The sequence below is a fragment of the Sorex fumeus genome, unplaced genomic scaffold (genome assembly GCF_029834395.1).
Source record: "Sorex fumeus unplaced genomic scaffold, SorFum_2.1 ptg000045l, whole genome shotgun sequence".
NCBI classification, from domain to species: Eukaryota; Metazoa; Chordata; class Mammalia; order Eulipotyphla; family Soricidae; genus Sorex; species Sorex fumeus.
This window is the reverse complement of record NW_026606102.1, coordinates 12101456-12245634: the sequence shown is the minus strand read 5'-3', so window position 1 is coordinate 12245634 and position 144179 is coordinate 12101456. Positions and strand designations below refer to the sequence as shown.

General features: G+C 41.2%; 1 non-coding gene across 1 annotated transcript; it reads left to right on the top strand.

Moving 5' to 3' along the window:
- The first annotated feature begins 102542 nt into the window (after positions 1-102542).
- On the top strand, positions 102543-102614 carry TRNAA-AGC (transfer RNA alanine (anticodon AGC)). Its single transcript has one exon. It is a non-coding gene; the product is annotated as a tRNA-Ala (tRNA).
- The last annotated feature ends 41565 nt before the right edge of the window (positions 102615-144179 follow it).

Sequence of the window (144179 nt, the reverse complement as noted above, 5' to 3'; positions counted from 1 at the left end):
ACTGATTGGATTCCACGGGACATCAAAAGATCACGTGGACGCCCACCTATAAGATGGTCAGACTTCTTCGTCAAGACCCTAAATGATCGGTTTGAGGCTCTGCATGTTCCTAGAATGAACAGATGCCATTGGGCTACGCTAGCACGCAACAGGGATGAATGGAGATGTTACTGGCACCCGCTCGAGTAAATCAATGAATAACGGGGGATCAAGTGATCAAGTGATGCAGCCAGGAATTTTGCTTCATAGCTTAGAGGCCAGCCACATATGCTAGGGGAAAAGGGAGCTCAGAAAGAGAAGGGAACACCAAATAAAGAGTGTTGGGAGGATCCTCTCAGGATGGGAGAAGCATGCTGAAAGTAGACTATAGACCAAACATGATTGCCACTCAATGCCTCTTTTGCAAACCACAACACCCAAAAGGAGAGAGAGAACAAGGGGGAATGCCCTGCCACAGAGGCAGGGTGGGATGGGGGGGATGGGGAGTGGGAGGGGTACTGAGATCTGTGGTGGTGGGAAATGGGACCAGTGGAGGGATGGGTATTTGATCATTGTATAATTGAAACCCAAGCACAAAAATTTGTAAGTCTACAACTGTACCTCATGGTGTCTCACTAATAAAAATTTTTAAAAAATTAAAAAAATTAAAACTTATGCATAGTAAGTAATTAATGCCTCTTATTGAATATAAGTGAAAATTTTGTAATAATGTTTGGCTTCTATTTTATTTTTTTGAGGGCAAGAGACACTTGATGGTACTCAGGGATTACTCCTGGCTCTGTGCTCAGGGATCACTCAGGGATCTTTTATTCTGTTTTATTCTGTACAGTAGTCGTGATGCAACAAATATGGGATGCTAAGGATCAAACCTGGGTTTTCTTCATACAAGAAAAAAGATATCTCCAGTCCTTGGCTCCTATTTTAAATGAAAACCAGTTTCTTAAGATCCAGAGAGTCTGTGCAAGTCCACCGAAGGAAATTGGCTTAAGTTAGAAGCACAATTTAGAGGCACTTGTGAAGGGGGATATGGTCTGACATTACCCTCAGGAGATTTGGGCCAAAGGAGTTCACACAGTGAATTCTTTAGCTTTTGGAGATAAAAGTGAGTATCTAAGTTTGGGGTAGCCAGGAGACCCAGCGCCATCTCTTTGCTCTGTATCTTTACCATTTAAGCAATAACAAAGAAACCAGCAAAACAAATAAGTGCCTTGCGGATTGAAGAGATAATACATCTACTAGCCAAATATTAAAATATCAAAGGTCCAGAACAGGATACAGTTATGGGCCTTTGATGTACCATAAAGGCTCATTTCATGCTCCAGTCGGGAGTATCCCAGGGCAGAGATGGGACGATATTTCATATCACCTCTGAGGCATAAAGGGCACTTTATGAGGCAAAGGAAGCCAAGTTTTCAAATGGCAGGAGGCTGGCAGGTTACTAGTTTGAAATCTAAGCACCAGCATGGATTCCAAAACCAAATTACTCCCGGTACCTCTTGCCCTGGAGAAGTTTGCTCAGGTTGTTGGAGGCAGGCAGTGGAGCGGGAGGAACATCCCCAGGCAGGCAGATGGAACTCATTACTCTCTGTCCCTTTGACCTCTCTCACTTTTCAGCATTGCTATACAATGGACTATCAAGATGCAGTGCATGCTGCTTGTTGGTTGTCTCTTTCACTTTGTGATTTAAGTTCCGTGTAAGCATGGGCTATGTGTTTTCCTCTGCAATGGAACCCTGCCTGCCACAAAGACAGGCAAGCAAATGGAAGTCAATAAATGTAGAGACTCTAACAGTGTTCCAGGTCATGCTAGATAATTCAGAGTGATAAAATGGGTTCCTCCATTTTTAGTGCTCAATGTCTAAATGAACGATCGGTTTGAGGCTCTTCATGTTCCCAGAGCGAACAGATGCCATTGGGCTACACTAGCACGCGACAGGGACAAATGGAGACGTTACTGGCGCCCGCTCGAGCAAATCCATGACTAACGGGAAGTTAAGTGATTAAGTGATTAAGTGAATGTCTAAATGAGGAAGAACAGGCACCATGTTGTACTAAAAGTATTTGCCTCAATGGTGAGCCCTCTGCAGCATGTTATGTGGTGCCAAGGAATACCTAAGCAAGCTTGTTGGGGGATAGGAAAATCAGGCCAGGACACAGTGATGTGCAGCTGAGATCTCAAGGGTGTGTAGGAGGAGGCCAGGAAGGGAGGCAAAGTTTTCACAGCAAGAGAAATGGTCATGCCAAGTCATGGCACTGCCCATGATATGACTCAGTAAAGAGGTGTTGAATGAACAAATATACAAATGACTGCTTTGAGATTTATGATGACTTATTATGCTAATCATTCACTCAACCCATCCAAAAAATGCCTTCCCACCAATATGTCATATCATGGAATCGTGCATGGGTCTGTTTTGTTTTTCTTAAAGAAAACAAACATTTTTAATGGTTGACATAGAAACTTACACCCGAAAGACAACAATACAAAAAATACATGACAAAATCTCTTTCTCCTTCAAATACTCACACAGAACTTTTGAAAAGTAAAATAATTCAAGTATCATCTTGTGATGTTTGTGGGACATGGAGGAATAGGGTTAGAATGAAAATTGGAGGGACAGGATTCAATAGCTATATCCATATTTAACAGGTATGTGATTTTCTATTAGTTGTAGTTTCTCAACGGTGAAAATCAAATGAGAATGCTTTGTAACCAAACAATGATGGCCAGAAGAGAGTAATATACCAGCTGGAGCGATAGCACAGCGGGTAGGGCGTTCGCCTTACAAGCGGCCAACATGGCCGACCCGAGTTCGATTCCTCCGCCCCTCTCGGAGAGCCCGGCAAGCTACCGAGAGTATTCGATATGCCAGACACAGTAACAATAAAGTCTCCAATGGAGACGTTACTGGGCCCGCTCGAGCAAATCGACGATCAACGGGAGGGCCTTTACCTTTTACCTTATTTAACCCATCATTCTTATTATTTTGTCTTAAATGACAGAGTTGAAAGCCTTCTTTTAGTTGTACAGAAAGAGGAATTTTAACCCGAGTATAGATTAATACAACTATCTTAATCCCAAAGCAGAAAAGTTCTATCACTAATCCAGACTCCCTCTTTATAGTATTAGCTATACTCTGCTCCTCACCCCAGCAACCTGAGTTCTGGGTTTTTTTTTTTTTTTTTTTTTTTTTGCTTTTTTGGGTCACACCCAGGGATGCACAGGGGTTACTCCTGGTTCATGAACTCAGGAATTACTCCTGGCCATGCTTGGGGGACCATATGGGATGCTGGGAATCGAACCCGTGTCGACCATGTGCAAGGCAAATGCCCTACCCGCTGTGCTATCACTCCAGCCCCCTGAGGTCTGTTTTTTGCTCTTACAGTTTGTCTTTTTGTGCCTGGACAATGATAGGAAAATCTTGTCATTCAGCTTCACCTAAGGAGATGAACTTTGTCCATTAGCATAATGCCTTTGAAAGGTGTGTGAACTCATGGCTCTTTGCTTTTCTGTGCTAGGAATCTACCAAATTGTCCATTCACTCCACAGAGGACATGTGGGTTATTTCTACTTTCTGAGGATGATGAAGACAGACTTGCCTTAACCCCCTCTCTCCCTCCCTTCCTGGAGGATTTTGTTGCAGTATGTCCTATTCTTTGCTCCTTCCTGTGTGCCTTTCAACAAAAGGGTCTACAACCTGAACTGGTTAGATTCTGGTTTGGAGACAATTTGAATTGGCAGGAAACCATCTCAGGTTCCAGTGAGCCAAGAGCATCCTATATCTGGGTTCTTAGCCTGAAGATGTGGAAATGGCCTTTTGTACAAGACTGTGTGTGGTGAAAGGGAAAACCAGGGCATCTGTTTCAGATCTGGCTTTATGGATGCACCTTTGGTCTCTCCCAGATTTGAGCTCTGCAGATAAATAGGGGAAGAAAAAAAGCAAGAAAGCAGGATGGGAAGAGGAAGAGAAAATAATAGAAGAAGGAAAAGCGGGGGGAAATGAAGAGGGGAACAGGAGCAAAGGTAAAGCTGAGAAATGCTAAGAGAAGAAAAAAAAAGGAGGCTCGAAACCAGGTCGTTTATTTTACTTTCCCTGGTGTTTGTTCCACATCATACCAAACTAACTGGAAGGGAACAGGGTAATTGGACCCAGCTAATTAGATCTTCATTTGATTTTTGTGTTTGTTTGACTAAGTTTGTAATTTGGCAGGGGGTTTTATTGTGTATACTCTGCTAACTGGTTTATCTTAACTGAGATTGAGCATGAAGAAAATTGACATTGGACTTCAGCTTCAGACTCTGCAGAGGGAGGAGACATCTACTCAAGTAAACACGTGTCTAGGTGCAGTATCAAACCTAGCCAGAAGGCTGCTCAGCTTCTTGGAGGCCCTGGGACCATGGAGTTTATGGACACAGCTTGTCTGAGTAACCCCCAGGCGGAGACCTCCAGAAGCTGTGTATCCCCCTCTTAAGAATCTGGAGTTTGCAGTCGGACAGATCATAGTATAATTCCTGCTGTTACTACTCAGTACCTTATCATGGTCCCTCGGAGTTAATAAGCAGGGATAATAATGCTTACTTCCTGGGCAGAGGCAAGGATGACATAAATACCAGGGATCATGCCTAATTGTAATATTAGGAGGGGATTCCCATGCCTACTTTCCTGGGAACCTTTTCTGAAAAATAGGCAAAATGATAAGTAGTGTAAGATGATGAACATGAAGTTTCTCTCCCAATTATGCCTTCATCCTGGGTCTCACCCAAAACAAATTCGGGATGTAAATAAGGCATATTTGTTACAATTTACTGGTAAATTATATTAAGAGTCATGACTTACAATGCTGAGTTGAGCATTCCTGTGAGGTGCATCCTCTCATTTCCGGGGTCCCTCAGCGGTGGTCTTTGTTATGTTTTGCCTCTCTCACCCCACTGGCTGGCTCATCAACATCTATTCTTATATGCTTTTTTTTCTGAGTTTCTTTTTCAACACTAGTGTTGTGCTTCTCCTTGGGGGCTATGTATTTATATTGTTTATCTGTGTGTCCAAAAACAAGCTCCTTGAGTTCAAGAATTTATTTCTGAGTCTTCAATCTAAAACACCATGCTGAGTTGTGGTACTCTGAACAGGTTACTTAACCTTTTGAAGACTTAGTTATCCACAACGTGGGGGTAATAGTAGTACCTCTGAGTTAATTGGCAACGCTTGTAAAAACTTTCAGTATTATTCCTGGAACATATTCAGAGTTCAGTGTGTATTACTTATTATAAATGTCACTTTGAATGATTGAATAAATGAACAACAGGATAAGACTAGTCACATGTGTTCTCTTAATGAGCTGGGGAAATTTGTATAAATAGCTAAAAATAAAACAATGTGATATTGAAGAAGAAAGCTACTACAACATGTAAAGAGCATTTGCCTTGAAAACGGTCAATTGGATTCAGTCCCCAGCACCCCATATGATCTCACCAGGAGTAATTTCCGAGTGTAAAGGCTGGAGTAAAACCCAAGCATTGTTGTATATGGACACCCCTCTCCCCAATTCTAACAAACAAAAGACCATCAACAAAATAGGAAGCTACCAAAATCTATAGCTTTGCACCAGAAAAGAAAGATTTAATTAAAATTAAAAGGTGAAGGTGAAAAGGAACATAAAGTTGAAGTGTGCAAGGAGAAAGCAGTGAGGACAAAGATAATATAGTAGTATTATAGTATTATAGTATCGAGAACTTATCTTACAAAGAACTGTGAATAAGAATTCTCCATTTTTCTCCAAACCTTCTAGCTGCCAAAGCAGAAAATTCAGTCAATTTGACATAAAAAATGTTTAATCCTGGGGCAAGAGCAGTAGTACAGTGAGTAGGGCATTTGCCTTATAAGTGGTTGATCTGGGTTCAATCCCTGGTATTCCATACAGTCTTTCAATCCAGGAGCAATTCCTGAGTGTAAAGCCAGGAGTAACCCCTGAGTATCACTGGGTGACCCAAAAAAGCAAAAATAAAACAAAAAATTCTTTAATCCTGGCACTCAGTGATGATCTGGGCTTTGAGAAGAGTGCCTTTGGGAAATGGGAGGAATGACTGAATGAGACAATGCCACTTTCTACAAGATGGTCATTAGGTCTCTGTCTACTAAATGTTCACTGTTTCCTCCAGTCACTATGACCATCAAACATGCCTCCTCCCTTTGGAAAATGACCCTCAGTGGGTAAATTAACCCCCAGCTGAGAACCACAAACCTAACCCATTGAATTGCAACTGAAGATGATATCAAGATTCAGAGAGAAGACTAGACTCTTGTAAAAATCAAACCTCAACACACATTTCTGGCCCCTGACTTGGTTTGTTTCCCTTTAATTTCTTAGGCTTAATATTTTTAAAAAATTTAAACAATTTTCAAGGATGCTTCAAATTTTATTAATTTCAACCATTGATCAAAGACCTTTACATTTGAAGACAGGACCTCAATTTTCCAGTCTGCAAACCATTATTTTGTAGGAGGTGACATTGGGAAGAAAATGAGTATTCATCTCACAGGTAAAAATCAGAGTACTTGGCATCTGAGTGTTGAACTGCCAAGTCAGAATACCTCAACTCCTCCAGAGTCACTGTGCCAACTAGGTCTACTGAGATTTCCCAGGCCAGACAGTTTACCGCAATGATTCCAACATTTCATACATTTCATACATACACTCAAACTGATGGAAGCAATGGAGGGATGAGTGTCCCAGTCTGTGTGATTGATTGTTATCTTAGTTCCATGGGAAGAGATGCTTTCTTAGGTAGGAGGAGCCAGCTGTGATTTGGATATTTTTGTCAGTCTAAGAATTGACCAAAGCTAAGAAATAAGGAGGGCAAGAAGTCTAAATATATAGCTGGAACCTGACCTGAAAATTTCTTGCTCTGCAGCAGAATGTATGTCATCTTCCTTGATCAAATGCAAATCGATTGGAGCCTCACGCCTACTACTGAGTTCCCAAGGTTATTGGGAGTCATCCTAGCACATAAGTCAATGAGAGAAGTCATGATTTTCAAGGTACACCCCAAGGCAGAGAACATGACTGCTCATCAGTGACCTGGTTGCCTATTTTTCTTCCTAAATCCACAGCTAAACCACCTCTCAGTTTCTTACGTCTGAAGTGGAAACAACGGAAGGTGGAAAATCAATGTGTGTGTTTTGTTTTGTGCTGATGCTCTCTTTGCCTTCTATGACAGATTTGTAGGTCCTATTTTGGAGATGGCAGAGCCATTGTCTCGGAGTAACTCTGAATCACCATGCAGAAGGCCGCCTCTGCACACTTGATTAGAATGTACAGTGGGCAAAAGTACCTCTTAAGTTTCAAGGTCTTCATAAATAAAAATAATAGATCTATGCTTGTTATAGATCTGGGTCTACCCTGACCAATAGCTCACCCTGACTAATACTATTGGTAATACAAACCAGCAGGCCCCAAGAAAGAAAGGCAAATGTGCCCGCGAGCTCTGCTCTTTCATGCTCCCAACCTCTTGTATAGCCATCTGCTTTCAGGAGCAATTTTCAAATTAATACTCAGAATTTACCGATCATTTTCAATTTTGTGCTTCTTTCAGGCAATTTGATTTGATTTCCAGATTTGCTCCCCATCCACTTCAGAGCATCATTATTATTAGAGATGCAAACGAATCTACAGCTAAACTTTGTTGCTGGAATTTACTCTATGTGCCCTTGGCTTGACCATCTTCCAGCTAAGGGAGATGAAGGTTAGAGTGGACAGAAGACTAATAGAGCCCCATACTGAATTGTTGTGAAAACTGACCGAGGTTGTGAGCGTGAAACACTTGCACTGTAGCACTGTCCTCCCGTTGTTCAATTTGCTTGAACAGGCACCAGTAACGTCTCTATTGTTAGACTTGTTGGTACTGTTTTTGGCATATAGAATACGCCATGGGTAGCTTGCCAGGCTCTGCCGAGCAAGCAGGATACTCTCGGTAGCTTGCCGGACTCTCTGAGAGGGGCAGAGGAATTGAACCCAGGTTGGTCCAGTGCAAGGCAAACACCCTACCCGCTGTGCTATTGCGCCTGCCCTGTGAAATACTTAGCACAAAGAAAGTGCTCAGTCAGCCCCAACCTTCCTCATTCTCCCTGAATAGCGAACGGATATTTCTAGTCCAGGAAGCACTTAGCATGGGAGTTAAAGGTGGCAAGTGGTGGGAGTAAGTAGGTATTGTGGATCCCCTCACCTCAGTTGCAGGCTCATAAAGTAAAGTAAAGTAAAGGCCCTCCCATTGATCATCGATTTGCTCGAGCGGGCCCAGTAACGTCTCCATTGGAGACTTTGTTGTTACTGTGTCTGGCATATCGAAAACTCTCGGTAGCTTGCTGGGCTCTCCGAGAGGGGCAGAGGAATCGAACTCAGGTCGGCCATGTTGGCTACGTGCAAGGCAGACTCCCTACCGGCTGTGCTATCGCTCCAGCAGGCTCATAAGGGAAAAAAAAATCATCTTTGGTGGAGGGGAACCTTGGATTAAAAGGGTCCTCCTCCCCTTCTCCCCTCCTCAGGTTTTGGTTCTTCTTTTCTCTGGGCTTCAGTTTCTCTTTGCAACGGCAGGGTAGAACTCAGTGACCTCCAGGAGCCCTCTGGCTCTGCCAGTGTGGAATTCCAAGTTAATGTTAGAAGACAGAAAGACTGTGGAGAGAAAGGCATCAGGGATGGGGAATGGGCTGGAACGAAGCTTAGCTGGATCATGTAACAAGTCCCAGAGGACCTAAGCCATGTTCCAAGGTCATACAGAAAAGATTTACAGACTTGGAGTCCATAAATAATGACTGGAGGTTGGAGTCCTTTAAATATCTAATGACACTGAATACCACAATGGGAGAGAAAAACTACTCCTTTTAGAAACTTCAATTGTGAGGGACAGGCCCAAAATGGACTACCACCAGAATTAATTTAGCTTAGCTTAATAGGAACCTGCATTGCAAAATAACTTGTTTTTCAAGGAACAGGTCTAGATAAGCTTTTTCAGATCCGCTTTATAGGAGCCTGCACTGCAAAATAACTGGTTTTTCTGCCCCTGAGCAAGGAATTCAGATACAGGTACTCGAAGGGTGGGGGTCAGACCAGATAACTGGATGTCTCTCACAAGACCCATGTTGCAAGACCCAGGACTGCCTTAAAAACCTGTCAGTTCCTAAGCACCGACACAAAATGCTGATCTTTAAACTATAGGCTAAGAAGTGATGTATCCTTAATTGGATTGGTTAAGAAAGCATATGTTGTTACAAATCTATTGGCTATGAAATACGCGGGCTTTGCTGTAACGGCCAGTGAAGGCCTATATAAGATCCCCTTTGAAGAGGTTCGGGGTCTTGCCTCACCTAACTGACCTGCGTGTCTGTGTAGGTGGCTTGACCCTGGCTAGCCAGTCTTACAATAAACCTTGCTTGCTGTTTGCAGTCTCTGGAGTCTCTTTGTCATTAAAGGGAGATCACGATCCGCGCCTTAACACAATGTTACTGTGACCTTCTGTAGAACTGGACTTATTTATTTATTTTAATTAATTTTCTTTGAGGTTTCAAAATATTTAGTGGGGATTTGGGGGAGGGAGGTGGGTGGGGAGATAGTTCAGTGGTAGAGCAATTGGTCACAACATTTTGGTTCTTATGTCTCGTCCCAAATGTAGGAAGGATAACTTTCTTTGTTGTTACTTTTGACTACTTCCTTTCATTAAGCAAATTCTCATCCTGGATTACTCCTTGCCATTTTTGTTGCGTTATGGCAAGACCTGGGAGAAGAATTTGAAGGTGAAACCCCACACAGAACTTCTGCTGTTGGGAGAAGAACTGTCTCCTTATCACTTCACGATCAAAACGTCATCCTCTCTGCTCTAACTGTTTCCTTTCCTGCATCCTCATGTTGATTTTCCCAGCTTCAGTGCTCTGCTTCCATCCTGATGGGAAACTGCAATCGTTGTCACACAGCTAGACCAACATGCCAGTCATTAATGGCAGTAAAGCCATTTTTCGAAGCATTGGTGGAAATGCTGACGCCTGAAAGTTAAGGAGTAGGTGCAATGCTCCAGGTGCCCTCAGAACTGGATGAATCTGCCTCTGGGTCTGGTCCTCTACTCTGCTTCATGTAACTCACTTCATGTGTCCATCCCTCTTTTTGAAAAAAAGTCTGCATTAACAGGAATTTGGAAGCTTGAAACACCACAGAAGAAAAAGGAGTATCTTGATCTCTTCCTGTTAGGCCAAGTATGACTTTTCCCAGTGGAGATGATAATTGTGCCGATCTTGGGGAGCTGCCGGAGCCCCGGGTGCAACTGGAGGACACTTTGTGTTTCATGAAGATAGAGTGTAGAACTGAATTTAGGGGAGCTTTTTTTTCTTTCCCTCTCTTGCTTTCTTCCTCTTATACCTTTAACTCCTCTACCTTCCTGTTTTCTCCTTTTCTCCCTTTTTTCCTCTTACCTTTTCTGTCCTATTTCCTTTCCCTTCTCTCCTTCTCATGGTCCTACCTTGCAACCAATAGCTACTTTCCCATTTTTCAAGATATTACTACTTCCTCCCCCACCATTTTAAGATGCCCTGTTTTATTATCTGGTTTCCAAACTAAGCTACTCAGCTTATGTCCATATATTTTCCCTTTCCTTTCAGTCTTAGTTATTTCTGCAGACACTAAGAAGAATCAGACCAGTTTTTGATTAAACAATCTCAGTAATTTAATCCAACACTGATAGCATGCTGGTTAATATACATTTGAGAGACACCATGAGGTGCCATAATTTTAACTACTGCAGGAACAAGCTGAAGACAAATAGACTCTTTCCAATGCTGTTTATATTCTCCAGAACAATTACAAATTCCAAGTTTCCAGGAACATTAACTCTGACATTCCAATCAACCTTCAAATTAACTCCAGTCTGAAACTCCAGCCACTAAGCAGACATTTTTTGATCTGCAATCATGTGCTCCCTTTTTTTTTTTTCTGAGCAGAAAATTAAGAGCACAATTTGGAATCATATGGAGAGCGTTACTGTAGCATTTTATTCCAAAAGTGGCCTTAATTATAATTACAGGGAAATCTAAACTCTACCTTTATTAAGACTACTTTTTTTCTTTCTCTTTAATATTTGTAGGGTGAATAGTTTTACTAGAAACTTCCAGAGCTCAGATTTTCAGCAGAGTGTCCAGACAGGTTTTGTACTAAAAAAAATCAAATGATTTTATTTTGTCAGCCACTCTGCAGCCTAAAAGTATCACTATTTAGAGATGATATTTCAATAATTGGCTCTTCAAAGTGGTACGATCAATATTTGATACCTATTTTATCTCCCAAAAGTGTTCCAAAACCTCCTTTTTCCAGTCTTACATCCAATAATTATTTTATCTAGCATTGTTTTGGTGACCTGAAAAAAACATGAATGCCTTTATTCTTTTGAAAATAGAAGTTTAAAATAGGCAAAAGTCTAGATAAGAAACTACAATGATGTATATTTCTATTTGTCTTTGAAAACACATTTTCTTGGTTTATCTATTATTAGTTTCTTGGTACATAATTTTCTTGTGTTAGTTCCCTTAGTGCCATCCACTTCTCTGCAAACAATCATTTCATTAAGCTTTCTCCAATAAAATCATTGCATATCCCTCCTTCCTAGAACACTAACTGATTTGGGGAATGTACAATAGTAGATTTTGTGTTAATGTAGGTTTGTCAAGCAGAATCTCATGAAGTCAGGGGTGCATCTTTTTGGAAATCATGCGATGGGAATTATGTAAGCAGATATAATGGTTTACCCAAATTTCATAGCTTAATTTTGTCCCTATTTACATAAACTTTTATTCATTTAAATGTTGACTTGGTTAGTCAATGAATATTTTTTGTGGTGCTTACTACATGTCAGGAAATTTTATAGGTGTTGAATTTAGATCATGAATAAAATTGATAAATATTAATTAGCTAAATTACTAATACTAGTACCAGTTACATACTAATTAGCTAAAGTAATTTTTTAAATGAATAAATTATCTCAGGAGGTGAGATAATCTATGAAGTAAGAGAGAATAGAAAGTAAGATTGTATAGTCCTACATTCACTTAAAAACTTTAATCCCCAAAGCAAATACTTCTTACTAGTATTTGGATCATTGACGGACAACTCTACAGATTGTAAAGGTTTATTGTTCCTGAGCTAAATTTGACATTGACATTTATATCAGAATGTCTGATATAAAACATAAAGATGTAGCTCTAATACACAATACATATTGAACAGGTATTATTATATAATGCTCATATCAACCCATATACTGGGTGAGAAATTTTACTAGTGGATAGCAAATTTTTGCTAATGGATAGCAAAAATGAGCATGTGGTAGATTCATAAGAAAGGATTGAAGAAAAACCATTGAAAGCAGATAAATGCGGGGGCCTGAGAGATAGCACAGGAGGTAAGGCACTGACCTCTAGATCTGCATATGGTTCCCTGGGCACTTTCAACAGTGTACATACTGAGTACATAGACAGGAATAAACCCTAAGCACTGCTGGATGTGGTCTCCCCACACTATCAAAAAAGGCAACACATGTGTCACGTATTGCTAATATAAATACATAGTAAACTCAGAACAGTGTTCAGTTTTCTGTTCAGTTTTCTGTAAAGCCAATGTTAGGTCCTCACACTTTAGGATCTTAGTGTGAGTGAAAAAACAATAGTCTATAATCTTTCTTAATTCACAAAAATATATGAATAATTTACAATTTAAAAAAAATAATAATAATGAATAATTTACAATTAAAAAAATAATACTGTCAACTTATCACAAACACAGATGTGTAGTGGTACATGGGGAGAGTCATTCATGACGTAGTTCTTCCATGATCCCCCAACTTTCCCTCACCCAAAGGCGTAGTCTGTTTTTTCATATTTGTCAAGTTCTAAAAATAATTCCATATTTTGTCATGGTTTGTAAAAGGATGATTGAAAACAGGGACGAGAGAGCCAGATAAATAGTTCAGGGGTCAACGGTGCAAGCAACAGTGCAACCCTCCTCCCACCCCCACCTGGCATGGTCCTGGAGGTCCCTTGCTCTGCTGAACCTGAGCAGAATCCCACGAGGGTGAACGCTGAACCAGCCAGCCAGGCTGACCAAGTGGCATGAGAGATGACTGCTTGCCCCAGGAGCACTACTTGGGAGGAACCCGGAACAAAAAAACAGGGAAAATAAGTTTGTTACTTTATGATGTTTTCAATTTAGATTAAATTAATTAATTTTATGGGGGAACTTCCCAAGTGGTGTTCAGAGGGATCCAGGGGGCACTCTCAGTAATACTTGGCTAATTGGATCTGTATTTAAGTATAAGGACCCAAGAACACAGTATTGCTCAGGCACTACAGCATCCAGGACCACTGGGGCACCCTTGAATGTTCAGGGAATGTGCAGAACCACTTCCAGAAGTGTTTGGGATCCTCCAGGCTATAACCACCTGGAATGATGAGGAGAGAACCAGGGTCAGGATTGAAGGCAAAGCATGGACCCTCAATTGCTATGCTATTTCCTCCATCCCTAAAGTTTTAGATTTAAATACTTTTAAATGCTTACTTAACGTAGCATTGCATTCTGACAAAAGTTTTAGCATTTAAGTTTCTGGGACCAGAGAGGCAGTCCAGCAAGTAGGGCATTTGCCTTGCACCCAGCCAACCTGGGTTCCATTCCCAGTACCCACAAAGCCCCCAAGCCCTCCAAGTGTGATTGCTGGGTGTAGAGCTGGAGTAAGCCTTGAGCACTGTCAGGTGTGCCCCCAAACAAAAAGAACCCACAATAACAAAAACAACAACAACAAACAAAAGCAAAAGAAAAAGTTGAAAACACTGAAAGGTTGAGAAACCCTCACAAGTTATATGAACAGCAGCTGTGTGCTGACCAGGTCACCCTTCACACTACCCACTCTGTCAGAACTAGTTGAATTCCAATAAGGGAGCATTGTTATAGTTCTACATAAATTATCTTATATCTCTGAACACACACACACACACACAGACACATACATATCCCATAGTCTTTATGTTTGACTTTCTTTCCCAACTTGTCTGTTTATGATTAGAGTCTGAACCTGTGATTTGTGAAGGACTTCCTAAACTCTACTGAAACTATTTTGCCCAAATGTTTGGAGAATTAGAATGCCTGGGAGTTTTTTTCTTCCTAAAGAAGATGATGGCATTGTGTAAAAAACTATGCACACAGAAGGTTGTGTGTTCGTGGGCTCTCTGAATGGCTCTATCTCACCATCTCACCACCTGCCTTCGGTGCCCTAGAGCCACTGTGTGTGGCCTGGATCAGGTAGGCTGTTGGCCAAGGGCAGACAAGGAAGAGACGAGGGCCAGGCCGGTTGATCTTAGTAGTTGATCTTAGTAGCAGTTTATTACAAGGAAGTTTATCCCATAGAAGAAATTTATGTTATGGAGGGCCTAGGTTCTCTCAAGCACATGTTTCCCTTGCTAGTCTCTCTGTGGTCCATCTTGCAGCCCTGCTCTCTCTCTCTCTCCAGCTCCCTTGTTTCTCCAACTCCCTTGCAGTCTGGGCTGACACTCCACCCAGTCAGGTAGCCAAATCAACATAAGAAAGCCCTTCCTGAGGGCCCACCTAAAAGGTATTCTAAAGCCCTTCCTGACTGCCCCAGGCAAAATTCCTCTTTAAGGTGTTTTTCTCTTTCCCTCAGTCCAATAAACTATCAATAAGCTATCAACTATCAACTATTCCTGAGGCTATGCAGGAAGGACAGAACAGTGTTATACTACAGTATTGAGTAACTATTTTATGAGATTGAAATCCCAATTTATTTCTTTTAAAGAGGAAAGCTTTGAAGTGTAAGTTATACTCCTTAAAGAGAACTTTGTAGGATTATCTTCTTGCTTTCCTTTCTTCCCAGGTTTTCTATAAGTATTTCCTCATCAGTTCTTCTGAAAACATGTCTTTAATAATAAATCAATTGCACACAATTCTCCTTTCAGGTTGATTTTTGGGTGATATAAATTATGACATTTCAGAAAAATTGTTGAAATTTTTATTGGGTTGACTGCATATATAAATCGAATTGTAAAGAACTGAAAATAATTATGCTAAAATTTCCAATCCATGAACATGGTATATTCTTCATTTAGGCATTCTTCTGTAATTTCTTTCAATAGTGTTTTATTATTTTCAGTTTATGACTTGCAAATCTTTTGTCAGATTCTTATCTATTTGATATTTTAAGTAACCATAAAGAATGTTTTTAATGCTTTTTAAAAAATGATACATTACTTGTGAATTTAGTAAGACCATTACATTCACATATTAATTCTCAAAATTCTACATTTTTGACATATACCTTTGATGCCATATGTGTATAATAACAGTATCATTTATTACTGCACCATTCTTGTGCCTCTATCCCTTGACTTATTGCACAATAAAAAACCCCCAGTACAACATGAATAGAAATGGTAGCAGTGTAAAGAATGAATTTTATTCTGCTGGGCTCCAAAACCACATGATTTTTTTAAAAAATTATTTTTCGCATAATTTTTTTAAAATAAAAAAATTTATTGGTTCACCATGAGATACATTTACAAACTTGCATGATTGTGTTTTATTCAAATGGTGCTTGAGTACCCATCCCTCCATCAGTGCACAGTTTCCACCACCATTGTTCCCAGTGTCCCACCTGCCCCACCACCCTACCCCACTCCCTGCCTCTTGCTCTCTTTCTAATTTTGGGCATTGTGATTTGCGATAAAGATACTAAGAGGTCATCGTGTTTGGTCCTTGGTCTACTTTCAGCACATATCTTCCTACCTCGGCGATCCCTCCAATCATCATTTATTTAGTGGTCCCCTCTCTGTCCTCACTGCCTTTCCCCCCAGCATGTGGGGTTGGCTTCCAAACCATAGTGTAATCTTCCTGTCCCTTATCTCTACTGTCCTTAGGTGTTAGTCTCACATTATGCTACTCTATATTCCACAAATGAATGCAGTTGTTTTATGTCTAACATTCTCTTTCTGACTAATTTCACTTAGCAGCACATAATTTTTAAAGCTCAACCTTTCACAGCTAAGTATTAAGGAAATTATAAGTAGATAATAACAAATTTCATATAATAGTAAAAATATGACATCAACTTTTTAGAGGTATGCAACATCTCTATTGTCTGGCACAAGCCATTAACAATATACTTACCAATTAGTTTGTTCACTGTGTAGCTACCAATAAATATAACTTTCAACAATTAGAAGTGACTTTTCAGCAGTTCAATTTTAATTAAATCAGTGCTCAATATTCTTGCTGGTCTATTTATAATATCTTGTCCACAAGGCTCCCAGTGATTCATGGCTTATTTGTTCAGTGTTGTAATATATATAATATAAAAAAAGCTTTTAATATAAACCCAGTTCACTCCCTCATTGTTCACTCATTAACTCTTTAAGACATAAGACAGTCTATGTCCTAGGACTTGTGCTAGCTGTTTTTCTTTCCATTTTGTTTTGTGCTCCTAATATCCCGTCAAGGTAGATATTATCACTGTCATTTGATAGATGAGCCAACTGGGACTAGTTGTGGAAAGACGCATAGCCAAATGTAAATCTGCTTCAATCCCCCAAATGATGTTTTTACATGAAAACTTATTTAGGATGATGAAGAAAAGGTGGAGACACATCCTAGTGAGGCATATTCACTCTCTGGAAGATTTGTATGGGAAGCCGTATCAGCAGAGATGATTGTGTGGTTTTAGAAGGCAGAACTATTATTCATCAGTGTGACTCCATATTTCTTCATCAGGGGAAGGGATGAAGAAATTTCTAACAAAGGAATGCTCAGCTTTAGCACAGTGAGCTCCTCGTGTTGCTATACTGAGACAGACCCAAACAGACTCAGTGAAGAGTGAAAAATACTGAGGTGGAAACTGTGTTCAGAACCCTACTTTGGCATTTACTTGCTGGAGAATGCAGTTCGTGAGGTACAGAAGTGGAATTGCATAACAAATTCACATAACCATGAGAAATCTGGATAAATGTTTCCCCTGGTGGCTTGGTCGCCACCACCATCTTCCAGAGGCCTGGGGACAGTCAGGGAGGGGCCTGCAGTAACAAGAAACCCGGGGGCCCCATGGGATGGGGGCGGAGCTGGCCCTATGGGATCCCAAGTTGCCGCCCATAAACAAACCCTCTGGCTGCTGATAGAGCTGCTTATTGGCCATGATCCCAGAGACTCAGAAACAAAGTTTGGAACACAGCGGCTTTTGGAAGAAATCCCTCCAGTTTTAATTATTAAAACTTCAGAAGTCCAAAATCGTGTGGCCACAATAGTGACCATGTGTCTTCATATGCAATTCATAATCAGCAATAGAAAACAAAGTGTCCAATGTTGCCTTTTCGACAGATTTGAGTGTTGTGGTAAAATTCCAAATAATAATGGTGGGTTTGGTATCGAAATATTGAATGTAATCAAAGTAGAGAGAGAGTAACATGGAAATCGTCTGCCACACAGGTAGGGGAGGGTGTGGGATGGAGAGGATACTGGGGTTTTTGGTGGTAGAAAATGTACACTGGTGAAGGAGTCGGTTTCATCATTGTATGACCCTAGACTTAAACCGAAAACTTTGTCACAGCTCTCACGGTGTTTCAATTAAAAAAAAATGAAAACAGGATAATACAGGAAGGTTCGAGGCAGAGGGAGTGGTATTTGAAAAAGTCCAGTAGCCTAAAGAACCCACAGAATGTATCGGGATGAAGTTTCAGCAGCGTAGTTGGGTTAGTGTGAGTTTCTAGAGCCATGATTTGCATAGGACCTGGCATAGTGTGATGTATAAGAAATGGACAAATATACATATTTGGTCATCTGATGACCAAGGTATAGTTCTTAAATTACTTGATATTTATCCATAGCTCCTTTCTCATAGTTCCCTACAGCTTTGGAGTTTCCGACATATTGAGAGAGATAAAGGTGTTTTTTTGATATGTGAATAAGGGGTAAGCACCTAAGAGTGGGGACTAGTTTCTATGATAAACAACCAGATGATGAAGGGGACCCTGTCAGTCACACATCTGGATCTCCAAAGAAGGGAGTGTGACCAGAGCTCGGGTTCAATGGACAATGTCCATAATCTTACCTATACAAGTCCCAAAGGAGTGGACTTTGGAGTATGTTTGGATTGGTGGGCATGTGGAGTTCTGGTGAGAATGACTTGTGTGGGGAGAAAACTTTGCATTCTTTTTTTTTTCACCTTGTCCTACACATTTTTTCTATCTGACTGTTCCTGAATAATATCCTTTGACAGAAATTGCTAATCTAGTGAATAAATGGGTTTCCTCAACTCTGTGTGCTGATCCAGTAAATGAGTCAAATCTGGGCTTGTGGGAACCTCTGATTTACAGCAGTCCCTAAGAAGCACAAGGAATAAGCATGGGCTAGTGATGGGCGCCTGTAGAGGAGGGTAGTCTGAGGAGACTGAGCTGCAAATCTGTGGAATCTGATGGTCTCTCTGGGCAGAGAAGGTCAGATCTGAGCTAAATTTTAGGCACCTAGCTGGTGTCTGAGATCTGCATTTTGCTGGGAAGAGGACTCCGAACATGGTGCAGTTGGAATTGAGTTCAGGACCCCATTCGGTCTTTGAACAACTTTCTAAGGGCCTCAGACTTCACCTTGGATCCACAGAGATGAATTCTGAGCTGAAACTTGTTTATAGCTGCCAGTCCCTCTCCCTCAGGCCTCCCTGAGCTAGTCCCACTTCTGGCCCCAGTGTGGAAAACATGTTAATTAATGATGAAAACCATCCTACTCCACAGGCCTGTGAAGGGTTCCAGGGAGCACTTTGCAGAAAGAAGGCCTGGCTCTTGCTGTCAACAGTTCCTGTGACTCCTGTAGCCACAGGATTCCTGGTCCCTAGGCAGTTTCCCCATCTCCTGGGCGTGCCTGCCTCAGCCTTAGAGTCACTCGGGGAATGGGGAATGGCGTCACTGGGACCTGGTGCCCCAGCGTGCGCAGCCCTCCGGGCCTGGAACCTGTTACAGATGCAAGGAATTGGATGTGTCAGGCAGCAAAGGGCTGGGCCTGTCAGCTGGGATTCTTTCCACGTAGCTTTTTGGCTCCCAGTGGTGTTTGTGGAAAAGGAAGAATGTTGGCAGAAGAGTCAGGAGCAACCCTCATGAGTTGTGTGTGTGTGTGTGTGTGTGTGTGTGTGTGTGTGTGTGTGTGCCTGCATGCGTGCGCACGCACGCCAGTCATTCTTGTGTGTTTATCTCTGTTTACAACTTCAGGAAAATATTACAGGGCAGTTTGTTTTTTAACTGTAGTACCAATTAAATGATACTAATATGGTGCGATTCCTCTAGCTAACCCTTCCAAGAAATCAGGAACAAACCACATTTCTAGGTGGAAAAGGAAGGGGAAGTAGGTCCAGGAGGTTGTGAAAATATGAAAGGACATTTGGGATGCTGAATGGGGTGTCTTTGGAGAAGCATTTTATTCCTAGGATCATAAGGCTTCCCTGGGTTAATTTCCTTAGTAAAGGGGCTCCTGGAGTTGGGAAAATGCCCCCTGCCTTCTCTCTCCCACCACCCTACTTCATCTCGTTGCTGATTCCGATTCATCTTCATTTCCCCCTTCTGTGTCTGATTGCCCCAGGAAGGCCAGTATGTAGAGACCACATAATCCAGTCTCTCGGGGTCAAGCCCTTTCATATGGACTTGGGCAAGGTGATAAACAGTGATCTGAGATTGGAGAATAGGGAACTAGAAATGATAACCCTTTCTCCTCGCTGCACATGATCCAGATAAGCTATATTCTTTAGGGTATTTTTTTAGGGGGAGTAGGATATTTAGTGGTTACTTCTGTGGTATTTATCAGTTACTTCCGACTCTATGCTTGTGGGTCACTCCTGGCAGTAGTCAGAGGAAATATGCAGTGATGGGGATAGAACCTGGGTCAGCCTTATGCAAGGCAAGAGTCTTCCCCCTGAACTCTATCTTTGGTCCCTGAAGAAGCTATATTCTTGGCCAGGTATAGCTCCTTTTGCATCATTTGTCTTTCTTGACCCCTTTCTTGGTTGCTTTGAATACTTCCCTCCCTTTTCCTCCTCAGGTAAGGGTGGGGGGTGACCCTGCTTCTCTTGATGGTGACTGTTTTCTTCTCCCATCATGCACCCTGGCTTGAGAAGGTCTTTTGTTAAGCCCTTCTAGTTAACCGTTTCACCTGGGCCTCCTTTGTCCTACCAGACCAAGAATGATAGTATGGCCAACTTTTTCATTTTAGTTCCCCAGGACCTTCTTTTTCAGCTCCCCCAGAACTACCACCTCTGACAGACTTTTTCTTCCTTGAGTCAGGCTAATTCTCTCTCATCCTCAGGTTGCAGTCAGATATACACATGAGCCTGCTGCTTCAGTTTACAATCCTTCCACAGTTCTTTACTTCTCTCTAATCCAGCGCCAACCTCTTTGCTTGCTTACAAAGCCCCGGTCAGCCTCTTGCTTCTCATGCTACCCCTCTCACTGCCTCAGCTGTGAGGCAGTTCTGGAGTCCTCCCATCGCTCATGCTTCTGCTCCTTTAAGACAAGGTCTCAGCAAGTAACATTTATTGAGAAATGTCTATGATCAAGCACTCGAGCAAAGTGCCTTTTAAAAGGGCACAAATCCATTTTATTCTCTCTGCAGCCCTCTATGGCACTTAACATTATGTCTTTATGTTACAGATGAGGAGCCTGGGGCACAGATCTGTGAGGGAACATGCCACAACCACTCTTCTGGGAAGTGGTGGAGACAGGGCTTGAACCCAGGCAGCCTGAATACCAAGAACACGTTGGAATCAGTGAGTGGATGCCAACGGATCTTCCAGATCCTAGTTCACTGGCCATCTCCCTGGAGATAACCCCTTTTAGGTGTTCCTTCTGAACAAGTCATCAACTTCTCTGAGCTTCAACATTTTGTTCTTTAATTCAGTCCAATCTACTGTATTTATCAGTTTTTATGCTTTCAGGTGTGACTTTTACTGTGAAAAAGCCCCTTCATAGAAAGTCATTTGCTGCTCATGCTCTGTGTTAACTCCAGGGCCCACTGTAGGTTCAGTAATTGGGTGATGTGTGAGAAGGTGAGCATATTTAGATGATAGGCCGTTTAGCTCAAGCCCAAGTCTGTTAGATCCATAAAGGGGAAGTTAGTTTTGAAAGATCTGACATTTTGTACAAATATTTCAATTCGTTGAAATGCATTGAGAATCCATCATATTCTAGGTTCAGTAGTAGGCACAGAGTCAGAGCAATAATCAAGATGGACTTCTCTGTCTTGGAGCTCACATTCACTCCTCATTTCTATATTACTGATATACATTGTACTGCAAAGTGAATTAAAGGATGGAAGGAGGAGAGACTGCCATTGGGGACCTGAAACAAATCTTCAAAGACTAAAACAACCAAGCTGCTTGTAAGTGCGAAATTATGAGGGGGAGCTGCTCTTGTCTAGGTGGTATTTGGTCCCAGGCTAATTCACCCAGCCACAGGAAGTTAGGTTGGGTTGTTTTTTTTCTAGATTAGAAGCCAGTTTGGCATATTGGTGCAAAAGGGGAACCTGAAGCATGGTCAGGCACAGATGCTGAGAGGGACATGTTGGAGAGGTCTAAAGGAACTAGGGGACCAGGGGACCTTAACAGGTCATGAGAATTTATTTTAAGTGGCAGGAGAAGATGCTGACTTTTTTTATTATGAATATTCTGGCATCCATGTAGAAAGAGAGTGAATATCCCTCATTCTTGCAGTAAGGAAACTGGTACCATGATCTATGTGAGCAACTCATTTTATCAATGTGGTTATTGAAGACTAAGGAGGTAAGACCACTTGTGTGAATCACCTTATAGGTGAGAGGGATCCCAATTCTATCAGATTCTTACAAGAGGGAGTCTGGGATCTACCAGATCTACCAGATTGGTCTATTAGAACAGATTTTTTTAATTAATTTTTTTTAATTGAATCACTGTGCAATACAGTTACAAAGCTTTCATGTTTGAGTTTCACTCACACAATGATATAAAATCCATCCCTCCACCAGTGTACATTTTCCACTACCAATGACCCCAATATCCACCCCACCTCTTCCCCTGCCTCTATGGCAGACAATTACCTCTTACTCTCTCTCTAATTATGGGAGATGTGTGCTGAAAGTAGACAGAACAGATTTTTCTTAACTGGGGGTAATATTATCTTCTGTAGGCCCCTAGGATATTTCAAGAGAGCGACGGGTGAAAATAGCATTAATGGGGGTCCATGGCCTGAGACTAGGTGGCCAACTGGTGGTAGAGGAAGGAAATGAGCTTGGAAGAAGACCATGACTGGAAAAGGTTGCTAGAGTTTCAAAATAGTGCAAGCACGCTCGCTGTACCATGAGGCACACTCTGCAAGAACTAGCCACCTGCAGCTATTGAGTGCATGAAATATGATTGGTGCAACAGAGCAACTGACTGTTGAATCCAATATCCCTTTCATTAACTGAGATTTAAGTAATCTCAGGTGGTAAATGCTTACCATAGTAGGCAGCTTGATTTATATCCTGCAAAAAGCCCCCAAATCTGACTAAGACAAAGTCAGATCTAAGAGAGGAAGGGAAGGGGGGGAGCAAACAAAATAGAGAAATATTTATTTGAGTCCTAGTTACTATTTTTTATTTTAGGTTTCTGGGCTAGTGTGAATCAGGGATTATGGTCTACTGAGTATTGCTAGGAATGATCCCCGAGCAGTGCTGAGGATTCAAACCAGACAAGGCAAGTGCCTTAACCCCTCTCTCCAGTCCCTTTTTTCTGAGTTTAATTGCTGAGGAACAGACTTGCAAATGGCTCTGAGCTGCTGGGGTAGGAGGAGGAGAGTGTGGCCTTGCCTGCTCAGGTTTCTGTTCAAAGTAGGGAGATTAGATGTGTGCAGAATTAGAGTGCAAAATTGAATTTTTCATGTTCTAAGTGCCCTAAGAAAGGAACAGATAAGAAGGGAGGGGGGTAAGGCTCATTCTGTCTTCTGGGGCTGTTGGGTGTGTGATATAACTGATATAAATGGGTGTTAGCCGCTGTGTGCTTTGAAAACAGTCCAATACTCAGTCCACACAATGTTGTCTTAACTCTGTGAGTTGATAATATGTGAGGATCTGAATCTTCACAACTCACTGTGAGGTGTATGAGATTTTCAAAGGGAAACGTCTGTCTCAGGACACACAGAAGCTTGGGATAGAGCCTGGAACATGGCCCTAGGTTCCTGGCTTTGGAATCAGGATCTTTGAAAGTCCCTCCCAGTCCTTGATAGGATTTCTGAGGCATCATGAGCCCCTACCCCCACTTTTGACTTTGGCAGGACACTCCTGGGGAACTATTTCCTGAGGTTTAGGTGATACTGATGAAGCTTGGGCTCATCTATAGCTCTGGGCAGACCTTCAGAATGCAACCAGGAGAGCTAATCAGAGGAAGTGCTAGGGAGGGCCCCTGATGTGACCACAAAAAGATGTAAGCTTCCCCCACCCTGCAGATTGTCCAAATAGGATTTTTGCCAGGCTTCTAAGGACCTACCAGCATTCCTGGCCTTTATTTCTAAAGGATATTAGAGTAGAAAAAATAGTGTGAAAAGTAGGTGATCTGTAAAGCTCAGAGGTGTCTTCCAAGCTGCCACCCAGCTCCCTCTTTAAACAGGGAGATAAAGGCCCAATAGAGAGGAGATTTGTAGAACAACCTGGTGCCAGGTTTGTACAAACTCCTTCTATCCTGAATCCCAAACTATCATTCAAACCAAATTGGAATTTTTTGCCAGGTTTTGTTTTGAAATACTCGCTTAAAAGCACACCATGTGCCAGCAGCTCTATAACTGCTGTCTTGATCAGCTGACACTGCCTGAAGTCTGTCTATGGGCCGAAGATATCACAACAAGGAGGAATCCTGGGATCCCTCTGAAGGCCCTTCTTCCAGATAGGGGGCCCACAATCCAGCTTGTTTAATGATTTGCTCAGCTCACATAGAAAGTCATATTTTAATCAAGAGGGCTGTGCCCATTCTAGGACCACATAACTTGGAATCTTTGGAGGAGAGGCGTGTCAGGGATACATCCCTTTGGCACAATATCTTCTCTGATGGGTCTGTCCTGAATGACAGCCAGGTGAGTGGCATATGCAGATATGTCCCTACTTCACTGATAAGAATTGTCCTTACCTCACTGCAAACTTGTCCCTACCTCACTGATAAGAATTTTCCCTACCTCACTGCAAACTTGGAGTCTATCTCAGAGGTTCTTATGTCACCCAGCTCAGCCCCACTCTTTAAAAAATTTTTTTTTTCATGTAGTAGTACTGCTATTTATTCAGCCACTGATTAGCTGATTGAATTGGGCATGGACTCCTCCTTACTTCTTTTTTTTAGTTTTTATAATTTTATTTATTGAATCACTGTGAGAGCAGTTACAAAGCTTTCAGGTTTAAGTCTCGGACATACACTGAAACACCCATACTTTTTTTTTTTTTAATTAGTGAAACACCATGAGGTACAGTTGTAGATTTACAATTTTTTGTGCTTGGGTTTGATTATACAATGATCAGATGCCCATCCCTCCACCAGTGCCCATTTTCCACCACCATGGATAATATCCCCCCCACCCCCATCCCCCCAACCCCCTCTGCCTCTGTGGCAGGGCAATCCCCTGGAAACACCCATACTTTTACCAGTGCCCATTTTCCACCCCAAGACCCCCATCCCACACCCTCCCCCTACCTGTGAGGTAGATGATTTCCACATTACTCTCTCTCTCTACTTTGATTACGTTCAATACTTTGTTTGACACCAGACCCATCATTATTATTAGGGATTTTACCCCAACACTCAGATCTGCTGAAAAAAAACAACAGTAGACAATTTGTTTTCTATTGCTGGTTATGAATAACATATGATGTCGCATGGCTGCAGCAGTGGCTGGTGCGATTTTGAAATTTCAAAATTTTGACAATTAAATCTGGAGGAATTTCTGTCAAAACCTGCTGGGTTCTGAGATTTGTTCCTGAGTCTCTTGGATCCTGGCCGTTAAGCAGCTTGATCAGGAGCCAGAATGGCCATTTGTGGGCAGCAACTTGGGGTCTCATTGGGATGGGGAGGAAAGGGCCGGCTCCACCCCCATCCCATGAGGCCCCCTGTGTCTCATCACTGAGGGCCCAAACCTGACTGTCCAATGGCCTCTGGAGGATGGCGGCCACTGAGCCTCCTAGGGGGAGCAGGCGGAGGGACAGCACCCTTTCCCCCTGGAATGGCCCGGCGACAGTAACCTATTGCAGGGTCTGGATGCATTTCTGCCAAAAGTCACTGAGTTCTGAGATTTGTTTCAGAGTATCTGGGATCATGGCCACTAAGCAGCTTGATCAGGAGCCAGAAAGGCCGTTTATGGGCAGCAACTCAGCATCTCATTGGGATGGGGAAGAAAGGGCCAGCTCCACCCCCATCCTGTGAGGCCCTGCGTGTCTTGTCACTGCGTCAGCCCCACTCTTGCCTCTGTTCAAAGTCTTGTTTGAGCTCTGCTTCCTTTAGGAACCAGGAAGAATGACCCACGACCAGGAAGAAGTCCAAACTTTTCCAATAGATATCCATTCCTATCATTTCCTTCCTTACCTCTTCTGGTCCATTCACTCTGCCCATCTGTTGGATGTATAACATTGAGAACCGAGAACTAACATAAGCTCCTGGCCATGATTTGCATAGTTATTTCATTTGAGGTGCTAAATGGAGCCCCCAGAGAAGACACTTAGAATACTACGTGCTTAGTCTCAGGAAGAAATCATTGATCAACCACAGGGCTTGGACTTCAAGACTGCAGCAAAACTTTACCACACACCAGCCACCTACCAACACTACTCCATGCTGGGAAGTGAGGTGCTTTATGCCATGGGATGACAGCTCTAGGTACAAGGAGGAGAGGCAGAAAACAGCCACACAGACCAGACTACTTAAAACATCATCAAGCAAGATTGCATATAGTTTCTGGAAACATCCCACAATTTCCCAATTTTCCCTCTGCTTCTTTCATGTTATTGATCTCTCTAACTCGAAGTGATCAGAAACCATACACTCTTAGGGTCTCTCTCCCCCAGAAACCTCCATCTGGGTTCTAAGAGGAGGGATCTGAAGAGCGAATGCTTGTAAAGCACTTACACCTGCCAGGTAATGGCCTGGTGCTTTGCCCAGTTAAGCTTTTCTTATCATCATAATAAATCAGTGAGGTCAGTTATTATTAACTGTTATTATCTGAATTGACCAACATGGAGACAGAAAGACAGACTCAGAAAAACTTTGTTTGTCCCTCATAGCTACGGAATTAGGATTTAGGATTAGAAGTCAGAAGGGTGTCTCCAGAGCCTATGCAGTTAAGTATTACTCAGTCCTGAGTCAGACAAGACTCCTTGCACTTCCCAGGCATGCTGAATGAGGCCATGTGAGGCAGCCTGAGGTGTGTAGGGAGAAAGTCAGCATGGTAATTAGTGGTCTAGGTCTGAGGTCAAACTCAAGTATTAAAATCATCTCCCTAGACTTAGGATATTCAAGATTCATGTGATTCAAATACTCATGATGCCGGATCATCTGAACATAAATATCCTTCAGCACAGCCATTAAGACTGTATAGACACTCGGTGACCATGTGCTGAATTTGTCTCTTGACCTCTCTCTCCAAAAGATCAAATTTAGAGTCTGGCTCTCCAACAACTTAACATTCCTTAATGGTCACTATTACTGGAAAAACAATGCATTTCCCCCTTCTTCATATCTGATTCTTCACTGTATACATTATGCATGTTGGATTGTTTATGGTGGCCCTTGTAGTACATAACTCCCACAGGACATGCGATGCATGCTAATAAACCGATTAAAAGAGTTTTGATTTGTGCTTTGAGAAATGAAGTTTTGTTTCCCTGCTCACTGGCCACAGCTGATTGTACTAATCTGAATCATATGTCCACCCTTGGTCCTGTCAATCTCTTTCTTCAAGAAATTTGGGTTTGGGACTAAGAGATGGAGTCAATTGGTTCTGGGCAAGAAGTCAAAGAGGCTTGTGAACTTTGAGGTTCCCCAGGGACTGATGCAGTGACTATGGCTGTGAATTACAAGACCTCAAGCTCACCCTTCGTGGTGTGTATAGACCACTTGCCATGCTCATGAATTCTGAGCGTCTAGAATTCAGGCTGGCCACAGAGGGAACATCTTGTGTGTGTTCCATTATGTATCTTGCATCTTAGAATTTTCAAATGTAGTGGCCAGGAGTCATTTCAAGTTTTATTCATTTACATGTCTGGCTACTGATGCTGGCCAGCCTGAGTTTCCTTCCAAGTGATTTCACTGGGAGGGATAGCTTAAGGTTCCTCATATCATGGTGACTAGACTATGTGACCCTATGAAAAAGGATGGTGGGAGCCATACTGCTGTTTGATGAATTGTTTCAACAAAGTTATTTCTGACATTCATTCAATTCATTGAGGAAGTCACAAAGCCCAGCCCAGATATAATAGGAGAAAACTTCTCTGCAGCTTGATGGGGAGCAGTCAGTTTCTGAGAGGATGTCCAGGATCAAAACTGTTGGGAGTATTCAGTTTGCAAAAGTGTCACAAATGTGAGCCCCCAAGGCCATAAGATTGAATTCCATAACTAAGGGTAACTCTAAAAGAGCTGAGCTCCAGGTAAAACTGGTCAGCTGGGCAATCTTCCCTGGAGTATCCATAGGCTCCATCCATATGTTTACCACAAGGGGGCAGACTTTTCAGTTCTCAAGTTCTTTTCTCTTCTACAAATAGATTTCCTAAAGGAACTTGACGTGTTTTCAATACGTGACTATCCATTAGGTCGAATGGATTTCCATCTCTTGCAACCCAATCTACCAGCCCAAGGCTCTGGATCTTAGTTTCTCTTCCTATAAAGTAAAGAGACTAGATGGGACTTCCCGTTTCGAAATCCGGTGATTCTTATCCACACAGCCACCGTCTTTTATAGAGCCGACGCTGCAGAAAGGAGAACACAGCTCACTTGTTGTTGAGAGCTTCTTATCAGATACAGACCCAGACAGACACAGTCTGGCTTAGCTGTTCATGTGATTTATTCACCCTGCTCCGAGGAAAGCACCAGGTGATATCTGAGCTGTGGCAGCAGCCAGCTGGTTCCCAACACATTTCTGGGATAAAAATAATTCCGAAGGAGCACCAACCTCTGTTAATTCTTACTTCACATTGTAGGAACCCCAAGATGTCCTGGAAAATATAAGGAAACCACATTTTGCTACATCTGGCCCCCAGTTTTTTCACTTTCTAAGGCCCAGAGTGCTAATAGAAGCAGATTGCTGAGAACATAAAGCCAATGACCATCTGCTAGGTCATTCCATCGATTAGACTCCTGGCCAGAACATTCTTCTTCCTCAAAGCAGAAAAACCTATATTTGGATAAAGCAGCACTGGGGGCGTGCACATCCTGATTTAAATTCTGTGTTCATCATGCATGTATTAACCATGTAACCTAGAGCTTCTGAGTATATTTTCCCTATTTAAAAAATCTAGGCCTTTCTAGTGGCTGTGGGTATGATTCAAGTGGTCGAGCACATGCTTGACATATGTGAGGCCCTGAGTTCAATCCCTAGCTCTGCAACTCCTTGCCCCAAGCCCCTACACATGTGCCATCTTGCTTTTAAAAAGTGTACTTAATATCTTGCAAGCTTTTTGCACACTGATAAGAATGTGGTAAGGGACATTTAGCACAAAGCCAGTCATGTTCCTAATGAGAATGTTAGAGTGTAAGGGACGTAGACACTGTGGTTATACATTGATCCCTATCAATTGCAGGGGTGCAACCCCCAGAACCACATGATTCCTCAGAGAATGGCCAGATACATCCCTGGAGACCCTTGGCACCCCCAGAGTGACTCAAGTAATTCCTGACACTCTAGGGCCTGAGCAGTACCACATCCTCAGGGTCTGGCATTGAATCATCAGCCTAGTTGGCTTAGAATAAGTGGTGGGGACTCTGGGCCTCCTGAGCACCCCCAAATAGAATGAATGACAAGGAAACCAACTGTTTCTGACTTTAATGTGTTTCAGGTAGAGCCAGAAAGACAAAAGATTCTGACGCTATTCTGATGCAGCTGTCCTAACAGGTAAGTGAACTTGGACCCATCATCTTACTTTCTGTCTCCATTTGCTGAAAATCAGAGCTGCTGCTGAATTCAAGCATTGAGTTTATGACATTATGAGGGGACATGGGGGCAAGACATGGGGCACATGGTGACCCTTAGCTAGGTGATTCTCCTTACATGGGGAGTCTGGGTTAGCCCAGCAGCAGAAACTCCTCAACACCTTGAAACCTTGGGCAGTTGCTGGGCCTCTTGGCCGTTCAGTCTGTTTCATAGCAAATGGAACAGAGCAAAGCAGATGTTGAGGCTTAAGACTGTGCTTTGCTGCCCTGAGATTTGGGAGCAATGCCCCCCTCTCCTGGTTCCTGGGGGAGTGAGCCTGGGTGCTGACTCTGCTGACCAGGAAAGCTGCTGGAGGAGTCCCAGAGAGAGGCCCCAGTTTCTCCCCTGTGCCTGGTTTGAAGCTGGTCTCCTATTGCTGACTGTTGTGGTGTAAACCAGGTTGTGTTTGTAATATACCTGGAGCAGTACCTGGTTCAGGTTATTGATGAATGACACTTCCCATGATGCTTCTCTCCTATAGTGGCCACTCCTGGAGTTGCTTGACCTGGCAGTGGAGGCCGGAGGTTCTGTGCTTGGATGAACTTATGTGGAGCTAACAGGGCCTGATGTTCTTGGGGGTCACCAGGCCTACTTTGGCACTGCTTTTTGGGGCATGTAATGCTGGAGATCAAACTCACCACCTTGAACTATGTGTTACCCATGTGCTCCAAACACTTAGGGTATCTGAACACTTAGGGTTTCTCCACAGAATCATTTTTTTTTATTATAGTTTAGGTAACATAATTTAGGTTACAACAGTGTCAATGTTCATGGTGTTGATGTTGAGAATTATTGCACCCCACCTCAGTGCCCAAGACTCCTCACCCCTATCCCTGTTTGACTTTTAATCCATCTCTTCATCCTTCTTCTTTCTCTACTGCTTTGCAATCTTAGTTTTATAATTCAAGGTCAAAGTTTTGTTAAAGCTCAAAACTGTCTATCTTCTTGTTTGGTTGCTTTATGTACCACAGGTGAGTGAGATCACTTCGTATCTGTCTTTCTTCCCCTGATTTATTTAACTTAACACAATACTCTTCAGTTTCATTCATGTTGCAATGAATTGTGTGATTTCACCTTTTCTTATAGTTGCATAGTTTTCCCTTGTGCACTTATATCAGAACATCTTTATCCATTCCTCTATGGCCTCCCCTTCATTGAATATTTTTATCACTCAAGACAGACTCAGATATGTAATAAAAATGTAAGTATGAAGTAGGACATTGGTGCTCAGAGAGATAATTGTTTGAGATACTTTTTCCTTGCCATCTCAGCCTTGACACACAGAAACTACTCAGGGAAAATCTGTTTTATCCCCTCCAAACAAGTATCAATTTTAATACATTGGAGGGTATTCCCAGAAAGTACTCAGCAGCCTGAAGGCTACTTCTAATGATATTCAGCCAACCGGGCCAGGTGGTTCAATACTAGGCTCTGATGACCCAGAAGGGCTCAGTCCCTAGGATGCTGAGGAGGCTCCTTGCCAAGGCTTGGGGAGCCATGTTACGGCACTAAGTATGCACCTCTGATCCTCTGCCATCTCCCCAGCCCCCCAGACAGCACATCTGAGAACAGTTCCTCTTTCATATTTCCTGTCTGTTTTTCCTCCAAGGAGCTTGAAACCTTTCCCTGTGTTTGGAGATGATTCTTCCTAATGGAAAGCTTGAGGCCAGGTGTCTGCAGGGGAAGTCTCAGTGAAGGGGCTGCCGGCATGTCTTTAGAGATCAGCCCTGGCCTGGAGTCAGGTCAGACCCCTGCATCCCATCGCTGCTGGTCACTCCTGGCTCAAAGATTGCTTTTGTGATTTGTGCAGAGGGAACGAGTGAGTCTTTCACACACATTCACACACTCAGGCAAACCCGCATGCAAGTTCCTGATGACTCACAGTTTATGACCACAAAAAATGGATGAATCCAGGGAGGGGGCCCTGGGCAAGTGTATCTCTCTGTCCCCAATGTGCCCAGATGGACACAGTGACTCACATGTGCAAAATGCACCAGGATGAGAACTCCCCTCCTTGGCCAGCTTGGCTCCTGCCGACAAGCTCAGCGGCTCCAGGGCCTGAAGACAAATCACATTTCTGGGCTTTTGCGAGAGAGCTGCAGTTCTCTAAATTTAGATTGGGCTCCCTTCTGGGATCAGTCATCTCGGCAAGAGATGTTATTTCGTTATGAAAACCTGAGCTGAAGTCCTAATAGCCTGTTGCGCAGAGAGCACTCATCCCCTCCCGGCTGCAGGGCTGTGCTGGCACGGGTCCCACTCACATGCTGAAGCAGTCCCCAGCCCGGGGCCCCCTCCAATCCACACACAGGGGTTTCAGCAGCCCTGATGTGCTTCAACAGTGCTAATGATTTCCAAGTGGCTCCTGGGTCACGGAAAGCGTCCTGTGCACAATGATAGCCACCCTGCTGCTCCATTTCAGGCACATTGTGGCCCTACTTTCCCAGCGTTGAAAAAAAAATACCCTCATTCTTCGAAGGATTCAATCAAGAGTGCATGGTGACAGAGTCAGGAGACAAATCCAGGTTTGTCAGATCCCAGAATCTGCGTGCTTCCTTCTACACCTCGTGCACTAGGGTTGTGGTCCTTGCCCTGCACAGTTCCAGCACTTCTGTGTGCCAGATACAGAGAGCCTTTGGTGAGTCCTGGCTTCTCCTAACAGAGTCTGGTCACCCAAACCCAACTCGCGAAATGCAAGAAAGTTGACACAGGAATGACTCAGAACAGGAAGCAGACTTTTCTAAGGAGGAGTTGGGTAGATAACCTCTGAGTTTTGCTCCCATTTGAATAGTCCTCATATAAGGGAACACATTCAAATCTAAAGAGCTGGTCAAAACCCCCAGGGCCCAGGATTTTTACTAAAGATCTTATTTTGTTGCTCTTTATTGGAATGCAATCTTGGGTGTTTCCCAGAAATGCCCCAGTGACCCTACAGGGTAGGCACAAGTGGGAATTTGAAGTCACCCTATTCTACTATTCTTGCTATTTATTGGTAAAAATCAGTTATTTATTGCAAATGGCAGAATCTTAACATCTGGTTTATTTTCCCTTCCTTTCCCATAGTCATACTCAAGTCCCCACGTCCTTGCACCTCCAATGCCTCCTTGCAGCTGCCCCTTTCTTCCTCTTCCTCTCTCCCCTAAGGAAGCCTGTCACTTTGCTCTACTGCACTACTCTGAGTGTCCTTGCAGTGTGCCCTGATGGGTATCAAGTCCTCGTCTTTGCTCCATATTTTCACATAGCTTTGTGCAAGTATCCTTGTCTTCCACATGCCCTGTGGGTTCTGCTCCATCTCTGACCCTAGGGAGGATGCTGAAGTATCAGCCAAGGCACAGTACACTCCTGAGAAACCATGTTAGGGAGGAGATGGCGTAGGGCTAAAGAGGCCTCATTAGGCCAATGGAAGGAGACAGTAGGACTTATAATTCTCATTGAAGGGAAAAGTAGATACTTCCTCTACTCTGCTGCACGTAAACATGGACATATAGTCCAGATTGTCCTGGTATCCTGTATTTCCATGTTATATTAAGTAATATAAATTACTATGTTATGTGAATAATGTATACTTATATATTATGCTATGTTAAGTACAAATATTAAAATATCTTATGATTGGTTACTATATGAAGTACATGATCTGGTTATATATTAGAAATGTCATAAATAAGTAATGAATCATGAATGAATGCATGAATGAGCTAATCTATGATTAGAGTCAAGTGAATCCGGGAATATGCATGTTCTAGTATAAGGACTGGCAAACCTTTCCTGCAGTAGATGTTTGTATATATTAGAGGCTTTGTGAACCACGTGGTCTCTGTTGTAATGTTCCATTCCGTGGAAAGAGGAAAAGTAGCTGTGAAAATTTCACAACTGAGTGAGCAGAGCTATGTTCCTGTAAAAATTTATAAGAACAGGCTATGGGCCTCATTTAGGCCCCAGGCACTCTCTGCTGCTGACTTGTGATTTTGGAAACTATAGGAGAAGTTGGATACATGACAAATACTTGACAAATACAGACCTTAAGAACAGATCCCGATCCTCTTCTGTGCTATATTCACTCTCACACACCTCAGCCCAGCACCAGCTCTCAGTTACAGTTGGTGAGCTGTCCCAAGCAATGTTTGTCGTTAGGGCCTCCATCCTACTCTTAGTTCCTTATAAAGTGCTGTTGTTGGAAGCTCCCCGACCTGGGTGTTAAGCTTCGGATTTTCCACTGTTGTTCTGTGCAACCTTATCCCAGACTGTCTCTCCAGGTCTTGGAGATCTCTAACACTGGGAGTTTTGCTGACAGGAGCTTGAGAGATTACCTAGGCAAAGATTTCATAAGGAAAGCCCTGCCTGGTTTTGCTCTCTTGTGTTTGCTATGTGGTCACTTAAGCAAGGAAAAATAATTTAAGCCAGTTGTGATAATAGAGCATTAGAGCACAAGTTCATATTTTTCCCTTTTCACCTTGCTGAGTTATTACCACCAGATCGTGGCTTTATGGCCGGGAAGGGCTGTCTCCTGTTGCAGAATGCCACCTCTCCTCCCATTGTGCCACTTGTCAAGCTTTCCAAATATGCCCCCTTCACCTTCCATTTCAATGTTATTTTCATTCCGAGACTCTTGACATGTTTAATTCCTTGGCTAAGCCCTCTCCCCGTCCAAATGTCGCCACCCTTGTCATACAATTTATTTTCCACACACATATAAAATCAAGAATGAACATTTTTCTCTACTGTGCGTTCCTGAGAAATAGCCTTTGGAGCAGCCATCCATCATGAGGGCAATAGTACTCAGAGAGTAAATTCTTTGGTATTTGTTTAGCACTTCCCATTCTAGATTATATTTCAGAAAGGGCAGCCTGAGTCAGCAGGAAAATGCCCCTTTCTTGGGTATGAAACTATGCCATCACTCAATCAAGGGAAAAAGAAGCCCCTACTATGTGCCAGCCATGGTGTTAAGTGTTTTATAGATCCAGTTCATTGCTATACAATTCTGGGTGTTGTGTTCTTATGATGCTATTAAAAGGTAAAGGTAAAGGCCCTCCCGTTGATCGTCGATTTGCTCGAGCGGGCCCAGTAACGTCTCCATTGGAGACTTTGTTGTTACTGTGTTTGGCATATCGAATACTCTCGGTAGCTTGCCGGGCTCTCCGAGAGGGGCGGAGGAATCGAACTCGGGTCGGCCATGTTAGCCGCTTGTAAGGCGAACGCCCTACCGCTGTGCTATGATGCTATTAAGACAATAAATTCAGAGAAGTTAAATGAGAGGAGCTAGAGGTATGCTTTCTGAATCCTAGTCAGGGATCTGCAGAGATATAAATGCACAAGCACACATGTGTGTATGGGTGTGTGTGTGTGTGTGTGTGTGTGTATGTGTGTGTGCACATACTACTGCATTTGTGTATTTCATCCTTTCCTATTCAACTATCATCTAGTGAGAAGTTAATTTTAAAGAATTGTTCAGTTCAATTATAGTAGCTAGAAAATTGCAGGGATGATTGGCAGGCTTGAAATTCAGTTAAGTATAGATATTGCAGTCTTAAATCTCAAATCCTTAGTCTAGTGTCTATGTCCTGGTCTAGAGGCAGAATTCCTTCTCTTAAAGCGAACAGAAAGGAGGAAGCCCAGCCAAATCACGAAGAATAAATCTTCTCTGCTTCAAGTTAGGGTCAACCCTCTCTACCAAAGATCTTCACAGACACATATGGACTCTCTGCGACTATACCATAAGGAACCACATACGTACTAACCCATAACATGAATCATCAGATATGTCTGTTATTCTGTTTCTCAGACTTCCTCAGTCATAATCAAGCTCTTAAAAGAACACATCTGAGTTAGATGTGATTTGATCCAGTTGCTGATTTAGGTGTACCAAGGGCCAGCAGAGTGAGGGCCCTGGAACTCAGCAGACTCACTGAATGAACGTTGGTCTGAGATGCTTCTTTCAAATAAGGGGTTTTAGTGAGGATTTGGATTTAGGATCTTGTTTGAAGGACTTTACTTCCTCATTTGTGTTTTTAGGAAAAGGTCTGGATGTCCAGTGTGGCTTAGAGCCTTCATTGGAAAACCTTCTGCAGGTTTTTATGTCTTCTTCTTCGCCCACACAGGACTCTGAGCACAGTTACTTAACTTAACATGTTCTTAATGAGCAACAAGTGATCTATTTTTCACCTTTATACTTTCTCTTATACCATTTCCTGTGGCTGGAACACACTCTCCCTCCATCTCTGAAGCCAGCTCTCAGATCTCAGCTTACCACCATTTCTCAGATGGAGGGTGGATTGTGGACCCCATTCAGCAGTACTCCTGGCTCTGTGATCAGAGATCAGTCTTGACCATGCTAGGGGACCATAAGTGATACTGGGGAACAAACTCTGGTTGGCCTCATTGCAAAGCAAGAGCCCTACCTGCGTACTCTCTCTCTCGCTCTCTACAGTAATCACTACTTTCTTCGAAACCTTCACCAGTGTGCAGTGGAGGCTCTAATGGGCTGTAGACTTGACTGAGCACAGTGCTCACTGCATTACTTACTAGTCTGGGGGTTCCATTCAAGCATTTTCTGGGGCCTCTAGTGCAGAGTCATGCCTGGCACATGGCAGACAGTTAACAAATGTTTGTTGAATATCAAGTGAAAAAGAAGAGAGCAGCCTTTGATATTCTTTGTCTTCTCAGTGTTTGTGAGGCTCATGTTTTTCCCCAAGTAAATTACTGTGAGTTCCTCCAAACACCCGTCATTATGTCATAAGTGTTCCTTATAAGGAACAACGAGAGAAGCCAAGAGGTGATTCTCTTTTCTCAATGGAATTCACGTAAGACACCGAATTTGCTCCCTTCTTCAGAGCTGGCTTGTACCCAGGTCATGAAAGATGAGGTTAGTGGTCAGATGGAAATAGGAGTCAGTAGCCCTGGGCTGGCCCCAAGGCTACTCTGGGATGAGAATGATGGGTACCTCTGGTTCATATTACTTCAAGGCAGTTTTGTTCCATTTACCATCCTCGGAAGCCTTCTCCAGAGTTGGATGTGAACACCAGAGAAGTTCATGCAGTGGCATTGGTGTCTTTATGTTTAGTCTGAACTGCTCAGTACTGTTGTGTCACTGGGGCATGCAGCTGCCTTGAAAGAGAAAAAGACAAGAGTCTGCTAGGGACTGATGAGTGCTCCTCCCTCAGTCTATCTGTGAGAGGTGTGGGGTGGGTCGCCATCTTGGGGATTTCTAAATTACCTTTCTTTGATAATGAAACACATACCATGCATATTGAGCAAACATTAAGAATTCAAGGCTGAGGAGATGCATAAATAATAGTGACAATATATCCACAAACACACACCCCCCAGAGAGCATGCAAGAGTGGATCAGCCAGATTTCCTTTCCTTTCCCTTTCATTATCACTTTGACAACAAACTACCATGGTTTTCTTCTCTACTTCACAAAATCATTGTAGAAGCAGAGGTGGATTAGTTAAGAAACAAACAAAAAGGAATGAAAAGTTCCTATATTAACACATAACCAGGTTATTCATTTTTAGTTTAATTGAGATTATTTATGGAGACATTAAGAAATGTTTTAGTGAAATTATTTAGTTTAATTGAAATTATTTATGGAGACATTAAGAAATGTTTTAATGGGTATGCAGATGCTATAACTCCCCACCATCCTCTGCGTGCGCGCGCGCACACACACACACACACACACACACACACAGGAATTTACAGTTTAATGGAAACATCAGCACTGCAAACAATCTGTGCTTTGAGAAGAAAACAGAAGTGGTCCTCATTCTCCGTGTTCCCTAGCAAGAAGATACAATTAGTTGAGTATTTGTTCCATTTGGGTCCCTGAGAGAGCAGGGACCATTTCTGCTTCAGTTACATACTGCAGCTCAAAACACATTCTGAAGCTTTTAGGAGTCTTTGGCGCTTTTCTGCTCTGCTTGGTTTTCAGGTATTAAGCAAACAGAGAATGCTAGTTAGTAAGCCCCAGAAGAGGCTCTTTGGGATTCTATTTCTAGTATCAGAAGTTTCCCCTTGAATGCTGCTGGTGGATCACTCATCTGAGTGTTCTGATAGAGGAGCATGCTAGGCCCAGAAATGGATGGCAGGGTCTTGGGGGCTGGGTGCAGATGGTTCAGAATCTACTGGCTGGCAAATATGCAATGGACATTTGAGACACATAGGAAGGCAAGGGGGACATGAAGAGGGCTGGAAGGAGTGGCTGGGATCAGGCTGCTATGGAAGAGGTGGACAGAATAACCTGGCTCTTTCCTGGTGGGCTGGAAGTCATGCCTAAACCCAGCAAGACTTTCCAGAGGTGAGAGGGAGCAAGAACCACGGAGGCTGGAGGCAGAGCTGGCCAGTGGGAGAGCAGGGGAGCAGGAGGGGAGGCAGGGGAGAGGAGAGGAAAGGAGAGGAGAGAAGAGAGCAAGAGGCCAGTGGGCCACTCTAGGAACTAAACAACGGCAGCTTTCCTGCCCAGGAGGCAGCCGTGTTATGTGTTGTATGGGGACTTTGAACTCCTCAGGACAGTATGCTTTATCATCTGGAATAATAAACGCAGACCTGGTGGCCAGAGGAATGGGCAGCCGTGGACTGGGGGTGGAGGGTGGCTCCAGGTTCTGCCTACATAGGCAGCCTGCTGTCTGCAGAGGAGCCTGGGGGAGCATCCTGCAGGGGCCTGGGAGGCCAAGAGGGCTCTCAGCTGGAGCTGAGTGAGCTTTTCAAAGAAAACAAGGGCTCGAGGGCCAGGGGGCCCCTTCTGGGGGTGGTAACTCTGACACCATGTAGGCCTGGTAGGAGCCTGGTATTTTTAGCACTCCAATTGCTTTGAAAGAGAGAGGGAAGGAAAGCAAGCTTGAGCATGCTTCCCCCCTGTTTCTAGGACATAATAGCTAACAGCTCCAAAAACATTCGGGATGTGGTCTGCAGCTCATCCATGCACATCATCGAGGGAGGTGCGCATGTGCATGGGGATCAGGCTGGCGGGTGCTGGGATCAAGCTCTGCTGGCCTCTCGGGGGACCAGTGAGTTCACCTGATGGCCTCTCCCTGCCTCTGTGCACTTCTTGTTGCCATAGGCGGTGGCTAACGCTTCAGCTTGATCAGTGCTGAAGGAATCAGGACTGGAACTGGAGTCTAGACAGTTAAAGAAATCCCACTGGGCTATGAGTCAGCCCAGGGCAGGGACGTGAGCTGGGACTTCACTTGCTGTGGCCTTGGGCAGTCCCAGAGTTACCTTGAAACTCCCTGAATTCCAAATCTCTGAGCTTTAACATCAAAGCAAACCTGGGGCTGCAGAAGGGAACTCAAGGGAACCCGCGCCTACATGGGTAAGCATTATGGGTGACTTGTGTGAAGGGGGAAGTGAGGAAGGTCTCAGCTTCAGAGAGGGCAGTTCTGCCTCCTTCCTGTTTCACCCACTTTGGTTGCCCAGAAAAGTGCCTGGGGGGTGGGGTGGGGAACAGGACTGGCAAACTGTTCCCTGACCACCTCTTCATCCTATAAGCTCCACTAGGCAGTTCTCAGGCTGTGCCTGAATCTACTTCACCTACACGGCACAGGGAGAAGCCCCCACCAACTGGTTTCTCAGGAAACCATGAAACTTAGGCTGGAGTGAGGAATTTGCTCTTCGCAAAAAAAAAAAAAGTAGCGCTTGGAAGGGAGAAAATAACGTTGGCTGCCCCAGAGGCCTCCCCCCCACCCCGCCCAGCCCAGCCGTGTTGTTGTACCTGGGAGGAAGTTGCCAGCATCAGTGCCTGAGCAGAATTAAAGTCCCACTTCTGATGCAGTCCTAACGCTTGCCGGGGGAACCTTTCTGGCCTGGGTGCTGGGAGGCACCTTGGCCGAGGACGGGGTGTTCTTGCAGTTCCGTGGGTCTGTTTTCTGGGCATGCCCTTTTTGTAAGAAAGGAAAGACAGGTTCTGCTTCCTCTGCCAGGTTACTAGGTTCATCATCTACCCTCCCAGAAAAGAATTCCATGAAGAGTGAGAAAGGGAGGAAAAGGCTCAGAGAAATGCAGGCTTCTCCAGAGTAGGGAGAGCTAAGTATACATCCCAAATGAAGAAGTCAGAATGGGGGTATCTCCCAACATGGGGAGTGCCCCCAGAGTACACACCCCAAGAAGAGATGCAGGCAAATCCCAAGATAGAGAATTCACCCCCACTTGTCTCTGCAATTACTTTTAGAGGATTCCCTTTCCTTGTCAGGATGTAATTCAGGGGAAGCAATGGCACTGTGGAAGTTCTTCTTGGATATTCTTTTCATGACCTTTGTTCCTGCAGGAGTCTCTCCTCTTAAAGGAGGTCCAGCCATCATTGAGCTGGCACTTCTGCATCTCAAAGGCCTTCTGAGAGGATCCTGCATTTCAAAGACTTCCATGCTCTTGGGCTGATTTGGCTTGGAGATTTAGAAGCCAGGACACCAGGCCTGGCCTGTCTCCTTGGCACACAAGTTTATGAAGTTTGATTCCTGACACCATATGCCACTTCTACACCCCCATACCTCTCCCCACTCATGTCTGACTGCTGGATGTGACCCTGATGGGTCGTGGTACCACTGGACCACTGAATCAGAGTAGCATCACATAACAGGGCCTGAGCTTGTACCATCCTCTCTAAGTTAGACTTAGAGTTGCCACAATTGACCAGTGGCCCCCAAGTGAACATTGCTTGGTACCTCCCTGGCTCCACCATTTTTTTTAACGATCTTAAAAAAATTCATGACAGGAAAGTCTTGAGAGGCCAAGTAGAATCTAGGTTTGGCATAAAAATACATAAATGTTTGTTGAATGAATGATATTCATTCGGAGGTCAAAGGAACTTGAACTATATGGGGTAAATATAGGCTGGTTGTTCCTGGGCTGGAGGGTGAGCAGAGCTGGAGCACTGGGGGTTAGAACAGGTGGAGGGAGCCTGCACCTCCCTCCACCTGTGCAAGGAGCCAGGTCGAATGCAATAGAGTGTGAAACAGCCCTATCCTGGGGAAGAGAGAATGTGGACCAAGTGTGCAGAAGATGTGGGTTGCCACATTTTGCTCTCCGAGAAGCAGAGTCTGCTGGAGAATTACTAGAACTGGAGTTGTCTGAATTGTGCTCAGTGTCTCCAGAACAGCCTCTGTACAGTCTCTGCCTCTCTCTCTTCGAGTATCTTTCCATTTTAGGGGCATCAGGTGCAGGGGAGGCAGGGGCTGGAGGGGAGGTGTGCTTTTAATGATGGAAACAAAACAGATCTAACATAGCTTCTGACAAACCATTTGCTCTTACTAATCTTGTAGCTCTCCTCCAACTTGACCTTGGCTTTTGAATGGGTCTTGCATCTAAGAGCAGAGCCCGAATCTATAAAACAAACCAAGGCAAAGGGGAAGAACCTTCCATGATACTGGCTTTGGGAGTGGCCCAGCAGTTCCATTCCATTGGTAAGGGAAATAAAAGCAAAAATAAACAAAGTAGACATCCTACTGAATGGAGAAAAATATTTGCATACCATACACATCTGGGAAAGAGCTAAAATACAAGATTTACTTTAAAAAAGCCCTCAAAGAACAACAAACAATTCCCTCCCCATCAAAACATGAGGAGAAGGGCTTAATAGACACTTTTACAAAAAAAAGAAATACAGATGGTCTACAGGCATATGAAAAGATGATCATTATTACTGATCAGAGGTAAAATAAAAACAAAAACAATGGAATATTGCCTCACATAAGGGAGGAAAAAAACAACGGGATATTGTCTCACATAAGGGAGAATGGCCTATGACAAAAAGGCAGCAACGAGTGCTGGTGGGGTGTAGAGGAAAAGGATCCCTCACCTATTGTATATAGGATAGTCAACTGGGTACAACTTCTAAGGAAAATAGGATGGAGATGTCTCAGAAACCAAAATTAGAACTACCATAATTTTTTTCAGCAATTACACAGCTAGCTTTTTATCCCAAGAACACAAAATGATAACTTGAAAAGATTCTCTGTTCATTGCAAAGATTCTACTGACATTAGCCAAGATCTAGAAAGTATTCAAGATCACAGATAAGTGGACAAAACCGTGGTGGTAGTGTGTGTGTGTGTGTGTGTGTGTGTGTGTGTGTGTGTGTGTGTGTGTATGCACTGGAGGTCATGCTAAGCAGTATGAATTAGAGAGAGAAATACATACTATGATCTCACAAATAAATGTTACATAAAGACAAGAGAAGAGACAGTGTTCAATGAAAACAAACCCTTGTTTTCAAACAAATATTCCAAGAGTTCATATTATAGCTGAATAATAGTCCACTGTATTCCAATAATATTCTGCCACTGATTCCTCCATTTCTCTGTCTTTGGGCATTGAGTATAAACAGTGCTGCAGGGAACATAGACTGACCATAGAACTGAGGTTACCATGGAAGGGAGATGGGACAGAGTGGGCTGAAAGGGTCCAGAGTATTGTGGTAAAAACGGACTTTGATGATGGAACCGGTGTGGTAACATTGTGATCCTAAGTCTATAATTTACACTCCTGTACACCACCATTACCTTCATCAAAATTATTTTATTATTTTTCTATTTAGTTTATTACTTTTTATTGAAGTTCTGTAGTTATAGGAATAGAGATTATAGGAATGATATCACCCAATGATACCACTTCTTGGTGTCTATCACCAAAACATAAAAACATTAATTTGAAAGGACATATGCATACCTATGTAAGTCATTTTTTTAAAATCTAGTTCTCCTTGTTTCCAAAATTTCTGTCCAAAGGATAACCACAAAACACTTTGCAGGCCCCCCACCTGTCCTGCTAGCAAACAGACCCAGTGTTGGTCCATCCGCAACAATTCCTTGACTTCAGGTTCAGACTTTCATATGCTCCTAGGGGCTAGTTACAGCTTACAACTCAGATAAGAACCTGTGTTTGCTCTTCTAGAACACTCTAGGTGCCACTGCATCATTCTTGTATGGCACCACACTTCTCAAGTGTGTGCACCTTCGCCTGTATCATTCCTTCTGTTCATGCTTTTCTAGAATTCTGATGCATAGAGGACAATATGATAGGTTTCTAGAACAAAAAGTAGAGGGGCAGAATTCCACCTTCCACTCTTTCCTCTTTCCTTCTAGTACAATTAGGAGTCCTACAGCCTTTCAGTTACTAGAGGTAACTATAAAGACTAAGCAAAAAAGTGTGGATTGTAACTTCTTGGGACTGACCTGTTAGGAAAGAAACTTATTAAAGCTCCCCCATGATAAAGGGAACTTCTGTGGTGTCTTAAGCGGAAGGGTCAAGCTCTAAGGCCTTGTGTGGTAAAAGCACAAAGTCTTCTCTCAGCTAGGTACCCAATGAGAAGGCCCTTTAATTTAAAACTCTCTGCATAAATTTCTAGAATTTTCTTATCTCTTGGGCTGGAGTGATAGCACAGTGGTAGGGCGTTTGCCTTACAAGCGGCCAACATGGCCGACCCGAGTTCGATTCCTCCACTCCTCTCGGAGAGCCCGGCAAGCTACCGAGAGTATCTTGCCCGCATGGCAGAGCCTGGCAAGCTACCTGTGACGTATTTGATATGCCAAACACAGTAACAAGTCTCATGATGGAGACGTTACTGGGTCTGCTTGAGCAAATCTTATCTCTACAGTCTGCCTTTTAATGAGTATCTGCATTCTAAGCAGAAATCAGCTCCATGGCTGACCACAAATGGGTCCCAGTTCTTTTCTGTCCTCGTTTTCCATCTGTACAAGGAAGGAGTTGAACTAGAAAATCCATAAATGAACATTAATTTTTTTCTACTCATCTCTAGAAACATGAGTTCTGTGACAAATTTATCATTGCCTTGCATATTCTAGCTCTTTGCAGAAGAGGGGATACATTCCAAAGTATTTTTGAAGGTTATAGAAATATAAGGTTATACTATAAGGACCTGCATGAGTCAACTGGGGGCCAATAGAAAATTGGTTATGACAGATCAAGATACTGGAATAGAGCAGGTTCTATTCTATAGCAATGATATTGATCGCAGGTCATGCTGGTATGTGTCTGTGTACGAGTGTGTGCATGTGTTTTCCCAAGAACCCAAAGCAAGTTCAAAGCCTTTAACAGACTTCACCACACAAGGCAGATGTCACTATTTCACTCCATATCCTCAGAGTTGTATCCTTCTTTTATTCCTATCATTTTCCTTCCCCTTTCCTTCCCCTTTTTCCTTCCCCTTTTTCTTCCCCTTTTCCTTTTCCTTTTCCTTTCCCCTCCTTCCTTCCCTCCCTCCCTCCTTCCCTCCCTCCCTTTTTTGGATTCAAACTTGGTGGTGCTTAGGGCTTCCATTGGAAGTACTCCTGACTCTGTGCTAAGGGATCACTTCTGGTCTTGCTTAGGGGATCCTATGGGATGCCAGGAACTCAAGTCAGCTGTATTCAAGGCAAGGGCCCTACCCACTGTACTATTGCTGTAGTCCCTAAGGATTTAGTACTTGAATCCTTATAGTAACTCCTCCTGCCCCATGCTTTCTGAAATTGACAAATTCATAACAAAACAGAAAATAAAATATTGATTTTATTATTAGCTGAGAAACCCAAGGATACCCCCAAATAGAGAACTGGTAAAGGCTGTACTGGCCCAAGGTCAAAAGATAGGACATAGGCAAGCCTTGCTGAAGCCAGAAATGTTTAATTTAAAGTCTTTATCTGTGTCTTATACTTTTCTGCCTTGAATCATTTTATCTTGATTAATGAAGTTGCCAGATTAAAGGAGAGTTGTCTTCAAAGAATCCCTCTTTATGTCTTGGAAGAAGAATCAAAGTTTCTTGAAAACAAAACAAAACTTAACAAAACAATGTGTCCCACTAAAATTCTCTTTACACATTTTAAAAGTCTTGTGAGTGCAAGGAGTAAGAGAAAAGTACCTAACTCCTCTGTGGCTGGACCCGCACCATTGGTTTTTTAGGAGACCAAGATACAGATGGACAATGCTTTAATGAAGGGGAAGCTAGATGGTGTACACATGCAAGGAATTACCAGATGCCTGACACAGGCATTGTGAATGAGGGCCTTTTGCTCTTTTACCTTTAGAAAATCCCAAGCCCTCTTTCCTCAGAAGACTGGAAACAAAAGCAGTTTGGTTCCAATGTGTTGAGAGTTATCTACAAAATGTTCTCTTCTCATTCTTCCTTTTATCTTTACCAGGAACTCTCAGCTGCCAGCAATGCGTCACTTCAAGTAGTTCTTCACATCTTATTTGGGTAAAACTTAAATTATTACCACACTAGTCTGGGTACATTTTCTCCTCCTTCTCTCTTCTAAGAATGGCCATAACCAGGCTTGACAAATGACTGATTTCTACCAATGTGCTTTCAACACCTTTTAGACTTCAGAGACCAAAGGGATAGGAAGGATTGAAAGCAGTGAGTCAACTCAGTTTCTTATGACTCCAGACCACCACTTTTTTTCCAGGCAGACTTCCCGGGTTTGTTAGCAGCCAGTGCGAATTTACTCAATATCTGCCACCTGAGCAGGAGAATTACATAATTGTCATTTTTTTGGTTCTTTTTGTTCTGGTTTTATGCCTGGGCTTCACCATAATAACCCTCTGCTGTGAAATGAGCTGGAGATCAAAGCAAGAGATAGTGTGAAATGATGAGTAGGAATACAGATAAAGTAGCAGAGAAGACCTGCTGCTGGGAGGGAAAGGGAGAGGAGCAGTTTGCGGTGGTAGAGGAAGTGGTGTTTGGGCTTGTCCCTTAAAGATGATAAGGGTTTATGAATAGAGCTAGGGTAGCACAAATATAAGTGAGAAGAGATGTGAGCCATCTAAACAAAAACTAAAGCTATATATATAATGTGTGTATATATGTATATATACACATATATACATACATGTATATATAAACACATATATACCTATATATTTATATTTTTAGGGAGAAAACCCACTTTGATCTAGAAGAATATTTGGACTTGGCAAATCTTAATTCAAATTTGGATTCATTTCACTAACTGATTTGGAATGCATCTCCAACAGAATTTAGTGTTTCTCATTAATGATGAGAGCAAGAATACTTGTCATTTAGAGTGAAAGAGAAGTTTTTATGTGCTTTTATATATGAAATAGAGTGCAGAACCCCAAGGCTACTCTTTGGGTTCAATCATTTCTTCAACACAAGGTGGGCATCCTCTACAATGCCATTAGATTCTTATACTATCTACCTGGAGATAGTGCCAGATCTCACCGCTCTGTCCTATAAGACTTCCCTGTTCCCACCTCCTCTAATCCAGAAGCCCAGGCCATCATCTTTATTTCTGATCAACTAGCTTTTAAATGAAGGTTCCCACAATCGCCACCCCTTCACAATTTGATGTAATTAATCTGCAAAAATAGCTTACAGAACTCAGCAAAATCATTGTATTGACCACTGCCATGAGAATATTAATTTTATTAAAAAGGATGTGATCAAGTATGCTAGTACTTAAATAGTCTTTGCTGTGGTGTAAACATTTATTGAGCTGTGAAGATTTACTACTAAAATGCACATATTTTGTAATGATAATTATAAGACAGAATCAATAATTAAAATATAGAAAAGATATACACCAACCAGATGGTAGGCAATGTTGGGTGAGACAAAGGGAAAATTTCATGGCTCTCTCCACATATTCATCAACATGGAAGGATGATCCATGAGCCTTGAGTATTTTTGTGGAGGATTCACTAAATAGATAAGGTTAATGAAATTGTCTTCTTATATTATTTGGTAGAATTTCTCATTCCTCTCACCTCCTTGAGAGTCAGGGGTGGGAATGAAAGTTCCCAACCCTGAAATCATATGGTTGGCTTCTTTGTCACCTCTAAGTGATTTCCAAAAGTCATCCTTATAAGTTGTGGGGAAGTGCAGTCAGGACAGTAAAAGGACTGCGCTGACAATGATAATTGGGAATGAACACTCTGGACAAGAACTGAGGGCTGAAAGGAGGTAAAGTGGTGTATGCTATAACCACTCAGTACGAGTATTGCAAAGGACAGTGCCTAAAAGGGGAGGGACAGAGAGAGGGAGGAAGAGAGGGAAGGAGGGAGGGAGAGAGAGATCTAGATAAGGTAACTGTTTATAAAGAAGCCTTTATACATCCCATATTCTTATCTTCACCCGTAGCACAGAAAATGTGCATCAAGCTCCCCTCTTGGGCCTGAATAGAACAATTCTTTAAAAAGTTGCAGACTTCTGCAACTTTAAAGACCTCAGCATCAGACCAGAATCCATAAGGTACATTGAAGACAGGGTCGGCAAAACCCTCCATGATACTGATGCTAATGGTTTCTTCAAAAATGACATGCCACTGACCAACCAAGTGGAAACAGAGATAAACAAATGGGACTATATTAAACTAAGAAGCTTCTGCACCGCAAAAGATATAGGGACCAAAATACAAAGACAATCTACAGAATGGGGAAGGATATTCACCCAATACCCATCTGATAAGGGGTTGATATCAAGGATATACAAAGCACTGGTTGAACTCTACAAGAGAAAACATCCAACCCCATCAAAAAATGAGGCAATGAAATGAACAGAAACTTTCTCAAAGAAGAAATCCGAATGACAAAAAGGCACATGAGAAAATGCTCTACATCACTAATCATCAGGGATATGCAGATCAAAACAACAATGAGATATCATCTCACACCACAGAGACTGACCCACATCTAAAAGAACAAAAGCAAATGGTGTTGTTGTGGATGTGGTGAGAAAGGAACCCTTCTTCACTGCTGGTGGGAATGCAGAATGGTTTAGCCCTTTTGGAAAACAGTATGGACAATTCCCAAAAAATTAGAAATTGAGCTCCCATTTGACCCAGCAATACCACTCCTGGGAATATATCCCAGAAAGACAAAAAAGTATAGTAGAAATGACATCTGCACTTGTATGTTCATTGCTGCTCTATTCACAATAGCCAAAATCTGGAAAAAACCCGAGTGCTCGAGAACAGATGACTGGTTAAAGAAACTTTGGTACAACTACACAATGAAAAACTATGCAGCAGTTAGAAAGGATGAAGTCATGAAATTTGCAAACAAGTGGTTCTATATGGAAAGTATCGTGCTAAGTGAAATGAGTCAGAAAGAGAGGGACAGACATAGAAAGACTGCACTGATAAGTACCAGGAAGTCTGCTCCACAGCTTGGAAGCAGTCAGCATATTATGGGGGGAAAAGGCAGCTCAGATAGAGAAGGGAACATCAAGTAAAGGGTGTTTGGAGGACTCACTCAGGATGCGAGACGCACGCTGAAAGTAGACTATAGACTGAACCCGATGGTCACTCAATACCTTTATTGCAAACCACAATACTTTAAAGGAAAGAGAGAGCAAAACGGAATGACCTGCCATAGAGGTGGGGCGGGGTGGGGGGGATTGAGGGGGGTGGGAGGGCTACTGGGTTCATTGGTGGTGGAGAATGGGCACTTGTGGAGGGCTGGGTACTTGATCATTGTAAAACTGAAACCCAAACAAAAAATACGTAAGTGTACAACTGTACCTCATGGTGTTTCACTAATAAAAAAAAGATATAATAAGAATAAGAGTGTTTCCTACTCACCAGCAATGACTGTTAGGCTCTAACCCTGAGCTAGTTGGTGGGATCACTACCTTGGATAAGGATCTCTCTCTAGCTCTTGTTTTGTATTAAAGGTGCTCCATCTCTAATGGGAGAGTGTCATAAGGAGAACATAAACTTACTACAGACATATATACTTAAAGGTATTTTTCATTTTTAACAGACAATCCACAACTCTATAATTGAATCAAAAAGTGTGGTGCTACAAAAATGGCCACAAGCTTTATCCCTTATCTCTTTGACAGATAGTCCATTGTTTATCTTTCTCTACCCTTGTGACTGGACTAGATTTGTTACTTGTTTTGGGAAAATAATTAATTAAATAAATTAATTAAAAGGAAGAGAGAAAAGCAAAACTGGAAAAGAGTTGTAGGAGACTTAAACCTACACCTTAAGAATTTTACCTCTTCCATAAAAAGATTGCACTCATCCGGGGAACATAAAGTAACAAAATAGGAGACTAACACCCAAGAGTGGCTGAGATTAGTATCAGGAGGTTTGCTCCATGCTAGGGGAAAAAGGAGCTCAGATAGAGAAGGGAGCACCAAATAAAGGGTGTTGAGGATCCTCTCAGGCTGGGAGAAGTATGCTGAAAGTAGACTATAGACCAAAGTAGACTATAGATCAAACATGATTTCCACTCAATGCCTCTTTTGCAAACCACAACACCCAAAAGGAGAGAGAGAACAAAAGGGAATGCCCTGCCACAGAGGCAGGGTGGGATGGGGGGATGTGGGGTGGGAGGGATACTGGGACCCATAGTGGTGAAGATGGGCATTGGTGGAGGGATGGGTGCTTGATCATTGTATAACTGAAACCCAAGCACAAAAAATGTAAGTCTACAACTGTACCTCATGGTGTTTCACTAATAAAAATAAAAAAATAAAAAAATAAAATAAAAAAAAGAATTTTGCCTCTTCTGTTTTTTTGAAAACCAATGGACTCTACATGTCCAGGCTAAGCTCAGAACAAAGGGAGACCAACAGAGAGGGATTCCAGTTTTCCTGGACAGTCTAAGCAAGATCATCACAGAGCAGCATCCTTCAGCTAACTTCTGGCTTGATGAATACACATGCTAATGAGTTCAGAAAAAATTAGTTGAGTCTAATGCAGCCCAACAGAATTTCCCAGTAGACCTAGTATATTTATAGCCAATAGGAGTTATTCTTCTAGACCCTAAGGTCAAGATAATCTTTCCAGGAGAAAAAGCTACTATATCCATATTGTTGGGCTGGAATGGTAGCACAGTGGTAGGGCGTTTGCCTTGTGCACAGCTGGCCCGGGCAAGCTGGGTTTGATTCCTCCACCCCTCTCGGAGAGCCCGGCAAGCTACCAAGAGTATCTCACCCACACGGCAAAGTCTGGCAAGCTACCCATGACATATTCAATATGCCAAACACAGTAATAACAAGTCTCACGTTGGAGACGTTACTGGACCCGCTTGAGCAAATTGATGAACAACGGGAGGACAGTGACAGTGACAGTGATATCCATATTGTTATTGTGCAAATTTAAAAAGTGATGACTTATAATTTGGCTGGTATTCTTTTCATGATAAGACATTCATTCCCTGGACAAGAGTAACTATTACCTGAACCCTACAATGCATCTTCTTCACAAGATTATCATCTATCTTAAAGGGTCACTAGATTTTGCCATACAGATGATTACTCGAGTTATTCCAATAGACCCCTGAAAATCCTGTTCAATGTAATCTGTGATCTCTGAGATGAATAGTAGTCCTGGAATTCGTGCATGCCATTGGTCATTAGTGCAACCAAACTAATGTGCATAACATATCTGGCATGGACTTGATACAAAATAAACATCCATATTTTGAACAATTTCCTGGTATTGAAATATTTTATTGTATTCCATTTGATGATCATTTGCCACTTAATTATCAAATAAGTTTCCATTCACCTGAAAGTGTAAGTAAAGTGTAGGGGAAATGTGGTGATGGCGGTGGGGTAAGCATGGAGAGTGGATCTTGAAAATTCTTTCCAGCATGGCTCCTCTGTGATTCATGAACTAACACAAAGCATCTCATAAAGAGAAGCCAGCACACAGGCGCAAGTGAACTCCTTGGGTGAAACTGGGGATGGGCCCCAGCTATGCAGCATAGCAGACCATCTGTCAGGCGCTGTGTCAGCAGCCAGAAAGGCAGCCCATAAAGCTGCCAAAGTTGCCCTTTGCCTTGCCCCAATCAAAGAAGAGGGAAAAACCAGACCTCTGTGTCAGGAGGGCACCACTTGGTAGAAGAAGAGAATGTGCAGTGTTCTAAGTAGGCTAGGTGTGAGGATCTGACATAGTTAACACACCACGGGAGCCACAGATAGATCCTGTGGTCTAAGATCAAAAGCAAGCAGTATAGGAAACTGAAAAATTGATGTTCTGCCTTTTCCTCCAGCCATAGCTTTTCCAGCATCCCTCCTCATTCCCAAGACTTATAGCTGGACTTCAGTTCTAGAGTTTAACTGTAATCCCAACAAATGGAGCTTTGCAAAGGGGTGGGAGCTGGGGGAGACTGAAAATTCTCATCCTGAATTTTCTCTTTGCCTTGAACTCTGAGACCTAATCTTCAACACAGAAGTTTAAATGGAGATGCCTGGCTGGTTGTAGGCAATATTTAAAGCTCCCCAGGTGACTGTCTTCTGCAATCAGGAATAGGAACCTCTGACTTGCCACTCTTAGTTAGTGGAAGTATTGTTTAGATCATGAACTGAAATCCTAAGACCTACCTACTTTGTAGTCTTGTCCTGGGATCCAGTAAAAATGGCTTATGTACATGAAGAGGAAAAATATTTTCCTCTTACTACTATCTAGTATCGTCATATTCTAAAGGCCTTGGTCCCATGCCTTGCAGGCTTTAAAGACCCAGTGTGTTCCTTTTTTGACCAGTCTCCAGCTTACTCTGGAACCTGTCTTGCTCCATGGGGTAGAAGACTGGGTAAGAGATACCCAAAGGGAGTGGAGGGATGGTGTCTTATGCATGTATAGGACCTGGTCACAGGAAACAGTACATTCTACTGGTGAGCCAATGGGTTACGTGGCTCCCACATGTCCTATTTGCATGTTCTAGAGTGACCCACGTGATCAATAGTCTCCTGACAACAAATGAAGACACAGCTTTTCCCTATTTACCCAGTTGGGTGTAGTTCTAGCTGAGGAAGGGGAGTTGGTGAGTAGGGACTCAGCTATGTCCTTCCATTCATTATTTGATTTATTTTGGTTGGCCTGCCTATATTTATTACTTTTCCCACTGGGGACTCATTACTGGCTACCAAGGATAGCTGGATTATTCACACCTCATCCTTGCCTAGCTGTTCACACTAAGAAGGAGGCAAGTCTGCAGCTTGCAAGGCTGCAGTGTGTTGATGGGCCAGTGGCCAGGTATCAACTTAGTGGTTAGGTGTGTAGAGAAGAGAGGTGTGTGCAGAGGTGGGAACCCTTGGGGAAAAGTTCTTGGACGAGCTGAGTTCAGGCCACCAGTAAAACCCTTTTAGTTTCTTCCCTGGGTGCACGTCTTAGCTACTCTTTCCAGTTTCTCATTTTCTAATCCATTTCCCCCAACGTACAGTTTTGAGGTGTCACTCCTCTGTGCAAACAACCCCTCCCATTGCTGTTCACTGGGTTAAAACCAGATTTTAGTCGCTCTTTGATGCCCTGTGCCTACCATGTTTGTCCCAGTATTCACCCACATGACATGAGTTGACATCACTTTGACACCCTGTTATTTCCCACTCGTCTGCCCATGCACAAGCCGGAAATGCTTTTTCTTCTCCACATCTTCCATCTCCTCATCTTACAACTACTTCAACCACTTGAGGTCTATACAATATGTGTTTTCATGTCTGAGCATAAATTCTTTCCTCTAATGAAAATCACCTCTCTCTTTTTCATGTGGAAAGTACCTCCACTCTTTTGAAAATTCAAATGCCTTGTGGGTGAGCCTTCTGATCCTTCCTCAAGGGTAGTTTCCTACTCTGGTCTCATTTGTAATATATGAAAGTCTTTCTCAGAGCATAAGAGCATCTTCCCAGACAGAAACAATGGATCTTCACTACTTCAGGAAGCATAGGTATTAGCAATTGTTAAGGTTCATCTTACATTATTCAATGTGACACTGTCTTATGACATTTGTTTCAGGTATATAGATTTATGATTCAACACATATACTACATCATAATCACCACCCAAAGACTAGTGCCTTCTCTGAACCCTGCCCACTATACAATCAATTCTCTTTATGCTTTATTATCACTTCCCAATAACCTTCTCTTCTGATAACCACTGCTATGTTCACTATGTGTTGGAGTTAATTTTTTGTTTCTGTTTATTCATTTTCTTTGTTTTTATATTTTGTTTTTATATTCTACATATGAGTGAAATCATATGGTATTTGTTCTTTCATTCTGGCCTTATTATGTATAAGTGAGCATGTAAGCCAGGGGATGGTAACTTGATTGGATATATCTTTATACTGATTTGCCTTTCCCTGGATTTGGTGTCTAGATCTTTTTTGGAATTAGATTTCATTTCCAGGATAAGTCAATAAAAGAGAATCTCTTACAATTATTTGCCTGACTTTTCAAAGTTTCATGCAATTTATGCTACAAAAGGCCCACAGACCAAAGGCTCAAAAACACAGGCCAACCTGCTGGAGTTGGGGAAACGAGCCAAAGGTCATCCACTGTCAAGTCCTTGAACTCTGGGAACTTGGGTTGGAATGTTGGATTAAAGTTTTATTATTTAACCTCATTTATGATTTTTCTTTCTTTGCACTTATTTTTATAAGCAACAATGTAAAAAATATGGTGAGCTATTATTTTACTATTACCTTGCAATTTTAAGGTACAATGGTCTGGAAAGAACACTGGTTTCCAGCTGTTCAAAGATCACTGTGTTCCTACCCTCTAGGTTTCTCTCCAGACTATAAAGAGAAATTTATATAGTTAGTCTAAGTTCTCTTCTAACTTATATAATTGTTCATTTCTTTGTGATGTGTATACTTTATCCTACAAGCAGTATCTCTCAATTTCAGGCTCCATATATTTGTTTTTATTCCCAAATTTCATATATGTTCATTATTTCTGTTTTGGCAAATACCATCCTCTCTGCCAAGTGTAGTCATCTGAAGAGACACTAGAGGCAAGTCCATTCCATGCTGATCCCAGGCATAGGACCAGACCACAGGAGTTTTTCTTTGGTTTTTGTAAGATTTTGCCTTGTTACTTGTTATTCTCATCCTTCCTATGACCTCTGATTTGGACATTTGAACTCTGCTCATATTACTATAGGTTAGCTTCAGGTCTTATTCCCGATACCATGTTTTGATAACTTTTATGAGAATCAAAATGAAATTCAAGTCTGGAAGTCCTTGGTTGCTTTTCCTCCAATCTTAGAATTGTAACCTCAAACATTCCTCACCCTTTTATTTACAGAGGTCCATCCAACTAACTGAAAGACTTAGAAAATAACTCTATTAGTCTAACCTGGCCTACCCGAGTTCGATTCCTCTGCCCCTCTCGGAGAGCCCGGCAAGCTACCGAGAGTATTCGATATGCCAGACACAGTAACAACAAAGTCTCCAATGGAGACGTTACTGGGCCTGCTCGAGCAAATCGACGATCAACGGGAGGGCCTTTACCTTTTACCTTTACCTAGTCTAACCTGGATTCCCCTTTCCTACCCTGGACTTTTGGAAGGGCTTCCCCACAATTTGGACATCATTTTATTTCCACATAGTGTTCACTTTTGGGCATGAGTAGGTTCTAGTGACAGACTTAGGTAATTACTTTCTCCAATCTGGTCTTTCCTCATTGAAAGGGCAGGTGACAGTGTCTATATCATCTAGTAACATGAAAATAATGGACAGTCTGAGCTAGAAGCTGCATTTTATCAGAGTAAATCTTATACAAAGGGCCAGGGACTTCAAATAAAGTTACTGGTATGTCTTGATTGATAATATTTTAGAAGTGTTATAAAAGTATTGTGTTATTGGTCAAAAACACAACACATTTGTTTCATATAGATTTAAAAGTAAGCTCTGTGGACTTAGGTCCCTGATTCCAAATACTGGCAATACATAGTTATTTATGCATCACTTTGGGAAAGACACTTATTCTTAGCACCAATGTCCTCATATGTCAAAGGTTGATGGTCTTACCTTCATCCCTGAGACATTCTGGGAAATAATGAGGGTATATTATTATGAACACCTAGCTCAGGGGTGGTAGCCTATCTGGGTGCACCATCATGACTGGCTCTTTAACTTTCTTTTAACAACAGATCATTTTCTTAAACGAAAACACAAGTTCCATTTTGGGAAAGGGTTTCTCAATATTGAGGACTGCTTTTTGGTTAGCAGAAATCAGGCCAACGTGGATCCTTGAATGTGAATCAGAGAGGTTAACATTTGTGAACCTCTACTTTCTAAACATCTATGGTTCATATAGCTAAAGATTCATCATATAGTTGAAAAATTTGAGTGTGTAACTGTCCAATTTCAACATTTTCTTACTGAAATTTGCAACCACAGAGATATTAGGGAGACCACTGCCTGAACTTTTGTGGATTGGAAAGAGAGGTAGAACTCAGAGATGGGTTTATTTAGAAGTTCTTATGACTGACTAGTCTGTTCTTGGAGGATTTTATAGAACTTTTAGATGCTTCATCTTAATTTATTTCTAATTATTATAAAGGCATGCTATATAGTTACTATGATTATAGTTGCGACTACTATTATTATGATTATTGTTAATATAATACTAGTTAATACTATAAAGATAGTTGAGAACTAATATAATGGAGATGGTTGGTAATGATTATTGAAGCCAGATTGACTGTTTCAAAACAAAGTTTTCTCATAAGTGGAATGAGAATATTAAAAATGCCAATTTCATGGTGCGGTTCTGGGAATTTAATGTTTAATAGCTCAGAGTAGTATTTGGCCAAAGGAAGCACTATGTAAGCTGTAGTTGCCAGTATTATGTTGATAGTATCATTGTTGCTGTATAAAATCATAGCTGACTTTTAATTTCAGGCTAAGGAATTTAGTTTTGAATTGTTACTGATAAAATCTCTCTGAATGTCCTGCACATTTTCACTATCTACTGTTTATAATGGTGTATATATCATTAGAAAATAGTGTAAAATTTCCTTCACTAGTCTGAGTTTCTAAGACACAGGACATGACCAAGGGATTTAGCAGACATGTGAAAAAGGTTCGAGAAGATGTGTGTTTCTCCAATTTGTGAGTACTTACTGGAGGAAGTTCAGAATGGCATACCAGTGCTATGAAGAAAGAGCTATATGATAAAGCTTGGGTGTTTCAATGAATCATCAGCTTTATTAAGAATGTTAATAACTTAAGTTACAGCTTCCAAAATACTGTAGAGTACAGAGTAAAGTTGTCATGATTCTTAAGTCACTTTTTCTCAAAAATACTCCAGCAGAGGTGTCTGTTTCCATGCCTTTAGGCCACCTTATCACTTTTTTCTGTCCTAAAGAGGCCCTTTTGGGGAAAATGTTGAGAGAGCCTGTCAGGGTCATACTCTGATTAATTAGAGCAAGGTGTGGTAGGAAAAGACAGCCTTGTAAGCAAGGCCTCGAAGAGTGCTCCTGTGGAATGGTGCAGACCTATATTTTTCAACCTTTTACTGACCATGGAGAACTTCTGTTTTTGTTTTGTTGGATGTATGATTTTATACATCCAACAAGTTGGCCCCCTAATCTTATATCATGTTCCCCAATCAAATTCCAGATTTCACCTGTGCCCCCCTTAGATAATCCCGGGAACCCATAAGCGTCCATATGGTTCCTGATTATGACAACAGATTTGGGGGACAGTTTTCTGAGAAGAGATGTGAAGTTAAAGTGGCATTGTTTGGGAGGTCATAATGACAGCATGAAGCATGTAGAACAGGCAGTGAAAAGGACAGATCACAGCAAGAGGCTATATAATCATATAAGGAAGGACAAAGATATCACTTGAGGATTGGGAAGACCTCAGAAAGCCATAAGAAGAAGGCTGGGGAGAAAAGTGTCAAGACAGAAGACCACAGAAAAGTGGGAACTTCTTCATGTGCCTCATGCCTTTAGGGCATGGAGGAGCCTATTCTGGCGTACAGCACTTCTGTAACATGATGGAATGTGGCTATGCGTGTCCAGCTTCTAATTTTTTGTTTTTTTTTGCTTTTTGAGTCACGCCTGGCAATGCACAGGGGTTACTCCTAGCTCTGCACTCAGGAATTACTCCTGGCCATGCTCAGGGGACCATATGGGATGCTGGGAATAGAACCCAGGTCTGGCGTGTGCAAGGCAAATGCTCCACCCGCTGTACTATCACTCCAACCCCCAGCTTTTCAATTTGGCCATCATGAAGGACATGACACAGTCCATGAATGGCAGCTCAGATCACATTGTAATGTGGCCTCCATTGGCTAGTCACTCAGGCACTGTTTAGGGCCATTCGCAAGCCAGAGTAGTGAATATTAGGAAGAAGAGAGGAAAAACAATGATAGCAATGTAAAGGGGGTAGAATGGCATCCCAGGTTAGAAATAAGCTAATACACTTCTGGTCTCAGACTGGCAGAGAGAGCCTAAATACTGAGGGAAAGCTTCAGGGTGTATCACCTTATGGAGGCTACAAGCCCAAATGTGGATTTTTCCTTGGCTCTACTTTAACTGAAAAGGGCTGGGTGAGGTATGGATCTTAGAGAATGTGTGTTAGAAGTTCCAAGAAACAAGCAATTGCTATGGCTTTGGGCTAGCTGGGTGTGGCAGAGAGGTGGGGATCAGAGAAGACATTGGAGGGAGGTAGCACTTGGCAAGAGCCTCAGATGCACAGTAGGACTTGGGAGGAGAGAAAGGTGGGTGGTTGGAATCTCAGAGAGCTTGAAGCTCTTAAAATAATGCAACTTGGCTCCTGGCTTTGAGTCACAGTGTGGAATTCACTCAAAGCCATCTAACAAGTGGAAAGTTCAAAGGTCAAGGGCTGGATGGCCATTTGCTGCAGCATTTTTCATTTGTTTGAGCATAAATAAAGCAAACCCTGCAGGGAAATGAACATGTGTTGCCCTTATCCAAAGCCAGGAGGCTTCATGGCCAGGAAAACTATGCTGACCAGATAGGAATACAAATGACTAATACACTAATCTCGGTCTCGTGTGGTCAGATCTCAATATTCTAGGCCAGGCGGGAGACAAGCTGGCAGTGGCTCCAAGTGAGGCTGATTAAGCAAGAGGCTGAGTGCGGTGAAGAAACTTTTCCGGTAAAGATGAGAGGCCCTTAGCAAGGCAGGTGTTATTCTGGACTTCTTTTTCCTCAATGTTTCCTCTGATATGCCAGGAAGTAGAGATTGCCAGCAATTGTGCCCCATTAACCTGGACTGCATCTGAATACTAGAAGCTAAAATTCACCTGGGTCTCAAACCAAGGAGATGGTGTTTTTCACTTATCCCAACCCTTTCCTTTTAGATCCACATGGAGTTAGTGGTCTCCTTTAGTGGGAAGCTACAACTCCTGCAGACAGTGCTGTCCCGAGTTCCCATTGCATTCCTATAATTGTCTCAATCAGGACTTTGCAAGGCAATAGAAAGGAGCATCTCCTTCCACTTTCTCTGTAAATGTTTCAAATGCAGGAAATTTTCAATTAAGCTTTTTTGATCAGAATTCTCAGCCTCTCACACTGGACCTGATTGGCCAGTGAATGAATGAAGGTGACAGTTTCCCCCAGATAGGAAATTGCTCCCCAGAGTTTATTGGCTACCTGGTCTGCGAGGATGGGTGACTGCTTCATCTGCTCATTATTCCAAGGCTGAGAGTTCTCCACAATCTGGGAGACAGGTGTTTGTTTCACTTTTCTCCCCTTGCCTATGCACTCCAGGTACACTAACAGAAGGGAACAGTAAGATATGGGATCACATGGAAAATTCAATACCCTCTTGCTGTGCTTTCTTAAGTAATTCACTCAACATCTGTGAGCTTTCATTTCTTCATCTACACAATCTAATGCAGTATTCACTCCAGAGAATTGATGTGGAGATTACATCAGGAATGTAGGTAATAATAGCACGATAGGGCCAGAGAGATAGCTCAAAGAACTGAGTGAATTCTTTTCATGCAGGAGGCTCAGATTCAACTCCCAGTACTGCATGATCCCCTCAATATCAACCAGGAATGATACCCAAGTGCAGAACAGGGGAGTAGTCCTTGAGATGTGACAGTTGACAGTTGTGACTCCAAACAAACCAAGTACTGAGTGCAAGTTGAATCCCTGCTAGGTGCCAGCATTACCCCAACATACCTCCCCACTCCTCCAAAACATACAGACACACACACATGCACATACACACTAATACCCTGAGAAAATGAGATGTTTTCTTTATGGGTAGAGAGGAGGGAGGGGCTCAGGCTGCCCTCCTAAATAGACCCCAACAGAATACTGCAGATGGGGAGGCCAGGACTGTTTTGTACTTGGCAGACAACCAGCTGGGCTTAGCTGTGTTCTTCCTGGTGCCAAAAAGGCTCATCCACAACACAGGGCTGAAAGCCCAGGAAACCCTATAAGCAACAGCCTCCAGCTATATTCTATAAACGTGACTGCTCTGCTGAATCAGGGGCCATGTCCTCTTCCTCCATGAGACCAGCCCCCAACCAGGGCCAGGCGACATGACCATCTCTGCCACCATGTCATACTCAGTACTAGGCTGTGTCAGCTGTGGTTCTGATCCCTGGAATCTTCATTGGCGTCAGAGGGAGTATGACATGATAGTGAATTACCATGTGAACAAACACTAAACAGAATTTGATTTCTCCTAGCTTATTTCTCCTAGATTAAAATAGTCTTCTCTAATGCTATAGAAGAGAAATCTGTGTTTAATTTTCGGGAAGAGACATTGATGATAACAACACAGCAATAAAATATAATGCACATGAATGAAAATCTCAGAACTATTTCACCTATATATTGCTGGTGAGCTACTGGTTGAAGCAACAGCTCTCAAAGGAGAGGAATTTTGATCCTCTGGATACTTTTGAAAATGTCTGAAGACATTTTTTGAAAACTATTGCATCTGGGTGTGAGACCAAGGATTCTACTACACATCCTACAATATTTAGTATATCCCCCCCCCCCCCACACACACAATCCCCATTGAACAAAAAATGACCTGGTTCCAAATGCTTGATCAGTTGAGAAATTCTAATGTAAGACTTTACAAAGGAGCATGCATTTATGCAGTGGGTGGGGCTCTCAAGTGTTGCTCAAAGGAAACTCCCAGCAACATTCAACCAACTGGGCTATGACATAGTGCCAGGTCTAAATGATGTGATGCTGGGGCTTCCAGGGTCATATTTAACAGTGTTCTGGAAACCATGTGGTACCCAGAGATGGAACTTGGGTCAGAATTAGTAATTGTAGGTTGGCTCCATGACCTCATTTTAGTCCAATTGCAATCCCCCAAAGGGTGAGAGAGATAGCTCAATGGATTGGAGTGCAAACTTTGCTAAATTGCAAGAAGGAGACTGCAGTTCACTCCTCAGTCTCCCATGTCCCCCAGGCACCACAGGGAATGACCCCCCAAGCATTACTGGTTATGGCCTTCCCCATCCCAATAAAACAAAATTGGTATTAAAAATTCCTTTAAGACATGAGAAATATGCAAGACAGAGTGGCTAAGAAATACCTCCAAGATGATATTACTGGAGATGTGAGGAATTTGAGCCCAATACCTGAGATATCTCCCATTTCCTTTCCTTTCCCCTCTCTTGCCCCCTTCACTTCACTGCCACATTCTTGCTTCTCTGCTCCCCTGAGTCCATCTGCCTGATCAGAGAAGGGGCATTAGTTCATTTGGGATTCTTCATTGTCTTTGTTACTCTACTCAGGCTTCTTGAGTAGAATAACAAATGAGATGATTCACACCATCAGAAATGTAGTTCTCATGGAACTGGAACTGGAATTTCAAGACCGAGACCCCTACAAAGCTAATTTTTTTCTAAATGCAGAAATGGCAATCTCTTCACTGTGCCTTTCTGAGATTCCTCTGTTACCTTTCCCCCTCTCTCCTACTCTCACGTTTATATTTCTCCTTATCTACACCCTTTCTCCACCTTTCCTCTCCATTCTTTTCCTCCTTTTCCTCCTCTCACCTTCCCTTCCCTTTTCTCCTCTCTTCTCCCTCTCCTCTTCTCACCATGTCCCTCTCCTTCTCCACCCATGCTCTCCCTTCTCTTCCTCTTCTACCTGCTCTTCTTCTTCAATGTTGGGGTCTAACATTGCAGTGTGAAGCATTTGGGGGGGGAGCGTCTAATCTCCTAGAATAACCCCAGTCCAGTCACTCTAGAGCCTCTTTTGAAGGGCACAAATACTCTCTTAAGGGCTTTGTCTTCACAAGTGAAGCCCCGTCCAATTGCCATCTCAATCTAGCACCTAGCAGAGTTCTGGATACTTAGAGAAAAGTAGGGGCTATCCTGTGAAGAGATAGTTTATGAGCTGCTCTGTCCACAGATGAACCAGTATAGACTAAATAAGGGTTTCAGTAAATTCCCTATTTTAAGAAGGGTACCAAGGAAGCTTCCAAAAGTAGCAGATAGTTCTGAAGGTAGAGAAAATCCAATACATCATAGAGAAATCCTCCTGAAAGGAAGCCTGGGTTAGAAGCAGACACCTCAAGATCACATGTGCTCCATGTGGCATAATCCAGGCCTCTAACCTTACACTCCTTTTCAGGAACTGCACAGACTCATATTCGGAGCAAATGGAAAGCTGATGGGAAAGTACTGGGAATGAGGAGCAGTGATGGGAAAGCTGGAGAGGGGAATGTGTCCCACATCGCTTATAAAAGCAACTTATCTGTGGATGCCTCCGGTGCCTTGCAGGTACAAATGGAGGCAGTAGGGGCTGTGCTCTGGAACTGCCTCCAGAAACTCAAGCCAGTCCCCTTCTGCTCATGGTTATCCAGACACAAATGGGATCCTGGATTAGCACCCACAAATCACTTGCTAATTTGTTTTCTAGATTGTGTGTATATTTTAGTCCTTTGAGCCTTAGTCAAAGTTTACAATTAGCATTTGATTTGACAATATCTTCTAAATTTTCAGTTTAATTTTAAGTTTATGATTCAGCCAAAGGGGCTCTGCTGTATTTTTTCTTTCTTTTTTTTTTGTATTCTGGTCCCTTACTTTCTTATTTAAATTGTTCATATGGGGTCAGAGAGATGATATAGGAATTGGTCAAACCAACCTGGTTTTATCCCTGAGTGACCCCTGAGTACAGAGCCAGGAGTAAGCCCTGATCACAAACAGAAGAAAAAGTTCTCATACTTCTTGCAAATTAATTGAAGGAACATAAGAAACTTCTTGGTAAAACACAAACATTTTATGGGTGTTGTAAATGAGACCCAGAGGAAAAGGAAATGACTGTGCTATTATTATGAACATAATTCTAACAAACAAAAATTATGACCATGATTAATATCTCTCTATATGTGCAAAAATTTCTAAAGTTGGTCCTTTTCCTTGACCTAGAACACCATAATAACAGCCTCAGGCAAACAGGACAGGGACTATTCTAATTTTTCAGATGACAAATAAAGTGAATTACTCCAAATCAAACAGTGCAGAGAAATTGATTCTATTCCATACATCTTCACACCAAACAATTGTGTACTCTTGACAGTATGTGTCTCTACACATAGCTGCTCAATAAATCAAGCCAATATTGAGCTTTGTTTATTGCTGTGGAGGGTATAATGAGGCTGAGTTCAAAAAGCCAGACAGAGCTGGGTTCAAGGACTGTTTCTATACTTAGAATCATGATCTTGGATAAATAATTTAATTTTTCAGCATCTCCATCTAGAAAACAGATGTTACCACTACTAAAATAGGTAACTGTGATAACCTAAAGCAGTCACCATTGAGACTACCATTTGCAACTCTTAAAGACGAGGTAACTTTCTAGTCTAGACCTCACTTGTATAACAAATAAAGACATATTCTTCTTTCTAAATGGGGTGACCTTCTAGTCTCTGGCGAAGCAAAGTGAAATATAAGTTATGAGGAGTTGCTCCAGCTGGAGACATCCTTAGGATTAAAGGATAAACAAACAGATCCTTTGCGCAAATTAGAATGTTTCCTTACAACAATAAAAACAATCTTCAGTGGCATACAATTGTGGGTTAAAGTTGTTTTTCCACCCCAGGGTCAGATAAGGGGCAAGGCTTCATTATTCTTTCATCTACAGGACTGACTCCATTTGTTGTTCAATAGGAACCGTCATGCCCTGTGGCCACCAAAAAAGCAAGTTCCTTGTCAATGGACTGTGTTAACTGATGTGAAGCTTCCAATAGCAAATCTCCCACAGTCCCATCTCTGTGTGCCATGGGTCCCTCCAAGTCAGAGTTCCTGAGATGGCTCAGAGGCTAATGTGCTTGCTTTGCATTCCCGGTGCCATAACAGTACGTCCGATCTCAGGCACACAGCTAGGCATGCAAGAACCACAATGCAAATGTGAGTACACGTATGACAGCAAGCTTCTGGTTAGCCTATGTTTGAGAGCAACAGTGATTGACCCATAGCTAACACTATAACCAGTATGAACACTGCAAATAAAAGAATGTGACTCCTGGTGAGCGTATATGCAAGTACAAGTGAAGTGTGTGATCCCAGTGGATAAGCACCACAACCAAACTCATATGAAACTCTGGATCATGGTAACAAAAGCAAATAGAATGATGTTGGAGAAGGGGGTGGGAGGAATGAAGCAAAGTAGATTCACCATCTTGTGTTCACTAAACCGTCTTGGCTTACTTTTTCTGAGTCTCAGTTTGGTGAGATTTATGCACCTCTCTTTTGCCAATCAAATCAAATCTGGGATGATAGAGATTGCTCAGCAGATTGGAGTGCATATTCTGTATGCAGGAGGCCTGTACAGTCCTTTGAGCAGCACTGGGGTGACCCCAAATACCACTGGGCATGGCCCTCAAACCAGTCAACCAAAAACATTCCAAAAGAAATCAACCAACTCTCCGTAGAGTCAAAAACCATCCACATTCTCTTGATTTTGCCTTTGAGTTACCTGCCAAATCCAGCACTCACTTTAAATTTTGAATTCTATGCACGCACACACACACACACACACACACACACACACAAAACACACACATATTTATATCAAGAGATATATAAACCTTGTGGAAACATTTATACTGAAAAAGGAAATTTTTGGTAAAAATGGGATCTTCTATTAACTCAAGAGCATTTATAGGAAAAATAAAAGTGAGTGGATATTCTGAATATCTCCTGCAGATTTGGAGAAACAGTGATGGGTATGTTATAAATAAATATAATCATCTTATAAGAAGTATAGTATAATCTTCTTATACTATAGTATCCCACAAATGCACTCTAATGGGGAGTTTGTTGGTTTACACACTGGTTTAGATCCTAGTTGTATAATAAGAGGCAGGTCAGTGATGAACACAGATCCCTTCAGATATGAAGTTGCTTTCCCCAGAGTCTCTAAATTTGTTTGACATTTAAATGGGGTGAATGATAATAAAAACTACTTATATCCTTGCTCTTGTTTTTAGAGGGCTTCTTTGTCTTTTTTGTGATCAAGCATCATGGCCTGTATTGCATCATAGGCATGCTATTCTGTAATCCTCCCCAGTTGTATTATTTGTCTCTCCCCTTTAAAGCAGGGGGCCATGGGGATTGCAGAGATGATTCCCTTTGTTAATATTACATTTTATGACTCAGAGTTAGAGTTGAGTCTTGGGATAACTATTAGTGTTTTCTGGAGGGAGGACCTGCAGTCATCCTACCTGAGATTTTTGCCTTTCTGTGGGTTGAGTAGTTTAAGACACTCTTGCTTGAGCTAGTATTTATCTCAAAAAAAAAAAAAACTCTAACCATACTCTAGTCATTACTAGTAGGAAATGAATACTACATGGAATATCTGATTTTTGTAGTTTATACAGTGATTATTCATGTCTTTCCCTGGAGGTTAGGTAACTTGTCCCATTCACTTTTGTTTATCCTGTGCCTAGACCAGGGGCGAGTACCTTTCAGGCACCTTTGAAATGTTTGTTGAAATACTTTATAATGGCTACAGAAAAGGTTTTTATTCTACTAATTATGGTATATATATTCTATATATTATATGAGAATAAAACTGAGCTCAGAAAATGGGGAAAATCACACTTGCAGAAGAAAGTGATATAAATGTGGCTGTTATATTTAAAACGCTAATACCCGATGGAGTTCTAAAGGGATCTAGATGTATTAAAAGGCAATAAAAGAGGATGAATGGCTTGATTTCGAAATATCAAGGGCTTCATATCTAGATTGCTGGAAGTTAAGTCCATAATAGTACAGGAGAACATCACTTATCACTTAATCACTTAACTTCCCGTTAGTCGGCGATTTGCTCGAGCGGGCGCCAGTAACGTCTCCATTTGTCCCTGTCGCGTGCTAGTGTAGCCCAATGGCATCTGTTCGCTCTGGGAACATGAAGGGCCTCAAACCGATCGTTCATGATCTTGACGAAGAAGTCTGACCATCTGGTAGGTGGGCGGCCACGCGGTCTCTTGACATCCTGTGGAATCCAATCAGTAACAGCTCTAGTCCAACGGTCATCTTTAAATCTCATTACGTGACCAGCCCATCTGATTTTCGACACCTTGGCAAATGAGACAGCATCCCTGATCCTTGATCGTCGACGGATGTCAGAACTCCGGATTCGTTCTCTCATTTGAGTGAAACGTGATATTCCAAGCATAGCTCTTTCTATTCTTCTTTGGGAGACCTGAATAGTGTTCTCATCTTGTTTGCGTAGGGCCCAGGTCTCTGAGGCATATGTTAATGCAGGAAGAACAGTGGAATCAAAGAGATGTGCCCGGAGCCGGAGGTTCTTCGTCCTCTTAGCTATTTCTTCGACGTTCTTGAAGGCGTTCCAAGCTGCTCTCTTCTTCCTGCGCAGCTCGGGTGCCAGGTCATTTGTCATGTTGACCTCTCAACCTAGGTACACATAGCTGTTGCATTCAGAGATGGTCGTTCCATTGAGAGCAAATGGGGCGTCAGGAACAAGGCTGTTTCTCATAAACATTGTCTTCGTAAGATTCAGCTGTAGTCCTACCTTTCCACACTCATGGTCAAAGTCGGCCAGCATTTGTGCCGCTTGGCTGATGTTTGGTGTTATTAAAACAATGTCATCAGCAAAGCGGAGGTGGTGTAGTTGCCGACCATCTATCTTCACTCCCATTCCTTCCCATTCCAGTCGTCGCATGATGTTCTCGAGGGTGGCACTGAAGAGTTTCGGTGAAATGGTATCACCCTGCCGCACCCCTCTCTTGACATCAACGATCACTTCTTTGTAGAATGGTGAGATCCTGGTAGTGAATCCGCAATACAGCTCACGGAGGATCCTGATGTATTGGGCTTGAATGCCCTGATTGGCTAGGGCTTCAATGACCGCTTCCGTCTCAACAGAATCAAAGGCCTTCTTTAAATCAATGAAGGTTAAGCAGAGCGGCATCTTGAACTCCCGAGAAACCTCAATGAGCTTGGTTACGTGTGGATATGGTCGATGGTGCTGAATCCTTTGCGGAACCCTGCTTGCTCGCATGGTTGTCCTTCATCTAGTGTTCTGCCAATCCTATTCAGGATGACTCGAGTGAACAACTTGTAGATGACAGACAATAGGCAGATCGGGTGATAGTTGCCAATGTCATGGATGTCTCCCTTCTTGAACAGTAGTACGGTCCTGCTGGTTTTCCATTGGGACGGAACCTTGCACTCAGACAGGTAGCGAGTGAAGAGCCGAGCCAGTTTATTGATGAGTACTGACGGCAGGTTCTTCAGGTGTTCAGGTCTGACCTTGTCTGGGCCGGGTGCTGTTTGTTTCTTTACCGATGAAATGGCGTGTCGGATTTCGGAAGGGAGAACGTTGGGAACGACATACCCATCCTGTGGAATTTGGTATGTCGGCAAGTGGACATGGCTATCGAAGAGATTTGAGTAGAAGTCATGGATAATCTTCTCCATTGCCGTTCTGGAGGATGTGATGGATCCATCAGGACATCGTAGGGCAGTCATCTTGGTCTTATAGTTGGCGAAGGACAGGCGGGCGTTACGAATACTTTTCCCGGCTTCTGCCGCATCTACCAGTACTTCTGCTCTTCTCTCTTTGAGGTCTTCCTTGATCGCATCTCTGCACTGCTTTGCAAGCTCGGATGTTAGCTTGCGGTTGCCTGAGGCATGCGCCAAACCACGCTGGCGAATTAGCTCAAGAGTTTTCGAAGATAGGCGACTTTTTGTGGCTATCTCTCTCTTGGCATTCCTCGCACATTCATGGAGGTGCTGAACCAGTCGATCGTATTCCTCGTCAATGTTGTCAACAATGGCATCTTCCCATGTTGCCGCAATAGTACCAAAGAGTTCCCAGTTGGTGGTCATTCTGGGAGTTCTCTTTTTGAATTTTGCAGCCCTTTCTCCCCGCTCTGTGAAGTAGAATTTTGCACGAAGGAGACGGTGGTCCAATCCCGTTCGAAATTTTGGGACAACAGCGACATCAGTCAGGCAAAACCGTCGATTGAATATGATGTGGTCTATTTCGTTGTGGAATCGTCCACCGGGAGACTCCCATGTCCATCGTTTAGATTCTGCCTTCTGGAACGGTGAGTTACCATGAATGGTTTTGGTCGACATGATGAACTCAGACAGTCTCTCACCCTGTTCGTTCCATTCTAGGCCATGGGTCCCGATGTGAAGTTCTTCAGCTGATCTTCTCGGTCCTATCTTGGCATTAAAATCACCCACAATGATCTTGTAGAAGGTGTGGTCTTCTTTATAGAACTTCTCTAGCTCCATGTAGAACTTCTCGATTTCTCTTTCATCATAATGAGATGTTGGTGCGTAGACAACGAAGATAGAAACTGCAGGCAGTGAGCCACATCTATTCAAATGTAAACAGGAGAACATATAGGAAGTAAAGTAGACAGAAAATATAAGAACAAACAAACAAAAAGAAACCTGATATCCTCCAACACAGAGGGGTGGGAAGATGGAAAGGAATCAGCAAAGGGAACTTTAATTTGTAGTCAATAATTTGGGGAGGAAATCAGAAGTCAAGGAAAGAAGCAAGTTTTAGAAGATAGGGATAAATAGGCTCCAATGCCCGTCAGCATGTAAGAAATGAGAATTCCCCATAGAATTTGGCAATGTCTACGGCATTAGTAGAACTGAGAGCAGTTCATTGGGCTGGTGGGGGAACATCTGCAGAAAATGGTGAGGGTACTGTCTGCTTGAGCTTCCACCCATCTTGTATCTCAGGAAAATGAGGTGTTGACTCGCACCTGCTAAATGGGTGCAAACAATATTGCATGTATGGAAGACCATGAAGACACTAGAGTGTGTAAGATGACAGACCAGAGTCTTTGTCTCCATTATGCGTGCTTTGAGTAGCATCTTGTCTTCTCTTTGTAGCCCCGGCTCTCCTTGGACAGGCTTGCTGAGTTGTGGCTTCCATAGAGTTCTGGAAATAGTCTCTCCCTTCCTCTGGGTCTCTAGTCTTACAGGTGGTTGTGACTTCCTGTTGTGGTTAGTACTGGAGCTGCTCCACCTTCTCCAGGTCAAAGAGAATCCACTTTCAATGATAATCTGACCATAGCCATTCATTTTTGGTCAGTAGAATCCTGGGCCCTACGTTCCACACATTCTGGGCCATTGTCCAGACATCTCTGTGGTTTTCAAGCACATTTTTTTTTTTTGGGGGAAGGACGTGTGGAATCTAAGCCTCAAGAACAACAGTTCCTTGGGTGTTTCAGGAAAGGCTCGTGGGGGTGGGTGATTTAGCTGGGGTGCAAAATCTCCTCCTAAAGTATCCACCCTTCCACAGATGGGAAAAGTGGGCTTGTCCACATGTAAGGGTGCATTTCTCCCCCCCCCCCACACACACACATACACACACACACTCAGTTTCCAAGTATCCTGTTTGGGAAGATTGAGAAGGCAGAATACATAAACGATCTTAGTGCACTTTGCACAAATAAAGGGAAGGCAAATACAATGGGCTACAAAACTGGGAAGACCTCTTCCATTACACCTAAAGTATTGTCCATTAAATGTCATAAAAGGGAAAAATACATTTTCCAGGTTGATCTTGATTTGGATATTTAAGAACACCAAGAGTCTGTGTTTCTTCTATTTTAAATTTCTTCACATAACTCTGTCTCTAGCTGTCCCTCATTTATGAACTGATATGAGATTCTCTTAACTGTACTTCCCCAATTTTCCTACTACTTCTCCATATGTTCTGTAGGCTGGCTAGTCCATCCCAAAGTATTACCACTATCTGCGCTCAGGTATGTGTGTGGTTCAGAAACTCCTGGAGGATGTCTCCTTTGGCCGTACCAGGGGCCTACTGTCTTCTGATGCTCCAAGGCTGTAGACCTGGCTGTACCAATGATATGTAAGTCACATTTCTAAGATTCTTTGCCATGTGGAGACCTTTCCAGTGATGTTCAGGGTTGAGAACATCCCATTCTCTTCCTGAGACCATCTCATGTACATGAATTTCTCTAGGACCTGGCAGAATGTCCTCCTTTCCCAGGAAAATGGCTGCAGAGTTTTCTTTCAGGTCTTCAGAAAAGGTTTGTGCTACTGGTCCAGGAGTTTTAAGAGTATTAAGATTAAAAGGATTTGATGAGGGATTTTTTTTAAAGAATTCTATTTAAAAATTACTATTTCTTTGGTGTTTTATGAATCTCCAAAAGGGACTCATAGCCTATAGCAGGTTTATTTATTGGGCGCTGGGGTTCTTTAATTAGAAGTATTTTATGGTACACAGTTTGGGGAAGTACTGGTCCATGGGATCTTTATGCTTTTCAGAAATAATATGGCATTTAATTCACTATTCCTAATTTAAAATGAAAATAAATACTTTAATGTTGTGAAAGTTTTACCCTGCTGCTTTGAGAAAGGGCAACCGAACATAATTGTGTCATGGAAAAATAGTGGGTTCTGTGACACCAATATGAATTCTGATCTAGTCATTGAGTGACATATAGCAAATTTCTTAGGGTTTCTAGGCTAAAATGGAACCAACTGAGTATATTAAATGGTGAAGACTTAGGCTAGAGTGATATACAGTGGATTAAGCTCCGGCATGGCATTCAGCTAACCCAGGTTCAATTGTGGGCATCCCATAAGGTCCCCTGAAGCCTGCCAGGAGTGAATTTTGAGCTCAGAGCCAGGAGACAGCCCTGAGCATCACCAGGTGTGGCTCTAAAATGATGACAACTCTAGACCTGTGTCTGAGATATAAAATGTACAGTAGTGCGATTTCTTCTTTTATAGAAACATGTTCTCTCATTGGGGCCAGAAGATGCACTTCTTAGAAGCCTTATTGGAAAATCTTTTCCAAATTTGTTTTTATTCTGAACTTGGTTCTGGCATCTAGAAGATGAGTAGGATCTAGAGTGGCAGAAACATTTCTCAATGAATTAAAGAAAGTTAAATCAGGAGGGAAACAACAGTCTTTGCAATTCCAACTCATTAACATGGAAAGCAGCTGGAATAGTTTTGAATTCTTGGAACTGGATCTTGACAATACCCTTGGAGGCAAAAATCTCCATGGATTTCTTAATTTTTCATTCCAAATCTGTAACGAAGTATTTTCTCCTCTAGTTCCTGTTTCTTTTTAATATTGTTACATAATCCTCATTATAAGAAATAATTTGCACAAAATTCCAAAACCCAAACAGATATTTTCATTTTTTTGCCAGTGACTTGGTTTTTGCAAGAGTTTAAAGTAAGGAGCCAGAGTGATAATACAGTGGATAGGACACTTGCCTTGCACACAGTAGGTCAGGTTGTGATCCCTGTCATTCTATACGGAACTCAGAACTGAGCTAGGAGTAATCCCTGAGCACAGAGCCAGGAGTAAACTCTAAGTGGATGTCGCTAAAAGAAAAAAAAAAGAGTGTACAAATGTTTGCATACAAATAATAGTATTAAATAAGATATTATTTCAGATTAATGCTTTATCTTCAAAATTAATTTCTAATGGTTATACCATATGCAATCAAATTTTATAGGTTAAATTCAGAAAATAATTAAAATAAAAAGAGCCTATTTGATTGACTGACCACATGATCATGGCCTTACTTTGGGATATTTTAATTTACTCCCATTCCCCACTTTTTTTCCCTATCTTGGTAATATTTATTTGTGTAGATCAATATTTAGGTTACTCATATTTTTCTTCTGTTGTCTCTGACTCCCCTACCTGACACAGTCCAGACTAGGGCTTTTGGGGTTAACTTTGGGTAAAAAGTCCAACTCTTTATAAAATTCTTTTCATTTCCATAAGTTTGAAGCAGGAGTATCGGTAGTGGTGGACAGCTAAAGAGGGGTTAGAGAGAAGGATCTGGAAGGAAGCAATGTGTTTTAGAAAACAGACAGTGTGATTCTGTCTCCATTTTTTCTCCCAAGTCCATGTACTAAAAGGAGTGTGAGGCAGAAGAGTATGTGAGAACATCAGTAAAGCAGTGATCCAAGATCTTCCTTGCAGAAAAATTGACAAGTTAGTGAAGCCCTCCTAAGAAGTGTTAACCAGAGACAACCACTTCTCAGCTGTGTTCATGATCTCTTGTTTCATGTAGAGCAGAGATGCAGCATAGAAATTGTCCTTCTTGGCATTTTGAAAGTGGGGAGACAGGGAACTAAATGCCAACTTCTTCCTACTCCCATGAAGCCTGGATGTGATCCTGGAAATTAGACACAATCCTGTGCTTTAAAAACCCCATTGCTCCAATCAAAGAAATGGATTTTATAGCCAGAAATTAAGTTATAGAAAATTAAGAAACCTTTTTTTCCCCTCTAAAATTCATAACTAGCTTTGACTTTTTTTAAAAAATTCTTTTTAACTGAATCACAGTGAGATACACAATTACAAGGTTGTTCATGATTGGGTTTCAGTAACATCATGTTCCAACATCCATCATTTCAACAGTGTACATTTCTCACAATCAACGTCCCCAGTTTCCCCTGCACCCTCCTCTGCCCCTGCCTGTCTCTGTGGAAGATTTTCTCTCTCTCTCTTCTCTCTCTCTCCCCTCTCTCTCCCTCTCCCTCTCTGTGCTCTGAGTTGTTTTCAAAAGAAATTTTCTGAAGAAAAATTACTGAATTGAGTTAAATAAGCATTTTTATATCTCATTTTTTATATCTCTTGATTTTCCAAAAGATAAATTTCTAAAAGAATGACATAACACCCTAATATCAAGAATGACCTAAGGTACTATTTTCACCACACACTCTTTTTATACATAAATTAATTAAACCAAAAAGATTTGAGATTTAGGGCCTCACCCAGTGGTGCTTGGGGCTTACTCCTGGCTCTATGCTCAGAGATTACTCCTTGCATTGCTTGGGGGACCATATGCAATGCCAGGGATCAAACCAGGGTCAATCATGAGTGAGGCCTTAGTCTCTGTAACTTTTTGGGCCCCAAATTTGTTTAAAATTTTAGAAAATTATTGTTCATTGAATAGTGAAATTGTTAAGTTTCTAGAGAACTTGAATATTTTATTCTAGGTACTTATTTTCTGAATTGAATTTCTTCTAAGATATTTTTAGTGTCTAATAAAAATCAAGTATAGCTTTGAAACAAATCTATCATTTTAATCTTTAATACCTAACATTTCCTTCTGTGTGATGGCTCTCCCTGAAACATCTGCATCTTAAGTCTCCTTTCCGATCTAGACCCAACTCCCAGCCCATAGCCCCTGAAAAATATGTCTTCCATCAAGTGACAGCAGAGCTGACCACCTAAAAGGACCAGTTCTCCTTTTCAGCTGAGATGGCAGGTTCTAATTAGGCAGCATCATGATTATAAGGAAATTATTCACTTATGAAATACAGAGGAAATGTGATAGGGAGTAAGGCAACCCATAGCATTCTATAAATAGTTGCAGACATTTGGGAGTTAAGATCCGCTACCATTGGTGGCACATTTTGTAAAGGAAATAGCCCAGATGAGAAATATACCTTGGGTGGAGACATACAATATAAGCCTTGTATAAGCAAACCTACATTTTATTTATAAAAATTAGTTTAGAAAAATTACAGTCCCACAAAATGTTTCTCAAGAGAACTTTCTTCCACTCAATGCAGGCGAGCTTGAGAGGCCCCAATGGTGAAATTGAAAAAAGCAGTGTATGGAGAATGCCCTGCTTTTCTTCATCCACTCCTTTCGCCTAGATAAATTTCCTCATCAATTAAGAAGCTTAACTCGGGTATTTGTGCTCTAGGTGGCTTTCCTGGACCTTCAAATGGATGCACGAACCTGATCTGTGCTTTGGTAAACATATTTTCTGTCTTAGATACAGAAGAAAGAGGCTCCTAACTTGATTAGACCTCTTTCATTTCATCAGTAAGACTAGACCTCTTACTATTCCAATTTAAGGGAGACTCTGGCATCCACATTTACCTACATCTTTTTTTTCAATATTAAAAATATCGAAAATATTATCTCTGCTCTATTTTTGTGGTACTGTGGTACTCTAGATACCATGTGGTACCAGGGAATGAACCCTGGCCTCCGGCATGCAAAGCTTACCCTTCAGCTTATTGAGTTATCTCTCAGGCTTCTCTCTCTCTCTTTTTTTAAAAATTTCATTCTTTAACCCATTTTTGATAAAGTTCTTTGTTATATTTGCACCAAAATAACTTGTATTAGTTTTTCTCAAGTTGCTGAATGCAATGGGTCAATTTCTTTTTTTTTAATTTAATTTAATTTAATTTATTTTTATTAGTGAGACATATGAGGTACAGTTGTAGACTTACAAATTTTTGTGCTTGGGTTTCAATTACACAATGATCAAACACAGTGGATCAATTTCCACGGTTCTTAAAATATTAGACTTAGCAGCATTTACCACTGCTGCCCTCTAGCCTTTTATCTTGATTTACTCTTATCTTGGCTCTGTGGCACAATGTTCTCTTGAAATTTCCTTGCTTGCTTCATCTTTGACTTGATCCCCTATTAAGGACATTTCTCCCCATTCACACATCATCTCTCTGGGGCTGCAATATACCTATCTATCAATATCTGTCATATTTGTATCTCAGCAATGTGTACTACTTTTGAGTTAAAAGTTTGCATAACCAAATTCCCATGTCATTTATCTCAAAGACGGTCTGGATTTAGTGTTCCAAGGTGAATGCATCATTTTCCCTTAATTTTCTCCTTCTCAATTGTCCACTTAGAACTGCCCTCCTTTATATTATAGGTTATTTATTTTTCTTTCTAGTTTGTATTTATTTGCTCATGGATTTATTTATTGATTAATTGACTGAATCTCAGTTATATTTTTTCAACAGTCAAGGAAAAAGCTTCGCACATCATTATCAACCTAGAAAAACTTCCTGTTTAACAAGAATTACTTCCTCAACTCTCCTTTCAAATGTGATTCATCAGTATTGTCAGTGATAGATGAATTCTTTGAAAATACTAAATCTAAAAAAAATCTAAAAACAAATAGGGTGTGTATCTTTTATTTTAAACTCAACTTTGAAACTGTAAGTTTACAGTGCTTCTTTGGCTCTGGTGGAATTAGATTTAATACAAATAAAGCAGAATTCTCTTTAAAATAAGATCTAATGCTTTGAAATGATTCCAAGTATGTGAAAAACAATCACACAAGGCCTATCCTATCCCCTTTGTGGCTATTGGATGAAGTTGCAGTGGAAGAAGCTACTCAGCTGGGACATATCTTAATCATGTTTCTAGCCAAACTCTTGCAAAAACACATCAGCTACGAGTTCTGAATACTAATGACAATCCCTTACGTTTGCATAAGCAAACACATGCATAAGGGATTGCTTCAAAATTCGCAAAGCATTTTATAACCATAATCTTGAGTTCTGCAGCTGCACTTCCTGGTAGTCACAGTTCACATAAGTCTTCTCTAAGGTCCATGCCCAGGATGACCCTCTCGTGGACCTGTAACTGGGAGAAAAATGTTAAAGTGGCTCAAGGTCCAATTTTCCAATTGGGGGGACTAATTCATGATCACCTGTGCTAATCAACTTCCTACCATCTTTCTTCTTTACTTCCTACTTCTTTTGTGTTTAGAAATATCTCAAATTCCTATGTGCGCAAGAGCTTCACTGTATTGGTGTTCAACACAGAGCCTTATATAATACAGATCTCAAAGGGACAAATAGTTCATAGCAAGCTTGGACTCAATGGGCTTCTGTGATTAAGTGATAGGGAGAGGAAGGCAACTGGGGGAAGGAACAATATTAAATTCTGTGAAGAGATTTTATTTAACCTCAAATATTTAACCTGAAATGGGTCACTCAGTAAGTGTGTTACTCAGGAAAATTTCTTTATTACCTTTTATTTGTGAATTGACAAAACAACATGAGCAACACAATTTATGCTATTCTAGTGAAAAGCATGTTCAGTTTAATGAGATGAATACATAGACATTTAAATGTTTAAATCCATATTTTTACATTTCACATGTCTTTCTGAACTGAAGAATATAAAGCAATATGTGCACTAAAGTATACAAAGCAACATAACACTCTGATTTTTTTTTTTATTTCTAAAGCAACTGTATTCTCTTCTATAGTTTTAGGCCTTTAAAAAAGTAAAAGAAAATAGATTGACTTTTGGTGATTGATTTCTAGTCCCTGCCAACATACATGAAACAGAATTATACTGGCCTTTGTCTTTGGAGGGGGTACAAGTAGATTCAAGGAGAAGAACATATGTGGGGCAAAGTATTTATTCTCTAATTTCCATCTAATGTTCCTGATACCCAGATATATTTTCTTAGCACCCACCTCCACTTGAGAGACTGCTTCTACGAAACTGTACCTATAGTCAGGGTGGATAACTATCTCAAGTATGTTCTAGTATGTTTAGCACAGTATATTAAGTTTGTTTAGCAAAGAATATTCTGCCGTATGGAAAAACCTTTTAGTGTTGAACGGAGATGGTTGTCTATACTACCTGGGGTAGTTTGGTATTTAGCATCCAAACAGAGCAACCCAAACATTTCAAAGTTAACAAATGTCAATGTGCAAATCTCAAGCAAAGATCAACTTGTAGTTGATGGATGAATAATGCAGGGTTTTATTTTTTGACATGTGTTTGGGAATTATTTGAGGTTATTTCCAGGAATTCTTCAATAGGGTTATGCTCCTGTTGTCCAAAATTATAACCTATTTGATAACAAAATTATTTACTTGCTGTCCTCTCCCTTCTTTTGTCCACTTTCAAGTCTTTCCTGACTTTGCTCACCAAATACATATATATAATTTTATTTTATTTTAATAAAATTGTTCACAATAATTTATTGCATTTAATGTTTCAACACAAACCCCACTACCATTACACCTTTCTATCACCATATTTTGAATGTTTCCACCCCGACCCCCAAAGCTTGCCTCTAAACTAGGACCTAAATAATTTATTTTGTATGCTTGTTATGAATGATCTGCTAAAATGACCCAAGAAAGTTTCCATAGATGAGAGTGTGAAGATTATATTATTGTATAATAATATATATGTTATTATATATATATATATATATATATATATATATATAGTCGAGCGGGCCCAGTAACGTCTCCATTGGAGACTTTGTTGTTACTGTGTCTGGCATATCGAATACTCTCGGTAGCTTGCCGGGCTCTCCGAGAGGGGCGGAGGAATCGAACTCGGGTCGGCCATGTTGGCTGCATGCAAGGCAAACGCCCTACCCGCTGTGCTATCGCTCCAGCCCTATATATATGGAGCCATTAATCCCCCTGAGATTAGTTGCCTTCTACTTAACACCCCATCAAATGGGTATATTGTTGTACTACTTACTAGTACCAAGTGCTATTCTCGGTACATCAGGAGATGTTCTGAGGCTTTGTGCTCCAGAAATTCTAAAATTTTAAATACGGTTATACAGCTGAGATTAATTTTCTTTTTTTTAACTGGATGGTGACTCTGTGGTCTGGAGGCATCTCTGCAGTGTGTTGTTCTTGTTTTGCTCTCTTCTGAGAGATTTGTGACTCTCTGGATCATGGCCCTTAATGAGCTTTTATGGTGCCAGAGGCAGTTCCTTTGTGTGATTGCCAGGCTTCCAGAAGCACAGGGAGATGCGGGGAGGTTGACTATTCCTGACACCATGTGAGCCTGGAAATTTTCGTCACAAGTCCTGCATACTTGGTTTTTTCAGCAGATTCACTCATGGGTGAGGCTCATAGAGCCTGTGGAGATCAACTGTGAGCATGGTGGCTATTGAGTTCTGGAGGTTTTTTGAGTGCTGGGGATCTTTTAGGATGGGTTGTAAGGGACTCACCCCCCCTCCCCCCCCCCCGTCAGGGTGCCCAAATTAGGCAGCCTGACATGGGGTCTGGAGGCATCTCCGTGGTTTATTGTTCTCATGTTGCTCTCTTCCAAGAGATTTATTTATGAATTTCTGTATCATGGATGTTTATGAGCTTATATGGTGCCAGAGGCAATTAGTGGGCATGACTGTTCTTTTCATTCTCATGCTGGCAAACTCAATGGCTAACTTTTCCAGAGGTTAAGTTTTACCATTTTTCAGCATCATCTTTCCTTTTGTTAATGAAAGTGCAAATGATCTTCACAGTATTATTATATTGAATTTAATTTACTTTTTGCTTTTTCAGCCACACCTGGCAGTACTCAAGGCTTTTTAAAAAATTTGTTATTATAACACTATGATTTACCAAGTTTTTTATAATGCAGTTGTTTTAGGCATTAAGTGTTCCAACACCAATTACATCACCAGTGTGCCCTTCTCTTCAACAATGTCCCCAGTTTCCCACCCACCAGCCACCCTGCTCCCTTGAAGGCACAAGTAGATTTACTTCAGATTGTTTGGTATAACACATAAGCAAATGGAACGATCAAAGCTTAGATCAAGAAGAGTCGATTTGTGATAATTGTTATATCTTATAATGATGTTACTAATGTGATTGTCTGAAGATCTACTGTGCTGGGTAGTGCTAGCTGAACCTCTGTGTTATCATTTAGGCTCACTGAGCTTGGTGGTCTTCTATGACATTTTCCAATCAGATTTGCTGTGATCCAACTGGAATGGCAGTATTATGAAATTTTGAGATGTCTGGCCCCATGGTTCAGGAGCTATATATCTGGAACAATTTGGGGGCTTGGCAGTTCAATGAGGTTCATTTGTGGAGCTGGGTCATTTGTCTGTTGGAGGTATCAGGTATGTGTCTTCAGGCAGAAAGGATAATCAGCCCAGTCCTATTCTTAGGAATGCCCAGAATTCTCAGCCTGGACCAGTTTACTTGGGAAGATTCAGTGGTATCATTTTCTTCTGGAGATGTGATGCTGAACCTTTTCTCTTCCAGCAAGATCTGGCAATACTCAAAGCTTATTTCTGACTCTGTGCTCAGACATCACTCCTGGTGGTATTCAGGAAACTATATGTGGTGCCAAGGATCCAACCAGGGTTGGCTGTGTACAAGAAAAGTGCCTTAACTGCTGTACTCTATTTCCAAGCTTTCAAAACATTTTATAAATATTGCCTGACCCAAGCAAAGGCTCTTGGATCCCTTTGTGAGGTGTCAGGTCTAACCTATTTCTGTCCCATGATGATTTATCTCTTTGTATCTTGGCTGACTCATCCATTAGCCCTTTCTACACACTCCCTCCTAGAATTTTTAAATGCTGGCCTTTAAGGTGCTCACTTATCTCACTCTCATGCCAGATTGCAAGTTCACTGAAGTTAGATCCTATATGACAAATGCTATAATAGAGGTCCCAAGGGCTGCTGATGCAGAGATTAGCAAGATAACATACTTTGCATTTAAGCTACCATAGATAAAGTACCACTGAGAGACAGTCCATACCTTCCAGAGGCTATTAACTGGGTAGAGATAAAAGAGGCATAAACAAAGGTCCCCTGAGCTGCCAGGCCCTGCTCAATGATGAAAAGAGGGTGTGCACTTGAGGTCAGATGCTGAGGTCATAGGCAGGTCACCAGTGAGCATACACAGAGTCCCTGAGAGGATAAACTGAGGTAAGAAACAAGGTCAGCAACAAGAGATGGTCAGAAACAAGCAACAAGAGATGGGCAGTTTAAGAAGGGACTTGAAAAGCCAGTAGGATTGACAGTAATCAGTGGGCTCTGTGAAGGGCATGCAAATGTCCTGTGACTGGATGGCTGCAAGTGTCCAGAGATGCACCCCTCCCCTCCCCCAGCACTCTCTGTCTCATTTACAGGCATGGTACCCTGACTTAGTGGTCAGATAGTAATCTCAAATCCTGCCTAGTTATAAATGCCAATGTTTTAGGAACGAGGACAGCTCACGAGGACAGCTCATTTTTTGTTAAAAGCTTTCAAGATACACCTTAGATATAGCTGTAGCACTGTCCTCCCATTGTTCATCAATTTGCTTGATCGGGCACCAGTAACATCTCTATTGTAAGACTTGTTGTTACTGTTTTTGGCATATTGAATACATCACAGGGAGCTTGCCAGGCTCTGTCATGCAGGCAGGATACTCTAGGTAGCGGAGGAATCGAACCTGGGTCGGCCATGTGCAAGGCAAACACCCTACCCACTATGCGATCGCTTGAGCAGAATTTACCATGGCTCCAGGCAGCTCCAGGCATTGCTGATGTTACAGTTTCCAAAAGCATTGGTTTAAAAAAATGGTATATGGTATCTTATATAAGCTGAACGAACTCAGCTTAATTAGCAAGTGAATTTGTGATCTGTGTGGACAAGAACTCTTCTAAGCTAGACCCTCAGTGGGTATGGCTGTGGGGCATTACACAGAATATCAACAAACATAAGACTGTTATTCATAGCACAGAACCTTCCAAGTGAAGAAAGCCAAGGCAACAGTGCAGAGGGCAGGCCACGAAAAAATTGTGCCAGTTTCCTTCCGACTGATAAGCAATTTTTCCTACCTCCTTCTCCCTGAGGCTACAGTGTTTAGTCTTGGCTGTGTTTCTCAGCTGCCCCCTTCCTTAGCCTCTCCCATCGACCCCTCTTCCATCCCCCCTTTGCCAAAGTGGGGCCATGCAATTTGTCATGAAAGCTTCGAACCTTGACTTGTGAGCAGCCAGCTGCAACCCATCAAACCTCCTGATTAAGCTTTTTGAAAGGGTGGAGCATTTTTTAACACAATGATTGACAATGGCTTCTATCTCACACACCTGCTGCTTTAAAATCCCCATAAAATGTCAGCGGGGAGTGTAAGTGATATATAGCAGTAGTGCTGCCCAGGGTAGGAATGTTAAGTGCTACGAGATGGGAGTGTCAGAACTGCAGCTACTGGAAAGAAAACAAAACAAGCACCCCACCAAAACCATTTCTAAATGTGCCATGGGGTACACGTCCCTGGGACCAGCTTTGCTAACCCAGTAACAGGGAACCTTCAGTTTCGGCAGGGACAGTGATGCTTATTATGTGGCTGCCACATGACTGTCTCTGGCCAATGTGGGACCTGGCTCTTGTACACCAGGTTTGAGAGGCTCAGAACTCTTCCTGGCTACCAGACAGTCCATGAGAATTGGCCATCTGGCATTGATTCAGGCTTTAGGGAATAAATGCTTTCTCAGTGATTTTTGAGTGGAACCCATTTCGAGGGGTAGTTCTGAAAGTTACTTTTCTTGTAGGCAGGTTGCCAATTTTAAGCGACCCCTTTTCCCCATTCTAAAATCAACCCGTGCATACTTACTCTGGAGCCAGATTATCCTGCCTGGTTAGTCGAATGTGGGTCAAAGAGCAAGGCAGAGTCCAGGAAAGGAAATTCGAGGGTAAGCAGAGTTCAAACAATTTATAAAGGTGGAACTGAGCAGGCAGACAATGGGAGGGAAAGGGAAGAGCAGACCTGGAGCACCAGTCTAGAACAGCATCCTTCAACCTTTTAACACCATAAACTGTACCTGTTCTGTATCCTGGTCTACCGACAGGCAGTTATAGCCAAGGTGGTAGACCTGTGGTTTTCAACCTATGTCCAGGGAGCAGCACTGGTCCATGGAGTGGTAACCAAAGTCCACTGCTTTAGGGAATTCAAAGTTGAAGAGAGCTCAGGGCTCAAGGGATTAGCAATTTATAAAAAAATAACATGCCAAAGTAAAAATATCAGTTATGTCCTCAAATGTCATAAATGACATTTATAATGTCATTTATGTCTAAGTGTTTTGCATTTGTTATTATTGTGCATAGTATTTCACTGTCACTGTCACTGTCCTCCCGTTGCTCATCGATTTTCTCGAGTGGACCCAGTAACGTCTACATCGTGAGACTTTGTTGTTACTGTGTTTGGCATATTGAATACGTCACGGGTAGCTTGCCAGGCTTTGCCGTGCGGGCGAGATACTCTCGGTAGCTTGCTGGGCTCTCCGAGAGGGGCGGAGGAATCGAACTTGGGTTGGCCATGTTAGCTGTGTGCAAGGCAAACGCCCTACCTACTGTGCTATTGCTCCAGCAGGTAGGGCGTTTGCCGTGCATGGTATTTATAGTTTCTAAATTGTAGGTTTACAGGTTTATAGCAGAAATTCAATTTTGGCTATTGACACAGAAACCTAAATCTGATAAACTCTTACTTTTTTTGGAACTTCCCTTGAAATTTGTTTTGGTGCTGGGGATTCCCAAGCAGTGAACAGAGAGCTCTGGGTTTCCTCCCAGCTACTCTCTGCCAAGCAGGAGAGGTTCAATACAAGATCCTGAAGACTTGGTGCTGCTCAACAGTAGTGTTGGAGATACTCAGGCCATTTTCTGGCAGTGCCTGGGGCCTCTCCGGAGCTTGACCTGGTAATGTTTAGGACACCTCTAGGGCTGAAACTGGACAAACCTGTGAGACTACATGATTGAACCAGGGTAGGCATTACAGGACTGAAGGTGCATGACTTTGAAACTATCTCTTTGTAAAGTTCAAGAGAGGAATCAAAGATAATTTTGTCTACTTGCAGTTTTATTTATTTATTGCTTTTTGGATCACACCTCATGAAGCACAGGGGTTACTACTGGCTCTGCACTCAGGAATTACTCCTGGTGGTGCTCAGGGGACTATATGGGATTTTGGGATTCAAACCTACGTTGACTGCATGCAAGGCAAACGCCCTACCCTCTGTACTATGGCTCCAGCCCCACAGTTTTATTTTTTATAATCTGAATTTGTTTATTTATCTGTGCTGTTCTCTTCCGGGAACTGGGTTTTATAGTCTCCTGCCCCTGCGCCTGGGTGTCCTCGCCGGGGCCCCTTGAAGGGGGGTGGGTTGAGTTTCCCTCCCCGCCTCACCAGAGCTCCGGCAGCCGAGGACCTCCAGAACCAGCCACAACAATGCTGAGACCACTATCAACACGCATGAAGGTACCAGCAGAGGAACAAAGGCATGTGGGTCCCGGGGCTGAGATCTCCAAGCCTGCTCAGATCGGGGCTGAGCATCCTCCACCCAGATCCTCCATCTTCCAGTAGGCAGGGGCCACACCCACCAACAGGCCCCCTGGCGCTGTGTAATCCTATCAATGGCCAAGACCCAGAGAATATAAAACCCAGCTCCTGGAAGCACGCAGCCGCATCGCGTGACATCTTATTATCTCATTCTTACTTTGGACAACCTGGCAGGCTACCGAATGTAACCTGCCCACAAGGCTGAGTCTTGCAAACTCCCCGTGGCGTGCCCAATATGCCAAATACCAGTAACAATGATGGGTCTCATTCTCCTAACCCTGAAAGAGGCTTGAATATGGCACTTTTTAAAATCTCAGGGCTAGGACGAAGGAGACGTTACTGGGGCCTGCTTGTGGCAATTGATGAACAACAGGATGATCGTGATCGTGTTTATTTATAATATGATCATTTACTTATAACCTGAATATTTTGTATTTATTTTTGATGACTTTTTGCTGTGTACTATCAGTGTATTACAACCTCTGTTCTACATGGAGAGCCATTTGTCAGATCTTTAGTTATTCATTGATTGTCTTGGATCTCTTTCATGTTTTCTTTCCTTTCTATAGAGCCTTAAAAATAGATGATGCTGAAATAACAAGCAATCCTAAAATCTCAATGTCTGGTTTACAGCAACATTGTTTATGTGCCATGTCCTCTAAAAATTGGTAGAATGTTCTGTTTCACACAGTCCCTCATAAATATAGATGGACTAGAGTACCTACATTTGCTTCTGCTCACATGACACATGAATCTTCATAGCACTGTGGCAGAGGAAGGAGAGCATGAGTTATGGACTAAATAGTATGGCCCCCAATTTGTATGCAGAATCTTTAACATCCATGTGACAGTATTTGGAGATAGGGCCATGAAAATGGATCAGGGTTAAATAAGGTTATGAAGATGGGACCCTCCTGATGGGATTAGTGCCCTTATCAAGAGCAGCCACTAGTTCACCTCCTCCTTACGTGTGGACACAGCCAGAAGACAACTATCTGCAAGCCAGGAAGCAGTCTCTCCTTTGGGAACTGAATTGGCTGGCACCTTGTTCTCATACTATCCAGAGTCTATAACTAATAGAAAATAAATCGTTCTTATTTAAACCATTCGGTATCTGGGTCTTTGCTATGGTAGCCTAAGGGGACTAATACAGCATAGACCATTTTTTAAAGTGAATTGGCCCAGAAGTGAATCACATTGCTTCTCATAACAGACTGTAGGCCAAATGGCTCTTATTGTTCCATCTATGTATAAAGTGGCTAGGAAAATTTTTTTTCCAGGGATTAGCAAGGGCAGGAGAGCCAGATATTGGTACAAATTGCTCAAGCTTACCATATGTTTCAGTCTTTTTACTTATGTTTAAAATACACAAAACACACAGAAACAACATCTGTGTTTATTCATTTAAATTTTAAAATGTTTATATTTACTCTTTTAAATTTTAGACAACTAAAAAATATAAGGGTAATGTTTAACTATCTTTAATTCAGGGGCCATTGTCTGATCCCTTTTGGCCGATTCTTGGTCCATAATCATATTTTAAGTTTTAAAACATTATAAACAGATCTTTAGCTACTTTTTTCACTTCTTGAGGAGACTCTGTTTGATTTTAAGAGTATATTCCCAGAACATGTTTTTGTTTTTTGATTCCTTCAACCATACACTTCAAAAATATTATTAGCTATTATTTACATTACTTGGTTGATGTGTAACCCCATGATTAATTATAGGTTCCAAATACAAAAAATAGACCTAGTGCTTTAACATTTTCAAGGAGAGTATTTTACCACTCAGAGTCTAGGTTTCTCATTCATTACCACTTTTTTTTTCAATTCTGTGGGAGACTTGGTTTTATGCAAAGTAGAAAGTTATTTGTTGACAGAACAATGTCTTGTTCCTAATCTTTGCCATTTCTCCCCTAAAAATTAAATTATTAGAGCTAAATGTTCTAAGCTACATAATCAGTGCTGATTTTCCATAACTTTCTTTGATTTATGAGATATCAATTCCCTTTGTAAATAAAATTAGTTGTAATTTTTTGGAGGAAGGTGGGTTAGTTTACAAATAATTTTTGTGTTGATTTTTGTCTCATAAATTGGATTCAGGAGAAAAGAACTAGCACATATCTTAGAGCCAAAATGAGCTTGAAATGTATAGAAACTTCTGTATTTTCAATATTTTCTCATTTGAACCTGTCTTTGCTGCAATAGTGGAAACTTCCCTCAGGTTTTTTGTGATATAACACTTTGGTCCTATGGATGAAAGTGTCAACCAAGCTGTTACATTTAGATATAACTGAGAACTTGCTTTCAATAGGAAGGTTGCTAATGGGGTAGGGGGACCCGGAACATTGGGGTGGAGGGAAGTGGACACACAGGCAGAGGGTGTGGTGCTGGAATGGTTCATGTATGAAATTCTACTAATAGTAGTTTTGCAAAACATGGTGCCCAAATTATTTTAAAAATATGAGTGGTAGTGATGCATGTCGAAAGTAGACTATGGACTGAACATGTTTGCCACTCAATGCCTCTTTTGCAGACCACAACACCCAAAAGGAGAGAGAGAACACAGGGGATTGCCCTGCCACAGAGACAAGGGGGGATGGGGGGATGGGGGTGGGGGGATATTATCCATGGTGGTGGAAAATGGGCACTGGTGGAGGGATGGGTATCTTATCATTGTATAATTGAAACCCAAGCACAAAAAATTGTAAATCTACAACTGTAAAAAAAAAATAAAATAAAGGGAAAAAAATGGAAAAAATAAATAAATAAATAAATAAAATATGAGTGGTAGTTTGTTTAGACTTCATAATTAAATTTTCTGTAAAACATAACTTTTACATGCTAAAAATAAAGTTTAATTTTAAATAACAGTAAAATTATAGGAAATGATTTTAATATTTAATTGAAACTTGCAATCACTTGATCACTTGACATCCCGTTAGTCATCGATTTGCTTGAGTGGGCACCAGTAACGTCTCTATTCAGCCCTGTTGCGTGCTAGTGTAGCCCAATGGCATCTGCTCGTTCTAGGAACACGAAGAGCCTCAAATCGATCATTCAGGGTTTTGACGAAGAAGTCTGACCATCTTGTAGGTGAGTGGCCACACGATCTTTTGACATCCCATGGAATTCAGTCGGTAATGGCTCTAGTCCAGTGGTCGTCTCCAAATCTCATTATGTGTTCAGCCCATCTGATTTTTGATGCCTTGGCAAACAAGACAGCATCACTGATTCTTGATCGTGGACGTAGGTCAGAACTCCGGGTTCTCTTTCTCATTTGAGTGAAGCGTAATACTCCCAAAGAGGAATCAAAGGAGATCTGCTTGGAGACACAAATAGCGTTCTCATCCTGTTTTTATAGGGCCCAGGTCTCTGAGGTATATGTCAATGCAAGAAGAACAGTGGAATCGAAGAGATGTGCCCAGAGGCGGAGGTTCTTTGTCCTCTTAGCTATTTCTTTGACATGCTTGAAGGCATTTCCAAGCTGCTCTCTTCCTCCTGCATAACTCAGGTGCCAGGTCATTTGTCATGTTGACTTCTCGACCTAGGTACATATAACTGTTGCATTCACAGATGTTCGTTCCATTGAGAGTGAATGAAACATCAGGAATAAGACCATTTCTCATAAACATTGTCTTTGTGAGATTCAGCTGTAGTCCCACTTATTCACACTCACAGTTGAAGTCAGTCAGCATTTGTGCTGCTTGGCTAATGTTTGGTGTTATTAGAACGATGTCATCAGTAAAACAGAGGTGGTGTAGTTGCTGACCGTCTAGCTTCACTCCCATTACTTCCCATTCCAGTTGTCACATAACATTCTTGAGGGTGGCACTGAAGAGTTTCAGTGAAATGGTATCACCCTGCTGAACCCCTCTTAACATGGATGATCACTTCCTTGTAGATTGGTGAGATCCTTGTAGGGAATCCATAATACAGCTCACAGAGGATCCTGATGTATTGAATTTGAATGCTCTGTTTGGCTAGCGCTTCGAAGACTGCTTCCGTCTCAACAGAGTCAAAGGCCTTCTTTAAAGCATCTTGAACTCCCGAGAAACCTCAATGAGCTTGGTAATCATGTGGATATGGTTGATCGTGCTGAATCCTTTGCAGAACCTAGCTTGCTCTCAAGGTTGTCCTTCATCTAGTGTTCTGCCAATCCTATTCAGGATGACTCAAGTGAAAATATTTTAGACAATAGACAACAGGCAGATCAGGAGATAGTTGCCAATGTCATGGATGTCTCCCTTCTTGTACAGTAGTACAGTCCTGCTGGTTTTCCATTGGGATGGAACTTTGCATTGAAACAGGTAGCATGTGAAGAACTGAGCCAGTGTATTGATGAGTACTAATGGGAGGTTCTTCAGGTGTTTGGGTCTGACCTTGTCTGGGTCAGGTGCCAGGTGCTATTTGCTTCTTTACTGACAAAACAGCATGTTGTATTTCGAAAGGGAGAACGTTGGGAACGACATATTCATCCTGCGGAATTTGGTATGTGGGCAGGTGGACGTGGCTATCAAAGAGATCTGAGTAGAAGTCATAGATAATCTTCTCCATTGCCCTTCTGGAAGATGTGCTAGATCTATCAGGATGTCGGAGGGCAGTCATCTTGGTCTTGTAGTTGGCGAAGGACAGGCAGGTGATGAGATTGCTTTTCCCAGCTTCTGCCACATCTGCCAGCATTGCTGCTCTTCTCTCTTTGAGGTCTTCCTTTATCACTTCTCTGCACTGCTTTGCGAGTTCAGACATTTGCTTGCGGTTGCCTGAGGTTTCTTTTCATGTTGCCATAATAGTGCTAAAGAGCTCCCAATTGGTTGTCATTCTGAGAGTTCTCTTCTTAAACTTTGCAGCCCTTTCTCCCCGCTCGGTGACATAGAATTTTGCATGAAGGAGATGGTGGTTCGATCCTGTTTGGAATTTTGGGATAATAGCAACATTGGTTAGGCAAAACCATCGATTGAATATGATGTGGTCAATTTCATTGTGGAACTGTCCACTGGGAGACTCCCATGTCCAATGTTTAGATTCGGCCTTCTGGAACTGTGAGTTACCATGGATGATCTTGGTTGACATGATGAACTCAGATAGTCTCTCACCCTGTTCATTCCATTCTAGGCCATGCATCCCGGTGTGGAGTTCTTCAGCTGATCTTCTTGGGGTACTTAATATTAATTAAAATATTAATTCTTAAATATTTTATATAAAATAGAAGAAAAGATGTAGCTACACATCATAGTTGTTATTAAATTATCTCTGCAAGACAAATTTCTTCATTCTTAGGAAAACTTGATCAGCTGCTTAGAAAACTCAGAGTTGCATATTCACTCAGTTATATACAAACCAAGATTCTTTAAATGTAAATTATATGATTTGTATTCCAATTTTTTCTTTTGCCTTTTTTTTATGTTTGTGGGTCCAGGGCCCAAAGCAAAGGCTTAGAGAGTGACTTTTTCTTTTTAAATTGAATAGCCATGAGATACACAGTTACAAAGTTGTTCATGATTGGGTTTCAGTCATACAATGTTCCAACAACCATGCCTTCACCACTGTTCATTTCCCACCACCAATGTCACCAGTTTCCCTTCTACCACCAACTTCATTTTCTTTTCCTGTTTCCTGATAGTTTAGGTAATATATTTACAATAGTGTTAACATTTATAGTCTTGATGTATGGTTGCCACACCTATCACCAATGTACTCAAGACCCTCTCTACCCATGTCCTTATTACACCTAGTTCATGTTTTCATTAGCTACCATGACCTCCCCTTAGTTGGAATCTCAGGTTTTGGTTTTGTCTTTTGGAGGCCATACCTGGCTGTGCTTACTTCTAACTCTGGGCTCAGGGATAAATCCTGTCAGGATTTGGGGGACCATACGTAGGATTGGAGATTGAGCCCAGATTGACCACATGCAAATAAAGTGCCTCACATGCTGTACCATCTCTTTAACCTTGGGTAAAAAAGAGTGAAATTGAGGCCAAAAGTTTGTCATCATTGCTTAATATGGAAAATACTCATTGGCTACTTCATTTTTGAGAATCTTGTTCAAGTTTGGTTTCTAATTAACTTGTCAGGAAATAAGACACAGCTCTTTATACAAATCTTTGTGATTACTTATGACACTGAGGCTGAAGGAATACTACTACTACATCACTGTCATAGGTAATCACATTTTTATATTCAGAAATCAGAGGTAGGTATTATCTTGCTTTCAAAAATGAAACAGGAAAACTTTACATAATCATGGCTGAAGATGGTAAATTCTGTTCTACAACAAACACATATAGAACTGGAAAAATTTAGAGAATTCATGTCCTGCTTATGCACTGGAATAGTTGCTTTTGAGTAAAGGTAATAAAAGCTAAGAATGACAGAACTGTAGTGTTATCTGTCTATGTCCCCTTCCCCCATCCCATTCCCACATTCTTCCACTATATTAAAAAACATTAACTTTGTCAGCCTGGGATTGGCTGCAAAACTCAGCAGCTTTACTGCCAGAAGCAATTAATTCAAAGAGGAACAGCAAAAAACAAACAAACAAACAAATAGAAAAACAAAAAACAAAACAACCACTTGGCTCTACCAGTTAAAACGGCAGACTTAATTGGAAATGTATGGTAAAACCCAAGGCTTTGTAAGACCAAGATTATTATTCCAATTTGGGATGGAGTGACAGATCTTTCTGGAACTGACTAGAGATATTGTGGAAATGGAAGTCATGAAAAGCATGAGATAAGCTTTTCTACAAGTTCTTTACTGCCTGGAAAACTATACACGAACGGAAAAAAACATAGGAGAACCCAACAAAAAGTGAAAAAGTGAAATCCAAGGTGTATGTGAAAATGGAAAATGACTTGAAACTAAATCTATGCCCCAACCCACACAGAAAAACTAGAAATAAGCAAAAGAATACATATGAACTTTGAAATAGTCATTACATTTAAATGTTAAAAGGTATGTTTCAATAAATTAAACTGACAATAAATCAGCAAAGAGGGAATTTAAGAAATGTAAACATTTTAAAACAAAGGGGAATTATAACTAACAAAGTAAGATAATTAAAATTAGAAAACCAAATACTCAGAATACTTGAGAGGGCAGAGAAAGGAATCTATAAATAAGATGATTAAGAACTGTTAAAATCAAAGATGAATAAGAATTTTTAGAATGAAATATCAGGAAAATAGAAAATTTTGGCATAGTGTCAGCTATCTGTAGCAAAGTGTCAGTTTTTCCAATATATGTATACACAATAGAAGATGAGAAGGACAACAATGATTTAAAAAGAAAAACAATAAAGTATTTGGTACTGTAATGTTCTCAACCTCCCACATTTGGTTAAAATCATTAATTTGAAGATGCAAGGTATATAATGAATCAGAAAAACAAACAAAAGCTACACATAGTCAAAATGGTGATTCTCAAATTAAAGAGAGATCTTGAAAGCAGAGAGAGAGAAACAATTCTTTACATACAAAAAGATAATACAACTTATAGCCGCAGTGGAGTTAGATGACATTGGAAAAATATATTTGAAGTGTTAAAGGGAAAAACTCAATAATTTTATAATCATAAGATTTCCTTCAAAAACAAGTGTGAAAAAAGACATTTCCCAAATAATAAGTCACAGTAGCTATAGCTGTCATACTTTCTACCAGATTCAGAGGAAATGGTACCATTTGGGAACTGGAAAACAACACATCCACACAAATAGGAACCACCATCAGTACAAAGAAGAAAATGGAGCATTAATAGCCAAAATAATTCTCTCATGTGGAACTAAAGATAACAATTTACTTGAGGTAGGCCATGGGCAACTTCAGGTTGCTCCCAAAATAGCTAAAATTAGTCAAAATACCAGAAAAGTAAAATATTTTATGCCAAAAATACTTAGGTGTGCCACTTTGAAACTTGTTTTTATATATCTTAGGACTTTCCCCATGTTTCTCACCTTTATTGCCTTTCCTTATCTTACATAAATCTGTCTACATCTGTCACTGTCCTCCCATTGTTCATCAATTTGCTCAAGCTATATCAATGTGATCGTAAAAGGTAAAAGGTAAAGGCCCTCCCGTTGATCGTCGATTTGCTCGAGTGGGCCCAGTAACGTCTCCATTGGAGACTTTGTTGTTACTGTGTCTGGCATATCGAATGTGATCGTATGTGATCGTATGTGAATCGATTATTCACATTATTCACATTATTCACATTATTCACATTATTCACAATGTGATCGTATTCACATTATTCACATTATTCACATTATTCACATTATTCACATTATTCACATTATTCACAATGTGATCGTATGTGAATAAATTCTATAGTTTACAGCTGATTGTCTACAGATTGCTTCCAGTCCCAGAAATTTTCTGTTTGTCCACAAGTAAAAGTTATACTACTTAACACAGAAGTTTTCAATCTCAGGCTCCTGTTTGAAAGGAACTAAGTCTATGAAGTGGATCAACTTCAAAAATCTCAAATGGTGTTGTAAAAACTGTATAGCCATATATTTTAAAAACAGTTACTTTTATGAATGGTGTGAGGTACATTTCTAACCCAAAGTAGATTAAAGTTCTTGCAACCATACCAGAATTAATAAAAGATGTTGGAGAAAACAGCAGAACTCTCCAGGAATTTGGTCACCTTACTGAAGGGTCTGCAATCAGAGTGGAAAAGACAACAAAAACAAAAATAAACTAACAATACTATGTCAAATTAAAGAGCTTCTGTAGTGTGAAAGAAGCTCAAGCTATAATAAAAAAGTAAGATACCCTACTGAATGGGAGAAGATATTCTCATATCATATATCAGATAAAAGTCTAATAGCCAAGATCTATGAAGGACTCACAGATCTCGACAATAGAAAAATCCAATGCCTTCGACCACAAATAGGACAAGAAAATGAGTAAATGCTTTCCCCCCAAAAGACATATGGATGGTCAACAGGAAGAAATGTTCATCATTACTGATGACTATGGAAACTAAATTGGGATTGTGATAAGAAACCTTTATTCACTGTTGGTGCAAATGTCTAAAGCATCAATATATATTAAAAAATAGGCTAGAACTCCCAATATGATCTAGCAAAACAACTTCTTGGCATCTATCCTCAGAACACAAAGAAACATTATTTCTGAAGAATATAACTTGCACCGTTGTTTATCATTGCAATAACCAAGATACTGAAACTCCCTAAATGCCCATATATGGATGAATGGACCAGAAGTTGTGGTCTGTATATACAATGAAATAGTATGTTGGTCTAAGAATGAACACAGTCATGCAATTTTCTGCAACATGGATGGAAATTGAGGATATTAAGTTGAATGAAATAAGTCATAAGGATTAGATACAGGCTGACCTCATATATGGAGCTTAAAGATACAAGGAACTTAAAGATACAAGATAAAGATACAAAGGGTCAAGAGCAACACAGTTGAGAACTGATCTACATGTTTGAGTTGGGGGGGTAATTGAAAGGGAGATACATTAGGATCCTTGGGGGACGTATGCAGGTGCTCTGGTAATGAGTGTGGCATTGGAATGGTGCATGAAAAACCATTATTAACAAAATTGTAAATCACAGCACCTCAATCAACTAAAACAGATAATAAAAAAGAAAAGTTACCCCACCAAATCTGTTTTTTCTTGTTGATTTTTGTGGGGGAGGATCATACCTGCCGTGATCAGGATTTACTTCTGGCTCTGTGCTCAGAAATCACTCCTGGTGGACCCCAGGAGATCACATGTAGGACTGATGATAGAACTGGATGTGCCAAGTGCAAAGCTAGTGCTGTAACCCTTGTACTCTGACTATTTAAGCACATTGTTCTAAAGAAAAGATTAACCACACAAACTAATTATTAGAGAGTTGGAATCACTTTATAAATATCAGACAAAATAGTCTAAGAAGTATTAGAGACTAGAAAGTATTCATAATGATAAAATACCAGGAAGATTTAAGTAAATACAAAAAACTGAATGTCAAATTATTGATAACTGACAGAATTGAAAATACATACATGAATATATACCAAGACAGACATGTAGACACAGACAAATGCCTATATATGTTCTTATTGTAAACCTTTTAATTCTGAAACATATATGAGGACTTCGCTTATGTGATCATTGAAACTTAGATCCAAGATCTAATGTTGGCAATTTGGAGTTCCAGAAGAGTTGGTGTTACTGTTCTTATCCACGTAGAAGGGCTGAGAATCAGGAGATGCAATGGTTGCTATCCAAGGGCAGGACTGATGATGAGTTCTAGCAGCCAGGAGGCGATATTTCCTCTTACACAGCCTTTTTATTCTACTTAGACCTGAGCACGTCCACATTAGGGAAAACATTTTTCTTTTCTCAGGCTACCAATGCAAATGTTATGATCATATCCAGAAACACAGATCTACCTATCGTGTTTGACTTAAGTATTTATTTTCCATAACCCAGTCAAGTCAACGGGAGGACAGTGACAGTGACTGAACCCAGTCAAGCTGATGAATAAACTGAAGAAATTTTGATCTGCCCTTTAACAATTGATGTTAACAGCTAAAATCTGCGAAGATATAGGTGATTTTAATAGCATGACCAACTAACTTGATCTTTTTTTACATATTATAGAATTTTTAAAAATTTATTTTTTATTGAATCACTGTGAGATACAGTTATAAAGCGTTCATGTTTGAGTTTCACTCATACAATGATAAAATATCCATCCCTCCACCAGTGAACATTCCCCACCACCAATGTCCCCATTATACCCTCCCCCTTTCCAATCTTCCCCCTGCCTCTATGGCAGGCAATTTCCCCCACTCTCTCTCTCTCTCTACTTTTGGGCATTATGGTTTTCAATATAGACACTGAGAGGCTATCACATTTGGTCCTTTGTCTTCTTTCGGCACACATCACAAATGACTCCTTCAACCATCATTGACTAGTGATCTCTTCTTTACTCCAGCTATCTTCTCCCCCAGATCATGAGAGAGGCTTCCAACTATGGAGCAATATTACTGGTCCTTGTGTCAACTGTCCTTGAGTGTCAATCCCATATTATGTTATTTTATATTCCATATATGAGTGCAGTCATTCTGTGTCTGTCCCTCTCTGACTCATTTAACTTAGCATGATACTCTCATGACCACTTATAAGCAAATTTCTTAACTTCATCTTTCCTAAAAGCTGCATAGTATTCCACTGTGTAGGTGTACCATAGTTTCTTTAACCAGTTATCTGTTCTCGAGCACTCAGGTTGTTCCCAGATTCTGGCTATTGTGAAAAATGCTACAATGAACATACAGGTGCAGATGTCATTTCTACTGTGCTTTGTTTTGCATCCTCAGGATATATTCTCAGAAGTGGTATTGTGGGGTCATATGGAAGCTCATTTCTAGTTTTTGAAGGGATGCCTATATTGTTTTCCAAAAAGGCTGGGGCAGTTAGCATGCCCACCAACAGTGAAAGAGCATCCCTTTCTCCCCACATCCATGCCAACACTGGTTGCTTTTGTTCTTTTGAATGTGTGCCTGTCTGTGGTGTGAAACGATATCTCATTGTTTTGATTTCCCTGATGATTAGTGATGTAGAGCATTTTTCATGTGCCTTTTGGCCATTTGTATTTCGTTTTTTAGGAAGCTGCTGTTCATTTCTTCTCCCCATTTTTTGATGGGGTTGGAGGTTTTATTCTTGTGTAATTGTACTAGTGTTTTATATATATACTGCATATTGGTAAAAAGGTAAAGGCCCTCCCGTTGATCGTCGATTTGCTCGAGCGGGCCCAGTAACGTCTCCATTGGAGACTTTGTTGTTACTGTGTCTGGCATATCGAATACTCTCGGTAGCTTGCCGGGCTCTCCGAGAGGGGCGGAGGAATCGAACTCGGGTCGGCCATGTTGGCCGCTTGTAAGGCGAATGCCTTACTGCTGTGCTATCGCTCCGTTATTAGATGAGTATTGGGTAAATATTCTTTCCCATTCCGTGGGCTCTCTCTGTATTTTGCTCACTGTTTCTTTTGAGGTGAGGAAGCTTCTTAGTTTAATGTAGTCCCATTTGCTATGTTTCTTTACACTTGTTTGGTCAGTGGTGTTTCATCCTTAAAGATGCTTTTAGCTTCAATGTCATGGAGGGTTCTGCTTACATTTTCCTTTATGTAACTTATAGATTCAGGTCTGATATTGAGCTCTTTAATCTGCTTTGATCTGACTTTTGTGCCTGGCATTAGACAGAGGCCAGAATTTTTTAAATTTTATTATTATTTTTTTTTTTTGCAAGTAGCTGTCCAGTTTTCCCAGCACCACTTGAACTAATTTGATCTTGACTGGACAGTTCTTCATTTGTTTTTTTGGGGCCACATTTGGCAATGTTCAAAGATTACTCCTGGTTCTGCACTCAGGCATCACTGTTAACTGTGCTTGGTGGACCATACAGGATGCCAGGGATCAGACCATGGTTGGTCACATGGAAGGCAAGTGCCTTAACCACTGAACAATCTGTCCAGCCCCATTTTTCTTTTGAAATAGGGCCTCCCCAGTGATGCTCAATCTGAGTTATATCAGGCCAGCACCACTGGACTGAGAAGCATCAAGGCTACATCACAACAGTTCTCAAGGGATCATGCAGTGGGGGAATCAAATGCACTTTGTCCCATCAGACTATCTCCCTGTTCTGACACTTCATTCTCTTAGCTACAACTTAAGTTACTTGTGGGAGGGTCAGTTTGGCCTAAATGCACATAGTGAAGAGAAATGGTAGGTTATCCTGTCATTGACTCAGAGAGCAACCAGACACCACCGCTGGAAATACTAGAAATGAAAGGTGGGCAGAGGTCAGAAAAAGTAGTTTCTGATTATTTCAGTGATCAAAGCACATCATATGTACCTGAGTAGCTAGTTTGATCTGATATTGGAAACCTCAACAAATTATGCGTCACTGGGTCCAGTTACCCACTTTTGACTTGTGAATAACTTTCAGCAGCATGGTTCTCTGCCACAGAAAACAGAGTCTGGCATGTGATTTAATTTTGTCAGTAGTATGTGAGAGAAAGTGGCGTAGGACCATGTAGAAACATTGATACTTTCTGTGGTTCAGCCTTTCAAGAGCTGCTTGTTTTTTTTCTGCCTCAATCATAGAATAAAAAAGACATGGAGGAAAGCTGCAACTGACCCTAATCTTGGCTCCAAATAGGCTGTGGCACCATTCCAACATGTAATGTGAGTGAAAAATAAGTTTTGTGACTGCTGTGATGGTGTGTTGTTACAGCGTAACCTAGTGAGAAGTGACTGAGAGACCTTGACATTAATTGAACACTGCCATTAATATCATTGCCATGATGTGGGAGACATTTATTGGAATGTCTTTTTTTTATGCCACTTTTTTTTAATGCCCCAGAAGGTGGTCCTGAGTCTTTCCAAAAAGAATATCCTTATCATTCTTTGGTCATAGCTCATCAAAATGGGCCAAATTTTTACCTTAGAGAATTCTCCCAAAGGTCTGGAGCATAGAAACTGGGAGCCAATTCATATCCATTGAAAAGCTTCCAGAAATGGTCTATAAACTCCTACTAGCCCTTGGAGAAATCTTTGTTCTTGCCCCATTTTGTTGCTTTATTAATTTCTCTTGGATTCCATATGATGTTCCAATATTCTCTTTAAAAAGACTGCTTTTAAATCAAGCCAATTCTAATTTGTTTCTGTTTATGTGCAACCAAAGAACTTTAATACTGTATCTAAAACTACCTTGATATTACTCAAATCCAGTCTTTTAATCTTTAGCTAAGACCAGCCCCTGCCGGGGGCTGCTCCTACAGTGGCAGGGGATGTGGATGGAGTTCTGAGCTAATGAGTAGGCTATTTAAGTCTAGCAGGAAACAAAGAAGAATGTAGAGTTTTCAAATTCTGTTCTTGTGTTCGTCTCCAGGTGATATATTCTTTTTCCTTCCTTCCTTTCCTATAAATAGGGTTTCAACTCCAGAGTATCCTCTTCCTAGGTCACTCGGACCATGGATGGAGCAGAACTTGCAAAACCCTTTCTATGTGCACATGGGTGGTCCCGGATAGGGTTGTGTTTGGCCAAGTAGGTGCTGGACATTTTCAGTTACAGTTGCACATCATTACCTAAAACTCATTGGCAGTATTCCAATCTAATGCATGAAACTATAATTGCCTTTATTAAGAGAAAGAACAGACATTACTAATACAGTTTTCCAAAGTTAGGGGTGACAAATAACATTTTGTAAGAAAGCATGGAACTTCTTTTATAAGCATTTTCACATTTTCTTCTGGAGAAATTGTCCATGCAGCTACCTAATTTTCCCTAGGATTCCTGCCAGATTTCTGGACAAAAAAGCTTTAAAGTTTTAGCAGTTGATAGAACTGAAGTGTGTCTTATATCCAAATGACTTGAACCAAAGTGTCCTGATACAGGTACATGACTCTAAGCATATTCAGCAGGCTATTTCAACCTGGAGGTGAGTTCACTTAGTCTAAACTCAGTTTGGTGCAAACATCATATTCAGCATCTCTCTTTTGAAATAATCCCCATAAATTATCTCTTTTTTTATTCTCTGTAATCAAGTTATGTTGATACCACTATCCCCCATACAAATGAATTAGAAATCTTTCCATCACTCCTGACTCCACTCTTTCCATGGCATTTCGAATTCAGGTAAGTCACTGTTTTCTATTTGATTTTTTCAAATACTTTTTGAGTCTGTTACTTTGTTGGTGAATAATGCTGAAACATTACAATGACTATTTTTCTTTTTGGGTCACACCCAGCAATGCTCAGGGGTTACTCCTGGCTCTGCCCTCAGGAATTACTCCTGGTGGTGCTCAGGGGACCATATGGAATGCTGAGAATCAAACCCGGAAATGCCCTGTAATATCACTCCAGCCCCCTACAATGGCTTTTTAACTGGTTTCTCGGCTATTATAATGCCTCATTTCTACCAAGTGATCTCCCTAAAGAACAGGTTGATGTTACTGTGCTCTGCAAATCTTTAAACTTGATGCTCTAGGCAAGATGGAAACATCAACTGTAGGATAACACTGTTTTGTCCTTCCTCCATAGCCTCAGGTAGTTTAGGATTATTGAGTTGCTCCCATCACAGTGTACCCATTCCTCTGTTTATTTGTAATTTCTTTGTGCTCTGTTGACTTGTAAATATTTTTTTTCTCTTCTCCCTCAGTCCTTTGCATAGTTTATTCACAGCAATGTCCTTTTTTGTATGAACACAAGAAGACAGTATATGCTATGCTTTTGTAACATGACTCTCAGTGATATTTTCCTCCTGGGCATTTGTTCTCTTGACCTAAGCCTCAGCTGCCCTTACTTCCTAGCACCCCCAAAAGCAGGGTCCTGACCAGGGACTAGATGGAACCAGGGCAAGCAGTGAGTTATGTGCTACTCTGGCATAGAGATGGGCCTGGCCAAAGTGCCATAATGCTTACCTATAAGTTAAGAGTTTGGTCATGGACAAATGCTGTCATGATCCAAAAAGTAATAATTAGATTCGGACTTTGCTAAGGTTAGGAAAGATTAATCTGGCCTGAGCTCTGTAGTCTGAGTCTGTGGCAAGATATTCCCAGGAGAGCTGCTCTACAAAACTCAATGTATCTCTGGCTGTGTCCATACAAAAATAACTAGTATTAAGATGTCGATAGTTATTGGACTGAGGAAAGGAGAAAAACACCTTAAGAGGTATTTTGCCCTTGGGCAGTCAGGTAGGGCTTTGGAATATATTGTAGGTGGTGTTTCCATTGAAACTGGGGGCAGCAGGTCCAGAGTGCTAGGGAGTTGGAGAGACAAGAGAACTGGAGAGAGGAGAGAGAGCAGGGCAGCAAGATGAGCCATGAAGAGACCAGCAAGGGGGACTGAGGGAGAAGAATGTAGAAGAAGAATGTAGAAGAAGAATACAGGAGCAGGCACATGGGAGAGAGAGAGAGCCCAGGCTGTGAGATGGAGCACAGAGAGATGAGCAGGAGAAACAGGAGGAGACGGGAATGAGGGGCTGTGTGAAACTAGAATGGGAGGCTCAGAGAGACTGGGGCAGGCATGTGGGGAGAATGGAAAAAACGGCATCTGATCAACCGGCTTGGCCATTGTTTCATCCCCTGTCTGCCCCATGACCCCAGCCGCCCTGGCTGGGTGAGTGGCCTGAGGCCCTCTGAATGCAGGTGGCTAGGGGAAGAGCCATCGACCCCTGGCTGCCCCTTGGAGATTTTATACAATCAACGTCTTTGGAACAGCAATCAAGTTCTTACAGAAACTTTACTGGTGTGTTAAAGGATATGCAACCCTTATTAAGTCAGTTGAAGAGCCAAAGTCTTGATATATGCGTGACATGAAAATATCAAAAATTATCTCATGTTTAGCTAAATAAAGTAAAAAAATACAATTCCCTATTTGGAACTTAGACCACATTATACTAATTCAGAGATGACTGGAGCCAGAAGATAGTTCAGAATACACTCCATGGAGATGGAGATAGGAAAAAAAGATAGAGAAGTATTTTTTGGAAGGGAATGATAAAACCACTTCCTATGCTCTTTGGCTAAGCCACCAGGTGGGGTGTGATATCTGCATCATAGTGTCCTCTAACTGTCATTCGTTCTCATCCTGATCTTTCTTAGGAACTTTACACCAGTACAAAGTGAAGATCAGAATTGCACTTCTTTAGTCTGGATGTATATTTCTTTTACTATGAATAATCATCGCAAAATGCTCATAATAACATGCACCTGCCAATTACTGTTGCTTCCATACGTGTTGGTCAGACCTATTCTAGAAAATTAAACATGCCTCCTGAGTCTCAGAAGATCAGTTTTCTTCCCTTTGTAAAAGATACAGGGAGTGAAAATTAGCAACACTAGTGTCGTTTCTCCTACTATTCCTTTACTGATAAACACTGTCAGCCACTGTGGGGGGTCCCTGAAGCTCTGGTTCAGCATGATCGTAGCTGACTCCCACCTAGCATGATTTGCTGCTACAGCTGTGGAAAGATGTCATTTCCAGTCTCAGAACTTCTGTATCTAACCCCATCACATAACTCCTTTCTGAGGGAGGTTAATGCTTGTACTATAATGATTTTTTTAATCTTCTGTGGACACGGAACTAATTATGGGAGGCTGTGTGGTTCAGAAAATGGGATGAATGGTTTCTTTTTATCTTCATAAATAGAGCAAGATCAATTTTTCTATGTTAATTAGAATACTTGGGCTAGAGTGATAGCACAGCGGTAGGGCGTTTGCCTTGCACGCAGCCAACATGGTCGACCCAAGTTTGATTCCTCCGCCCCTCTCGGAGAGCCCGTCTAGCTACTGCGAGTATCTCGCCCACACGGCAGAGCCTGGCAAGCTCCCTGTGACGTATTTGATATGCCAAACACAGTAACAACAAAGTCTCCAATGGAGACGTTACTGGGCCCGCTCGAGCAATTTTAATAATAAAATGTTAAAAATTCACACACTTATTGGTAAAAGTTGACTAGCAAATTTATAGCCTGCATAACTTCCCCCCATGTGATTGCTTGACATTATTTCAGTTGTATTTTTCTTTTTTCTTTTTGGTCACACACGCCAGTGCTCAGGGGTTACTCCTGGGTTTGCACTTAAGAATCACTCTTGGCAAGCTTGGGGGATCATAGGAGATGCCAGAATTGTCCACGTGCAAGAAAAGCACCCTACACACTGTACTATCTCTCCAGATTCTCCAGTTATAGTTTTAACCCTAAATTCACTAAAATTTTTTTAAAACATTATGCTCATAAAAGTTAATCTACAAGTGTTGAGGTATCAATCATTTTAGAGGAAATTGTATCTACAGGTGTTTAGGTATCAGTGAGCTTAGAGGCAGTTCTGTAAAATCGCGATATTTAAATTAATTTTTATGTATTATAATGGGGCTGGAGTGATAGCACAGAGGTAGGGCGTTTGCCTTGTGCACAGCCCACCCGACCAACCCGGGTTCAATTTCCCCACCCCTCTCAGAGAGGCCAGGAAGCTACCAAGAGTATCTCGCCCGCACGGCAAAGCCTGGCAAGCTATCCATGACATATTTGATATGCTAAGCACAGTAATAACAAGTCTCACACTGGAGACATTACTGGGCCCACTCAAACAAATCGATGAACAATGGGAGGACAGTGACAGTGACAGTGATGTATTAAAATGTGTGTGCTCCAATATTTACACAGATATTATCATTTAGGAAATTTTAAGACTGTTTTTAGAAAATATAACTTCTTAGCTAGATTATCTCATGCATTAGCTCAATGATGTTGAGAATGCATGCGCTTTCAGAACAGAAACTTGGAAAAATTATATTCTATACAAGAACCAAATTAGAAATAAAACTTAAACTTCCAAGATAGCTAAAGTGCAAATATAGCACTTTTTAAAAAATATGTTATGAAAACACTGTGATTTATAAATTTATTTTAGTTTTTTTCAGGTATATTATGTGCCAACACCAATCTCACCACCAGTGTGATCTATCTACAATTCCCCCAAATTCCTTCCCTCAGCACCAGCCTCCCCTGTTAGCAGGCACAAAACAAATTTATTTCATACAACTTGCTCCAAGAAAATGTTGAGGAATGTCATATGCAATTACCAGAAAATAAATCATTAAAATTAATGATTAAAATCAATTCAATGATTGAATGCCATATGAGATTAAACTATGTAAATTAAAATAATTTAATATGATGCCTACTCTCATTTATATAAATAAATGTTCAATTCTAGTATAAAAATATATTGCATTACTTTTATTTTGTACTTGAGACTCATTATAGTAATAAACCTGTCTTTCCTGACATTAATACAACTTTTCCCTCAGTTCTTTGCTAGTATAGTTTATAGTTTACATATAATAGGTATCCAACTGTAAAATTTAGTAAGAGTGACCATAATTAAGAACATTTAAAGGGGAAAATACAAATATTCCTATAAAAGTACAAAGTGTTTCAAAGTTAAATGTCACATCCTGAATTTTCATTGTCTAATTTCAGTTTTTTTCCCCTTGCTTTTGGAAGGCATGAATTTCCCTATCTTTATATTTGCAAGTTTTATTTTCTGTAACTGCAATAAACAGATGTTTCAAAGACTGAAGCTTTTGTTTTTGGGCCACAGTTTGGTGTGCTTAGGGCTTACTCTTGGCTCTGTCCTTCAGAATTCCTTCTGGCAGTGTTCAGGGAACCATATGTGGTGTCAGGGATCAAATTTAGGTCAGCTACAGGCAAAGCAATCACCTTACCCACTGTACTATTGTACTATCTGGCTTACTGAGGCTGAATTTTTAATGCTTGTTTTAAATAAAGATTATTTTTAAAATTTATTTATTTGCTTTTTGGGTCACATCCGGCAATGCACAGGGGGTACTCCTGGCTCTGCATTCAGGAGTCACTCCTGGCGGTGCTCAGGGGACTGTACAGGATGCTGGGAATCTAACCCAGGGCGGCCGCATGCAAGGCAAATGCCCTACCTGCTGTGCTATCTCTCCAGCCCCCAAATTATTTTATTTTAACAATGTAATCAAATTTTAGAATACTCCATTACAAAGACAAGGCTTGATTTAATAGATTTTCATAGACTAAAATATATCTCCTGAGAGTCATAAAAGAAAAATGTGTCTAGTACTACTTCACACCAAGTGAGAATGTCCTGTATAAAAAAACATGGGAATCTGGTGGGGATGTAAATTATTACAACAAACATTTATTGTTGGTTGGAATCTAAACTGGTTCAGCCTCTTTGAAAACAGTATGGAATCTCTTCTTTGTCCAGTTAATGAAACTTGGGTACATCTACACAATGGAGTACTATGTAGCTGTTAGAAAAGATGAAGTCATGAAATTTACATACAAGTGGTACTACATGGAAAGTATCATGTTACGCGAAATGAATCAGAAAGAGAGGGATAGACTTAGAAAGATTGCATTCATCTGGGGAACATAAAGTAACAAAATAGGAGACTAACACTCAAGAATAGCTGAGATAAGTACCAGGAGGTTCACTCCATGGCTTGGAGGCCATTCACACGTGCTAAGGGAAAAGGGAGCTCAGATAGAGAAGGGAGCACCAAATAAAGGGTGTTGGGAGGATCCTCTCAGGGTGGGAAAGCATGCTGAAAGTAGACTATAGATCAAACATGATTATCACCCATTGCCTCTTTTGCAAACCACAACACCCAAAAGGAGAGAGAGAACAAGGGGGGAATGCCCTGCCACAGAGGCAGTGTAGGGTTGGGGGATGGGGGGTGGGAGGGATACTGGGACCTGTGGTGGTGGAGAATGGACACTGGTGGAGTGATGGGTATTTGATCATTGTATAATTGAAACCCAAGCACAAAAATTTGTAAGTCTACAACTGTACCTCACAGTGTTTCACTAATAAAAATTTAAAAAAAAATTAAAAAGAAAGAAAAAAAGAAAGTCTTTTATACTATTCTCAAGAACTCACCAGTGCAGGAAAAATTTACTGTTACAATAGCATATTTATTTGTTGTCTTCAGGTTTTCTTCAGAGAAACTTCTGTTCATCTCTTCTTCCCATTTTAAATGAGAATTTTTTGGTTGTTGAATTTTACAAGTCCTTTATATATCTTCATACAAACCCTTTATCAGATGAGTGGTTAATAAACATTTTCTCTCAAAAAAATTTCTTTTTGTCCAAAAATATCTAATCCTATAGATTTTGTGGAAAAATGTGCAGTTTTTAAAATTCATTTCTATTTTAAATAGGTTATCAAAACAATATAAAACTGGCATGTGTTAACTATATTTTTACTGATAAATTTATTAATTTGTTTATTTCACTTTTTATTTATTTATTTTTAAAATTTTTATTAGTGAAAGACCATTAGATACAGTTGTAGACTTACAGATTTTTGTGCTTGGGTTTAAGTTATACAATGATCAAGTACCCATCCATCCACCAGTGCCCATTCTCCACCACCAATGATCCCAGTATCTTTCCCAAACCCCTACCCCCCCCATCCACTCTGCCTCAGTGGCAGGGCATTCCCTTTTGTTCTCTCTCTCCTTTTGGGTGTTGTGGTTTTCAAAAGAGGTATTGAGTGGCAATCATGTTCGGTCTAGAGTCTACTTTCAGCATGCTTCTCCCATCCGGGGAGGATCCTCCCAACACCCTTTGTTTGGTACTCCCTTCTCTATCTGAGCTCCCTTTCCCCCTAGCATGTGTGGCTGGCCTCCAAGCCATGGACCAAAATTCCTGGTACTAATCTCGGCCACTCTTGGATGTTAGTCTCCTATTTTGTTACTTTATGCTCCCCAGCATAAAGGGGGTGTAGCTCAGTGGTAGAGCGTGTGCTTAGCATGCACGAGGCCCCGGGTTCAATCCCCAGCACCTCCACAGCTTAAGAGCTAAGGAAACGGATCTTTGCTGTGTTGGAGCGATAGCACAGCGGATAGGGCATTCGCCTTACAAGCGGCCAACATGGCCGACCCGAGTTCGATTCCTCCGCCCCTCTCGGAGAGCCCAGCAAGCTACCGAAGGTATTCCATATGCCAGACACAGTAACAACAAAGTCTCCAATGGAGACGTTACTGGGTCCGCTCAAGCAAATTGACGATCAACGGGAGGGCCTTTACTTTTACTTTTACTTATGCTCCCCAGATGAATTCAGTCTTTCTATGTCTATCCCTCTCTTTCTGACTCATTTCACTTAGTATGATAATTTCCATGTAGTACCACTTGCATCTTCTTGGAGAGCCCGGCAAGCTACCGAGAGTATCCCGCCTGCATGGCAGAGCCTGGCAAGCTTCCCATGGCGTATTCGATATGCCAAAAACAGTAAAAACAAGTCTCACAATGGAGACATTATTGGTGACCGCTCGAGCAAATTGATGAACAACGGGAGGACAGTGCTACAGTGCTACCACCTGTATGTAAATTTCATGACTTCATCTTTTCTAACAGCTGCATAGTACTCCATTGTGTAGATGTACCAAAGTTTTTTAACCAGTCATCTTTTCTCAGGCACTCAGGTTTTTTCCAGATTCTGGCTATTATAAATAGTGCTGCAATGAACAAACAAGTGCAGATGTCACTTCGACTATACTTTTTTGCTTCTCCAGGATATACTCCCAGGAGTGGTATTGCTGGGTCAAATGGGAGTTCGATTTCTAATTTTTTGAGAATTGTCCATACTGTTTTCCAGAAGAGCTGAACCAGTCAGCATTCCCACCAGCAGTGAAGGAGGACCCGTTTCTCACCACATCAGTGCCAACACTGGTTGTTTTTGTTCTTTTGGGTGTGGGTCAGTCTCTGTGGTGTGAAATGATATTTCATTGTTGTTTTGATCTGCATCTCCCTGATGATTAATGATGTAGAGCATTTTATCATGTGCTTTTTTGCCATTCGTTTTTTTTTCTTTTTTATATGTTATTTTATTTTATTTTTTATTAGTGAAACGCCATGAGGTAGCTGTGAACTTACAAATTTTTGTGCTTGTGTTTCAGTTATACAATGATTAAGTACCCATCCCTCCCACCAGTGCCCATTCCCCACCTCCAATGCTCCCAGCATCCCTCCCCATTCCCACACACACCAGCCAACCCCTGTGGCAGAGCATTCCTTTTGTTCTCTCTCCTTTTGGGTGCTGTGGTATGCAAAAAAGGAATTGAGTGGCAATCACATTTGGTCTATAGTCTACCTTCAGCATGCATCTCCCATCCTCAGAGGATTCTCCCAACACCCTTTACTTAGTGCTCCCCTATCTATCTGAGCTGCCTTTTCCCCAGCATGTGTGTCTGGTCTCCAAGCCATGGAGTGAACCTCCTGGTACTTAACTTGGCTATTCTTTGGTGTTAGTCTCCCATTTTGTTACTTGATATTACCCAGATGAATGTAATCATTCTATCCCTCTCTTTCTGACTCATTTCACTTATCATGATGCTTTCCATGTATTACCACTTGTATGTAAATTTCATGACTTCATCTTTTCTAACAGCTGCATAGTACTCCATTTTCGAATGTTTTCTTTGAGAAAGTTTCTGTTGATTTTGTCGCCCCATTTTTTATGGGGTTTTATGTTTTCTTCTTGTGGAGTTCAACCAGTACTTTGTATATCCTTGATATCAACACATTTTCGGATATGAATTGGGTGAATATCCTTTCCCATTCTGTAGACTGTCTTAGTATTTTGGTCACTGTTACTTTTTTTTCTTTTCCTTATGATAACTTTATTTTTTAATTTTTTTAAATTTTTATTAGTGAGACACCATGAGGTACAGTTGAGACTTACAGATTTTCGTGCTTGGGTTTCAATTATACAATGATCAAATACCCATCCCTCCACCAGTGCCCGTTTCCTACCACCACGGATCCCAGTATCCCTCCCACCCCCCGTTCCCCCCATCCTACACTGCCTCTGTGGCAGGGCATTCCCTTTTGTTCTCTCTCTCCTATTGGGTGTTGTGGTTTGCAAAAGAGGCAATGAGTGGGAATCATGTTTGGTCTATAGTCTACTTTCAGCATACTTCTCCCATCTGGGGAGGATCCTCCCAACACCCTTTATTTTATTTAGTGCTCCCTTCTCTCTCTGAGCTCCCTTTTCCCCTAGCACGACACCCTTTATTTGGTGCTCCCTTCTCTCTCTGAGCTCCCCTTTTCCCTAGCACGTGTGGCTGGCCTCCAAGTCATGGAGCAAAATTCCTGGTACTAATATCAGCCATTTTTGGGTGTTAGTCTACTATTTTGTTACTTTATGTTCCCCAGATGAATACAATCTTTCTATGTCTATCCCTCTCTTTCTGAGTCATTTCACTTAACATGATACTTTCCATGTAGTACCACTTGTATGTAAATTTCATGACTTCGTCTTTTCTAATAGCTACATAGTACTCCTTTGTGTAAATGTACCAAAGTTTCTATAACCAGTCACTGTTCTTGGGCACTCAGGTTTTTTCCAGAATCTGGCTATTGTAACAAGTGCTGCAATGAACAAACAAGTGCAGATGTCACTTCAACTATACTTTTTTGCCTCTCTGGGATATATTCCCAGGAGTGGTATTGCTGGGTCAAATGGGAGTTCAATTTCTAATTTTTTTGAGAATTGTCCATACTGTTTTCCAAAAGGGCTGAACCAGTCAGCATTCCCACCAGCAGTGAAGGAGGGTCCCTTTCTCGCCACATCCATGCCAGCACCGGTTGCTTTTGTTCTTGTGGATGTGGGCCAGTCTCTGTGGTGTGAGATGGTATCTCATTGTGGTTTTGATCTCCATCTCCCTGATTATTAATGATGTGGAGCATTTTCTCATGTGCCTTTTAGCCATTCGGATTTCTTCTTTGAGAAAGTTTCTGTTCATTTCATCGCCCCATTTTTTGATGGGGTTGGATGTTTTCTTCTTGTGGAGTTCAACCAGTACTTTGTATATCCTGGATATCAACCCCTTGTCAGATGTGTATTCGGCAAACATCCTTACCCATTCTGTAGACTGTCTTTGTATTTTGGTCACTGTTTCTTTGGAGGTGCAGAAGCTTCTTAGTTTAAGAAAGTCCCATTTGTCTATCTCTGTTTTCACTTCCTTGGCCAGTGGCATGACATCTTTGAAGATACCATTAGCTTCTATGTCATGGAGAGTTTTCCCAACTTTTTCTTCAATGTACCTTATAGTTTCCAGTCTGATGTTGAAGTCTTTAATCCACTTTGGGCTCAGATCTCTACCTAATGCCATGTACAAAAGTAAGATCACTCTTTTGATATAGCTGTCCAGTTTTGCCAGCACAATTTGTTAAAGAGGCTTTCCTTGCTCCACTTCACTTTTCTTGCTCCCTTATCAAAGATTAGATGATCGCATGCTTGCGGGGGAGATGTCAATATATTCAACCCTGTTCCATTGGTCTACAGCTCTGCCTTTGTTCCAGTACCATGCTGTTTTAATTATTACTGCTTTGTAGTAGAGTGCTAGAGTGATCGCACAGCAGTAGGGTGTTTGCCTTGGAAGCGGCCAACATGGCCAACCCGAGTTCGATTCCTCCACCCCTCTCAGAGAGCTCAGCAAGCTACTGAGAGTATCTCACCCGCACGGCAGAGCCTGGCAAGCTACTTGTGATGTATTCGATATGCCAAACACAGTAACAACAAGTCTTATGATGGAGACAATACTGGGCCCGCTCGAGCAAATCGATGAACAATGGGAGGACTGTGACCATGTAGTAGAGTTTGAATTTAGGGAGGTTGATTCCTCCAATTTTCTTTTTCCCAAGAATTGCTTTATCTATTTGTGGGGGCTTATTGTTACATATAAATTTCAGGAGTGTTTTCTCCATTTGTTTGAAGAATATCATGGGTATCCTAATAGGGATAGTATTGAATTTGTACACTGCTTTGGGAAGTATTGCCATTTTGACAATGTTAATTCTCCCCATCCATGAACAGGGGATATTTTTCCATTTCCTCATGTCCTCTTTTATTTCCTGAAGTAGAGTTTTGTAGTTTTTTTGTACAGGTCCTTTAATTCTTTAGTTAAGCTGATTTCTAGGTACTTGATTTTCTGGGGCACAATTGTGAACGGAATTGTTTTCTTCATGTCACTTTCTTCTCTTTCACTATTTGAGTATAGGAGAGCCATGGACTTTGGGGTATTGATTTTATAGCCTGCAACTTTACTATACAAGTCTATTGTTTCTAGGAGTTTCTTGGTAGAGGTTTTAGGGTTGTCTAAGTATAGTATCATATCATCTGCGAATAGTGAGAGCTTGATTTCTTCCTTTCCTACCTGGATGCCCTTAATATCTTGTTCTTGCCTAATCGCTATTGCAAGTAATTCCAGTACTAAATTGAACAGCAGTGGAGAGAGTGGACATCCTTGTCTTGTCCCTGATCTTAGGGGGAAGGCTCTCAGTTTTTCCTCATTGAGGATGATGCTTGCTGTAGGATTGTGGTAGATGGCTTTAACTATATTGAGGAAAGTCCCCTCTATCCCCATTTTGGTAAGGGTTTTTATCATAAACGGCTGCTGGATCTTGTCAAATGCTTTCTCTGCATCTATTGATACGATCATGTGGTTTTTATTTTTTCTTTTGTTGATATGATGGATTATGTTGATTATGTTGATTGATTTCCGAGTGTTAAACCATCCTTGCATCCCCGGGATGAATCCCACTTGGTCATGGTATATGATCTTTTTGATGAGTAGTTGAATTCTATTTGCTAGTATTTTGTTGAGAATCTTCGCATCCGTGTTCATCAGGGATATCGGCCTGTAGTTTTCTTTTCTCGTGTTGTCTTTGTTTCATTTTGGTATTAGAGAGATATGGGCTTCATAGAAACTATTTGGGAGAGTTTCTGTTTTTTCAATTTCTTTGAAAATCTTGAGAACAACTGGCAGTATGTCCTTTTTAAATGTTTGGAAAAATTCTCTAGTGAATCCATCTGGACCTGGGCTTTAGTTTTTGGGAATACTTTTGATTACAGTTTCAATTTCCTTGATATGAATAGGCCTATTCAGGCACTCTAGATCTTCTTGATTCAGCTTTGGCAGATGATAGGAATCCAGGAATTTATCCATTTCTTCTAGGTTCTCTTGTTTTGTGGCATACAGACTATCAAAGTAGCTTCTGATGCCTTTTGGGATTTCTTTGATTTCTGTTGTGATATCCCCCTTCTCATTTCTGATTTGGTTTAATAGGGCTCTCTCTCTCTGTTTCTCTGTGAGTGTTGCTAGTAGTTTATCTATCTTGTTTATTTTCTCGAAGAACCAGCTCTTGGTTTTATTGATCTTTTGGATTGTATCTTTGGTTTCCGTGTCATTGATTTCTGCTCTAATTTTTATGATCTCTTTCTTCTGCCTGATTTAGGTTCTTTCTCTTGATCCTTTTCTAAGGTCTTCAGCTGTCAGGTCAAGTTATGCTTGCAGAGCTATAAATTTCCCCCTTAATACAGCTTTTGCTGCATCCCATAAGTTCTGGTAGCTCGTGTCTTCATTCTCATTTGTTTCTGGGTATCTTTTGATTTCATCCTTGACTTTCTCCCTGACCCACTCGTTGTTCAGCATTGAGTTCTATAATTTCCAGGTGTTTCATTTGTTTCTCTGTGTCTGTGTGTGATTCACTTCTATCCTCAGTGCAATCATGGTCTGAAAAGATGGTTGATACTATTTCTATCTTCCTGATTCTGTTGAGGTATGTTTTGTGTCTTAGCACATGGTTTCTTTTGGAAAATGTTCCGTGTGCACTGGAGAAGAATGTGTACTCTTTCTTTTTGGGTGTAAAGCCCTGTATAGGTCTATAAGTTCTCTTTCTTCTATTTTTTCCTTCAGAGCTAATGTTTCCTTGCTGATTTTTTTTCTTGTTGATCTATCCAGAGGTGATAAGGTGATGGTGAAGTCTTGACTACTATTGTGTTGCTACCAATGTCCTTCTTAAAATCTGTTAGCAGTTGTTTAGCTGTTCCCTCATTAGTTGCGTATACATTTAAGAGTGTGATTTCTTCCTGTTGTACACATCCCTTGATGAAGAGAAAATAGCCTTCACTGTCCCCTCTAATCTTTTTCAACTTGAAATTGATGTTGTTGGATACTAGTATGGCCACCCCAGCATTTTGGAGGGAGCTGTTTGCTTGCAGGATTGTTTTCGATCTTTTAACTTTGGGTCTGTGTTTGCTCTGACTGTTGAGATGAATTTCTTGTAGGCAGCAGAATGTTGGGTTCTGTCTCTGAATCAATTTTGCCACTCTATGTCTCTTAATTGGTGAATTTAGACAATTGACGTTGAGAGAGATTATTGTTATGGGGTTTTGTGTCATCTTTCTGTAAGGGTATGTTGTGCATGTAGGGTTTGTTTTGTCTTATAGTTGCCCTTTTAGCTCTTGTTTTATGTTTGCTTTTGAGTCTATGAGTTTCCTGAGCTGCTATTTATCCTGAAAACAGTGTACAGTTTGAGTGAGAGTTTAGTCAGATACAGAATTCTTGGTGAAGCGTTCATTTCAGTGAGTTTTTTTTTACTATAACCCACCATTGCTTTTGGGCTTGGAGGGTTTCCTCTGATAGGTCTGCTGTGAATCTAAGGGGTGCTTCTTTGTATGTGATTTCCTTCTTTGACCTCGCTGCTTGAAGTATTGTGTCTCTATTTGTGGCATCCATGATTTTAACTATGATTTGCCTTGAAGTGCTTTTGTTAGGGTCTCTTTTAGTTGGCACCCTTGGGCTCCTTGAATCCAAATGACTGTATTGTCCAGCTCTGGGAACTTTTCAACAATGATTTGTTTAACTCTGGTTTTTTCATTGGGATTGTTTCCCTTACCTTCTGGTAGTGCAATTATTCTAATGCTGTTCCTCTTGGAATCATCTCCTAGGACTCTGATTCTCTCTAGAGCTATTTTGAGGTCTCTTGCCATTGTTTGTTGTTGTATGTTGGCTTCGTGCAGCTGATCTTCCAGCTCACTGATTCTCTCTTCAGCTGTGGCCATTCTACTGTTGGGGTACAGACTGAGTTTTTTATTTCATCTACGGAATCTTTAATTCGTGACATTTCTGTGCATAGCTTTCCAATTTCTGCTCTCATTTCTTCCTGTGTCTTCTCGATTGTCTGATCCATTCTTTCATGTCCTACTTCAATTTACTGAATATCTGTCTCACTGTTTCATCGAATTCATTGATCATCTTCATTACTTTATACCTGAATTTTTTCTCAGAAAGATCCCTTAGGTGTGTAGCACCTACTGTGGCATCTGGACTCTTTTCATTTTCCTTCCCACGTAGTGGGGATTTGCGTTGTTTCTTCATATTGGTATGGAGGTATGGAGACTGAGATATTACTTGAGACTGCTGGGTATGAACAGATTACCTGAGGCTGCATGAGCGTCTGATGGCCCTAAATTAGTCCACGCACACTTCTGAAGAGGCCATGCCCCCTATGGGTACCTGGTCTGTGTTGGGTGGTACAATCTGGGGGAGGAAGAAGTCCGGCACAGTGTTGTGGATTAACAGGTAGAGGCTCAGGGATGGTGGGCGTCCCAGGGTCCTAGCTTATTTCACTTTTTATATAAACAGAAGAAAAATATTGAATTAAAAATGGGGAATTGTTTCAAAGGAGACAGTGTAGCAATCACGAAGAATCCAGTTTGACCTCTGAGCACTGTGGATTATAACTCTGAGCCCAGCAGTGTTTGGGGTCCTCCAAATAGCACCACAGCCTCAGGCCCTAGGAACGAGCCATCTTGCCTGGTTTTCTGAGAATTACCAGGAAGGGCCCTAGGGTTCTTAAGTAATGCTTGGGAGACCTCCCCCCCCAATCCCTCAAAGAAAGTACATTTTTAGATAGTAGCACTGTAGCTCTGTCCTCCATTTGCTCGAGCAGGTACCAGTAATATCTCCATTGTGAGACTTGTTGTTACTGTTTTTGGCGTATCAAATATGCTGCATGGAGCTTGCCAGGATTTGCCATGAAGGTGGGATACTCTCGGTAGTTTGCCGGGTTCTCTGAGAGGGATGGAGGAATTGAACCCAGGCCGCGTGCAAGGCAAATGCCCTCCCTGCTGTGCTCCAGCCCTTTTAGATAGTGTTGATCTAAATAGTCAAAATTCTCATAGAAATGGGTAAAATATTTATTCCTATAATTGTTCATTGCAATTTCAGGCAGAGATTATTAAATATTTTCTTAAAATAACCAAACTTAGGAAATTCATATCAATTCTGCTATAGATTTGTTTGTTCTGGTCTTCAGATAACTCTCCGGCCTTACATGGGGAGTATTTCAAAAACATTTGTGAAAGTTCTATGCTCATATTGTTATCGATAGCTGATAATTTTTTATTAACCATATTTTATTTTTTGAAATATGCGCAAATGTTTTTTTAGAAAGTTCAGTGGTTTTCAAGATAACTGTAATAAGAGCATTTAGCTTTTTGGGGGGTTCACATTCGGTGTTGCACGGGGGTTACTCCTGGGTTTGCACTCAGGAATTACTCCCAGCAGTGTTGGGGGAACTACATGGGATGCTGAGAATCAAACTCGGGTCAGCTGCGTGCAAGGCAAACGCCCTACCCACTGTACTATTGCTCCAGCCCCTACAAGAGCATTTAGACTGCTATGGACAAAGCCACTCTACAACAGGAATTATTCAGCTCTCTTTCCCCTACTGCATACTTAACGTACACTTAAATTTTAATTTCACACATTACCTGCTTACCCAATTGACTGACAGCCTGGTAGCACTGTGTATCTCAGAGGTAAGACAACAGATTTGTACACCAATGTCTGACAAGAAAAGTAGAATGGATTCTTTCTGCCACCAATACCTGAGGCCAAAAGGAATTAGATGTCCTTCCCTAGCCATAACTGCATGTACTGTTTGATCTGTGAATACCCAGGAAATGATTCTTGGAAAACAAGTTTTTATTTACTTGTATCTGAAAAGAGTCAGGAGAAACATTCTAAAATTGCTATAAAAAGCAATCATATGTACATACGGCTACACATATATTTAGATGTAGCCATAGTGTAAGACCGTAATGTAAGATGGTGGATTATCTTTTATGTTTAATCAAATTAAAATAAGAATTTACCTCACCGATACTTAATAAGGACAAATCCTAATCTGGATGAGTTGCTGATACACTAATAACACACCAGTATGCTCTTATAAAATTAAGAGATATGATCACACTTTCGTAGTTTTATGAAGAATCAGAAGTCTCAACAAAAAGAGAAGTGTTTTAAAGACTGTATTTGCTTGAAAGTTCTGGTTGCCTTTCTTCCCTCCACAGCTCCCCCTTTATTTATTCCTATTTGAAATAAATATTTAAAACTTTGTTACAGTAAACTGAGAATAGAATATAGACTCTGTCATAGAATTAAAAAGCATCTTTGATATTCCTGTTGACCATCCATGTGTCCTCTTTGGAGAACTAGTTGTCTGTCATCTTCATTTTGGGTAGATTTATTGTTTTGTTATTGATATTACACTGTAGCACTGTCTTCCCGTTGTTCATTGATTTACTTGAGCGGGCACCAGTACTCTCTCCATTGTGAGATTTGTTGTTACTGTTTTTGGCATATTGAGTACGCCACAGGGAGCTTGCCAGGCTCTGCCATGCAGGTGGGATATTCTTGGTAGCTTGCTGGGCTTGCAGAGAGAGTCGGAGGAATCGAACCTGGGTTGGCCACATGCAAAGCAAATGCCCTACCCGCTGTGCTATTGTTCCAGCCCATTTACTATGTAAGTTTTAAAACTATTTAAAGAAATATTACCTATAAAGTTATTAATAGTTGAGTCTTTGGCATACAATATTTCAACAACAGTCCATCACCAGTGTCCCCTTCCCTCCAATAGTGTTTCCATACTCCTTTCTGGTCCCCCCACACTGCTGCACTGCCCACCTCCTTCACTGGAACTATTGGCAGAGATCAAGAGATCACTGTCTGCAGATTAGAAATTACTTCTGACAACTTTGAGCACCTCAGTCAACAAGGTTCACCATCTTCAAGGATATTAGTTGTAGATTGTTCTTCAACCAAACCTGGGTTGACCACATGCAAGGCAAACAACCCATATTGATATTATCTCTCAAAAAAATAACTCCCATATAACCCAGCAATTCAATTTTTTTATCTACACCCAAAACAGTAACTTAAAAGATATGCTCACACCTATATTTATCGTGGCACTTAGTACAGTAGCCAGGATATGGGAATAACACAAAGGTCCAATGATAGTTATATGGATAAAGAAATAGCAATAGATAAACACAATAGAACACTATGCAGCAAAAAAAAGAGAAATCATGTTTTTTTCTGTAATGTGGATGGAAGTTTAGGTTCCCAATACCACAGGGTCTCATTCACTGTGCTGTACTAAGAGGCCAAACAAGAAACTAGATAGCATCAAACAATGATAAATGATAGGCCTTGGGTTAAAAATGCAGATTATCCTGCATTGCAAACCATAATGCCCAAAAGTAGAGAGAGAATATGGGAAATATTGTCTGTCATGGAGGCAGGGAGAGGGTGAGAAAGGGGTGTTATACTGGGGATGTTGGTGGTGGGGAATGTGCACTGGTGGAGGGGTAGGTGTTTGATCATTGTGTGACTGTAATCCAAACATGAAAGCTTGTAACTATCTCACAGTGATTCAATAATTTTTTTTAAAAAAAATGCAGACTATCAAGCAGTAGGGAGAGGGTAGGGGAAAAATGAAGAGGTGAACTGGAAGTAACATAAGGATAATTGGTGTATGGTATTGGACACTTGTGCTTGTGGAAAGCAAAAACTTTGTACATCAATTCCATAGCACTGTAGCATTGTCATCCCGTTGTTCATCAATTTGTTCAAGCAGGCACCAGTAACATCTCCATTGTGAGATTTGATTTTTGGCAAATCAAATATGCCACAGGGAGCTTTTCAGGCTCTGCTGTGAAGGTGGGATACTCTCGGTAGCTTGCCGGGCTCTCCAAGAGGAACGGAGGAATCAAACTCGGGTTGGCTGCATGCAAGACAGACGCCTTACCCGCTGTGCTATCGCTCCAGCCCATCAATTCCATAAATCTGACGAAACAGAGGTCATGATGAAATATGGCTGATAATATTTGCAGATGGGCGTCTGGGAGATAATTATGTCTAGATAAGGTCATGATGGTGGGCACCCTCATGATAGGACTAGTATCCTTGTAAGAAGTGACTACAGTTCTCTGTGCTAGGACAGCACATCTACAGTGAGAACAGAGTCTTTTGCAAGACAGAAAGCAGACTCATGAAGAACTAAATCTGCTGGTACCTTTGTTTTTTGACTTCCCAGCCTCAGCATGGTGAGAGATAAATGGTTGTTGTTTAATCAACCAGCCTATGATATTGGTTAGAGCAATTCATGAAGGCTGAGGCAGTAGCAGTTACAAACCAAACGAGGAAGCAGAGGGACAGATCACCCAGCAAAGAGTTGGACCTGAAATAAGAACTGAGCCTGCTTGATCTCCAGACATCCAGTCTAATGCACCAGACTCCTTTTGCCCAGTGGTTAATCCAAAAAGCAATTCTGTTCTGTCACTGAATTTTTCTGGGAAAATGCAGACCATCTCAATTGTAGCCATATTTTTTTTTTCCTTCTACCATGTGGAAAATTTAAACCCTTTCAGCAGACAGCCTGCCTGCACACTCTCAGAAGATACAAAAGATTCTGGCAGACTCTATGCTCCCAAATCACCCTTCTCCAATTACAGTCCCCTGGGTTCCTTAGTTAGAGGCCCCAGCAGCTCCTCTCCACGGAACCAGTTTTAAGGTTGGGGACTAATGCATCGCAGGTGGGTCCTGGCTCCAAACTCATTCCAGATGGTCTCACAGTCTAAGTTTCCCAGCAACTCATTAAATTTTTGGCTATTCTGGGATCATTAATGATGCTGAAGAACCATGAGTCCCAAGGATGGCAGAGATATACTCTGAAGCCCAGGACATTTGAGAGATATTGGAGCACCTGCCATAATATATGCATTCAGGTGGGAGTCGGCATATGCTGATCTTGGCTCTCAAAGGTCACTGTGAGGGGCTCATGATTTTGCCATTATAAATGGTCTGTCTGCCTGGGTCACAGAACAAATATAAAGGAATCATCTGTGCTCTTGCAGAAAATAGCTTAATTGCCGCCTGGCTCTAGAGAAAGTAAGGATATATCCTTGAACCCTAGGAATTGCTGCACCAGTTAGTCCTGGGGCTAAGGGGACATACTTGGGCAATTGTTCAGGGACACAGGGTGAAGCTCATGATTTTTAACCTTTGAGCAGTAAGATTTCTTTGGAAGTGTTTCACATCCTGTTAATTGCATCTTTTTATTACTAAAAAGCCCATTCTAGAAAATAGTTTTGATTCCTATTCTATCTGGAGAGTTTCCCAAAGCCAATACTAGAAGTTGAATCAAGAGGCTAATCAAGAGGCTTTTAAGTTTGTAACATGCTCCTGCATAAAAGGCATATTTCGAATTATCCATGTTTTGGGTTTTAAATGCCGTACTCTTGACCCAAAAGTTTTTGGCTGATTTCTTAAGAACCTATCATTCCTGGATCTATATCTCAAACCCATCTGAAACTTGGTGAGTTTGTTTGAGAAACAATTTTTTTAGTAACAGTTATTTTTCTTGCGATAGCACAGTGGTAGGGCGTCTGCCTTGCACGCGGCCAACATGGCCGACCCGAGTTCGATTCCTCCACCCCTCTCGGAGAGCCTGGCAAGCTACCGAGAGTATTCGATATGCCAGACACAGTAACAACAAAGTCTCCAATGGAGACGTTACTGGGCCCGCTCGAGCAAATCGACGATCAACGGGAGGGCCTTTACCTTTACCAAAAATTTTTATTAAAACATGATTTACAAAATTATTCATTTAGTTGTTTCAGGCCTAAAATATTCCAACACCAATCCTACTGTCAATATGAACTTTTCTCCACCAGTGAGCCCAGTTTCTCTCTACCTGCCCCCAGTCTGCCCTCTTAATAGATACATAACAAATTTGCTTCACATTGTTTGCTCCAACAAAACTTAAAAGAAGTAAGTGGTGACTGGAAATATCTGAAATTCAAAAAAAGTCAATCTGTGATAACTTACTGCTATGTATAATTTTAATCTGTCACATTCACAGCTGTCACAGTCCTCCCATTGTTCATCGATTTGCTCGAGCGGGCCCAGTAACATCTCCATCATGAGACTTGTTGTTACTGTGTTTGGCATATCGAATACATCATGGGTAGCTTGCCAGGCTCTGCCGTGTGGGTGAGATACTCCCGGTAGCTTGCCGGGTTCTCCGAGAGGGGCAGAGGAATTGAACTCAGGTTGGCCATGTTGGCTGCGTGCAAGGCAAACACCCTACCCTCTGTGCTATTGCTCCAGCCTAATTTTACCTATTTAAAAAAATTCAAGTTACTTGTGTAGATAAAAATAGACATAATGTATTAAATAAATTTTCAACTCTAGCATGTAAAAATACGTTGCATTAAATTTTAATTTGTACTTAAGTCTCATTCTAGAATGATTACAATACATAATTATTATGAATCTACAATACATAATTACTACTCATTGTAGAATGATTATGTATTTCCTGTCATTAATAAAGCTTAAAAGACTTTTGTGCTCATATATTTTGGAGTTTACATAAAATGGATTAAGCCTAAAAATATAAATTTTAGTAATCATGAAGAGAATTAAAAAATCTCTAAAAAGGAAAAACTTAAGAGGCCTATAAAAATACAAAATGTTATATACTAAGAAATGGAATGTTGATTTTATATTATAAAATATTATATTTAAATGTTATATATAATAGAAACTGCTCAAATGTTTGCATTAATAATAGATGGCATTAAAAATCTTGATGTAAAAACACTGAAAAGACATTGAGCATTACACATAAATGAGATGTTAATTCATTATTGAAGAAGTATAAAATCCCTTAGCAAAATAAAACTAACAAAATAAAAAAAATTAAAAAACCGTTTCAAATCTAGTAGAGAGGAACTATACACACAATACCACGTGCTGAGAATTTAAGCTGTTGCCTGTCCATTAAGTTCTGTATCGATCCTTCAAATCTGAATGATAATTTAGCTGAATAGATTGTTCTTGGTGAGGTGTTTTTTCATAAAGTTTTTTAAAAAATTTTATTTATTTTTTAATAGTGAATCACCATGAGGTACAGTTACATACTTACAAACCTTCGTGTTTGTGTTTCAGTCATACAATGATGAGTACCCATCCCTCCACCAGAGTCCATTCTCCACAACCAACAATCCCAGTATCCCTCTCACCACCACCAACCCATCCTTCCCACCCCACCCCAACTCTGTGGCAGGGTATTCACTTTTGTTCTCTCTCCTTTGGGTATTGTGGTTTGCAATAGAGGTAATAGAGGTATTGAGTGGCCATCATTCAGTGTCTAGTCTACTTTCAGCACGCATCACCCAACCTGAGTGGATCCTCCAAACACATTTTACTTGATGTTCCCTTCTCTATCTGAGCTGTCTTTTCCCCCAGCATGTGAGGCCGGCTTCCAAGCCATGGGGAAAATCTCCTGTCCTTATATCCATTATTCTTGGTGTTAGTCTTCTATTCTATTACTTTATATTTCACAGATGAATGCAATCTTTCTTTGTCTATCCCTCTCTTTGACTCATTTCACTTAACATGATGCTTTCCACGTTGATTCACTTATCTGCAAATTTTATGACTTCATCTTTTCTAACAGCTGCATAGTATTTCATTGTGTAGATGTACCAAAATTTCTTTAACCAGTCATCTGTTATTGGGCACTTGGGTTTTTTCCAGATTTGGCTATTGTAAACAATGTAGCAATGAACATACAAGTGCACATGTCATTTCTACTATACTTAATGCCTCTCTGGGATATATTCCCAGAAGTGGTATTTCTGGGTCAAATGGGAGCTCAAATTCTAATTTTTTTATTAGTGAAACACCATAAAGTAGTTATAGACTTACAATTTTTTGTGCTTGGGTTTCAGTTATACAATGATCAAGTCCCCATCCCTCCACCAGCATCCATCCTCCACCGCCACGGGTCCCAGCATCCCTTCCACCCCCCATCATCCCTATCCCACCCTGCCTCTGTGGCAGGGCATTCCCTTTTGTTCTCTCTCTCTCTCCTTTTGGGTCCTGTGGTTTGCAAGCGAGGCATTGAGTGGCAATCATGTTTGGTCTATAGTATACTTTCAGCATGTTTCTCCCATCCTGGGAGGAACCTTATTTGGTGCTCTCTTCTCTATCTGAGCTTCCTTTTCCCCTAGCACGTGTGGCTGGCCTCCAAGTCATGGAGCAAAACTCCTGGTACTAATATTGGCCACTCCTGGGTGTTAGTTTCCCATTTTGTTGATTTATGTTCCCCAGATGAATGCAATCTTTCTGTGTCTATCCCGTTCTTTCTGACTCATTTCGCTTAACATGATACTTTCCATGTAATACCACTTGTATGTAAATTTCATGACTTCATCTTTTCTAAGAGCTACATAGTACTCCATTGTATAAATGTACCAAAGTTTCTTTAACCAGTCATCTGTTCTCGGGCACTCAGGTTTTTTTCAGATTCTGGCTACTGTAAAGAGTGCTGCAATGAACAAACAAGTGCAGATGTCATTCGACTCTGTTTTTTTGCTGCTCTGGGATATATTCCCAGGAGTGGTATTGCTGGGTCAAATAGGAGTTCAATTTCTAATTTTTTTTGAGAATCGTCCATACTGTTTTCCAAAAGGGTTGGACCAGTCGGCATTCCCACCAGCAGTGAAGGAGGGTCCCTTTCTCAGCACATCCGCGCCAGCATTGGTTGCTTTTGTTCTTGTGGATGTGGGCCAGTCTCTGTGGTATGAAATGATATCTCATTGTGGTTTTGATCTGCATCTCCCTGATGATTAGTGATGTAGAGCATTTTCTCATGTGCCTTTTAGCCATTCGGATTTCTTCTTTGCGAAAGTTTCTGTTCATTTCCTCACCCCATTTTTTGATGGGGTTGGGTGTTTTCTTCTTGTGGAGTTCAACCAATACCTTGTATATCCTTGATATCAACCCCCTAACGGATGTGTATTTGGCAAATGTCCTTTCCCATTCTGTAGACTGTCTTTGTATTTTGGTCACGGTTTCTTTGAGGTGCAGAAGCTTCTTAGTTTAAGATAGTCCCATTTGTCTATCTCTGTTTTTACTTGCTTGGCCAGTGGTGTGACATCTTTGAAGATACCATTAGCTTCAATATCATGGACGGTTTTGCCAAATTTGTCTTCAATGAACTTTATGGATTTCGGTCTGATGTTGAGGTCATAAATCCATTTTGATCTTACTTTTGTGCACAGCATTAGGCAGAGATCTGTGCCACCTTTTTGCATGTAGCCGTCCAGTTTTGCCAGCACAATTTATTAAAGAGGCTTTCCCTGCTCTATTTCACTTTTCTTGCCCCTTTATCAAAGATTAGATGATCATATGCTTGGGAGGTGATGTCAGTATATTCAACTCTGTTCCATTGGTCTGCAGCTCTGCCTTTGTTCCAGTACCATGCTGTTTTAATTATTACTGCTTTGTAGTAGAGCTTGAAGTTAGGGAGGTTGATTCCTCCCATTTTCTTTTTCCCAAGAATTGCTTTAGCTATTCGTGGGGACTTATTCTTCCATATAAATTTCACAGTGTTTGCTCCATTTCTTTGAAGAATGTCAGTGGTATCCTTGTAGGGATCACATTGAATTTGTACAGTACTTTGGGAAATATTGTCATTTTGACAATGTTAATTCTCCCCATCCATGAACAGGGGATATTTTTCCATTTCCTTGTGTCCTCTTTTATTTCCTGAAGTAGAGTTTTGTGTTTTTTTTGGTACAGATCTTTTACTTCTTTAGTTAAGCTGTTTCCTAGGTACTTGATTTCCTGGGGCACAATTATGAACGGGATTGTTTTCTTCATGCCACTTTCTTCTCTTTGACTATTTGATATAGGAGAGCCATGAACTTTTGGGTATTGATTTTATAGCCTGCCACTTTACTATACAAGTCTATTGTTTCTAGGAGTTTCTTGGTAGAGGTTTTAGGGTTGTCTAAGTATAGTATCATATCATCTGCGAATAGTGAGAGCTTGATTTCTTCCTTTCCTACCTGGATGCCCTTAATATCTTGTTCTTGCCTAATCGCTATTGCAAGTACTTCCAGTACTATATTGAACAGCAGTGGAGAGAGTGGACATCCTTGTCTTGTCCCTGATCTTAGGGGGAAGGCTCTCAGTTTTTCCCCATTGAGGATGTTTGCTGTAGGTTTGTGGTAGATGGCTTTAACTATATTGAGGAAAGTCCCCTCTATCCCCATTTTGGCAAGGGTTTTCATCTTAAATGGGTGCTGCATCTTGTCAAATGCTTTCTCTTTGCATCTATTGAGATGATCATATGATTTTTATCTTTTCTTTTATTGATATGATGGATTATGTTGATTGATTTCTGAATGTTGAACCATCCTTGCATCCCTGGGATGAATCTCACTTGGTCATGATGTATGATTTTTTTGATGAGTTGTTAAATTCTATTTGCTAGTATTTTGTTGAGAATCTTTGCATCCGTGTTCATCAGGGATATCGGCCTGTAGTTTTCTTTTCTCGTGTTGTCTTTGTTTCATTTTGGTATTAGAGAGATATGGGCTTCATAGGAACTGTTTGGAGAGTTTCCTTTTTTTCAATTTCCTGGAAAAGCTTGAGAAGAACTGGCAATAGGTCCTCTTCAAATGATTGAAAAAATTCTCTAGTGAATCCATCTGGACCTGGGCTTTAGTTTTTGGGAATACTTTTGATTACAGTTTCAATTTCCTTGATATGAATAGGTCTATTCAGATACTCTAGATCTTCTTGATTCAGCTTTGGGAGATGATAGGAATCCAGGAATTTATCCATTTGTTCTAGGTTCTCTTGTTTCGTGGCATACAGACTTTCAAAATAGTCTCTGATGATCTTTTGAATCAAATTCTAATTTTTTGATAATTGCCCATACTACTTTCCAAAAGGGCTGAACCAATCGGCATTCTCACCAGCAGTGAAGGAGAGTTCCTTTCTCCCCACATCTGCGCCAACACTGGTTGCTTTTGTTCTTTTGGATGTATGCCAGTCTCTGTGGTGTAAGATGATATCTCATTGTTGTTTTGATCTGCACATCCATGATGAATCAGTGATGAAGAGAATTTGTTCATGTGTCTTTTGGCCAGTCAGATATCTTTTTGAGAAAGTTTCTGTTCACTTCATCGTCCCATTTTTTTGTTAAATTTTTATTAGTGAAACACCATGAGGTACAGTTGTAGACTTACAAATTTTTGTGCTTGGGTTTCAGTTATACAATGATCGAACACCCATCCCTCCACCAGTGCCCATTCTCCACCAACACTGATCCCAGTATCCCTCCCACCCCCCATTCCCCTCATCCCATCCTGCCTCTGTGGCAGGACATTCCCTTTTGTTCTCTCTCTCTCTCCTTTTGGGTGCTGTGGTTTGCAGCACAAGCACTGAGTGGCAATCATGTTCGGACCACAGTTCACTCTCAGCACGGATCTCCCACCCTGGGAGGATCCTCCCAACACCCTTTATTTGTTGCTTTCTTCTCTGTCTGAGCTACCTTTTCCCCTAGTGTGTGCTGCTAGCCTCCAAGCCATGGAGTAAACATCCTGGTACTTATATAGGCTATTCTTGGGTGTTAGTCTCCTGTTTTGTTACTTTATGTTCCCCAGATGAATACAATCTTTCTATGTCTGTCCCTCTCTGACTCATTTTGCTTAGAATTATACTTTCCATGTGGTACCGCAAGCTCCCTGTGAGGTATTCCATATGCCAAACACAGTAACAACAAAGTCTCCAATGGAGACGTTACTTGGCCCGCTGGAGCAAATCGACGAACAACGGGAGGGCCTTCCTAGGGCCTTCCATCTTTTCTAACAGCTACATAGTACTCTATTGTGTAATTTCCAGGTATTTGACTTGGTTCTCCATGTCTGTGTGTGATTCACTTCTATTCTCAGTGCATCATGGTCTGAAGATTGTTGATACTATTTCTATCTTCCTGATTCTATTGAGGTATGTTTTGTGTCTTAGCACATGGTCTATTTTGGAAAATGTTTCATGTTCACTGGAGAATGTGTACTCTTTCTATTTGGGGTGTAAAGCCCTGTATAGGTTTATAAGCCCTCTCTCTTCTATTTCTTATTTTTTTTGTAGGAGTACTGCTATTTATTCAGCCACTGATTAGCTGATTGAATTGGGCATGAACTCCACCTCATTTTTTTAATTTATTTTTTTCTTTTTATATTTATTTATTGAATAACTGCGGGAAAAGTCACTAAGCTTTCAGGTTTAAGTCTCGGTCATACAAAGATCAAACACCTTTTCCTTCACCAGTACTCATTTTTCACCACCAAGAACCCCAGTACACCCCCCCTCCCACCCCTCCAAATGCCTGTAAGGCAGATGATTTCTACTTAACTCTTCTCTACATTGATTACATTCATTATTTCGACAAAAGATGCACCATTATTGTTTAGAATTTCCCCCCAAACAATCAGAATTGCTGAAAAGGCATTGTGAAATATTTTTGTTTTCTATAGCTGGTTATGAGAAACATATAATGTCACGCGGCCACGATTTTGGATTTCTGCAAAGAGCCAGATAATTACGAGATTGGTTTCTGTGTGTTTGGTGTTATGGCCGTGCCAGAGAGCCGCTCGTGGTGGGTAACTCGTGACCTCGGTAGGGCGTGAAGGATGAGCCGGTACCGCCCCACTTCCCATGAGACTGCAGTTGCCCCATCACTGCCATCTTGTACCTGGCTTTCCTATAAGCTCTGAGGTGGTGGCCACCTTGCTGCCGGGGTGGGGAAAGGCAGAAGGGAGCAACACCCTTTCCCTCCTGGGGAGGCATGGCGCCATAGTTTAACACATGGTCCATTCACTGTTCTTCTGCAAGCTGCTGGGCTCTGGACTAAGTACTTTTTTCTCTGGAGCCATGCGCATGCCAGAGAGCCGCTTGTGGGGGGCAACTCATGACCTTGGTAGGGCGTGAAGGATGTGCTGGTACTGCCCTCCTTTCCATGAGACTGCAGTTGCTCTGTCACCACCGGCTCATACCTGGCTTTCCTATAAGCTCTGAGGTGGCGGCCACCTTGCTGCCAGCGGGGGAAAAGGTGGAAGGGAGCAACACCCTTTCTCTCCCAGGGAGGCATGTCGCTTTAGTTTAAAGCATGGTCCATTCACTTTTCTGCCACAAGATGCCGGGTTCTGGATTAAGTCCTTTTGCCTCTGGAGCCATGGCCATGCCAGAGAGCCACTTGTGGGGGGCAACTTGTGACCTTGGTAGGTCGTGAAGGATGAGCCAGTACGGCCCTCCTTCCCATGAGACTGCAGTTGCCCCGTCACTGCCGGCTCAAACCTGGCTTTCCAATACACTCTGAGGTGGCAGCCACCTTGCTGCGGGGGGGGGGGGGGGGGGCGGGGGGAGGGAAGGCGGAAGGGAGCAACACCCTTTCCCCCTTGGGGAGGCACGGTGCTGTAGTTTAACGCATGGTCCATTCACTTTTCTGCTGCAAGCTTCTGGGCTCTGGATTAAGTTCTTTTGCCCCTGGAGCCATTGCCGTGCCAGAGAGCCGCTTGTGGGGGGTAACTCGTGAACTTGGTAGGGCATGAAGGATGAGCCGGTACCGCCACTCTTCCCATGAGACTGCAGTTGCCCCGTCACCGCCGGCTCATACCTTGCTTTCCAATAAGCTCTGAGCCAGCAGCCACCTTGTATGCAGTCCAGATGCATTTCTGCCAAAAGCCGCTGGGTTTCAAGATTTGTTTCTGAGTCTCCAGTATCATGGCTATTAATCAGCTTGATCAGGAGCCAGAGAGGCTGTTTGTAGGCCACGACTCGGGGTCTTGTTGGGATGGGGAGAAAGAGTCGGCTCCACCCACATGTGGTGAGGCCCCGTGTGTCTCGTCACTGCAGGTCCAAACCTGACTGTCAAGTGGCCTCTGGAGGATGGTGGTCACCAGGCCGCTAGGGGGAATAGGCCAAGGCATGAAACCTATTCCCACCTGGAGTGGCCCAGTGCCAGTAACCTACTGCAGGAACAGGATGCATTTCTGCTAAAAGTCTTTGGGTTTTGAGATTTGTTTCTGAGACTCTGGGATCATGGCCATTAAGCAGTTCGATCAGGAACCAGAGAGGCCATGCCTCCAATGATATAGCTGAGCCAAAGGTGGTTTGTGGGTGTGTCTCCCACATACCTAACTTTTGGCCGTTTACTTTCTTGGTAAACTTAGTTCCAAGTTTTTGGGGTCTGACCAAAGGCATAGCAGCAATCTTGGGGTATCTGAAAGTCTGACATTGCCATCAGGCTGCTGATGCACTCGCGTCACAGGTACAGATTGACCTGCTGGCAGCACCATACCCCCTTCTATTTCTTATTTCAAAGTCAATGTTTTCTTGTTGAGTTTTGTTCTTGTTGATCTATCCAGAGGTGACAAGGTGATGTTGAAGTCTTCAGGTACTATTGTGTTGCTAGCAATGTCCTCCTTAAAATCTTTTAGTGGTTGTTTTAAATATTTAGCTGTTCCCTCATTAGGTACGTATACATTTAAGAGATTTCTTCCTGTTGTACACATCCCTTGATTAATAGAAAATAGCCTTTTCTGTCTCTTCTAATCTTTTTCAACTTGAAATTGATGTTGCTGAATACTAGTATGGTCACCCCAGCTTTTTGGAGGGAGCTATTTGCTTGCAGGATTGTTTTCCACCCTTTAACTTTGAGTCTGTGTTTGCTTTGACTGTTGAGATGAGTTTCTTGTAGGCAGCAGAATGTTGGGTTCTGTCTCTGAATCCATTTTGCCACTCTGTGTCTCTTAACTGGTGAATTTAGACCATTGACATTGAGAGAGATTGTTATGGGGTTTTGTGTCATCTTTCTGTAAGTGTCTGTTGTGCATGTAGGGTTTGTCTTGTCTTATAGTAGTCCCTTTAGCCCTTGTTTTAGATTTGGTTTTGAGTCTATGAAGTTCTTGAGCTGCTGTTTATCTAGAAAATAGTGTACCGTTCCTTCGAGTTTGAGTGAGAGTTTAGCTGGATAGAGTATTCTTGGTGAAACATTCATTTCAGTAATTTTTTTCAGTATATCCCATCATTGCCTTCGGTCTTGGGGGGTTTCCTCTGATAGGTCTGCTGTGAATTGAAGGGGTGCTTCTTTGTATGTGATTTCCTTCTTTGACTTTGCTGCTTGCAGTATTGTATCTCTATCGGCAGCATTGATCATTCTAACTATGATATGTCTTGGAGTGTTTTTGTTACGGTCTCTTTTAGCTGGCACCATTTGACCTCCTTGAATCTGAATGGCTGCACTGTCGAGGTCTGGGAATTTTTCAGCTATGATTTGTTTGACCTTGACTTTTTTCATTGGGATTGTTTCCCTGAGCTTCTGGGACTCCTATGATTCTAATGCTGTTCCTCTTGGAATCATCTCCTAGGACTCTGATTCGCTCTCGAGCTATTTTGAGGTCTGTTGCCATTGTTTATTGTTGCCTGTCGGCTTGGTTCAGCTGATCTTCCAGCTCACTCATTCTGTATTCAGCTGTGTTCATTCTACTGTTGAGGGCACATACTCAGTTTTTTATTTCATCTATGGAATCTTTCATTCGTTACATTTCTGTGTGTAGCTTTCCAATTTCTGTTCTCATTTCTTCCTGTATTTTCTCGATTGTGCAATCCATTGTTTTTTTCATGTCCTCTTTCAATTTACTGGATTTTATCTGTCTGTTTCATTGAGTTCATTGAACATCTCCATTACTTCATATCTGATTTCTTTCTCAGAGTGAGTAGCACCTACTGAGCCTTCTGAATTATTTTCATCGTCCTTCTCAAGTGGTGGGGATTTGCGTTTTTCCTTCATGTTGGTATGTAGTTATGGGAACTATGATGTTACACTAGTTTGCTTGGTACGTTAAAGTACCTGAGGCTTTGTCAGCATTGGCCCACCTAAAATTAGGCCACTCCCACTTCAAAAGAGGCCATGCCCCCACTGGAACCTGGTGCGTGTGTGGGGAGCGGGGGGTAAAGGCTGGGTGGGGAAGAAGACCAGAGCAGCATTGGGGGTGAAGAGAAAAAGGCTCAGGTCTACTATTGTCCCGGGGTCCTAGAGGACGCCTGGGGCTGTGCAGGGCGAAAGCCACGTCCTGGGTTTGAATGCTGGTGTCATCGCCCCATTTTCTGATGGGGTTGGATGTTTTCTTTTTGCAGAGTTCAACCACTGCCTTGTATATCTTTGATATCAACCCATTATCAGATAAGTATTGGGTGAATATCCTTTCCCATTCTGTAGACTTGTCTTTGTATTTTAGTCCTCGTTTCTTTTGAGATGCAGAAGCTTCTAGTTTAAGATAGTCCCATTTGTTTATCTCTGTTTCCACTTGCTTGGCCAGTGGTATGACATTTTTGAAGATACCTTTAGCTTCAATGTATCTTACGGATTCTGATCTGATGTTGAGGTATTTAATCCATTTTGATCTGAATTTTGTAAATGGTGTTAGGTAGAAATCTGAGCCCATTTTTTTGCATTTAGCTGTCCAGTTTTGCCAGCACCATTTGTTAAAGAAGATTTCCTTGCTCCACTTCACATTTCTTGCTCCCTTATCAAGGATTAGATGATCATATATTTGAGGGTTTTTGTCAGGTTATTCAACCCTATTTCATTTGTCTGCAATGAAACAAAGGCTCTTCCTTTGTTCCAGTACCATGCTGTTTTAATTATTACTGCTTTGTAGTAGAGTTTTAGGTTGGGGAAGGTGATGCCTCCCATCTTCATTTTCCCAAGAATTGCTTTAGCTATTCGTGGGGGCTTATTGTTCTATATGAATTTCAGGAGTGTTTTCTCCATTTCTTTTAAGAATCCCATAGGTATCACATTGAATCTGTACAATGCTTTGGGGAGTATTGCCATTTTGACAATAATCCCTATCCATGAGCAGGGGATACGTTTCCATTTCCTCGTGTCCTCTTATTTTGTGAAGTAGCATTTTGTAGTTTTATTTGTATAGGTCCTTTACCTCCTTAGGTAAGCTGATTCCGAGGTACTTGATTTTCTGAGGTACGATTGTGAACAGAATTGGTGTTTTCATGTCACTTTCTTCTCTCTCATTATTTGCATGTAGGAAATCCATGAACTTTGGGGTTTTGATTTTATAGTCTGCAACTTTACGACACAAGTCTATTATTTCTAGGAGTTTCTTGGTAGAGGCTTTAAGGTTCTCTAAACATAGTATCATACCATCTGCAAATAGTGAGGGCTTGATTTCTTTCTTTCCTGCTTGAGTGCCCTTAATATCTTTTTCTTGCCTAACTGCCATTGCAGGCATTTCCAGCACTATATTGAACAGAAGTGGTGAGAGTGGGCATCTTTGTCTCATCCCTGATCTTGGAGTGAAGGCTCTTAATTTTTATCCATTGAGGAGGATGCTTGACATAGGCTTGTGGTAGATGGCTTTGACTATATTGAGGAAAGTTCCTTCAATACCCATTTTGATAAGAATTTTCATTATAAATGGTGCTGGATCTTGTCAAATACTTTCTTTGCATCTATTGATATGATCATATGATTTTTATCTTTTATTTTGTTGATATGATGGATTATGTTGATTGATTTCTGGATGTTATCCATCCTTGCATGTCCGGGATAAATCCCACTTGGTCGTGGTGTATGACCTTTTGGATGAGTTGTTGAATTCTATTTGCTAGTATTTTGTTGGAGATCTTTGTATGCATGTTCATCAGGGATATCGGCTTGTAGTTTTCTTTCTTTTTTTTTGTGGTGTCTTTGTTTGCTTTTGGCAAAAAGAGATATGAGAGAGATATCTCTCATATCTCTTTAGAGAGATATGAGCCTCATAGAAACTGTTTCGGGGAGTTTCTGTATCTTCAACTTCTATAGCCTTCGATTATCTCTGGCTCAGTCTCATTTGACAGATCTATTGTGGACTTTCTTTTGTACGTAAGCTCCTTTTTTTGATCTTTCTGATTTCAATGTTCTGTTTCTCTCTTTGAATTTTGGCATTTTGAGTACAATATGTCTCAGAGTTTTTCTAGTTTTCTGTTTCCACTGGAACTCTTTAGGAATTCTGGGATGGTTTCAAAAGGAACAATATAAGAATCATCACAATTCTCTGGTATGCTGTTCATTACTTTTCACACTACTTTCCACCTACTATTGTCTTCCGGCGTTTTCTTCCATCTCATCTTGCAGACCCTTTATCATTTGATCGGCTGCTGTTAATCTGCTGTTTAGAGTTTTCTATTAGTTTTTTTTATATATCACTTATTTTTGCTTCATCAATGAAAACTTGTGTTCTCATTTAAGCACTCACACTTTCTTGTGCTCTGCTGACTACCTGTGCCATTGTTGCACTGACCTCATTTAATATCCTCACAATGTTGTCACTCAAGTATTTGCCTGAGGATTTACTGAGCTGGCTGGTACTAGTTGAGCCTTCTGTGTTATTCTTTTATCTCACTGAGCTCAGTGGGTTTCTATGTTTCCTCCCATAGTTTCCTGTGCTCCTATTGTGCTATGGATAGTACATGAGCTTCAAAAACTGTGGAACTGGGCCTGTTGAAATGGTAGAGGTTGGGTGTCCTGATGACTATTTTCTTGAAATTAGTGTAATATCCAAAAGGTGTTGTTTCATTTGAATTTTCCTCACTACCATCTATTCATGGGCTGGAGCGATAGCACAGCAGGTAAGGCGTTTGCCTTGCATGCAGCCAACATGGTCAACCTGAGTTCAATTCCTCCGCCCCTCTTGGGGAGCCCGGCAAGCTACCAAGAGTATCTCGCCCGCACGGCAGAGCCTGGCAAGCTCCCTGTGACATATTCAATATGCCAAACATAGGAACAACCAAGTCTCACAATGGAGATGTTACTGGGCCCGCTTGAGAAAATCGATGAACAACAGGAGGACAGTGACAGTGACCATTTATTCATTTATTTTTGTCATTCTCCGGGTGCCAGCTCTGTGCCAGGTGTCATGTTTGGTAATAGATGTCTGGTTTAGGAGACAAAGTTGTATTTTAATTCAATTCAGCAAACACTTGTTGAACACTCGTGCCAGTTGAGCTAGATAGAATACAGAGGGGGTTTTACAATAAAATGTCTCCATTCAAGGGGGTTGGGGCTCAGTAGACAGTACACTGAACATGACAGCATGATTATCTCTGCAACTGTTTGCCTGGGATGGCTAAATCCCTGAATGTAGACAACTAGTCAGCGTGGTGGCCCAATTCACTCCAGTCCATCAGTTTAGTCAACTTGGGTTTTGAAGAAGAGTTGACAGGAAAGAGCTGGGCAGGAGAGGCTGATGCTGTGTCCATTCTAAAAGAAATCCACATCAGTTATGAATGCTCATGGTTATTCCACAGATGAAAATAGTAAATTTCTGGAGGACTTTAAAAATTATCTTTGAATTCTATTCACATACACCAGAAATGAAGATTTTTATATTTACTTACTTATTCATTTATTTGCTTTTTGGGTCACACCTAGAAATGCACAGGGGCTACTCCTTGCTCTGCACTCAGGAATTATTCCCGGCGGTGCTCGGGGGACCATATGGGATGCTGGGAATTGAACCCAGGTTAGCTGTGTGCAAGGCAAATGCCTTACCCGCTGTGCTGTCATCGCTCCAACCCCAGAATGAACATTTTAAAATACTCCTTGTTTTACCAATAAAAAAATGACAAAAAATATTTCTAATTCTGTTGAAGTTAATTTCAACCATAGTGGTAGATACTGCTAGTTGCTCACCCAAAGCCATTTCCCCCTTTTACTTCATGATCAGAACACCTTATTTAGTTCTAAAAGACTGCATTTATTGGCCTATGTTTGGTTGGTAGAAGAATGCTTGTTTTGTTTTGGGTTGTAAATTTAACATAGGTAAAGGAACAAGGGTTTTAAAAATTTATGTATCAGGAGAGTTAAAGGTTATAACTACATTATATTGGATGTAGACCTAAGTAAACATAACATGATTCTACTTTCAGCCTAGGTCTGTATTGTGTGAATATATATATAATATATATACATTTAATTAATGTAAAGATTGTATATATCCACTCTTTACATTAATTAAAACTTCACCTCCAGGTAAACTGTTTTCCATTTCCACCACTCACCTAGAGCCACACAGTTCATTAGCAACCAGACTAAAATTCGAACTTTAGTGAGCCCAAATTTAAAGTGAAAAGAGTTAGAGTAAGAATTAATGGAATTTGAGATAATACAGGCAAATCACAAGGCAAGCACCCAGCATTGGTCTTAAACTCTAATATATTTAACACTCTCTCATATTACCAAGTAGTCGGGGGAGAGGAGATGAGTAATGAAGAGACGGACTCAAGTTAGACAGTGGTGGAGGCCTTGGGTACTTTAGTAGCGAAGGTACAGTGACTGTACTCCAATACCATAAATATTAACTCTAATCATATCACTTAAATATAATAAAATTATAACAAAAGGGGAAAGATATTCAGAATTTGTTACGTTGTCTCTCTCAAACTATATTCTCTTTTCTCCCCTACCTATCCCTTACTACTGGCATACTGGATGCCAACAAGATAAAAAAGAATGAGTTCACAATCATCTTGAGTTCTTTTAAGAATATATGTGGGCATTGTGTAATCATGCATGTCTGGGTTAAGGACAGTCATGAATAATATGGGGTGAGGGATCAAGAGGTAGTGTACAGCCTCTTGTGTTTCTTTTGAGTCGCTACAGACCACCCGCCAAGCCTCACATCACCCAGCCTGGAGACTGGAAGCCTTGATTAGGATCTGGTTTTAATAACCATTAAGAAATCCCCAAAGTTTCTATAGCATACCACCAGGATATCTGAATTGCTATACAATGAATGTAAAAGTCCTGATTAAATAGGGTCTGGGGGACAGCTTACTTAAGCAAGACCAAAACAAGCCACATATGTATAGTTATCAGGCAAACATGTATACAATATATAATGGATCACCATAGTAGCTAAAGGAAAAGTAATGCACTATGGGAGAAACTGGGGGCTAGGGTTGTGAAAATGAATCAATTGGCAGCTACTGGATGCAGATCCTGTGCTAACACACTTCTTGCTCCTTCTTCCTGCTAATGTCTACATCTTCCAAACTTAAGGCTACAAGGTCTCTGGTGGAGACCTTTCTCTGATCATCCAGGGGCTCTTGATAGTAGATGTTTACTTGCTTTTTGAACTGTAGCTCATAAACTAAATACTTTATTAGTGTAGTGAAGTGTTAGTAACATTAGTAACTGTTTTGTAAGAACGTTCACCATATAAAATTTAAACACGAGTAAAACCCAGTTTTTAATATCTTCAAATATATATTTATAAGCTTAGTCTAAGTTAAGTTAAATATCAATTGTTTGTAGAAATCATAGTAAGATCCAGGAAAAATATAAAAGAGGGGTCAGGGCCATGGTACAGTGGGTAGAGTGCTTGTCTTGCAATGGCCAACCTGTGTTCAATTCCTGGCAGACTCTGAGTACCACCAGGAGTGATTCCTAAGTGCAGAGTCAGGAGTAACCCCTGAGCATCGCCAGGTATGATGCAAATATAAAAAATAAAGTATTTGTGTATATCTAACAAATAAAGTTTTTACAGTGTTTTGTTTCATTTTATTCAAACAGATTTAAAAATAAAATTATAGTTATAAGTACAGTTATTTAATAAAGCACTGATTATATCTTGGTTAGCAAAGCTGTGTTTGCTGAGAGCTGCTTGTCTTAAACTAGTTTGGTATATATTTCTCTGCATCAAATTCTACAAGAATAGACAAAATGAAGGGCTGGAGGATTTCAGTTGAATAAAGTAATTTTTCATGGAAAACGTTTTAGTTCTTAGCAATAAGCTAAAGTTTCAATGCTTGTAAAAATTTGTTCAGATAAATTCTAAAATACTCAATTTCACTGTTGTCATCCTATATGACACTATTTGGAGATTTTAATAGAGATTCATGCCTGCAATTGAAGTAATAGCTGATAAAAGAAAATGACAACTAGTAATGGATTGCCGACTGGTATCTCTGCACTGATCTAAGGGGCTTCTTCATCCTTTTTTTTTCAGGCTCAGGGCTGGACCCAGATGCACAGTGGAAAGCAGAGCTCGAACCCTTCTACCTCCTATAGTTGGTACGCTTAGAGCTAGTGATGAATGTTTATGTGCCTATTTGATGCCTTCTTCTCCAACTGCTTGAAGGAGTGGAGCAGTGACTCCAGGAGAATATGGCAGGAAACCTAATAAATGCCAATCTATGTGTTATGGATGGCCTCTTGGAACCAGCCAGGTAACTGTCACTGTCCTCCCGTTGTTCATCGATTTGCTCGAGCGGGCCCAGTAATGTCTCTACTGTGACACTTGTTACTGTGTTTGGCATATTGAATACATCAAAGGTAGCTTGCCAGGCTTTGCCATGCGGGCGAGATACTCTTGGTAGCTTGCCCAGCTCTCCGAGAGGGGCGGACGAATCGAACCTGGGTTGGCCACATAGGCTGCATGCAAGGCAAATGACCTACCTGCTGTGCTATCGCTCCAACCTGTACCTGAAAAATGAATGAGAATTAGCAGATGGAAATTTGAGGGGTGGGGAGGAAATGAAAGTTTTAAGCAGCTAAAAAAGTTTATGCAAAAAAATAATATGTGCAGAGGTCTTGAAGTAGAATGAAATGCCTTTATCAGGGTTGCTGCTGGATTCTTGCAGTTTTGTGTGGGTTATGCAAAGTCCCTCCTCTCTGGAAATAACCCACTAGCTCTTGTGTAATGCACAGTGATGGGTGATAGGCTCTGAGACTCAGCTGATAAAGAATGAATAAACAAACCTCATTTTTGGAACCAATTGCCTAGCTTTGAAAATTACCCAGATTTTAGGAAAAACTGTCTCAGGTTTTGAAATCACATATTCCCTAATGACTTGGCTAGGCAATTCCAGCTTGGAGTGTCTCAGGAGTTCTATTGAGATTGTTGATGCTATAGGAACAACTATAAGGTGACACTCAGAAGTCACCCTGCTATGACTTGCAGAGGATGTGGGGTTTCCAAGGATTTAGAATTCGTAGGTCTGAGTCCAGAATATAACTAAAGAGACACAGATAAAAGTTACACTGCTACTATCTAAGCATGGAAGTCACACATTATGTCTCAAGAAAATGATGGAGGCAACAAACTGACCATAACTTAATGTGGATGGAGCCTACACAAGGGCATCTATATCTGGCTATCCTTATGTGTCCAGGGCATATGGATTATTATAAGTTCTTCTGGGGACCACCTAGCACCACCTGTTTGTAAGGAAGAGTGGGAGGAAAGTGGTGGGAGGTCTAACGTGGGTTTGTTGAAAAATAATAGTTTGGATGACAATTCTACATACAATCATATCACATCTGATTAGTTTTCCTCATCACCTCTATCAGTATTGGAAACTTTTTATGGCCCAGTAGTGATTTATCCTTTTGTATTCTTTAAATTCAGATTTTGGAATGGTTGGGCCATGTGTTTTTGCAATAAGCTGTCCAGTCAGCTCACTGGAGAGTTAATGTACTACATCTCATTTGTGTTACCCCTTCCCAAGGTTATTTAGAAGTCATGCAATTTGTCTAAAATCAGGCGAGTGAGTTGGAACTTGAACCAAATTGCAGGACCTGGTATGAGAAAATCCTTGATATTTATATATTTTCAGAAACAACTAAACATGATATGACATTTTTATGGTTATAGACTTCTATTGTTTATCAAACTAGGTGCTGGGAAAAACAAAGCTATTATAATTTTTTAAAAACATGTTTAAAGCATTTTCTTTACCTGCACTTAGTAAACCAATGGTAGATATATAGGGTTACTGTGTACTGTACATAGCCAATACCATAAAACTACATCCATTTTGTAGATGAGAAATCTGGGAATCTAAGAGACAACATGATATATTTGTAGTTTTAGAGATATTTCAGCTCCAGGATTCTATCCATTATTCTACATTTCCTCAGAATCATGAATCCTCCCAGGGCAGAGAAAGCAAAAACAAGGGGGAAAAGCGGAACCATTCTTTTTACCTGTTAAATTAGGGACATATGTTAAGACCACCTTCAGACTACCTTGAGATCATTTTTCAGACCCAGATACACCTGAGTTCACACGAATTACCAGTCCCAAAGGCTTGGAAAAATTAAATACATTCTTGGAACCTCAGTTTCATCTTTAATAAAATATGGAGCATTGCAATTACCTTTAAGCTCTGCAACATTTATATTAATAAGGCTATTTTTAGAAAAACAGACACTTTGTTCACGAAGAAATAATTTACCCAACACTAGGTTGAGGCAGATTCATCTCATTTCAGTGTTTCAAATAACTAAGTGTGACCAGAAGAAAGACAGCTTTTCCTCTTGGTCTGTGCCAGAGCTGTGATTAAAATTCTTGAGGTTTGGGAAATGTATTCTTCCCTGAAGTCCACTACCCAGAGGTTCAAGATGGATCTCTTGGGCTTGGAGATATCAGCTTATGGCTCTTGGTCATAAGTCTGACTGTATCAAATGGGTATTTGGACCATATTTTCCTAATCAAGTTTTGGATGTTTGTACTTTTTTCTTTTGAAGATTTTTTAAAACTTGGAATAGCTAACGTTTTTACATTGTAATACCATGAAATCTAATATATACAAACTTTTGTAGCATTTTCCAAGCTACAACTCCTTTTCACCAATGTTCTTGTTTCATCTTAAAATACACTGGGAACTAGAACATGAGTTAGTGCTCTCTTTCAGATGGGCCTAGAGCCAGGGAGGAATGAATGCTCTTGACAGTGAGGCAGTCCAGGTGGAAAGGCAGAGTTAGGGGTAACAGAGGGAAGGGATTGGCTTTTAAAAGACTGTCATGGAAAAGTTTGGGAGAATGAGCCAAGTTCAGGGTATAGAGCTCTTTGGGGTGTGTGTCTGTGTGATTGATGGGTTGTGGCAAAGTATGGAGATGAGCTGTCTACTGGAGAACAAATCTTATTTATAGTGCTTGTGAGCAATGGATGTGAGCTTTACTAACCTCTTCTAACTTATTTTTTGAATGTTCATCTGATTTCTTCTGATAATGACCCTACTGTACTGAAAGGAGTCTCAACTTTGAACAAGCTATTCCAGGGCTCTGAGACACAAATTACAGCATTATACATCAAAAAGTAATTGTTTCACAGGAGTTATTTTTCTCCCAGGTGTTTTTCATTGTATTTAAAGGAACAGTTAGAGCATACTTTCAGCATTGAAGCCCTGAGTGTCAACATTTGTAAGTCAAATGGAATACAGAATGATGCAAGTAAAATCCTACAGTTCGAGTGAATGGATATTAGAGTGAATAAAGGCAAATCCAATCACAGAAGTCTTTAATAACAGTAATAAAAATGTTTAAAAATCGTGTGATTTGCAACATGGAAGGAACTGGAAGAGATCATGCTGAATGAAGTCAGAAAAAAGGAATAAATATAAAATGATCTCTCTCCTATATGGGGTCTTTATTTATAGTTTGCTGCAGGTTGACTTTAGGTTGACCTTGCGACCACTCACTACTTTCGGACTAGGGCTGGAGCAATAGCACAGCGGATAGGGCATTCGCTTTACAAGCGGCCAACATGGCCGACCCGAGTTCGATTCCTCCGCCCCTCTCGGAGAACCTGGCAAGCTACCGAGAGTATTCAATATGCCAAACACAGTAACAACAAAGTCTCCAATGGAGACGTTACTGGGCCCGCTCGAGCAAATCGACGATCAACGGGAGGGCCTTTACCTTTACCTTTTACCTTTACCTCCTATATGGGGTCTTAAAGATATACAGTGAGACAGCAACAAAGAACCAAAGGCAGTGTAACCAGAGAACTGATCCACAAAATTGAGTTGGTGGGGAGGAGCTAAAAGGAAGGAGTGTTGGGTTTTTTTGCAGGAGGGAAGCACACTGATGATAGTTGTGGTGTTGGAATTATGTGCATGAGAAACCATAATTAACAGTACTGTAAAGTGCAGACTCTCATTTTTTATTATTAAAAAAATTTTAATAATGAGATATCATGAGGTACAGTTGCAGACTTACACATTTTTGTGCTTGGGTTTCAATTATACAATGATCAAACACCCATCCCTCCACCAGTGCCCATTTCCCACCACCACGGATCTCAGTATCCCTCCCACCCTCCATCCCCCACATTTCACCCTGTCTCTGTGGCAGGGCATTCCCCTCTGTTCTCTCTCTCCTTTTGGGTGTTGTGGTTTGCAAAAGAAACATTGAGTGGCAATCATGTTTGGTCTATAGTCTACTTTCAGCATGCTTCTCCCATCCTGGGAGGATCCTCCCAGCACCTTTATTTGGTGTTCCCCTCTTTATCTGAGCTCCCTTTTCCCCTAGTATGTGTGGTTGGCCTCCAAGTCATGGAGTAAAATTCCTGGTACTAATCTCGGCCATTTTTGGGTATTAGTTTCCTATTTTGTTTTTAAATTTAAAATGTCCCTATGTGACTGAATTACCTCAACTTGTTAGCATTTTACCTTCACACATTTTTTTTTAAACAGAGAGGGGAATGTAATCAAAGAAAATGGCCTATTCCACACTGAATTTTAATAGATCAGTTGTAATGGGAATATACAGCGGGTAGGGCGTCTGCCTTCCACGCAACCAACATGGCCAACCCGAGTTCGATTCCTCCGCCCCTCTCGGAGAGCCCGCCAAGCTACCGAGAGTATTCGATATGCCAGACACAGTAACAACAAAGTCTCCAATGGAGACGTTACTGGGCCCGCTCGAGCAAATCGACGATCAACGGGAGGGCCTTTACTTTACTTTTACTTTACCATATATTCTAAGAATGTATAATCACAGAAATGCTAGTAGATTATAATGACAGCAGAGAAGAACTTTTTTGATAAAAGTAACATGGCGAGATGTCAGCAGGATGGCAGATCAGATTTAGACCCTCTTCCCTCTAAAGACACACCAAATGCTCCACAATAGAGGAAAACAAAGTGACTTTGTGGGAGTCTAGAATTAGGTGATGATCTGCAAATCAAACACAAAGAAAAAGTCACAAGTAGATGGAAGGAAATTGTTTTATATTTTTCTTACTCTCTCACTTCCCTTTTGATCTCTAAGGCATGGCCACAAGGTCGGAAGGAAGTCACTTAATCTTCACTCTCTTCCTCTGGACTGAAGAGGAGTGAAACTAGCCTGCAACATTACAACTCATTGAAGGATCTGCCTGTTGAACTAGATTTTGTGTCAACCAAACTGAGAAAGCTGACTAGGAAAAGGAAAATAATTTGGGTATCAGGTTGGAGGGCAGTTTCAGGTGCCAACGGAACACGAGAGCTTCAAATAGGCTCCAAACTCTAATTTGCTGGGGGCACAATATTATGTGCAGAAGAGTCCAATATAACCTACAAGACCCCGAGAAGAATCATCGTGGAGAACACTCAGATGGAAAACAGTCATATGTCTCAAAGAGAAAAACAGTCATACGTCCCGAGAAGTTGGGAGAAAACTTCAACACCTTTACAGACCCAAGGAAAAATACTGATCCAGAAAAGGATGGATGATATAACCCAAAACTGTTTCTTCAAATGTTCAATTTTCCATTATATAATAAACATTTCCACTATATAAATAAAATATACCTTAAGTATACTGCATGATGATTTGATAGCTATATCCATTCAAAAGGATTCCCACCAATTTATTGAAAGCATTTCTATTTTCATTTCCCTGTGTGTGTGACTGTGTGCCTGTAAGTATGTGAATACATGTGTGTGTGAGTGTGTGTGTATAAAAGTCCTACTCACTTTGAAAATACAATTTGCAATGTTGCTAGTGGAGGTTCCCTGTGCAGCCTATGGGAAGCTGGAAGGAGATACGAGGCAGCTTCGAATAGGACATCTATCCTCTTTTGTATCCACTTCTGTCACCCAGGAAAGCTTCTGGAAGATTTAGGACTAATAAGCATCTATGCTGTTTGCAGACTTTCAAGTTCTGCTGGACCCATGAAACAGATGTCAAGCTATGCTGCTTGGAATTGTTCTTTTCAGGAAAGTCAGTACTAACCTTACCCAGGCCTTTTGGGTTGGTCACCTTTCCCTCACAGAAAAGAAACTTAGGGGGAAACAAAGAGCTGAGTATATATGACAACTTTATTATGAAATAAAGGGAGAAGAGGAGAGAGAGTTAAGATATGCATTCAGGAAACATGGGCTTTTCCAGATTGGAGAGAGCCAGTACTCATTCCCTCATTAAAGTATGAAAGTACACATCTCAAGAGGGGAGTTGCAGGTGGCACATGTGCACAGAACATGTGCCTGATGGCATGGATACCAGCACATCAGCACAGGCAACACATACACCCGGCAGCAACACACATGCACTGGGCAACACACCAGCACGCCACTTCTTCCTCTGCCAAGTTAGTTTTCATACACTTTTCCCAATCTGTCCCCACTCAGTCTGTTGCCGGGGTGGTGGCCAATGAGTTTGGAGCAGGAGACTATAGAAGACTTTCTTCCACAGCCTTTATTCTAGTGATGGAGCCTCTTCTGCCAGGGCATCCAGCCACCTTTTCTCCATGGGAGTCTTCTTGCACATGTCTGGAATTCTCTATCTCAATGGCTTTAAGACTCCTGAAATTGACTTTTTGTGTCAAAGGACTCTGTGCCTTCGGGCTGTGTTTTCCCCAAAATACATTAACAGGACCTCCCCCTCCCATCCACCTGCCGCCAACAACATAATCTTATTAAGTATATTAAAAGAGACATTATTTCATTAGTATAATGACTTCAGTTTTATCCATTCTGTCACAAATGGCAAGAATTCCGTCAAGGCTGAATAATGTTTTTTTTTTTTGCATCCAATACATAACACGTTTTTCTTATTTATATATTTGCCAACTACTTAGATTCTTTCTGCATCTTGGATATTATGAATGAATAATGCTTTCTGTGAATCACTATGGTGGGTTACCAGAAGGGAAGTGGAAGAGAAATGTGTTGAGTACACAGAGTTATAAGATAGCTGAAGCAAAAGAACAATGATTTAAAATTAACATGCCAAAGGAACTTATAAAAAGCCATTAGGAGTGCCAAAACATATTTTGGGCGTCTTATAGGCAGCAAAGAAAAGAAAGCAATTATTTATGATGTTCTTTAAATTGCATCCACTATTTCTCTAAACATAAGATGGATAAATATAGAATAAAGAAATTTGCTATATTATCAAATGAAAAACAATCATGAAAACTGCAAAAGAGAAACAACTTGTCACATACAAAGCTCTTTTTTAAATTAATTAATATATTTTATTGTTGAATCACCATGAGATACACAACTACAAAGTTGTTCATGCAGTCATACAGCGTTCCAACATCCATCCCTTCACCAGTGTACAATTCCTTCCACCAATGTCCCCAAGTATCCCGCCCCCACCAACGCCTACCACACCCTCAGCCTACCTGTATGGCAGGCACTTTTATTCTATTTCTCTACCTTTGGGCATTACTTCGGGGTTTGAAATACAGATACTGAGAATTCATAATGTTTGTTATCTTTACCCACTTTCAGCATGCATCTCCCATCCCAATCACCTCCAGCAATCATTGTCATGGTGGCCCCTTCTCTATCAAAACTGCCCTCTCCTCCAGCACTTGAGGTAGGCTTCCAATTGTGGACCAAGTGTTCTGATCCTTGTTTCTATTGTCCGTGGATATTAGTCTCATACTATGTCAAAAGTTCTTTAATACTATTAATTACTATTGGTTAACTATTAGTTAATATTAATGTATTTCAGTAAAAATCATGCAGACTGAAGAGGGATGAAGTACTGAGTTCCATATTTGGTAAAATCATCCTTCAAAGAATGAGGGAGAATTAAGACAAATGAGAGAAAATTAAGAAAAGAGTTGAAAGAGAAATGTCGAAGTTCATTTATCATGGATCTGTTTAAATTTTTCAGCAGTAACTTAAGAAAAATGTAAAAAAATCTAATGTTAATAATTCATACTACATAAATATGTAAGATACTTGGGGCAATTAGCTAACAATGCCTTCTAGATTCTTCTGTGTGCATTATTTAAGTTTTACTTTAGCATCTATTTTGTAGTTTTTATGTATTAGACATTATCTGAGGGTTAAAGATAGAAGAGACAGATGAAATTTGAGCATCCTAATTCCTTAAAAGCAAAATATGTTTCACATCTTCAAAGAGGCTTCCTCAGAAACTCTGATTTACATATAAGGAAATAAATTTAAAGCTAGCACCTTACTTGTTCAGACATAAACTAACCAGATGTTAATCATAGCATTACTCAGAATAATTCTTCTGTGGATAATCCTTCCTCAAATATTTCCAGGTCCAACATCTTATTTGAATCTTGCATCTTACCTCTCTACTCCATCCCAATAGCTACTTCACTATGGGACTTCTTGCTGCTCAATTTCAATTGTATTGAAAGTCTCATTATCCTGTTTCCTTGCCACGAGCCTAGTCCAACTGGTCTTACAGTTGTGACCTCCTGTCATGGGAACCCAAAGTCTGCTACAAAAGTTAGTATCTGCTGAAGACTGTGTCCATTCTCACTGCTGGAGAACATGACATTTGCCTCATTTCTGCCTTCTAGTTCTTTCATTAGTGTGTCCCATTGATGTAGAATTCTGGAGGTAAGAAATTTCTGGAATCTGTGGCTTCCAGGCCACTAGCCCCAATGATGAAACTGGCAAAGAAGCAGGTGGATGTTGTGGAACCTTACTTCAGTTAAGCATTATTTTTCAACAGATGTCTTCCTGATGTTCAGGCTCCCTCAACCACTTCAGAGAATCAGGCAGCAGAGGGCTGCTTCACTAAACACCTGGCTTTTGCCTGGGATTCATTCCAGATTCTGTGTTTTTCTTCCTAGAAGGCTCTTTCCCCAACAGTTGATCCAGCTCACCCCCACCTTTTTGAGCACTGAAACCTTATCTTCTTTGGGATGCTCTCCTGATGAACCTGTCTACTCCCTGAATGGTCTTTTCCATATTTCCTCATTCTCATATAGATACATCGGATTTTATATTTAAATTTCTAAAGGTTAAAGATTGTGTTTCAGTTTGTGTCCATAGCAGTGCCTTCTGTAGTGTGCGTCATTATTTATTTTTTTCTCTTCCTTTTGAAATTTTATTTATCATGAAACTCATGTTTTCTTAAAAAGTGAGTTGGTGGGGGATGGAGGGTCTTTTATTTAATTTTTTAAAATAAATCACCATGAGGTACAGTTACAGACTTACAGACTTCTGTGCTTACTTTTAAGTCATACAAAGATCGAGTACCCATCCCTCCACCAGTGCCCATTTTCCACCACCAATGATCCCGGGTGCTTCGTTATTTAGAAAAGGAGGAATCATCAGTGGCAGAAATTGCCACGAACAAATTATTTTTATTGAATTACCATGAGATACATTTACAAAGCTTTCATGTTTGAGTTTCAGTCAGTACCGCTGTACTCCTGTTGTTCATCAATTTTGCTCGAGTGGGCACCAGTAACGTCTCCATTGTGGGACTTGTTACTGTTTTTGGCATATTGAATACACCACAGTGAGCTTGCCAGGCTCTGCCGTGTGGGAAGGATACTCTAGGTAGCTTGCCGGGCTCTCGAGAGGAATGGAAGAATCGAACTCAGATTGTCCATGTGCAAGGCAAATGCCCTACCCGGTGTGCTATGATCAAACACCCATCCCTCCACCAGTGCACATTCTCTACCACCAATGTACCCAATATTCCCCCCCTTTCCAACTCTCCCCATGCCTCCATGGCAGACAATTTCTCCCCTACTCTCTACTTTTGGGCATTATGGTTTGCAATACAGATATTGAGGGGCCATCATGTTTGGTCCTTTATCTACTTTCAGCACACATCTCCCATCCGAATGATCCCTCCACCCATTATTGACTTAGTGATCCTTTCTCTACTCCAGATGCCTTTTCCCCCAGCTTATGAGACAGGCTTCCAACTATAGGGCAATATTCCTGGCCCTTGTGTCTATTGTCCCTGGGCATCAGTCTCATATTTTTTATATTCTACAAATGAATGCAGTCCTTCTATGTCTGTCCCTATTTATGACTCATTTCACTTAGCATGATACTCTCCACTTATAAGCAAATTTCATGACTTCATCTCTCCTCACAGCTGCATAGTATTCCATAATGTAGCTATACCATAGTTTCTTTAACCAGTTGTTTGTTTTCAGGCACTTGGGTTGTTTCCAGATTCTGGCTATTGTGAACAGTGCTGCAATGAACATACAGGTTCAGATATCATTTTTGCTGTGCTTTTTTGCACCCTCGGGATATATTTCTAGAAGCAGTATTGTGGGGTCATATGAATGCTCAATTTCTAGTTTTTGAAGGAATAACCATGAACAATTTGTTTTTAACACATACTCTTGGATTAGAGTATTTCATGGATATCTGTTTTTCCTGTAAATAAAGATGTGAAGAGCCAGGATCCCATCCCATTTCTTTTTTCAGTCTAAGCATCTCTCACTTCTAACAGGATGTTTATCAGAGACCTCAACCTTCTCTTCCGTTTCATTACAAAGAGAAGCTGCTTGTTAATGTATTTCTACCCCCATTCATGAGCAAGGGCAGTAAAGCCCAGGACAAATCCTCTCAGATGGTCGTCCACTCCATATATGCCTTCCTCCTGAGTGTGAGGGCTTCAGGACTTCTAACCCTGCCAGGGGGAATCAGAGTCCAAGGACAAATGAAGTCTGCAGTTCATCAAATGTGCAGCAGATGTGGTTGGCAGTGAGTGGGGCAAAGACTCAGACAGTACCAGAGTCTCATTACGGAGACACACGATCCTTGTGTGCTTTGCTTAAGGGAAAGCCAGACCTTTTTTCCTCATACTCACGCAATTCTCCCTCCCTCAACTGGTCCCGCCCCTCAACCCCCCCACCCCCCACCCCACGATTTAAATTGGTCTGCTGCCCTGGGTTTTCTCATTAGGAAAGAAAGGTGAAAGGGCATAAGATCTGATCGTTTTAGATACAAAATTTTGTGTTTATATTCGATGTTTAAAACCCTGAGAAGTTGGTCTCTGCCCCTGGCTGGAAGCAAGAGACATTGATTTCAGTTCTATTAACACACAAACCTATTTGCTCACTAAAAGTAAAACTGCCAGTTTGCCTCCGCCCCTCCCCCCCCTCACACCCCCCCCCGCCCCCCCCCCCCCCCCCCGCCACCTTTCTGTTGAGATTCCTTTGGAAATCTAACAAATTCTGTGGATCCTCAGTGAAATGATTTTTTAGCTGCATTATAACTTTCATTTTTCCTTCACCTAAGTGCCAATGTAAAGGGAAAGTAAGGCAAAAACATACAACCCCTCAAAGCACACCATTCTTTTAAATTATTATTATTATTATTATTATTATTATTAATTTGTTTGTAATGGATTCCCCATGAGGTGCAGTTTCAGACTTACAAACTTTTGTTTCAGTCACCCATCCTTCCACCAGTGCCCATTCTCCACCACCAATGATGCCAGTGCGCCTCCCCCAACCCATGCCGCCCACCCCGCCCCACTTCTGTGGCAGGGCATACCCTTTTGCGCTCTCTCTCTCTCTCTCTCTCTCTCTCTCTCTCTCTCTCTCTCATTTTGTGTGTTGTGATTTGCAATAGAGGTATTGAGTGGCCATCGTGTTCAGTCTATAGTCTATTTTCAGAATGCATCTCCCAACCCAAGCGGACCCTTCAAGCACCCTTTACTTGGTGTTCCTTTCTCTATTTGAGCTGCCTTTCCCCCCCAGAATGTGAGGACGGCTTCCAGTCTGTGGAGCAATCCTCCTGGTTCTTATCTCTACTATTCTGGGGTATTAGTCTCCCTTTCTGTTACTTTATATTCCCCAGATGAGCGCAATCTTTCTATGTCTATTCTTCTCTTTCTAACTCATTTCGCTTAACATGATATATGTTGATCCACTTATATGCAAATTTCATGACTTCATCTTTTTTAACAGCTGCATAGTATTCCATTGTGTAGATATACCAATGTTTATTCAACCAGTCATCTGTTCTCGGGCACTTGGGTTTTTTCCAGATTCTGGCTATTGTAAACAGTACTGCAATGAACATACAAGTACAGATGTCATTTCAACTTACTTTTTTTGCCTTTCTGGGATATATCTCAAGAGTGGTATTAAGCACACCATTCTAATGTCAATTTCCAATAGCTTTATGACCTTTTTCCATTCTTAAACCCATGTTTTGACTTAAAATGACTAAAGTATGAATATGCCTTACTTCAGAAATCAGAATTCCTAGAACAGGATATTAACAAAAATTCCCAGTTTGAGATGTAGTTTATCCTTCCTTGGCCTTATATAGATGCAACTTCTGATCTCCGGAAGAGCAGTACTCAGCACTAGAGTAAGGGGTA